General features: G+C 41.8%; 1 protein-coding gene across 1 annotated transcript; it reads left to right on the plus strand.

Annotated features, from left to right (window-relative positions):
• Positions 1 to 23,725: 23,725 nt before the first annotated feature.
• Positions 23,726 to 102,062, plus strand: LOC308349086 (uncharacterized protein; the record flags this gene model as incomplete). Its single annotated transcript, XM_080813622.1, has 3 exons — positions 23,726 to 23,786; positions 98,873 to 98,937; positions 101,771 to 102,062. Exons 1-3 carry the CDS (start codon positions 23,784 to 23,786, stop codon positions 102,060 to 102,062), a joined length of 360 nt encoding a protein of 119 aa, XP_080669748.1. The 5' UTR covers positions 23,726 to 23,783.
• Between the last annotated feature and the right edge of the window lie 42,117 nt (positions 102,063 to 144,179).

The following is a 144,179-nucleotide window of genomic DNA, read 5'->3' on the forward strand; positions in this document are numbered from 1 at the left end:
CGGCACCCTCATTTGGGAAGAGATGGTAGTAGGGAGGTGAGAGGGTTGAGTTTGTGAGGGCCCTTGAATGTCTCTTGGGGAAGGTTCATTCTGGAGGTAGCTGGGAGTGGCGAGGAGGGGGTGAACAGGGATACCATCTGTGTCCAACACCAGCGGTGGTCTCCAAGGTTGCATAGGGATTCTAGAATCAGCTGAACCTTGCTGAGCTTCACTCCCCGGGGCCAGGTGGATGTGGGGGGAAGACAGAGGGGCCTTCCCAACCCCCTCAGATCTGGGGCCTCCCACCAAGAGTGTCAATACACCGCCCCCATCATCACTCAGGTGTCTTGGGCATCTTTCCTCACTCTACATGGTCTGCCTGCGGAAGCCCCGGGAGGGGCTGAAGGAGGTCGCTTGTGCTTCTTCTATGTTTTCAGCTCAGACATCCACTTGGGGTCCTGTCAGAGAGCTGAGGCAGGCTGGGTGGCCTCTGCATCCCCCAGAATATGGACCTGAGTCCATGTGCCGTCTGAATGATGCTGCGGATAACCCCTCCTACATGCACACCCCCACCTGCTCTTCCCAGATCCCACTCCATCCCCCCTCTCTCCAGGGGCTGCATCACCCCAAGTCCTCCCATGGGCCCAAGGATGTGGCGCTCGATCCATTGGCATCTCCATTTTACAGGTGAACAAACTAAGGCTTGGGGGGGGAGGTGGTGAGTCTTGTGTGCAGGGCCTTCTTCCCCCTGCAACCCCACCACAAGGGACAGGAGGTGAATCCACCATTCCGTACAGCGGCCCGGAACAGGGCTCTGGACCTGGAGGGCCTGGGTTCAAATCATGCCTCTGTGCTTAGCTGCTGTGGGACCTTTTGCTGGAAGGTCCCTCTGTCGGAGCCTCAGTCTCCTCTCTGCAATAGGTGCCAGGATGAAGGACTTGAACAGATCCATGGTGCACACCTCAGTGTGGGTCCCGGGCTGCCTGCTAGGGACCCAAGGACTGTACGGAAAGCCTACAAGGCAAAAGGGTATCTGGGAGGGTGGTCCAGGATCATAATTGGGAGCATAAATGGGGTGGGGATGGTGTGGGTCTAGCAGCCCCTGGAGTAATGTTGGGAGCGACTGGCTGGAGGGACCAGGGATTTGAGCAAGAAGGGAGTCTGGGAGTTCCAGAGGGCAGGGCAGGGGCCAAGGCTCATTTGTGAGGAAAACCTCAGGTAGTTCTATGAACCTGCAGAGACCTCAGGCCCAGTGACAACGCCTCACATGTGGCCAGGAGGGGTGCCCCGCAGAGGATCATCATGTGTGGGAAGGAGCTGCCCCCCCTACTCCCCTCCACCCTCTGCACCCTCCTTGTGCATCTCCCATGTGGGACCTGACTCAGCTTCTAAGGAAGGCTTGCTTTCTGAGGGTGACAGCAGGAGCCAACAGGATGATGCCTTTAAAAACAAGGCTATTTGGAAATTTCCACTGGGGTGTACAGTGGAGCCCCACCCCCAAGCACTCTGTTTCCTTCATACCTAGAGCCTTCCAGGCCTCTGGCCCCTCTGAAGATTTAGGAAGCCAGAGGCCACAGAGGATCCCTCTGGTTTTCCCTCTGCCCCAGCAAGGCCATGCATTCCCTAATTCCGAGGGTCTGTTGGTTTCACTGGAACTCATTTTTTTCCCCAGCCAGTTACTTGGGATGCTCTGGGAATGAGTGCTTTGATTCTGGGCCAGATCCACCTGGGTTCAAGTGTTCCCTGTGAAATGGGGCAATGATAGAGCATCACAGGGTCACTAGGGTTGCTAGAGATGCTGTGGCAGAGGGTGGGCCACACAGACCACAGTCCCAGGGCTCTGTTGTGCTGCCTGGCTGTGCAGGGATCCCTAATCTCTCGGAGCACGAGCATGGAATGGGGCTTGCTTTGCTTAAAGGCTTTGGTAAGGAGGGCTCCGGGTATGGAGCCCTCATCCAATGCTTTAGTGTGCTTCTTCTGATTACCCACCAGCAAGCATCCTAGCTCATGTTTAAAAACAGAGCATATACTTGTCCTGGGGAACTCTAAGTTTCAAAACAGATAGGGGCAGAAGACCACTGAGTGTGCTCCAAGACTCATTTCAGTGTTTCTTCCTCTTCATGCCTGTGAATGATGCATATTCCGTTTCCTTTGCTTATACTTTATTTAAAATTCAGTATTACTCTTACGATTTAAGCATTTCTTCTGTGCTCCAATAAACGCTTTTTAATGGCTGTGTATGAATCTCTCTGTTTAATCTCCCCTGTGATCAGATATCTACATGATGTCCATTTCACGATTGCAAATAACACTGGTGAACATCTTTTTTACACTAGTCTTTGCCTGAATGTGGGGCTGTCTAAGGATAGCTCCTTTCTATGAACAGACCAAAGAGATCCTGCATGTCACACTTTTTTCTTTCCCTTCCTTCTCTGCTGGAGCCACGCCTTCTCTTTTGGATGAAATTGTTGCTACTAGCACATCTGCCTCCCTGCATTCATCGAATTTAACCTAGTGCAGGTAGGAAACCAGTAAGTGCACCTGCTAAACCTGGGAGAAAAATGTCAGTGGATGGCTCTGGTGTGAGGCTCTGAGGGCCACTTCTTGCAGCCAAGTGCAGAGGCTTGTGGTGGCTTTTCTGCTGGTTCTGATACTCTTCCATCTGTGTCTCTGGCTGTCTTCTCTGGGCTGAAGTTGTGGGAAGCCTGACCTCCAGCTCTCCCAGGCTACCCCTGCTTCTGTTTTTATTTTTTTATTTGTTACTTTTAGATTATTGCTCAGTTTCCAGAAGCAACAAGAGAACCCCAAATTCCAGGCATTGTTTCCAAAAAGTAAGCACTCCCGTGTCCATGGTGAAGGAGGTAACCCTCCAAGGACTAAAGGCAGAAAGAATGAGGTTTCTGGTGGATTTCAGAGAACATTTGGGCTGAGGGGAAGCTCTTTGGAAATAAATGGAGGCTGTGCAATCTGCCTCTGCCCCAGGGAGATGGTCTGGCTCTGGTGGCTCAAACAGAGGCTGGAGACAAGGAGGATGGGAGGGAGGGTGGCAATTGGGCATGGGCTTCCAGACAGCGGAAAACATGCTGTGAGCCCTGGACCACGGAACCTCCCCACCCAGCACCTGTCTCCTTACCTGAAAAATTCAAGTCAGTGCTTGGCAGATTGTGGGGCTCAGCTGTGGTAATGGGGTGAAACAGCCGGGATGGCACAGGACACCCGGTATGGCTCCAGTACAGGAGCAGCTATGAACAACATTCATTCATCCATTGAAAATATTTATGGAGCTCCCATTCGGAGGCTGGGTGGGGAAGCCAGGGACAAAATGTGTATTTGGGAGACTAGATTCCCATATCTCATAAGAAGAGATGCAAAAAAAAAAGAGATGTTTTTCAGAGCAAAGAGGCCTCTGGCCTCATCCTGTGCTCACTTCCTATCCCCCTGCTGTTTGGACCTCAGTCCCTCCCCCCACCCAGGGATGGGCTGGAGGATTTGTAAGAATCCTGATGCTGTGCTTATGACCCTCCTGAGGTCTGCATCTGGTCATTGAATCATTTTCCTTGCAAGGAGACGGGGCTGGATTGGTGAGGTGACATGTCTATCTGCCCCTCAAGACTGGGGATCTGCAAGGGCAGGGATTGTGGGCTGTCAGTCCCTCTGGTGGGTCCAGGGCCCAGCATGGGGCTGGCACAGGAGTGGTTTCCACAGGTATCAGGCACCTGCTACTGCTTAGTAGGGCCTGGGAGGCTCCGAGGTCAGGCGTGAAGTCCTTCTGTGGGCTCTCAGAGGAGGCCACATCTCCCCTCACGTTGGCAGGCTGGCCAACACACTTTCTCTACACCGTATTACTGGGGAGTTACCAAGAACTCCCCAAACAGGCCCAAAACGGACAAAACCAGACAATTCTTTACAACTAGCCATCACTGCCACTTACTCGGTCTCCAATCCTCACACAACCTGGGAGGTGGAGGTACTATGTGCCTGGTAGACAAGGAAAGGCTTCTGGACACCATCAAGGATGGGTCCAGCCAGTCCTGGGCCTGGAACTGAGCCGAGGGAGCTGACAGCACATGCTTGTCTTCCTCCAGCAACAGCTTTGCAGCCCTCAAAGGAAAAACTGGGGTGAGAATCATTCTGGGGGTCTCGGGGTTCAGTCTGCATGGGGGAGGCTGGACAGCTTTGCCAAGGCAGTCAGCAGTGAGCAGCAGAGTTGGGACTTGGCACAGGCCACCCTAACATAGTTGTCTCATTATTACGGAGGGGTGCTGGGAGGCACTGACGTTCTCACAGATGAGGGGAGTGCAAGCGCCCACATAGCTTATCTCACTCCTTGTATTTTTAATTCTTAGGCTTACTGAAGGTGTAAGTAACTGATGGGCCCTGGGGAAGGGCTCTGGGCTGGGGCAGGGAGCTGCAGGTGGGTGGCAGGACAGGGGAGAGGGTGAGGAAAAGGCAGACAGAGGGTGTCACATGTAAATCTGTAGGCCATAATGTTTCTATCTTTTGTTTTGTTTTGCTTCTGGATTCAGAACAATGGTCGCTAGTCATTGTGGTGTTTTAAAATCCTAAGACTCAGAATGAGGGCTGGAGAGGACTTGGGAGAGTTGCCAGGAACACCATAAAGATGGATTTATTAATTCTATTTATTACATAGCTAATTAAGTCAGGCCTGAGGCAGTGTATACTCTTCTGTAGGTGTTGTCTTAAAATAAGCAGGGGAAGGCATATTGGGGTTTGAAGGAAACTCAGCATTTTTCCTTAAAACCACCCAGAAACGTAAGCATTTGTAAAATGCTTATGTATTATGTATTATGCACCAAGCACTGTAAGAGGTGTTAATATATTCTCTTAACAGATTGCTTTTTTTAGAATTTCTCACCCCTCCTGCCATCATAACTAATAGGTGCTAAGAGTTTTCTTTTCGTTTTTTTTTTTCTTAACATTTTATTTATTTATTTTTTTAATTTTATTTGACAGAGAGCACAAGTAGAGGGAGAGGGTGAAGAAGCAGGCTCCCCACTGAGCAGGGAGCCAGATGCAGGGCTGGATCCCAGGACCCTGGACAGATGCTGTACTGAGGGAGCCACCCAGGCACCCTGTGAGAGTTTTTAGACCTAGGATGCAGGTAGGAGAAGCAAGCCAGGGGTTCCTTGGCCCAACACTAATGACCATGGCTCAGACAAATCCATCTTCCACTGCAGGCTTCCAGATACTCTGCGAAGAAGACATTCCCCTTCCTGTCCCTGACTGCTCTGCCAGTTCACAGCAGATCCATGTTTCTGACGGTTCCTCTTTGGTCATTCTGCCAGGGACAGCCAAGAGGGCTCCAAGCCTTGTGTGGACCCCAGGCCTGGGGGTCCCAGCCCTGAACTCTTTCCTCTGCCCTTGATGACCCCAGAATAGAAAATTCAGCGACTGTCAATCCATGCCAGGCCAGGGAACAAACTCAGCAGTACACAAGATAAACTCGCTTTGGCCCCAGGAGCCTGGATTCCCCAAGGAGGGCTTCGCCTGGTCTCTGAAGGGGGTTCCGGGGGTTCCAAGATGGCCACGGGTGGAGCGCACCAGGTACAGAGGCCCCTGGCGGGTGTCGACGGGGGCTGGGCGGACTGGAAGATCCCCTCAGGCCTTCCCTCGCGGCTCCACTGTGCCCTGGGGAGAGAAAAGGGCCGGCCACACCGCACCGGGGCCGCGGCCGGCGGGCGAGCCGCCCAGGAGCGGCGGCGGGGCGAGCGTGGCGCTCAAGCAGCGGCGGCGAGGCGGGGGACTGGGCGGGGGACGGGGGTCCGGCAGTCAGCCTGGCACAAGAGCGGCGGTAGCCGGCAGGGGGCGCAGCCAGCCCCCTCGCGGGACAGGACGGAACTGGAGGCCGGGCGAGGGCGCGCGGGCCTGCGGAGGCGCGCGCGGCTGTTTGCCCCCCGCCCGGCAGCGCGCGCGCACCTGCCTGCCCCGCCCACCGCCTTCCGCTGGCCCAGCGAACTCGCCGCGCAAGTAGTGCCTCCCGGGGAGGCGGGGGTTCTGGGCTGCCAACGGAGGGCCCCGGGGATGGCATCCGAGCCCCGCTGACTCCGGTACTGAGGGGCTCAGGCCGGGGTAGGGGCGCTAGGGAGGGAGGGAGGCTGGGACGCTCCTGCCCGCTGCCACCTGCTGCTGCGTCCGCGGGAGCGGGAGGCGGGCCGGGCGGACAGGTTCCTGGCGGCCTGGGTGCTCCCACGCCGCGCAGCCCGTGCCCCACAACCCTCGCTCCACTTCTCGGTACCCTGGGAACGCGTGGGGCCCTACTGACATCGAGGGGCGCAGCACCACTGGGCTCGTCTGCCCCCCGGAGAGACGCCTGTGGTGACAGGCTTCTTTTCCAGAACTTGATGGAAAATTTTGTCCCTCAGACTCGCCGGGCTCCCCAGCCCGAGGGGAGCTGGCTCTGCCCGCGCAGCCTGGGCCCCACTGGGCCCCCTCCACCTCCAGTGCCTTTTACCCAGGAGCCCCAGGATACCATTCCTTTCTGGCCCATGGACCCCTTCCCCCCACCCCCACCCCTCCACTTTGGGGCTGCGACCACCCTGGGGTCACTTGCATCTCCAGCCCCCTACCCCACAGGTCCTTGTCCACCTCCAGGCCTGACCCCTGGCCCCTCTCACCTCTGGAGTCACTGAAACCCTTCCACTTGGGGGCCACCGGCATTTGCGGTCCCGGACTCCAGGGACTCCCCTCCACCTTGGAGCTCCATACCCTGTTTCTTCTAGGAACTGCTGTGCCTAGAGCGCAGAAACCCCACATTCTCAAGCCAGCTGTCTTCGGGCCAGGGACTCAGCTATCCTCAGGGACCCTCTTTTCCTGGGCCACATACCCCTCTCTGTGCAGGAGAGACCAGAGAGAGCAGGCTTGGGGATCCTTCCCTCCAGCTGGATGGAGGGGCAGAAGCTGGGGTGTGTGTGTGGGGGGGGTGCTCACAGGTGGCCTCCCTGGGTAAGGAGCTGCCAGGAGGAAGCTTCAGGGTGAGGCCACGATGTGGAAGCCTCAGGAAGCAGTAGGACTGGCTGCACAGACTCCAGGCTCCTGGCTTGGGCAGTGGGCATTTAGTGGCCAGAGCCCTACAGGGCCAACCCCGTCCAAACCACCCCCCCTCCCACCCCATCCTGGCCTGCTTTTTTGTTTTGAATTTGAACAGCACCCTTTTCTCCAGTACGAAATTGAAAGCTTTTCTTTGGAAAGTTCTGTGTCCAGGAGGCTCCTGGGCATCCACTTACTTTATTTCCTGAGGCTAGTTGAGGAGGGTGGCATCTTTGGGACCTTAACAGCAGGTCTCCTGGTCCTTCCTGACTTCCTTTTTTTTTTTTCCTTAATTTTTATTTTTTAGATTTATTTATTTGAGAGAGAGAGAGATAAAGAGCACACCACAGAACACGTGCAGGCACAGGTGAATGGGCCAGGCAGAGGGACGGAGAATCTCAAGCAGACTCCCCACTGAGTGTGGAGTCAGGTGGGGCTTGATCCCAGAACCCTGAGATCATGACCTGTGCCAAAACAAAGAGTCAGATGCTCAACCAGCTGAAACCACCACCCTCTGCCCCCCCTTTACAGATGGGTTACATCTATGCACTGTTAGGTGCTTTGCCTGGACCCGGCTAGTCTTACAGCAGTCTTAAGACACCGTCTCTTGCCCAGTGTATCTGATCAGTACCAACCCATGCCTCAAGTGTGGGAATGACTTCTTCCCGACTCCTTCTTAACCCCCTGTCCAGCCTGCATTGCCCACCCCTCTCCAGGCTGTCCTAGTTGTATATATTGGGTCCCTGTAGATTGTGGGCACCATCGGATCCTTACCCAAATGAGAACATGGCTCAGGGTTATGGAGTGAATATACCCTTTAGGAAACATTAAAGGATGTAGCATAACTGGTCCAGGGTCACCCAGCCTGTGAGAGGCATGGGTGAGATTCAGACTGCACTGGGTCCTGCAGCCATTTTCAGCTCACCTTAGTGTCCAACCTGGTCCCAGCAGGTTCCTGCTCAGCAGTTTGCTTTGTGCTGAGCTGGGCTTGCTTCCTGCTTGTGAAGCCATTTTCACAGTGTGTCCCCAGCCCACCCTCTCACATTCAGCATCAGTGCTGCCTTGGCTGGCCTCTGTTGATCGTGCCGTTCCTCTCCATCCCTCTGTCACCCCTCTGGCCCACTGTCCTACTGCCCTCTGTCCAGTGGGCCAAGTTCTGAGTTTCATGCCTGCACTTCCTCTCAACTGTGCTCTGTTGAAATCCTCTTTAACAGGGAGGACCTGGGGTGCCTGGGTGGCTCAGTGGGTTAAAGCCTCTGCCTTCGGCTCAGGTCATGATCCCAGGGTCCTGGGATCGAGCCCCGCATCGGGCTCTCTGCTCTGCGGAGAGCCTGCTTCCTCCCTTTGTCTCTGCTTGCCTCTCTGCCTACTTGTGATCTGTCAAATAAATAAATGAAATCTTTAAAAAAACAAAAAAACCCCAAAAAAACGGGGAGGACCTGCTTATCAGAGCAGCTTGATTTGGAATCTGTCTCCCCTGGGGATCAGAGCTTCTGACCATCATGTCCCCAGCCTCAACACTGGGGATGCCTGCCCAGCCTATTGTGGGTGCTCGTGGAGCTCTGGGATCTTGGAGAAGATTTGCCATGAAAATAGGCATTTATACATAATACAGAAGAGAAGATTTGAGGAAAACAACTGGGTGTCATCTGGTAATGTTTGTGTTAGGATGGTTCTGAAATTTCTGGGGCCTGAGTTGTCAAGAATCCTAGATTGCCCAGCTGGAAGGACCTCAGGTAGATCAGTTGGGACCCTCACCTCATTTGACAGATGGGAAGTTGAGGCCCAGAGCTTAGTGCCACAGAGCAGGAGTGAGGAGAGATGTTAGTGACAGGAAGAAACCATAGGGTGGATCAAAGAAGAACTTAAACAATTTATGGAAACCAATGAGAACAAAGACACTTCACTCCAAAACCTATGGGATACAGCAAAGGCGGTCCTAAGGGGGAAATTCATAGCCATCCAAGCCTCCCTCAAAAAAATTGAAAAATCCAGAATACACCAGCTGACTCTACATCTTAAAGAACTAGAGAATCAACAACAAATCAAACCAACTCCACACGTAAGAAGGGAAATAATCAAGATTAGAGTAGAGATCAACGAGGTAGAAACCAGAGATACAGTAGAACGTATCAACGAAACTAGAAGCTGGTTTTTTGAAAGAATCAATAAGATCGATAAACCATTGGCCACACTAGTCCAAAAGAAAAGAGAGAAAGCCCAAATTAATAAAATTACGAATGAAAAGGGAGAGATCACAACTAACACCAAGGAAGTAGAAACAATCATCAGAAGCTATTATCAACAGTTATATGCCAATAAGCTAAGCAACCTAGATGAAATGGATGCATTCCTGGAAAACTATAAACTCCCAAAATTGAACCAGGAAGAAATTGACAACCTGAATAGACCGATATCTAGTAACGAGATTGAAGCAGTGATCAAAAACCTCCCAAAAAACAAAACCCAGGACCTGACGGATTCCCTGGGGAATTCTATCAAACTTTCAAAGAAGAAATAATACCTATTCTCCTGAAACTGTTTCAAAAAATTGAAGCAGAAGGAAAACTTCCAGACTCTTTTTATGAAGCCAGCATTACCCTGAGCCCCAAACCAGGCAAAGACCCTACCAAAAAGGAGAATTTCAGACCGATATCACTGATGAATATGGATGCTAAGATTCTCAACAAGATCCTAGCAAACAGGATCTAACAGCACATGAAAAAGATTATCCACCATGACCAGGTGGGATTCATCCCTGGGTTACAAGGATGGTTCAACATTCGCAAATCAATCAATGTGATAGAACAAATCAATAAGAGAAGAGAGAAGAACCACATGATCCTCTCAATTGATGCAGAAAAAGCTTTTGACAAAATCCAGCATCCGTTCCTGATTAAAACGCTTCAAAGTATAGGGATAGAGGGAACATTCCTGAACTTCATCAAATCTATCTATGAAAAACCCACAGCAAATATCATCCTCAATGGGAAAAAGCTTGCAGCCTTCCCACTGAGATCAGGAACACGACAAGGATGCCCACTCTCACCACTCTTGTTCAACATAGTATTAGAAGTCCTAGCAACAGCAATCAGACAACAAAGAGAAATAAAAGGTATCCAAATTGGCCAGGAAGAAGTCAAACTCTCTCTCTTCGCAGATGACATGATTCTTTATATGGAAAGCCCGAAAGACTCCACCCCCAAACTACTAGGACTCATACAGCAATTCAGTAATGTAGCAGGATACAAAGTCAATGTCCAGAAATCAGTGGCTTTCTTATACACTAACAATGAAAATACAGAAAGGCAAATTAGAGAATCGATTCCATTTACTATAGCACCAAAAACCATAAGATACCTTGGAATAAACCTAACCAAAGAGGTTAAAGATCTGTACTCGAGGAACTACAGAACACTCCTAAAAGAAATTGAAGAAGACACAAAAAGATGGAAGACCATTCCATGCTCTTGGATCAGAAGAATAAACATCGTTAAAATGTCTATACTGCCCTGAGCAATCTATACTTTTAATGCCATTCCGATCAAAATTCCACCAGTATTTTTCAAAGAGCTGGAGCAAATAATACTAAAATTTGTATGGAATCAGAAGAGACCCCAAATTGCTAAGGAAATGTTGAAAAACAAAAATAAAACTGGTGGCATCACGTTACCTGATTTTAAGCTTTACTACAAAGCTGTGATCACCAAGACAGCATGGTACTGGCATAAAAACAGACACATGGACCAGTGGAACAGAGTAGAGAGCCCAGATATGGACCCTCAACTCTATGGTCAAATAATCTTTGACAAAACAGGAAAAAATATCCAGTGGAAAAAAGACAGTCTCTTCAATAAATGGTGCTGGGAAAACTGGACAGCTATACGTAGAAGAATGAAACTTGACCATTCTCTTACACCGTACACAAAGATAAACTCGAAATGGATAAAAGACCTCAACGTGAGACAGGAATCCATCAGAATCCTCGAGGAGAACATAGGGAGTAACCTCTTTGATATCAGCCACAGCAACTTCTTTCAAGATATGTCTCCAAAGGCAAAGGAAACAAAGGCAAAGATGAACTTTTGGGACTTCATCAAGATCAAAAGCTTCTGCATAGCAAAAGAAACAGTCATCAAAACAAAGAGGCAACCCACGGAATGGGAGAAGATATTTGCAAATGACAGTACAGATAAAAGGTTGATATCCAGGATCTATAAAGAACTCCTCAAACTCAACACACACAAAACAGATAATCATGTCAAAAAATGGGCAGAAGATATGAACAGACACTTCTCCAATGAAGACATACAAATGGCTACCAGACACATGAAAAAATGTTCATCATCCCTAGCCATCAGGGAGATTCAAATCAAAACCACATTGAGATACCACCTTACACCAGTTAGAATGGCCAAAATTAGCAAGACAGGAAACAACGTGTGTTGGAGAGGATGTGGAGAAAGGGGAACCCTCTTACACTGTTGGTGGGAATGCAAACTGGTGCAGCCACTTTGGAGAACAGTGTGGAGATTCCTCAGGAAATTAAAAATAGATCTTCCCTATGACCCTGCAATTGCACTGCTGGGTATTTACCCCAAAGATACAGATGTAGTGAAAAGAAGGGCCATCTGTACCCCAATGTTTATAGCAGCCATGGCCACGGTCGCCAAACTGTGGAAAGAACCAAGATGCCCTTCAACGGATGAATGGATAAAGAAGATGTGGTCCATATACACTATGGAGTATTATGCCTCCATCAGAAAGGACGAATACCCAACTTTTGTAGCAACATGGACAGGACTGGAAGAGATTATGCTGAGTGAAATAAGTCAAACAGAGAAAGTCAAGTATCATATGGTTTCACTTATTGGTGGAGCATAACAAATAATATAGAGGACAAGGGTAGATGGAGAGGAGAAGGGAGTTGAGGGAAATTGGAAGGGGAGGTGAACCATGAAAGACTATGGACTCTGAAAAACAACCTGAGGGTTTTGAAGGGGCGGGGTGGGAGGGTGGGGGAACCAGGTGGTGGGTATTAGGGAGGGCACAGATGGCATGGAGCACAGGGTGTGGTGAAAAAACAATGAATACTGTTACGCTGAAAATAAATAAAAAATTTAATTAAAAAAAAAAAAAAGAAATCATAGGGTGAGCACAAAGTGGCTGAGCCTGGACTTTGCTTATGCAAATGGGTTGCTAAAACAGTGGGCCTGAAGCTGCTGGCCCTATCTAGTGCCCAGCAAGAAGTAACACCAGCCCACACCTTCTGAGGTTTAACTCATGCCAGGAATGATTCTCAACGTTTTATTTGTGGGCACCTGGGTGGCTCAGTTGTTCAGCTGAGGTTATGCTCCCAGGGTGCTGGGATCTAATCCTCACCAGGCTTCCTGCTCAGTGGAAAGCCTGCTTCTCCCTTTCACACTCCCCCTGCATGTGTTCCCTCTCTCCCTGTCTCTCTCTCTCTGTGTCAAATAAATAAATAAAATCTTAAAACAGCAACAACGACACCAAAATGCTTTATTTGCCTGAGGAGATAGGGTCCGTTATGGCTACCATTTTAATGCATGGAAATATGGGCACAGGGAAGTTAAAGGAGTCCAAGGTCACACAGCTTGTAAGTGGAGGAGCCAAGATTTGAACCCTGGGCAGCCTGCCTCCAGAACCTGCATTATTTTGCCCCCTTGTGTATGTCATTTTTAAAAACCTTTCCCCTGAATTCTAACATACAGAGACATGTAAACGTTGTTAAGCATGTAGTTTATCGATCATCACAAAGCTTAGGTTCTGAAGCATTGTAGCAAGCTGGGGTGGGCTTTGATGTCAGACCTGGTTGGAATCCAGTTTCTGGTGCTGCATGACCTTAGGTGACTTACTCAACCTCAGTTTCTGCACTGAGTTTGGCAGCCTTGTGATGAGTAGAGAGTGTGACAGTGCCTAGCAGGTTTGGTGCCTGGTGAATGTTTAATAAATGGTTTTCTCTTCTTAATAATGAAGATTCTAAGTTGTGCTAGTTTTGTTAAGTGGACCGAATACCTTCCTCATTGGTTAGTTGCCTGTCAGTCACCTTGTAGGTACTTTGATGAGTCATTTTGATAAGTCACTATATGTAGCTGAAACATTTGGGGGTAGTGGGGGGACACCCCCCTGCATTGAAAGTCTGTAATTTAAAATGTCCCACCTGTGCCTATTTTTTTTTTTAAACATAACCACTTTGGGACAGTGAAAGTTATATGTCTTCTCCTTAGGGTTGTGACAGAGCCTTTGGGGACCCACTACAGCTACTTCCAGTTGCTGGAATGGGCTGAAACTTATTTTAACAACATTCCATCACATTCCAGGCACCTGGAAGGAGGAATATGTTGAACTTCTAGGGAATTATTTTTTGGAACTGTTTTTATCCTGCGGAATAACCCATTTAAAAATCGAATGACTTTTATGGTTGGCTTTTCCACTCTACATAATGCAAACTGACCCACTGTTTTCAGCTGCTTCTGCAGCAGTGGCAAAAGCAAGCCCATGGGAGTCTCCCCAGATTGGCCCCAGCACAGAGCTGCATCATTCTACACACCCCTCATGCCTTGTCTCCTTGTCTGTGAGGTGGTAATGATGGTGCAGGGAGCTCCAGGGGTTTTTGTGAAGGTTACAGAGATGGGGGGTGTGAACTCTCTCTGTATCTCTCTCTCTCTCTCCCTAAAATAAATGAATCTGTAAAAATAAATAAATACATACATACATAAATTAATTAATTATGGGTACAGAAATCAGTGATGGAGCTGGGCTGATGGGATGCTTGGCAGCAAAGACAGGTGCACCCTGCTTGAAGGCTTGGGGGTAGCTGTGGTGTCGCCAGTGGTGATGGGGGTGTGAGGAAGTTGCCTCGTGCAGCATCCAGAGAGAAGCTTAGATGGGGAAGGCTCCAGGGAGTAAATGCCCATGGGCAGGAAGCATCTTCAGGCAGATGAGTGTCAGAGGGTGTCCTCGTGGGTGGGGAGCACCCTTCCTCCCTGAAGCTGCCCACGAGTGGAGGTGTGCCTGCTGGGGACATAACTAAATCATTGGGGTTTAGCCTCCTAAGCTGTTAATTTATGAAGACGTGGTCAAGACCTTGTCCCACTGCTTTTTAAGAAGTAAATTAAACTGTTGTTTGGGATGGCGTTGTCTTCCAAAGGCTCATTCAGAGTCAGTGGCAGAGCTGCTGTGGGCTTTCCAACTTGTCTTGAAAGCCCGGTCCAGGCAGGGTGAGGAATATTCCCATCTCTTGGGGTCTCTTACCCTCTCTGCTTGTGGCAGAATGTGGTTTTGTGACTGGTAAATAAATAAACAGGCATCTTGTGCAGATCCTTCAGCTCTTTGTGTGGCTGTGGTAGAGGAAATCCCCATTCATTGGGCACAGACTGTGGTTGGACGGGCGGTGTGCCGGGGCTCTTACCCAGCATTCTCCTTTCACGTAATCCCAGACCAGACATGAGTTTTGTGGTGTTGCCACTTTCCTGCCAGCCAGGAGGGAAGTTGAGGCCCAGGAAAGTTACACTTTCTCGCTGTGGTAAGTGGCAGAGCCATGTCAGCCGGTCCAGGCCCTGGCTTTCAGGTCTGTTTGCTGTGAGCATTTCCTCTGGTGTTTCCAGCTTTTGGCCTGTTTGACCTGTCAGACTATTGATGGTGTTTTGATAATTCTAATAACTCTTGACATTGTGAGAGATTAGCTCTTCACTTTGTGCTAGAAATGTTTCTTGCTGTATTTTCCTTTTAATTAAAAAAAAAAAAGTCAAAGTCCCAAGTTTCTGCCCATTTGAATCTCCCTGAGTTTCCCTGTTGTGAAGTGGTTGGGTTTGGGGATTTCTAGGGCAGGGGCCCTGACACAGTTGGTGGTGGCTTTGCCTGGAGGAGCCCAGGGCTCAGGACTTAGAGTGGGGACTGGAGCAGTGTGAACTGTGGCCTGAAAATGTGTTCGTGTGTGCTGAGGTGGTGCCCAGATTCTTTCGGAGGATGAACTGAGGTTTTGCTCAGTAGGTTAGAGAAACACTTGATGGAATAACACTGATAATTTTGTTTTTGTATTCAATCCTAATTTTGTGTTTTTGTTTTGGTGTAGTACAGTGTGCTCTATGTTCTTTTTTTTTTTTTTTAATTTTTTATTTCTTTTCAGCATAACAGTATTCATTGTTTTTTCACCACACCCAGTGCTCCATGCAATCTGTGCCCTCCCTAATACCCACCACCTGGTTCCCCCAACCTCCCACCCCCCGCCCCTTCAAAACCCTCAGGTTGTTTTTCAGAGTCCATAGTCTCTCATGGTTCACCTCCCCTTCCAATTTCCCTCTCCCTCTCCCTCTCCATCTCCTCTATATTATTTGTTATGCTCCACAAATAAGTGAAACCATATGATACTTGACTCTCTCTGTTTGACTTATTTCACTCAGCATAATCTCTATGTTCTAAGAAAAAATTGGTAATCAATTCATACAATATCATGATTTAATAATCCTTCCTCACTCACTGGGTCATATTTCAGGTTTTTATATATCATTCCATCTGTTTCTGAATTCTGCATTTTGATTCATTCCTTCATTTTTAAATTTCTTATTTTAAAGATTTTATTTATTTGAGAGAGAGAGAGAGAATGAGCTAGGGACAGGGGCAGAGGGAGAAGAAGAGGGAGACTCCTCACTGAGCAGGGAGCCTGATGTGGGGCTCAGATCCCAGGTCCCTGAGATCAGGACCTGACCCGAAGGTAGATGCTTAACAGACTGAGCTACCCAGGTGCCCCCACATTCCTTCATATTTTTATTTTTCCTCCAGTGCCGCACTGTTTGGCTGGTTGCTTCGATTTCTGGGAGGGACCCCCCTCCCCTATTCTTCTAACAAGTTTGCTTTTGCTGTGTTGACTGGAGAAGGGCCAGGCTTCCTGAAGGTGAGTAGGATGGTTCAGTGACACCCAAAAGGCAGTGGCTATCATTGTTCCCACCGTGCTTCAAAACCTTCACCCACTGACTCTTTGATGACGGCAGCCACCAGCAAATCTCCTGCAGAGGACTGCTGCCTTGGGATGCTTTTCTCGTGGTGCTGGACTTCATTCCCCCTGGGCAGCCAGTATAACTAGGATTAGAACCTAGGAAAAGTCCCATTAGAACCCAAGAAAGTGGGGCACCTGGGTAGCTTAATCGATTGTCTGCCTTCAGCTCAGTTCGTGGTCTTAGGGTCCTGAGATCAAGCCCTGCACTAGTGTCCATGCTGGCTATGGAGCCTACTTAAAATCAAACAAACAAAAATCAGCCCAAGAAAGTACCATCCTTTGTGTTGTTCTATACTGTGGATCAGATTTTCTTTTTCTTTTTTTCTTTCTTCTTTCTTTTTAAAGATTATTTATTTGTCAGTGAAAGAACACAAGCAGGGGGAGCAACAGGCAGAGGGAGAGGCAGGCTCCTGGTTGGGCAAGGAGTCTGATGCAGAACTTGATCCCAGGACCCTGTGATCATGACCTGAGTCATGTTAGGCTGCTGCCTAACAGACTGAGCCAACCAGACATCCCCTGGGATCAGACTTCAATAACCCTACCAGATTTCTTTAGTTTTGACATTTTAAAGGACAATGGAATGTAGCTAACCCTACACCAGGGTTCTCCATCTGCTGGGGTTATGCTGTCCAGGCCTGTGTGCCTCCTACCCCATCAATTCCACCCATGTTTTAGCCAGAGAACTGTAGGCAGGTGTGTGTGTGTCACTGAAAGCTTTGACTCATCATTCCTATCTTTATTGTAAGCTTATGGTCTTTATTTTTCCTTTTTTGGGGTAAGATTTTATTTATTTGTTTGTTTGTTTGTTTATGAGAACGACTGGGGAGCAGAGGCAGAGGGAGAAGCAGACTCCCTGCTGAGCAGGGAGCCTGACATAAGGCAAGATCCCAGGACCCTGGGATTATGACCTGAGCCCAAGGCAGATGCTTAACCGACTGAGCCACCCAGGCACCTCTTTATTTTTCCTTTATTGATTATCTGCCTTTCTGAGGCAGCCTTCTACCTGGGTTTTCATAACTCCACACTAAGCTATTTATCCACTAGGTGTGGCCTATTTTGGGGTCATTCCTATACATTCTGGCTGTGCTGCTAAATGATGCTATGATCTTGGACTCTTTTTTTTTTTTTTTTTTTAACCTCTCTGAGCCTTGGTTTCCTCTGTGGTAATGGGGATAATATGCCCTCTCTTGTAGATGTGTGGAGGGCCATGGCTAACTTGGATGCGGTTGGGGTCATCTCACGGCACATGGCATACACAATTTATCTTGCTTCCTGTCTTGATAATGACATCTTGGTTTTCATGCTGTCTTAGAACAAGTAGAACTTGACTTACATGTAGGTTGTGAATTCACGTACTTTTGACAGGGGTGTTATTTTGGTTTAGTTTAGTTTAGTTTTAAGCAGGCTCCATGCCCAGTGCAGAGCCCAGTGTGGGACTTGAACTCACTACCGTGAGATCAAGACCCAAGCTGAGATCAAGAGTTGGCCGCTCAACCAGCCTAGCCACCCAGGCATCGCTTCAGTTTATCATTTTTCAAAAAATGTGAAAGACAAGTAACACTTTCTCTGCCTGGACCTGTCCTCACACCTGCTATGCTGTCCTGGGGGTCAGACGTGTAACTGGTGTGGTGCTGGTGATGATGAGCAAGACAATTGTTAAGTCTTTTTACCCTAGCTGTTGTTGTCCTATTATTTCACTTTATTTTTTTTTAATATTTTATTTTATATCGTGGTGATATATGCTAAAACTGTAGCTTCTGGTCCTGCATTAAAACTTGGATATGTAGGGCATTTTTCAAGGATTCATCCCTGGAAATACAGTATTTGTTTTTCTCTGTCTGACTTATTTTGCTTAGCAAAATACCCTCTAGGTACATCCATACTATTGTAAATATCAGGATCTCATCCTTTTTGATGGCTAATATACCATTGTGTGTATGTACCACTTCATCTTCTGTTGCTGAACACTTGGGCTGCTTCCATATCTCGGCTATGGAAAAAAATGCTGCAGTAGGCTTAGGGGTGCATCTGTGCTTTCAGAAAGTTGAGTCTGATGTGTCAACTGCCACAACAGTCATGGGAACTCAGGAAGGGAGCCAGGTCCAGGAGGTAAGAGGAGGAGTGCAGCGTTAGGCGGTCTGAGTTAAGGTGTCTGTGGGACCCGCAGGTGTATGTTCTGGTTGGACAGTCAAAATGTAGGGATGAGTGCTTGGGGGAAGAGAGATGCAATCATGCTGTTGCCAAGGGACATATTCCTTGTAGAGAGAGTGACAGTTAAGGATTTAGGGTAATTCCTTCTTTTCTTGGGCAGATAAAGAGGAAGGATAAAGGAGTAGTGGATGGAAGGGGAGGGATGTGGCTTTGATGCCAGGAATGCATTTTTGCACAGATGTCTAGAGAAGAGAGACTTCAAGGAATGAAATGTCAGCAATGTTTGATGATGCGAAAAGTTGCAGAGCAGCTTGATTAGGGGGTGGTGGTAGATCGAGGAGGTTGTCACTGCATACTAAAAGAAAAGGTGAGGTGAGTAGTGGGGTCCTAAACCAGACAGAGAGATAGAGTGACTGGGGGTGAGACCATGGAGGCTGCACACAAGAATAGCCTTTTAGAAAGTTTGATGGTAAAGACAGACGATCATAACTCCAGGCATAGCTTGGTTGAGGGCAGGTTTTACAGGCTGTGTTTACCTATTTGCAGATTGACTGAAGGGAGATGATGGATGGTGCATGGTGCTGGGGGATGTGGGTTGAGGTGGGATCAGGTATACAGAAAAGCACGCAGAGAGGAGTGTATGGATGCCCTGACTGCTTCTGTAGAACCCGAGGCCAACATTAGGCATGGAGGGAATGGAACGTGGCTCAAGGAGATGTGCAGTCTCAGACACAGACCACATGGCTCAGAGTCTTATAGGGCTCTCCTTGCCTCTGCATGGCCCTTCTCACAGGGTTTAAGTTTTGAACAGTCCTTTTGTTGCTCTGGGTTTGGGGTGTGACTGGAGAGACAGAGCAGAGAGCAAGGGCTGAGAAAAGACCAAGAGGGCAGGAACTCACAGAGGGGAGTCTACTACCCTCTCTACCTGCCTTGGTATGGGCTGTCTCCTGACCTGGATGGACAGATGACCTGCCATTACTTCTTTTAAAAATGCATTTGGCTTTACTCTGCCAGAAAGCAACACATGTTTATTGAAGAATAGTTGGAAACCCCAGAAAAACTGAAAGAAGAAAATAAGCACTCAGCTGAAGACAACCATTCAAAAGTTCTGGCACCTTTTCCTCCCAACTTTCACTGAAGTTCAACAGATAAATGTGCATATATGAAGTGATTTCTGGGAAAGACCAAAAAAAAAAAAAAAAAAGATACCAACAACAAGAAAACAAAAAAGAGAACAAAGCAGAAGAAAATGGTGTTCATTTTCTTCCTGAGGCTGCCCTTTCTCCGTACTGCTACTTGGTTTTGCTACCTGCTTTCTCCCTGGGCTTTCTTTCTTTCTTTTTTTTTTTTTAAAGATTTTATTTATTTATTTGACAGACAGAGATCACAAGTAGGCAGAGAGGCAGGCAGAGAGAGAGGAGGAAGCAGGCTCCCTGCTGAGCAGAGAGCCTGATGCGGGACTCGATCCCAGGACCCTGGAATCATGACCTGAGCCGAAGGCAGAGGCTTTAACCCACTGAGCCACCCAGGCGCCCCTCTCCCTGGGCTTTCTTGACAAAACATGGTTCCACTACTTTTCCCTTCTTCAAAGTGTTTGACAGAGTCATTTGCTTTCAACATGGAGTTTGAGGAAAATGGACTATTGTTTTAAAATATTCTATCATGTATGCTGTAATATCTCATCCTGGACATGATACAAATGCTATGATAAAAAGAGGAGATGCTTTGAAAGTGATCACCAGAGTTGTGAAATTCATTGGCATGATCCTTCTTTTGAGGGTCATAATTCATTTAGTTTTTTCTGCTCCAGATTAACCTTCACAGTCTTCAGTTGTTATGTGCATTAGACACAGTATTAACAGTAGCGGCAGTAAAAATACTCCTGTCACCCTTTACAGGTACCATTTTACTAGCGTCTCCTTACTACTGTAGCAGCTTTAAACCCTGTTTCCATCCTGTTCATTCCTTTAAATGCCTTCTCTCTCTGGCTTTCCTTAAAACCTTTTTTCTTAGTTTTTGGTGTTGTGTAGCTTTACCACAAAATGTCTAGTTGAAGATTTCTTGCCCTGCTTGGTATCTGTGCATTTCCTGTATTTCTAGATTTATCATTTCTGTAAAATGTTCCGCTGTTGTCTTCTGAAATGTTGACTCTGTCCTTCTGCTGTACTTCCCAGGATTCTTATTTAAACCTCCCATCTGTTGTCCATGTCTCTCGAGCTGGCGTTCATCCTCTTCTCCTGCCTCCTTGTGTTGCATTCTGGGGAATGTCTTCACTTCTTGTGTGCAGTGCGTGAAGTCCTTCATTTGAGGCTCATCTACTGTCCCACCATTCTGTTGTGTTTTACGTCTCAGTGATTTTTGGTCCCTGTTTAAGTTCCTTCAGTTCCATGTTCACACTTGGCCTGTTGCTTTTGATAGGCTCTTGATCCTTCTTCATTTTTAGACCTTTTTTTGTGTTCTTAAACAATTAACATGTAATATTTCCTATTGTGTATCTGATCATTCCAGTGTCTAAAGTCTTCATTTTCCCTCAGTCTGCTGTCTCTCACAGTGGCCTCATTTCTTGCATGATCTGTGATGGGATTTTGAGACCAGATTTATTGGAACATAGAGGTAATCTCTTTTAATTCTGTGTTTTTCTGGAGGGGTTGTCTTTCCTTTGCCAGGAGGCTGGGAGTGTTCTTGGTTGGGATCACTTTGGTTCCATTTGAGGGTCCTGGTTTATTAAGGAAAGCTCAGGTTCAGTTCCCCCAACTTACCATGTCATGGGAACTGGGGTCTGGAGGGCACAGACCTGTAGAGATCCTGCAGTGAAATTGGCATTTGTTCTCTGGCACCCTGATTTGTTTCTCTTGAGCTTGTTGCTTACAGATCAGGTTTTGGCTCACTTGTTTCTGCCACCTTCCTTCTTCCTGCTTCCTTTCCTACCATTTTCTAAGTCCTTTGTTAGTTTTCCGATGTCCTCTAAAGCCCAGAAGTGTTTTGTGAGTTCCATTTGCCATCACTAATTGCAAGTCTCGTCCTGCAGCAGGAAGGCCAGAGCCAGACACTGTAATCCTCTACCTCCCACAGAGGAGATTTTAATACCCTCTCCTTGTGTCCAGAAATTCTAGATTAGGGATGGAGTTATGGATACATTACCATCTACAGAGGATTAGTTGCCTATATAATAGAACAAGTATGCATTATTCTAATCTTCCTAAAACTTCCATTTTGCACAATAAATATGAATGAATAAGGAACCCACATTACTTTTGTTTATGCAGATGTTCTCTTTCCGTCTCTGGGTTTTAGAAGGTAGGTTGTAATTTGTATGGTTCATTCTGAAAATTGGGTAACTTCATTCTTATTTTCTACATGTTGGTGCCATATAAAGCGATGGTTTATGGAGATTCAGAGGTAAATATTTATCAACATACAAGTAATTGGGGAAGGCTTCCTTTACAAAAGGTAGAATTATTAAGACCTGTTTAATCACAGAAGGGATATCCTGTAAAGATAGCCCATAAATAAAAAGTGGATCAGAAGAAAGCAGAGAGAGGAGAGAGTTTGGAAGGAGCATGTGTAGGGACACCTGCTGCCTATCCCTGTAAGTCAGGGGCGATCTGGAAGGGAAACCTTGTTAAAGAAGGCAGTAGTGTTTAGATGTAATGAGCTACTGGAAACCTCACAGTGCCCTGGTGAAGCAATTGGTGTGCAATCAAGGCTGCCAGCCCAGTTGAAGTTGCAGCTTCAGGCAGCAAGTGAGCAGGCCTTTCAGTCTGCCTTTATCTCCAGTGGGAGCAACTTGTCCTCCTTGAAGTTGGCCTCCAGACACCTTTTCCTGTGGCTAGACATCTGTGCATCACTGAGAATTTCTGTGGTTGCTGCTTTATGGGGATGTTTGTCAGTTTTGGGTTTTGTTTGTTTGTTTTGTTATTTACCGAGGTTCACTTGCTAACTTTACTCTTCTCTTAAAAATATATTTCATCTAGGGGCACCTGGATGGCTAAGTGGGTTAAGCCTCTCTCCTCAGCTCAGGTCATGATCTCAGGGTCCTGGGATGGAGTCCTGCATTGGGCTCTCTGCTCAGCAGGGAGCCTGCTTCCTCCTCTCTCTCTCTCTCTCTCTGTCTGCCTCTCTGCCTGCCTCTCTGCCTACTTGTGATCTCTCTCTCTGTCAAATAAATAAATAAATAAATAAATCTTTTATTTATATATATATATGTATATTTTCATCTATCATTGCCATATATTTCAAATGGTAGTGGGGGATGATGGTGTGGGACCCCATAAAATGAATTTACACTGCCACTTTGACCACAATATAAGTGTTGTACACAGCCATCCTGTGTCCCCTTTCCTTCTGAAATGGATTCTCTCTTCCCAGCTATTATCAATGGAAGACCGGGGTCTTTGTTGTTGTAGGTGACCTGTCCAAGATCGCATAGCTTTCGAGGTTTAACCTTTGGTCTGATTGTAGGACCCATTTTCTTTAACTCAGTGCCATGCAACCTACCATGTAGGAGTCTCAATACTCTCCTGCTTTTGCAGCTGTACTCCACAGGCCATGTCTACCAGTACGTATCTGTTCTTGTCTAGTTCACTCATTTATTACACACATTTACTGGATGCCAGCTACATGTTTCAGGCACCTTTCTAGGTGCTGGCCCAGTCAGACACAACCTCCTGCCCTCATTGAGCATGTTCCATTTCCTACTACTGGAAGCATCCACCAGGAACAATGGACTTATGCCAGAAGTCCAGCAATGACATGAGTCCCAGAAAATCCTGAATGGCTCTTTGTGGAAGTGATGCTTTGGTGGCAGCCCTCGAGGTAGCTCCCTGCATAGGTGAAAGGGAGGGCTGGTGTAGAAATGCCTGATGAATGGGCTTCAAGGTCAAATAACTGAGCCAGATCTTTAAGGTCTTATTTAGCTCTGAGATTTTTCAAGAACTTTACATGATACATGTGCATATTATAGTGAGATAACAAAAACCCTATTCAAAGCACACTGTAAATTTGGAGGACAATTGTCTTTGCATTGTTTTTGTGATTAACTGACAGTCGATGATACAGGCACTGTTGTAAGTCACTTAACACTGTGCCAACACTTTGTGGTAAATTCGTTTATTATCCCCATTTTTCAGAGGGGGAGACTGATGCAAAGGGAGAAGTTCAGTGGTTCTCCACTGGCCACAGCTAAGCTAGCAAGAAGCAGAGCCTGCTTTGGAACCAGGCACTGTGGCTCCAGACCCCAGCTCTTCACCCTTGGGCTTCTTGCAGCACGCCTGCTTCCTAAGAACTTGGTGCAGGAATTTAACAGTACCTTTAACTTCTAGTTTTTCTTTCTCAGAACTGAATCTGCATTGCAGTGCATCTCTGCATAAACATGTGTTTAATTTTGTCACCTTTAATTTTTTTTTTTTTTTTTAGTTTAGATCTGAAGGAGTCAAGCTGTTTCTTCTGTGGCTTCAAGCACTTCAGACAAACTGTGCAAAAGAGCAGGTGCTGATTTTTGCTTGCCTCATGCCTCGTTTCCCAGCGATCATGTCGTCCAGAGGGACCTGTACGGTGGAGACACTCATCAGTCCTAGCCCTGGTGTGGCAGATGGTGAGGAACATTTTAGCCAGCCTTACAGGTTGAAATGACTCTGGAAGTTCTCTTGAGGGATTCCTCAGCTTGTCATGATCCTGAATAGAAATCTTTATTTCGTAGATGAGTTCGGAGGAGGAATTATCCCCTGCTCTTGTTCACAGTAATGTCTTACAGACATTAGAATAGAAAGAATCAGAGCCTATTTTATATGAAATGAGGACAGGAGACATTTACTGAAGTGATGGAAACAGGAATGGAAGGGAGGAATCAGATGTTGGGAACAGCAGGAAGTAGAGACACATCATGTATCTGGAGTGTTTTCTTGGTTGTGAATGAGATTTAAATCTGCCATCCAAAACTACTGTTTATTGTCCTCATCATGATTTTTTCATGAGTGGACATTCATCTGCTCACCCAGCTGTGTATTTTCATGCTGAATTCATGGAAAGACAGTAGCTGCTTCCTGGGAATAGTCATGGCAGCCATCTGTGTCCCATGAGTTTTTAAGGAACTTGCCAGTTAGGGCCATTGATTGATTAATGCATATCACTTTATTGCCCAATGACAGGTACTTGATCCTTAGGCTGACCAAAGCAGAATTTGGCAGAGAGAAGAATGGTTTAGAGGGAGAGGTGGCTTCATGGGACTTTGTACCATATTTCCAAGCCCTTGATGCTCACTGGCCTGGAGTGTAGTGTAAGTAGGTTCCAAAGGAGGGGCAGATGTATTTTAATGGAGGCCATTTTTTAAAAACCCTTTGAATGTTGGTGAAAGAACTCCTTTTTTCCCCACTCTGAAGCAAAGATATATCCACAAGAAATCACTCCACTCTTGCCAGCCATATCAGGGGAAAGGATCACTGAGGACCAAACATGCATTTTTCTTCAAGTACTCTTGAACTGTGTGGTTATTCAGGTAAGAGCAAAATCATGGATAATTCAGGAATGGTCTTCCTCTTGATGGGAAAGAGGAAACATTGCTTATTTTCTCCCAGCTCATCCATATTTTGCATGTTTGTTTGTTTGTTTGTTTTTTGAGGTGACTCTTTATGATATTTCACTAGAACTTGAATATGTGCCATATCACATCAGCAAAGACCTGGCATACATATTTTGTGTGAGAGTGTATGTCAAGGAAACAATTCAGTTCTCCCCTCTGCTTTCACATTACCATATTCACACAGAACACTTCACTTCTAACACTGTGGCTGAGTGTGTGGGTTTTTCCCTCACCCAGCAACTCTGCAACACCAGCTGGGTGTCCTGTAGTTTCACTCAGCTTTGACGCTGTCTGCCTTGAGATGGCATCTGATCCCACAGGTTAAGGGCTCAGTCCCATGAGACTGTTCCATCACATTCAGGTGCCAGTCATGAGTAGGAGGGGCCCAGGTTACCTAAAACTTCTCTACAACTTGGCTACAAATCAGAGGTTCCTTCAACTCCTCCTCTGGTTCAACTGAGTGGCTCACAGAACTCTGGGAAACATTTGTTTTCATTTATAATTTATGAAAGGTATGATAAAGGATACAGATGAACAGTCAGATGCAGAGACACAAAGGGCACAGTCTGGGAGGGTCCCAAGCACAGGAATGTCTATTCCTGTGGAGCTGGGGTTCATCTCCCTCCTGGTATGGATATGTTTACTCACCTGGAAGTTCCCTGAAACCCCTGCTATGAGGATTTTTATGGAGGCTTCCTTACATAGATGTGCTCTGTTTCCATTCCCCTCTCTGGAGGAATGGAGGGGTTGGGGTGGGGGTGCTGGAGATTCTAAGTTCTAATCGTGGTGTGGTCTTCCTGGTGATGAGTCCTCACTCAGGAGCCATCTGGGAGCCCACCCAGAGTTGTGTTATTAGAACAAAATATTAAACTCAAAATGGATGAAAGACCTCAATGTGAGATAGGAATTCTTGCCAGTTTTCTTAAGGGGAGTCTTTCTCTCTGCTATCCCTCAAGATTCGGTCCTTGCCTCCCTTTCTGACTGCACTGTCCGTTTGGGCAATCTTGCCTATTGGGCAGGTGGAATGGACCAGTAGGGTCAAAATGCACAGCTTCTAGAAGACAATGGGATACTCCAGTCTGCTCTCAGGACGTTGGAATCCTTGTGTTTCTGGTGCTGGCCACAGGAGATGGGAGAGAAGCGCAGACAAGAAAGAATGCTAAGTCATTATAGAGAACTGGTGGGAAAAAATACAGGCATGATGAGTAGAATGAGTTTAAAAACATGATATCATTTGGTGATTTTTTTTAATACTCAGTAAGAATATTTTTAACAAAGCTAACCATTTAGTTTTGAAGTATTCATTCTTATCATTTGAGTTTTAAGATAGGATTACATTACATGATTGTCAACATTATTTGGTACCATGACTTTTTAAAATTTAGGATAGGAATTTTAATAAGATAGCATTTTAGTTCAGTAGACATTTAAGTTAAAATTTAAATGTCCTTACGTTCTTTCCCACGTATTATCCAAAGGCTATAAGCTTAGAGTGGAAGAATAAGGAGAATCAAGATACTTGTTTTAAGCTTCTTTTTACATTGTTTTGAAAATATTGTCTTCCTCATTTATTTCCATCATTTACCATGTTAACAAAATCTACAAACCTGTACTTGGTAAGTACTGATTGGGCTGGGTATAGAGGATGTCCACAGGGAAGCTGTTCATTTTCTTTCAAAGTGACCTTTGTTTATTTTTAAGCAAAATAGTCATCTTATTCTTATATTTAATGGTAACTTTATTGTAAGAGGTTTAAAATTTCCTAATAAATGATTTTACCTATTTGTATAAACTATTTATTTGTACCTCAGGAAGACTGTGGCTCCTAAAGTAATTCAACATGTGTCATGATTCTTTTTGGTATAATTATATTTAAAATTATATTTTTAAATTTTAATTTTTTAATTGAAACTGTTTATTGAAGGCAGTGTTCATTTTCTCATGCAAAGATGTCGAAATAAACATTCTTGTTGAAGTCTTCTCTTAAAGGTGTTGAGGTATGGTGACCCCAGACCTTGCCCAGTGGTGAGGCAGACCATCCCAGGCCATGCAACTGCCCAGAGTAGCCCTTTCTTTTATCCTGGATCTTTCATCCAGTAGGTGCTACTTACGGCTTCTTATGGAGGGGCCAATATTTGAGCAACTGGGCAACCGAGGGGCAGTAAGCTCCAGAAAGGAAGGAAACATGAGGGAATTTCTAGTTTCACTGCTCAGGTCTTTCTTGTTTTTGTTTTTGTTTTTCTATGAAAAATGAAGGCTCACAGGACAGAAGTATCCCTTTGATTGGTGCTGGGGTGGGGAAGCAAATTTTCTTCTCCCTATTATTTGAAAGCAGGCAAAATTAGTTAAAGTGAATAATCAGAAACAATTTTGGAGGGGAAAAGATCACAACAGGCATTAATCCATGTGGGGAATGTGGACTACTAATTCAGTTGTCTTTGGGTGTTTACTTACATACACACAAATGTGCATGCTTGGATCAGGGGAAAACAGCAGAAACTTGATGCATTTTGAAAGATGTAGAAGTACTAACCTTTAGAGGTACAAGACTGTATTTGTTAGCTATCTGTATGTGGGTATTTTTTTTTAGAACTTGTTTCTGATTTGATAAATAGTCTATAGTCACTGTGGAAAACATAGTATACTTTAATATATTGCAATTAAAGTTCTTTGTTGAGAACTTATCTGCCTCATGCAAGTGCCTCCAGGTATATAAAAGTTAGTAAGAGAGCTGGATATACAGCAAGTAGTAGCTCAAGTCCAATACCATGTAATTTTTTGTATTGATTATGAAATTTAAAGAAGGAGAAGGGGACTTCTTTTTTTTATTTATTCTATTTCTTTTCAGTGTTCCAGAATTCATTGTTTATGCACCACACCCAGTGCTTCATGCAATGCGTGCCCTCCGTAATACCCATCACCAGGCTCACCCAACCCCCCACCTGCCTCCCTTCTAAAGGAGTCCACAGTCTCTCATGGTTTGCCTCCCCCTCCAATTTCCCTCAACTCCTTTCTCCTCTCCATCTCCCAATGTCCTCTGTGTTATTCCTTATGCTCCAGAAGTAAGAAACCATATGATAATTGACTCTGCTTGACTTATTTCACTCAGCATAATCTCTTCCAGTCCAGTCCATGTTGATACAAAAGTTGGGTATTCATCCTTTCTGATGGAAGCATAATACTCCATAGTGTATATGGACCACATCTTTATCCATTTTTCCATTGAAGGGCATCTTGGTTCTTTCCATACTTTAGCGACTTTGGCCATTGCTGCTATAAACATTGGAATACAGATGGCCCTTCTTTTCACTACATCTGTATCTTCTCGGTATAGACCCAGTAGTGCAGTTGCAGGGTCACTGGGCAGCTCTATTTTAATTTTTTTTTTTTTGAGGAATCTCCACACTGTTTCCCAATGTGGCTGCACCAAGAAAGGGACTTCTTATTAATTCTTTGGAACTGGTCGGGTCTGATACCTCAAAGATGAATTCTTTCAGACATAAAGTAGTTTATACTGATTCTATTCTTTAGATTCATCTACAAGGAAAAGACTATAAAACTAAAGTCCCGTGGATTTGATTATTGTAGTATTGGATATTAAAGTACCTAAAATGATGAAGAATGCCTGTACATTCTTTTAGATTTGTTTCAGTTCTAAAATAATATTAAATTAGTTATAATGGGGACGCCTGGGTGGCTCAGTTGGTTAAGCAGCTGCCTTCGGCTCAGGTCATGATCCCAGCGTCCTGGGATCGAGTCCCACATCGGGCTCCTTGCTCTGCGGGGAGCCTGCTTCTCCCTCTGCCTCTGTCTGCCAGTGCTCACTCTCTCTCTCGGTCTCTCTCTCTGACAAATAAATAAATTTAAAAAAAAATTAAATTAGTTATAATGTATGTGAAAATGTCCTTACTTTTAGAATTGCTTATCCTGTCTCAAATTTCTTAGTAGCTTAGTACTTAGTACTTCCACAGCTGTATGCCGTAGCTGTAACAAGCAAGCAGTAACAGGAGCCACCATCCCATCTTGGTCAGGTCACAAGGCAGAATCAGAAACAAGTCTGCCTAAAAATGCCATCTCTAATAATTTTTGGTACTTTAATTTTAAAGTTTTAGTTGCTATTCATACAACCGAATATATATCTGAGATATATATTGAAATTGAACTGTTTGGGGCGGGGGGTTACACTCACTCCCCTAATCACATATTCTGTTTCCTTCCAGACATCCCCCATTTGAGACCAACGCCAGTGTATGTACATTACTACAACTCAAGACAATGAAAACATTTATAGTATAAAAATTCCATACATGGCAGCTCACATTGTTTTATTAAATGGATTATAAATTTCTTTTTGGAAAACAAGTATCTAACTATAATCCAAAACACTCAAAATCGAGTTGATGTACTGCCCAAAATCATACAGGTATGTCATTCCTCCTTTTCTTATATTTTACATAGGTAAAAATACACTAACACACCAAAGTAATTGACTCATAGGGGTTTTGGTTCCTAAAGGATGCTGGTTCTAGGGATTATGTTTATGGGTGGGCTCTCTCTGTATTGCTGAGGTGTCAGAGGGACTTCTGAGGTAGCACTTGCCGTGCTCTGTTGACATTGCCATGACAAGGTGATCTTGGGGGCCAGGGAGATGTTCTGAGAAGATGGTGTTGTGTGCAGTCTCCTGGACCCTCTCATTTTCCTTCCTTCACTCAAGAACCAGTGACCTCAGAGTGTAAGACCAGGTGCCTGTGTTGCCTTTGCCAATCCCTAGCACCAGGCAGGCCCTCAAGAATCATGTAGGTAGGCTGTGGGAAGGACCTATTTGACTGCCAAGTGCCTTTTGGCATCTCAGGGGGAGGAGTGGAAGAGCATCTCAGGATTTCGGGGTGCCATGATGGAATGCCTGGAAGAAAAGGCCATCTCTCTCGAAGGCTTTCAGTGAAGACCTGTTTCTGTATGGGGCCCATGGTGTACCTTCCCTCTCTTATGGTCCTTGGTCATAGAGAAATGGGCTTTTCCAGCAGGTTGAATTGCTTAGAGACTGCGCTGTGTAGAAAAGGACAACTTGGGGAGGTTTGAGAGCGGCTGCTTCATGGCAGGGGCCTGCTTTTATGCACAAAGCATGGTTCCCTTAGAGCAGGTTCGCTGATGCCCTGGAATTCCCAGAAGCGTGACTAGGCCCGAGCTGGAAGAGTTCACACACTTGAGTGGCAGGTAGCATCTTGGTGCAGGAGCACCAAACTGAGGTCCAAAGCATGTGTCCTCATTGATTAAGAACTGACTACAGAGCTGGAGAAACTTATTGTCAAGGAAGTCTGAGGGGGATACATTTACAGTAAAGAGCAGCAAAATACTTACTGAAGATTTTGAAAGGGAGCTTTGGGGTGCCTAGGTGGCTCAGTCGGTTAAATATCTGCCTGAGATCAAGCCCTGTGTTGGGGGGGGTCCCTTCTAGGTGGGGAGTCTGCTTCTCCATCCCCCTTTCCCTCTGCCACTCCCCCTTCTTGTGCTCACTTTTTCTCTCTCTCTCATCAAATAAATTTTATAAATCTTTTAAAACATAAAAATACAAGAAAGCTTTAAAACTTAAATTCACTAGTTTAAACATGTAATAGGAACACTGTAAACAGTAATGATCACTGCAGAGAACAAAATTGATTTTCCAAAGGAATATCCCAGAACACTGAGGAAAAATTCGAAGAGATGGAAATCCGAAACGAATAAATAAGATCTGAGGTCAGGTCCAAATCTACCTTGCAAGTATCATGAGGACAAAAGGAGAAAATATCAGAAGTTATAACTGAACTAATGCAGAATTTACCTGAGCTGAAAAATAGTCATGCCTTCAATTCATAAGGTCTTTAAGTCCCAGGGAGAATTAGCTGAACAGACACAAACCAAAACAGACATAAACCTATTTGACTTTCAGGGACTAAGAAAAAATTATCAGAGTTCCAAACAGAAACCACCAGTTCCTTCTAGAAAATGAGACAGAGTATCATTGAATATTGACTCTAAGCTCTATCCCTCAGAGCTAAAAGAACTGTCTCTCTTTCTTAGAACCCTTGCTTCCTATCACATATGTAAGCAGATGTCAGACTGATTAACATTCTAAATGGATTTAAGTTCTAACTCTACAAACAAAATGATTAAGAATTTGGAGACAATCTAGGAGCATGTAAAAATTTGGGAAGTGGTAGACTACCTTCTGTAGAGATAAGACCCACAGACCCTAGAAAAAATGACATGCCACTTTGTTTTAAAAATTTGAAAAAGATTTGTATATCAAAAGATAGAGTAAAGCCGCATGTGGGCACCAGACTGTGAAAAGCATCTGTAACATCAGCTGTTCAAGGAGTTCATGTCTCTGATATATAGAGAGTGCCTACAAATTGAGAAGAAGACAAACAGTCCAATTGAAAAACAGACCAAATGAGAGGAAGGAGAAGTTCATGGAAAAGGAAATAAAAATGACCCTGGATTTCACTTTGAGCCAGGGAACACCATTAGTTCTGGACCATGTTGAGACACCTTTATTCACTCATCCAGTAGACAAAAACTAAAAATCATCAGGTAGACAAAAATTTGCATGAAATCACATATAAGAAAGTCAGTCCCACTCTTTGATAAATTTTAGAGTGTATCTTGTGTGATTGTTAAGTCAATTCAAAACAATCTATTTAGAGGCTCTGACTGTTCCCTACTTGGTTACAAATTTTCAGGGAACCATCACTGTGTTTATTGAGATTAAGTTCCTCATTCTTGAAAAGTACATTTGAATGATGAAAAATAGCAAGAATAGCAGAATAACCACAAATTCAAGGTTCTAGGTTTTTTTTTCCCCTTAGTTGGAAAGGAAACTTTTCACACATGTGAATCCTCTACTTTTATTATCTGGTTTTCTTAGTGTCCATAAAGTCTGACCTCCTGAATCAGTTTGGATGGTTGTCTCATCCTAACTCAAACTGTCTTAAAGATAAAAAAAGAAATACTTCAATCTCATGAAGCAGCAGCTCAAGGCAGGGCTGGCAAAGAATGTGTTTTATTCACACTGTCTCCATGATTCTCTCCATTTGCCCCTACTCTGCCCTTTCCCTCTGGCCGGTTTGTCTTCCACTCCCTGCTGACTGTGCGATGGCTGCCAGTGGTGGGGGCACTGCCTTCCTTGTTCACATACAGAGACAACCCAGATATTTCTGTAAAGCCCTTCCCATTCATGTGAGTTGGGACAACCTAGGTTACTGTCTCTCGTAGAACAGTAACAAGGCACTCACTGTCGAACAGCTGGCTGTGTGAATGGCCCAGGAGGAACATCACTGGCTTCCATAACAGAACTCTTCCCTGGTAGTGTGGATGGGGCCAGCTTCCTGTGAATCACCTGGGCTGCAGTGGAGGAGGCCCACGGAGCACTGGGGTTCAGGGAGGCAGAAGGGGAATGGGTGCCGGCCATCAACTATCCAGGCCCAGTACTACCACACCCTGCAGACAGCCCTACCTAGAAATGGTCACTGCCATTGTACAGACTCAATATGCCTCTCAGTGAGGTGTTCTAGTAGTTTTTTAGTGCCACTGTAGCAAATGACAAACTTTCAGTGGCTTGAAACAACACAAATTGATTATCTTGCAGTTCTGGAAGTCAGAAGTTCAAAAATCAGTCTCATTGTGGTAAAATCAGGGTGTTAACAGGCCTGTGTTCCTTCTGGAAGCTCTAGAGGAGAATCCATTTTCTTGCCTTGTCCTGCTTCTAAAGCTGCCTGCATTCCCTGGCTTGTGGCCCTTCGTTGCACCACCTTTTATCCTTCTGTTTCCGACTTCACATTGCCTTCTGATTCTGATCCTCCTGTCTCCTTATGGATCCTCATGATTACATTGGGACCACCCAGGTAATCCAGGATAATCTCTCCCCCCTCACACCTTAATTTAATCATGCTTGCTAAATCCCATTTGCCAGGTAAGGTAAAGTACTCAGAGCTTCTGGGGCTCAGGGTATGGGCATCATTGGGGCAGTCACTATTCAGCTGATTAGTTGCCTCCTGTACTTCCTTTTATGCCTCACACCTCATCTCACATGTGTCTTCTGTGTTCCTCTCTTCATCTGCATTGCAAATGAGAAATGCAGCAATTTAAACCATTGAATATTAGATTTTGGAGATGGTTGCAGGAATAAAAGCACATATAATTTTATTTGTGTCCTAAAAGTTTTTGTTTGGAATTTTTAATTTAATCTAATTGTCCCTAGGTAAAGTAAATATGACTCAATCAGTTGATCTGAAATCTCTTTTCAAAGAGTATACCACTGTTGTAAAGGCCCTTCAAAACAGTATTTTGAGTGCTGTTTCCAAATGAAGTTTACACTTTCGTATTAAAGGTCATGTTTGAGGGTTTTTTTGTGTGTGCTTTTTTCCAAAGTGAACTTGCTTCTCTGTCTAAAACTAATAGCTCTAACAGTATTTTTCACCAGGGAGGAGAGGAACTAGTGTATCTTCTAGACTAAGTTTTCTTTCCACTTGAAGAATCTGTTAGGACTAATATTCATGGGAGAAGGAAAAGACAGTAGCTCTCACATCCTGTATACTATGTTGACAACAACAGCATAAGCCTGACCAAAGCTGTACAACTTGGTGCATCATTTCAGCTGAAATGTGTTCAGTGAAGTATGATTTAGTCCTTAGTAATTCATTTTTGTATGAGATAAAAGTACATCAATAGAAATTAGGGAAAGCAGAGTGGTGATCTTAAAATTTCAGCAGTGACTGTTTTTTACCAGTTCTAATAAGCACATTAATTGACATTAAAACCCATAAAAGCTCATTTGGGAATGAAAAAGAAAGTTTGAGGTGATATTGATTTTTTGAATGATATTTTTATTTATGTGTATGCTTACCCTTAGTTACACTTTGATTGAGTCTGAATGTGCCCTTCAACAATGATCCATGGGCTGTGGGTTTCCTGAAGTTGTATGTCATGGGGTGAACAGTTAGAAAAAGCAAATCCCGAAGATGGTGAAGAAGTAGCAGGCTGAGACGACATCGGGTAGCAGGAGATCAGCTAGACAGCTTATCTAACCATTGTGAACACCTACAAATCCAACGGGAAATCGAAGAGAAGAAGAGCAACAATTATAGAAACAGAAAAGCGATCACCTTCTCAAAGGTAGGACCTGCGGAGAAGTGAATCCAAAGCGACGGGAAGATAGACCCCGGGGTGGGGGGAGGGGCCGGTTCCCGGCAAACGGTGGAGCAACAGAGCACAAAATCTGGACTTTTAAAAGTCGGCTCCACTGGGAGACATCGCTCCAGAGGCTAAACTGGGGGGAAACCCAGGCGGGGTCAGCATAAGCCCAAGTCCCGCGGGGTCACAGAAGGACTGGGGGTATCTGAGTGCTGCAGAGCTCGCAGGTATTAGAGCAGGGAAGCCGGCTACAGCGACAAAGCCGAGGAGTGACTTCTAAGCCCGGGGTTACCTTGTGCCGGTCGCAGGCTGGGTGGGCTCCGAGCGCGGCTGGAGGCTGCGGAGACGGAAGCGACCCGGTGCTTTTCTCCAGCTCCAGCAATTGACTGCTTTCCTCAAGGTGCGACCTCAGGACAGGGAGGCGGGGCGGTTGGGCACTTTGCTCTGAGAGCGCACTGAGGAGCGGAACCCCAAGCTCTCGGCTCCTCCAGGCTGAGAGATTGGGAGGCCGCCATCTTCATTCCCGTCCTCTGGAACTCTACGGAAAGTGCTCAGGGAACAAAAACTCCTGAAAGCAAACCTGAGTGGATTTCTTAGCCCGGCCCCTGGCAAGGGCGGTGCAATTCCGCCTGCGGCAAAGACCCTTGAGAATCACTACAACAGGCCCCTCCCCCAGAAGATCAACAAGAAACCCAGCCAAAACCAACTTCAGTCACCAAGAACAGCGGAATTCCATAGCAGGAGAAAGCAAATCCTACCTGGACAAAATGACAAGGCGGAAAAACTCACCTCAAAAAAAAGAACAAGAGGCCGTACCGAAGGCTGGAGACCTAATCAATAGGGACATTGGTAACATGACAGATCTAGAGTTCAGAATGACAATTCTCAAGGTTGTAGCTGGGCTCGAAAAAGGCATAGAAGATATTAGAGAAACCCACTCCGGAGAAATAAAAGCCCTTTCTGGAGAAATAAAAGAACTAAAATCTAACCAAGTTGAAATAAAAAAAGCTATTAATGAGTTGCAATCAAAAATGGAAGCTCTCACTGCTAGGATAAATGAGGCAGAAGAAAGAATTAGTGACATAGAAGACCAAATGACAGAGAATAAAGAAGCTGAGCAAAAGAGAGACAAACAAATACTGGACCACGAGGAGAGAATTCGAGAGATAAGCGACACCATAAGACGACACAACATTAGAATAATTGGGATTCCAGAAGAAGAAGAAAGAGAGAGGGGAGCAGAAGGTATATTGGAGACAATTATTGGAGAGATTGTCCCTAATATGGCAAAGGGAACAAACATCAAAATCCAGGAGATGCTAAGAACGCCCCTCAAAATCAATAAAAATAGGTCCACACCTCGTCACCTGATAGTAAAATTTACAAGTCTTAGCGACAAAGAGAAAATCCTGAAAGCAGCCCGGGAAAAGAAGTCTGTAACATACAAGGGTAAAAACATTAGATTGGCAGCGGACCTATCCACGGAGACCTGGCAGGCCAGAAAGAACTGGCATGATATATTCAGAGCACTAAACGAGAAAAACATGCAGCCAAGAATACTATATCCAGCTAGGCTATCATTGAAAATAGAAGGAGAGATAAAGAGCTTCCAGGACAAACAAAAGCTGAAAGAATTTGCAAACACCAAACCACCTATACAGGAAATATTGAAAGGGGTCCTCTAAGCAAAGAGAGACCCTAAGAGTAGTAGATCAGAAAGAAACAGAGACAATATACAGTAACAGTCACCTTACAGGCAATACAATGGCAATAAATTCATATCTCTCAATAGTTACCCTGAATGTTAATGGGCTAAATGGCCCAATCAAAAGACACAGGGTATCAGAATGGATAAAAAAACCAAAACCCATCAATATGCTGCCTACAAGAAACTCATTTTAGACCTGAAGACACCTCCAGATTTAAAGTGAGGGGGTGGAAAACAATGTACCATGCTAATGGACATCAGAAGAAAGCTAGGGTGGCAATCCTTATATCAGATCAATTAGATTTTAAGCCAAAGACTATAATAAGAGATGAGGAAGGACACTATATCATACTCAAAGGGTCTGTCCAACAAGAAGACCTAACAATCTTAAATATCTATGCCCCTAACATGGGAGCAGCCAACTATATAAACCAATTAATAACAAAATCAAAGAAATACAACGACAGTAATACAATAATAGTAGGGGACTTTAACACTCCCCTCACTGAAATGGACAGATCATCTAAGCAAAAGATCAGTAAGGAAATAAAGGCCTTAAATGACACACTGGACCAGATGGACATCACAGATCTATTCAGAACATTCCATCCCAAAGCAACAGAATATACATTCTTCTCTAGTGCACATGGAACATTCTCCAGAATAGACCACATCCTGGGTCATAAATCAGGTCTCAATCGGTACCAAAAGATTGAGATCATTCCCTGCATATTTTCAGACCACAATGCTCTGAAGCTAGAACTCAATCACAAGAGGAAATTTAGAAAGAACACAAATACATGGAGACTAAACAGCATCCTTCTAAAAAATGAATGGGTCAACCAGGAAATTAAAGAAGAATTGAAAAAATTCATGGAAACAAATGATAATGAAAACACAACGGTTCAAAATCTGTGGGACACAACAAAGGCCGTCCTGAGAGGAAAATATATAGCGGTGCAAGCCTTTCTCAAGAAACAAGAAAGGTCTCAAATACACAACCTAGCCCTACACCTAAAGGAGCTGGAGAGAGAACAACAAAGAAAACCTAAACCCAGCAGGAGAAGAGAAATCATAAAGATCAGAGCAGAAATCAATGAAATAGAAACTAAAAAAACAATAGAACAAATCAATGAAACTAGGAGCTGGTTCTTTCAAAGAATTAATAAGATTGATAAGCCCCTGGCCAGACTTATCAAAAAGAAAAGAGAAAGGACGCAAATAAATAAAATCATGAATGAAAGAGGAGAGATCACAACCAACACCAAAGAAATACAAACAATTATAAGAACATACTATGAGCAACTCTACACCAACAAATTTGACAATCTGAAGAAATGGATACATTTCTAGAGACGTATAAACTACCACAACTGAACCAGGAAGAAATAGATAATCTGAACAGACCCATAACCAGTAAGGAGATTGAAACAGTCATGAAAAATCTCCAAACAAACAAAAGTCCAGGACCAGATGGCTTCCCAGGGGAATTCTACCAAACATTTAAAGAAGAATTAATTCCTATTCTCCTGAAACTGTTCCAAAAAATAGAAATGGAAGGAAAACTTCCAAACTCATTCTATGAGGCCAGCATCACCTTGATCCCAAAACCAGACAAGGATCCCACCAAAAAAGAGAATTACAGACCAATATCTTTGATGAACACAGATGCGAAAATTCTCACCAAAATAGTGGCCAATAGGATCCAACAGTACATTAAAAGGATTATTCACCACGACCAAGTGGGATTTATTCCAGGGCTGCAAGGTTGGTTCAACATCCGCAAATCCATCAATGTGATACAATACATTAATAAAAGAAAGAGTAAGAACCATATGATACTCAATAGATGCTGAAAAAGCATTTGACAAAGTACAGCATCCCTTCCTGATTAAAACTCTTCAAAGTGTAGGGATAGAAGGCACATACCTCAATATTATCAAAGCCATCTATGAAAAACCCACCGCAAATATCATTCTCAATGTAGAAAAACTGAAAGCTTTTCCGCTAAGGTCAGGAACACGGCAGGGATGTCCATTATCACCACTGCTGTTCAACATAGTACTAGAAGTCCTAGCCTCAGCAATCAGACAACAAAAAGAAATTAAAGGCATCCAAATTGGCAAAGAAGAAGTCAAACTATCACTCTTTGCAGATGATATGATACTTTATGTGGAAAACCCAAAAGGCTCCACTCCAAAACTGCTAGAACTTATACAGGAATTCAGTAAAGTGTAAGGATATAAAGTCAATGCACAGAAATCAGTCGCATTTCTTTACACTAACAACAAGACAGAAGAAAGAGAAATTGAGGAGTCAGTCCCATTTACAATCGCACCCAAAACCATAAGATACCTAGGAATAAATCTAACCAAAGAGGCAAAGAATCTATACTCAGAAAACTATAAAGTACTCATGAAAGAAATTGAGGAAGACACAAAGAAATGGAAAAATATTCCATGCTCATGGATTGGAAGAACAAATATTGTGAAAATGTCTATTCTACCTAAAGCAATCTACGCATTTAATGCAATCCCTATCAAAATCCCATCCATTTTTTTTAAAGAAATAGAACAAATAATCCTAAAATTTATATGGAACCAGAAAAGACCTCGAATAGCCAAAGGAATATTGAAAAAGAAAGCCAAAGTCGGTGGCATCACAATTCCAGACTTCAAGCTCTATTACAAAGCTGTCATCATCAAGACAGTATGGTACTGGCACAAAAACAGACATATAGACCAATGGAACAGAATAGAGAGCCCAGAAATAGACCCTCAACTCTATGGTCAACTAATCTTCGACAAAGCAGGAAAGAATATCCAATGGAAAAAAGACAGCCTCTTGAACAAATGGTGCTGGGAAACTTGGACAGCCACATGCAGAAAAATGAAATTGGACTATTTCCTTACACCACACATGAAAATAGACTCAAAATGGATGAAGGACCTCAATGTGAGAAAGGAATTCATCAAAATCCTTGAGGACAATGCAGGCAGCAACCTCTTTGACCTCAACCGCAGCAACTTCTTCCTAGAAACATCGCCAAAGGCAACAGAAGCAAGGGCAAAAATGAACTATTGGGATTTCATCAAGATCAAAAGCTTTTGCACAGCAAAGGAAACAGTTAACAAAACCAAAAGACAACTGACAGAATGGGAGAAGATATTTGCAAACGACATATCAGATAAAGGGCTAGTATCTAAAATCTATAAAGAGCTTAGCAAACTCAACATCCAGAGAACAAATAACCCAATCAAGAAATGGGCAGAGGACATGAACAGACATTTCTGCAAAGAAGACATCCAGATGGCCAACAGACACATGAAAAAATGCTCCACATCACTCAGCATCAGGAAAATACAAATCAAAACCACAATGAGATATCACCTCACACCAGTCAGAATGGCTAAAATTAACAAGTCAAGAAATGACAGATGCTGGCGAGGATGCGGAGAGAGGGGAACCCTCCTACACTGCTGGTGGGAATGCAAGCTGGTGCAACCACTCTGGAAAACAATGTGGAGGTTCCTCAAAAAACTGAAAATAGAGCTACCCTATGACCCAGCAATTGCACTACTGGGTATATATCCTAAAGATACAAACGTGGTGCTCCAAAGGGGCACGTGCACCCGAATGTTTATAGCAGCAATGTCCACAATAGCCAAACTGTGGAAAGAGCCTAGATGTCCATCAACAGATGAATGGATAAAGAAGAAGTGGTATATATACACAATGGAATACTATGCAGCCATCAAAAGACATGAAATCTTGCCATTTGCGACGACGTGGATGGAACTAAAGGGTATCATGCTTAGCGAAATAAGTCAATCGGAGAAAGACAACTATCATATGATCTCTTTGATATGAGGAAGTGGAGATGCAAGGCGTGGGGGGGGTTTGGGGGGAGGTAGGAAAAGAAAAAATGAAAAGATGGGATTGGGAGGGAGACAAACCATAAAAGACTCAATCTCAAAAAACAGACTGAGGGTTGCTGGGGGAAGGGGGGACGGGAGAGGGTGGTGGGGAAATGGACATTGGGGAGGGTACGTGCTATGATGAGTGCTGTGAAATGTGTAAACCTGGCGATTCACAGACCTGTACCCCTGGGGATAAAAATACATTATATGTTTATTGAAATTTAAAAAAAAAGAATCAGTGTTAATTTGCAGGCCATAGAAAAACAGTCTGTGGGCCAAATTTAGTCCACAGGCCATTGTTTGAGGATTAGAGCCTTATAACATCAGAAAGGTATTATGTATAGCAGCACAAGATGGGAGGGAAGGATGATTCTAGAAAATGGCTCCAGAGATGACCTTTAGATCCAGGTATATTTTGTCAAAGGAAGCGTGAAAATACCAGCTGCAGTTCTGGAAATAGAAGGGATCAAGGTATCCAATCCACCAGCCAGGCCAAAGCAGGGGCACTGAAATGGAGTTCAGTACAAGGAGGTGAGGAGCTATTCCTACAGGAGAGCTGTTATGTCACAGTAGGAAATCAAGATGGGGGCAGTGAGGGCCAGGTCCTGAATGTTGGAAAGGATGTTGTTAGAGCACTTAGCCATGGGCTGCAATCCCAAGTTTGAACCCAGGTTCTGTATAGTAGCTAATCAGAACAAAGGCAAGTCACCTAGCAAGGACTTAGTCTTAGCTCTGTGTGTCAAACATGCGGAAGCAATCTCTGGAGGCAGTAGTGAGGAGTGGTTAAGATCACAGGCTCTGGTAGCCTACATACTAATCTCATCAGCACCCTTTCTAGCTTGGTGACCTAGGGCAAGTTGCTGGGAAGTAAGGAGTAGTATCCCTCTATCCAACGTTGTTGAGGAAGTTATTGGTGTGAAAATCAAAACCATCTACTTACTTAATCACTTACTACTTTAAAGATTTTTTTTTTAATTTATTTGACAGACAGAGAGTACAAGTAGGCAGAGAAGCAGGCAGAGAGAGAGGAGGAAGCAGGCTCCCTGCTGAGCAGAGAGCCCGATGCGGGGCTCGATCCCAGGACCCTGGGATCATGACCTGAGCCAAAGGCAGAGGCTTTAACCCACTGAGCCACCCAGGGGCCCCTCACTTACTACCTTAGACAGATTTTACTATTCCACTGTTTTCCTCAACAAAACTTTACTATCCCAGCTAACTCCTGATTGGAATATAAAAGTTGTAAATAACTTTATTGTTTATCTCAATAACCTTCTGAAGGACCAAATAACTCTTCAACAGAAAGCATCAGATGATAGCTTATACCCCAGGACTCTTCGACTCTTTGCTCTCTTTACTGTGCCCAGTAATTCTAAGCTATGATGTCATGATCTGTACCCAATCCCAGTCAAGTCCTTTGTTTGAAAGACCTACCTTAAGTAAAAATTCAGGAATATCCCAACATTGCCTTTCTCTCTCTGAGATACAACTCACATCCTGTCAAGGTAGTGCTCTCCCTTATAGCAGTGAGTAAGAACCTCAGCTTTGTCTTATCAGCATATTATTTTGGTGACATTTTTGAGAGTGGGCATATAGAAAGCTCTAAGCTTGATGCTGATCTCATCATAAGTACTCTATCAAGTTAAGTGCATGGATGCCTTGTAGCATTATTCGCAATAGCCAAAAGGTGGTAGCAACATAAATGTCTATTAATGGATGAATGAATTAACAAAATGTTATACACTGTAGTGTATACATACAATGGAATACTATTCAACCTTGAAAAAGAAATAAAATTTTGACGCACGCAACAACATGAATGAACCTTGAAGACGTTATGCTATGTGAAATAAGCCAGTCACAAAAAGACACACGTTATATGATTCCACTTATGTGAGGTACCTAGAGGAATCAAATTCATAGAGATGAAAGGTAAAATGGTGGTTGCCAGGTGCTAAGGGAGGGGAGAATGGGGAATTATTGCTTAGTGGGTATGACATTATAGTTTGGGATGATGAAAAATTCCTGATTGATTGATGATGGTGTTGGTTGCACAACAGTGTGAATGCATTTAATATCACAGAATCGTACACTTTAAAATGGTTAGGTTGATAAATTTTGTGTTATTTATATTTTATCACAATAAAAAATATATAGAGAAGTCCTAAAAGACTTGAGACTTTTTCACTGTGGCCTTCACATGTCCTTGTCCCTTACCCCTAACTGCTTCATTCCATTCTTCTTGATACAAGTACAGAACTCTGAAATAATGACTGCTAATCTATAATGTCTGTATCCTCAAAACTAGCTATAGTTTGACCAATATGCATCCTGCTGAAACCCATAAATTATTCCACACAGTACAATGAGCTCCTTTGTGACTCTCTTGTTCTGGGACTATTTTAACAAAAACTTATGTTAATGATGGTCTGGTTGATTTTCTTCATCTGCATGGGTTTTATGTGAGGGTATGTGTGTGTGTGTGTGTGTGTGTGTGTGTGCATGTGTGTGTGTGTGTGTGTGTGTGATGAGTGAGGGACAAAATCAGAGACTAGAGAGTTACAGAGTAAGACACAGAGAGAGAAACAGCACCAGTGAGGTTGGTGGTGTATTATCTCAGGACTACATAGAATATTAATCCTTGGTCTAATCAGGTGGGAGAGATTTAGGAGGCCTTAAAGTGGGTCAGCAATGGCATCTGGGCCTGGATCTTTCAACTTAATGTTAGGTTCCACTGGCATACATCTAGAGGCCAAATGCTATTAACTTATATTCTCTTCCAGGCAGAATGGGTCAGAGTTGGATAGCTCTGAGGCTACGGAGACCCCTACAGCTGGAAGGAACAGGAAAAGCATAAACAATCACTTCTGCTTTCTGGTCAAGCTTGAAGACAGGCTTGGCCAGGAGTCATTAAGGAATTCTGAGCACTGGTAGTGAGGAATCCCACTGATCTCTATGGGGAGCATGTGGAATCCAGTTCCTGGAGTACATGACAAAGACACCTGATAATAGACATGAGAAATGATATTGGTTAGCACAGTGTGTCCTGACACAGCAGTTTGTAGAACATGAGAGTAAATCTAAGTTCCCCTGACCCTGAGTGTTGGGGGTGCCCATAGAGGATTTCAAGAACTTCCTGTGACAGAGGACTCAATAGGCTCCTAACCTGGAGACGGGCACAAGTATGGAATTTGGTTTTTGTGGGCTGTGATGGTTAATTTTATATGTCAACTTGAGGGCTAAGGGGAATGCCAGATAGCTGATAAAACATTGTATTGGGATATGTGAAGGTATTTCTGGAAGAGATTAGCATTTCAATCTATAGACAGAGTGAAGAAAAATCCCCCTCATGAATGCAAGTGGTCATTATCCAATACACTGAAAGGCTTAAATAAAAAAGGTGGAGGAAGGGCAGATTTGTTCTCTACTTGAGCTGGTACTTCCATCCTGTCTTGTTCTTGGACATTGGTGCTCTTGGTTCTTGAACTTTGGGACTTGAATTGGAACTTAAATCATTGACTCTCTCATTCTCAAGCCTTGGGGTTTAGACTAGAACTATACCACTGGCTTCCCTGGGCCTTCAGTTTCCAGATGGAATATCACAAGTCTTCTCATTCTCCATATTTGCATGAGCCAATCTCTCATAATAAATCTCCTCTTATAACTATCTATCTATCATCCATCCATCTATCTATCTATCTATCTATTTTATCGGTTCTCTTGGTCTGGAGAATGCTGACTAATACAAGGACCGAAACACTGAACAAAGCCTTGCCTTTTGCAGCTTTTGCTTAAAACAACTAATCTAAAGAATAGTCATCCAGAAAATGTTAACTTAGATTCAACACATTCACTTAAATAAAAACAAACAGGGAAGGGTATGCCTATCATTTTGAAAGACTGATTTCAGAGATATTTAAAATACCAAAAACTTGGTGCAGAAAGTAGCAATCTTTGATTATCTAAAAAGTTATTTAAAGAGTAAATGCTCTGAGTCAATAGTGACAGGTGAGTGAGGGGTGAAAAAATTATACCAAAGGCCAACCATCCTTACATATATGAAAAGCTTCAAGAACAAATATAATACAGTCACAAATTGCAGTCCAGAGTTTTGAACTGATTAACAAGCTGGGCAAGAGGTAACATTCTCTCCGTGAGCACCACTTGGTCCCAGTGCTGTTTGCTCTTAAACCCAGTTGCAGAAGGATATCCAAACAGGTGACTGAATATTTTACTGGTACAGTGGCTGGCATTCATTATCTTATTGAGAAAGGTAAAAACCTTTTTCTGTTATTCACATACTACTTTTTATGGTCCAAAGGAGCAGTCACTTAATGGCTAGAGAGTAGGGAAATTAATAATAATGGACCAGACTTTCTTCCCATGCAATCAAATAGATGTTATTCTCTATTGAGTTATGTGGCATAAAAATCTCACCTAATAATAGTAATAAATAATGGGGGTAATTTCCATGCCAGTTGCTAACAGTTTCCTTGCTTCTAACCAGGGTTTTACATCATTGTATTTCTACCTTCAGGAAACAGTGACATTCTCAGACCTGTTTTAAAAGTCTGCATTTTTTGGTTTTTATTGCCTCAGTTTTTATGGGTTGTCTGAGTCCAGAGTTGAATTTTTAGGTCCCTAAGAGAGGGAAATGTGATAAAAACATTATTGTTAATGGGGACTGATGTGATTATTATGGAGGGGAGTTCAGTATCTCCCAGAGATTTGGGGGATGTCAGGATTTGGGGGATTTTGAATACAAGTTTTTTTTCAAGGTGATTTGTAGTATATTTGGGGAAGAATATGTACTTTGCAGATAATGATTATTTTGCCAGTAGTTTGGACCTGTCTTTTGAGATATGGACTGACTTACTGACTAATGAAATTTAGTAGAATAAGCTTACCTGGGGTTCTGAATCCAATAGTACGTAATAAGTTGATTTTATATAGTGTATATTTAAAATTTCTGGAGATAGCTCAGAAGATAAGCAAGTAGAATCTCTGTGTGGGCTGATAACTATTCCTGTTTTTCTCTTCCCTGTGTCATTTTGGATGATCATTTCACTATATTATCATAGAATGGTTTATTACCATCACTCTGGTGCTCTAGATGTGAATGTGCCTTACCCTACACCTTCTTGGGTTTTGTAGGCGCTTGTGTTGGGGCATCTATTCTAACATATCATTGTTTGGATGTTACTTGGATCAGCTGTAGACTTCTCTGTTGTCTCTGCTAGAATGTAAGTCCCTTTAGGTGCTCTGTTTTTTTCTTGGTTTTAATTTTTGTTTTTGATTTTTGTTTTGTTTGCCTTTTTAAATAAGTTATTCCTCCCAATGAAACAAATGGAAACTGAAACACAGAGATGTCTATGTGTTCAAGGTTGCTGAGCTGGCAGGCACAGATCCAAGATGGTAGCCTAGGCTGTTTTGCTCCAGAGCCCATAACCTTAACCATACTCTGCTGCCTCTCTTGTGAACAGCTAGCATGACACTGTAGACATGGTTTGTTGAATGAATGACTTCACTAAGAGAGAGATGGTATAGACACCTAAGATGGTATTCCCAGGAAAAAAAACTGTTTCTTGGCAAATGGGGCAGATGTGTTCCAGGAATCTTCCAGTTCTTACATGTCTGAAGGTGTGTCACATCTTTTTGGTCCTTCCATCACCAGTAATGCTGCTCTGGGTCTCTGGATCTTTCTAATAGAAAGAGGGAATATCCAGTACAGAACCTGCTTCTGCGAGCTTGGAAAAGCTCCTGACATAGCCTCTCCATGCTCTAACCCCAAAACACTCCCCTTGTAGGTAATCTCTGTGGGTCTCTCCTGGCAAGGAGATTGTTCTTATTTACCACATGGAGTAAGAACTCTGGACATATCATTAATATTCCTGAGAGTAGGGGAAATAACACGAATAAGAATAGGTAGTAAATGATCCATTTTGATGAAAAGAACATTTACTTCATTTCCACATCCTTAAAGTCCCATTTTAAGACTTAACAGTTTCTAAATTATGAAAGAAGACTTCGAAAAATACTCTGCCACATTCCTCCAGACTGTTTTGCTGGTGGCAATACACATGGAGAAAAGAGACTAATTTTGGATTCAGACAGTCTTTTGGTTCTCTGAATGGATTTTCCTAAGCAAACTGCTGAATGCCTCAAGAATGAAACCTGTGGTGTCTAACACAGGGTGTACAGAGTACACATAAAAAAGATTCTAATACTCATTGTCAGATGGGTTCTGATATGCCCTGGTTGATGGAAAAATGTGTATTTGTGAGATCAACTAAAGGAGATTTGGACAATAGTGAAGCTTTTTTAATTTTTTAATTCTTAATCATGGTAAATAAATAAATATTTATAAATAAATGTCATACATCTGAGAGGGATTCTGATGGCAGAATTTTTTTTTATCAGAAGAACAGTTTCTTTTTTTTTTAATTTTTTTTTATTTTAATAAACATATAATGTATTTTTATCCCCAGGGGTACAGGTCTGTGAAACGCCAGGTTTACACATTTCACAGCACTCATCATAGCACATACCCTCCCCAAAGTCCATTTCCCCACCACCCTCTCCCATCCAGAAGAACAGTTTCTATAGGGGTTTTCCTAAATATTTCTTGTGAATAGTTTGTTGTTGTTGTTGTTACTGTTTTAGGGTAACTAAGTTCTATGGCCCAGGGACGTTCTTAAATGAAAGCTAAACCTTCAAGTGCAGACTGTCTTATATATAGCTCTGTGACTGAACCCATCTTACTGTGACTCCTATTTCCTCCCTATGAGTCAGATACACACAGTTTCATCATGAGAGTGGAATCTGCTTATTTGTGTTGAGGAGTGTGGGTATATGTATGTTGGAGCCAAAGGAAAATCACCATGAAATCAAGAAATAGAACCAAGCCTTATATTGGAGAACAAAACAGGGCACAACAGCAGAAGATGAAAATCTGAACCAGATATGAGAGAGAAGAGAGTGAGACTCCATACATTTGTAAAAGTCTTGAATGAGGCATTGAACTTTCTAAAGAATGTGAGATGGGATTTTGAGTCAATCTTAGATCAGAGTGACCCTAGATGCTATGTGGATTAAAATTAATTCAACAATATTTACTAAGCATCTTCTATGTATCAATTGGCCTATAGGTCCTCAAGGGTGGGTCAATGAACAAAACTATGGTACATGACCCACATACCATACTCTTACTATGGTGTGCTAGAAATTGTATCAACTGCCTATAGGCATCACTGAATTTAACCTTCACCTCTCAGTGAAGATAGGTTCAGAGATTAAGTGACTTGCCCAAGGCTATAACTGACACTACAGTTGACAACTGACACTACAATTGACAGCCAATAATTGACGCTACAAAGATCATACACTTAAGCTCATCATTGGATCATATAAGTGCAGCTACTTGGTTTGAGGTGGGTAAAATATTAACCCCATTTTATACATAAACCAGTTTGGACCCAGAGAGACAACATGACTTGTCTAAAACATGTGAGTGGTAGAAGAAACAAAATTTCATATGCTGGGCTGCTCAGATGGTGCTTTTCACTGTTCCGTACTTCTTGTGAAACTAGATATGAAACACAGTTTGTATATTTATCCAGTAATACAAAATACTGAAATAGAAAAAAAAACTGTCTTCATGAGATGAAATTGAAGTAGCATAGTAATGAATGCAGGATAGTCATGATTTTTAAAAAGTTGGTATTAATAGCTATAATTGAGCCTTTATTTTTAAGAGAGATCTAAGAGTTTCCAGAATTTACGGTTATATTTGAATAGGGTATTATATTATTACTGTTAATATCTTAAAAGCTATTTCTTCTTTTCAAATTTGAAATGCTATTCTAAATATTCATGGTATTTCGCTCATAAGGGGAAAAAAAAAACCCAGACAAATCAAATGAATAAGTTATTAAGGTGTCAGTAACATACTAAATTATTAGGATAGATGAGAACATTTAAGAATAACCACAATATGGGTGCCTGGGTGACTCAGTTGGTTGAGCGACTGCCTTCAGCTCAGGTCATGATCCCGGACTTCCAGGATCCAGTCCTGCATCGGGCTCCCAGCTCCTTGGGAAGTCTGCTTCTCCCTCTGACCTTCTCCTCTCTCATGCTCTCTCTCACTCATTCTCTCTCAAATAAATAAATAAAATCTTTAAAAAAATTTCTTGAAACTTGTATATTAAAAAAAAAAAGAAGAACCACAGTATGAAAAATTCAAGTAACTCTCTTTAAGTGGTTCATAATTTCCTTGTCCTTATTACTTTTCCTGTCCCCCATTCCCACAAACTGCAAGTTAATAGAAAACAGGAACACAGGTATGTGTGTGTGTGTGTGTGTGTTTTCAGGCTCTGGATATTACATTTGTGTATCCAAGCATTGATTATTTTATTCAGTTTATTTGGAATTTGGAAAAGCAGGAAACACATTTAACTCTTAAGCATCATGGGAATGGGTCACATAACACAGTCAGCAACCTCTCATAGCAAATTAAATATAGCCAGGTGTGATGGAAAATAAATTCCATATGTTTAAAAATTATTGGAGTAGATAGAATTTCACTATAAAATATAAGTGGAATTTGGAGGTCTTTTCATTAAAAAGCTTATTAAACTGTAACATGTCTGATGGGCATTGCTTCTCTGAGAATAGTATGAAATTACCATTGTGGGTATTATTTCAAAGTACCTTGTTCAAAATAGTCCTATGACTTTATTTGCTCAAAGTAGGCTTCTCTTCCTTCATGGGTTAGAATATTCATTGAGTCCTTATAAAATGTCTGGAATCAAAATGAATGTTTAGAAACTTCTTTCTTCTTGAGAGATGGCGATGTATCTAGGATCTGGGAAGACAGCTGAGGAAAAGCTGTTAAAATGAACCTGGCCCTATGTTAAGTACTTTATATAGATCAGCATGTTCCATGGTCACTACAAGCCTATGAGGTTTTATTATTATCCTCCTTGGTCAGATGTGGAGTTGGAGAGATTTAGCAACTCACTCGACTTTTCCCCTGCTTGTAAGGACTAGTATTTGAATCCAGATCTGTCTGGTTGAAAAGCATTTCTACTGGGTCATGCTACCCCTTATTGGAGAGAATTATAAAGTGACGAAGATAAGAAAATGAATAATAGCAAAAAGAATGTCTGCATACAAAGAGAGGGTAGAACAATGGTATAAAGGTGGTGGTAGATGGCAGACATGTAGAAATAAAGCTGGCTGGCTAGGTGCTTCCTTCTTGCTGGACCTTAGCCAGCCTCCATCCAGTGCCCAACCTGAGCACCAGTCCTGAAGCTGTGTTCCCGGATGGGCACCTTCTGTCATTTCTCCGTCATAAGGGATCTGATACTTCACTTTGTTCTTTTCATTATGGTGCTGCCTTTAAAGATCTATGCTCAGTGCTGGCTGAACTTGACCTATTATTACAGCACCCGCCTTTTTCTTGTAGGTTACAAAATAATCACTTGTTGGTTTTTTAAAGATTTTATTTATTTATTTATTTATATTTATTTGAGAGAGAATAGTGAGAAAGAGCAGCAGCCCACGGCAGGGGTGGGGAGGAGCAGAGGGAGAAGCAGACTCCCCGCTGAGGCTCTATCCCAGAACCCCAGGATCATGACCTGAGCTGAAGGCAGATCCTTAACTGACTGAGCCACTCAGGCACCCCCATAATCACTTATTTTTTAAGATATTGCTGGATTTGTAGTGACTCTCTAAGGCACTATGTTTAGGATATTTTGTTTTGTTTTGTTTTCTCCTTGGGAGGATTGATTGATCATGTCTGTGATTAGAGGAAAAATGGGATTTAGGCAGGTATGATATGTATTTGCCATTTTTATACAGGATAGGCAGGGCTTGGTTCTGCTTTCTGATGTATCCTCCAGCTAATCTGATTAAAAAACAAAATTATTCCTATATCTTAAATGCAAAACAAACAACCACATTCAGACACTATAACTATTAGGATAGAGAGATGACATTATCCTTGATATACTGATTACCATTTTTAAGTGCTTGACAGTTTTCAAAACATACTTACAGACTCTCTTTTGGTCTTCTTAATAGGTGTGATAGTCAGAATATGGCAAATATTATTATGCAAAGGTACTTCAAAGAAATTAATCTAATGGAAATTTCTGGCCAAGTAAGATCACTATGTCAGCTTTCAGAGGAACACCCAAATCACAAAGACTTAAACAAGTTAGGGCAGTCTTCAAGGATGCAGTGGCTCAAGGACAAGGGGGCTGCAGTCCCCGCCCTTCTCCTGATTTCCCTCCTGGTGACAAGATGGCCACTGTGGCTTCAGCTGTCAAGGCAGCAGAAGGAGAAAACTGCAAGGGAAATGTGACAGCACCTCTGTCAGGAGAGTAAAACTTTCTGAGTAATCCCTAGAAAATTTCTGTTCGCTCTGGCTAGAACTGTGTCACGTGGTCAGCTCTTGCTGTGAGTGTATCTAGCTGTTCCCAGTAAAGCCAAGATGATATGAACATGGAAAAAGAAGAGCATCTACATTAGGTAGTCAGCTAGCAGCATCTGCCACAGATACCTACACAGGTACAGGTCATTTGGGGAACTGCCATAGGGGTAGGGATGTAGTACCATCCTACCATCCATAGAAAAATAGTTAAAACCTTACTTTGTAGTTGTTTTTATCTACTTTGGGTAATCCCGTTTGGTTTCTGGTTTCTAAAAGCACCACTGTCCATAGCAACTCTTTCAAACAATAGGCTATGGATCATCTACTCTATGTGTGCACGTGTGCTTGTACATAGGGCTGTATTTCTATGCATTTTTCTAAAATGTGATTTAATAGTGCAAAGATAATGAGCACCTTACACTGTGAATCACTTCCTTTTCACAGGATGTCTCTGACACTAGCCATGCAGTGGGGTTAATGAATACTGTTTTTAGAACAGAAGGTGCTCCAGTATGGAATGTCTTCATGTCGCTGAAGGGAAAGGATGTATTAAGGTACAGCCCTTCAGGATACCAAAAAGTTTTCTGTTGATTTGCTTCCTGCTAAAGAATGTGCATGATCAGCAGGGTGAGAAGTGAAAATCATCGGACATAGACTTTCAGCACCAGGAACACATGGTGAGGGCTAGCAGAGCTTAAATTCAGGAGCTCAGGGTTGGGGAAGACAGCATACTTCACATCTTACCCTTTCTTTATTCTGAATAAGATTGTAATGACTTTCTGGGGAGGAGAAATTACATCTGGTGGGTAATCCCAGGAAGCATAGAGGGCAAAGACTAAAGGAAGAGAATGGGGAAGGGTAATAAAATTTATTAAGTGTCAGCTGTATGCTGGGATCTGTGTTGGGATCTTGAATTATTAACTCACTAAATCCAGAGAACAGTCCTACAAGCAGGTTTTTATATTCCAATTTTATAGGTAAGAAAGCTGAACTTTAGAGAGGTTGAGTGCATTTCCCAAGGTCACATAGTGAGTTGAAAGGTCAGATCTTGCTAATCTCAGTGTCTGTGCTTGTTGCCCATACTGCCCTCTATAATTGATAAACTATCCCCCAAAACACTACAACTAGATCTTAGTGAGAAAAATGTGCTAGAAACACAACCTACTCTACTGGCTCCAAATATTTCCTTCCCAACTCTGACCAGTTTTTATTTCATTTCCTTTCACTCTGATTCACTCTGTAAGAGGATGATTAATGCTTCTGAATGCTGTCTCTAGGGATTAAACTCTCAGGAACAGGAATAAGGACTAGCTTTCTTCCAGGAAGACCTCTCAAACACTCCTCACTCATAGGTAGTCAGGTACTCCTCTTCTGTGCTTCTAGAGAAAACTGGAATGATGCACCAGTCTGTCATAGCACTTACAGTTGAGTCAGACACATATTTCCTTATTTGTCTTCTGCCACTAGGCTTGACCACCTTGAGAAAAATGAATGAATTAGCAAATGAATCAGTTAATGGAATGGACCAAAAGATATGTTACTATTTATGAGAATTTCTAAAATAAGAATTTGTAAAATTAGAACTTCCATGTCCCTCTGATGGGCTCTTATTTGGCAAGCTAACCATATTTGGCATTTCCTTGAAAGGACTCAACTGAGAATCCTTCTGAACCAAGGCAACAATATAACATTGCAAATCAGGATTGTTACAGAATGATGAAATTTAGGCATGGAAAAGAAAATAGATTGTTATATTTAAAGAAATTCTATAAAGTATAATTTCTAAATCTAAAAAATGGCAAACTTCAGCTTTGAGAGGGTATTTCCTATTGGCTGGGTGAACCAGGGCAAGAGTGCAGCTTCTTTGGAGTGGGGAGGTACACTGGTGTGAAAGTCAGGGCAAAAGTCAATTTCCCCTTCTCTGTCTTCTCTAAAACTGAGTGCCTTTGGGTGGGGCTCCTTTGAGAGGAGGAAAGAGAACATGGACACAGTAGGGTAAGTAAGGATAAGGAACTCCATGTTCAACTTCAAATAAAACCAGTTACATATCCCCAAGAAGTGAAAACATCTGAGGCCTATTAAAGATGAGTGGAATGTTAAGGAGGTATCTCTCTATGCTTATTTCTATCCACTGAAAATTATTTTGAGTTCCATTATTGAAAGCAAGAATGATAACCACAGGGCCCTGCACAGAACAGATCTCAGTCCTCCATCACAATATGTTTTCCTTCAGAGTATGGATTAGGCCTCGGAATTATTCTCAATAATGTGTTAGAGTTGTCAAGTAGGGTAAAATCAATCTGACAATCAATTCTTGTTCTAATGGGTATGTTTACCTACCTGTCCATTGGTTGGCTTACCTTAATTTTGGCACCTCTCCTTAATTTCATGACCACAGTTGTGGGGACAAGGAGAGCACATGAAATCCTACTCCCAGTATCAAAATTTGTATTTGTCAGGGTTCTCCAGAGAAACAGAACTAAGATGTGTGTGTACACACATGCACATGCAAGTATACACACATACATGTCTGTATATATATGTGTATATACATATATCTATGTGTATATATAATAAATATATCCATGTAACATATATTTTTGTATATATATGTGTGTGTGCATATAATTATGCATATATATATATATATATATACACACACACACACACACACATATAAGAGAAAGATATATTTCAAGGAATTGGCTCATGTGATTATAAGGGCTTCCACGTCTGAAATCTACGGGGCAGACTGGCAGCTGGAGACCTAGGGGAGAGTTGATATTGCAGGAGGTAGAATTCCTGCTTCCTCAGGAGTCCTCAATTTTTCTCTTAATGTCTGCAATTGATTGGATGATGTCAACCCTCATTTTGTAGGGTGATCTGATTTATTCAAAGTCTACTAACTTTGATGTTTATCACTTGTTAAAAATACCTTTATAGAAATATCTAGGCTGATATTTGATCAAATTTCAGGGTACCATAACCTAGCCAATTTCACACATAAAATTAACCATCCCAAGCTCTATGGGCTGAAAAGAATTATACACATGTGATGAAAGGAATTCTTCCCTCACCTCCTTCCTTCCCTTCTTCCTTCTATGTATCTATACACTATTAGACATGGCATCTCATGTACCCTGTGCTATCCTAGGAACTGAGGCTGTCTTTTTTCCATTGGATATTCTTTCCTGCTTTGTCAAAGATTAATTGACCATAGAGTTGAGGGTCTATTTCTGGGCTCTCTATTCTGTTCCATTGGTCTATATGTCTGTTTTTGTGCCAGTACCATACTGTCTTGATGATGACAGCTTTGTAATAGAGCTTGAAGTCTGGAATTGTGATGCCACTGACTTTGGCTTTCTTTTTCAATATTCCTTTGGCTATATCCTAGGAACTGAGGATACAATGGAATATTCCACAACTATAGGGAGGAGTTTTTATAGAGACTAAAACTTGAATCAAGCAATCTGAAAATCTTTCTGACCCAAGCTTTGGGCAACAAATGCAAAGCAGAACACTCAGGAAAAGTGAATATTATGCTTTTCTTTGGTTATAAATGATCTCAGCAAATAACTTCTGCAGAACAATTCCTTCTTCACTAGTAGCAGGGTTTTAGTTTTATGACAAGAACCTGAATATCTTCTGGTTTGAAGACTTTCCAGAAAACTCTCCTTTGATAAAGATACTTCTCCTCTGTGCTTTTTTTCCTTCTCTTAGAATGAAATACACATTTGTTTCCTTAACATGCCACCTCACAAACTGTTTTCTGTTCAATTTTTTGTGCTGATATAAACAGGTGTCACAAATACATTACAAATTTCTATTATGGTAGAATATATATAACGTAAGGTTTACCATCTTAACCACTTTTTAGGGTATAGGTCAGGGGCATTAAGTACATTTATATGGTGCAACCATCCAGATCATCTGTCTCCAGAACTATTTCCATCTTGTAAAACAAACACCATCACCATTAAACAATAATCCCCAATCCGTCCTTCTCCTTAGTCTCTGGTAACAACCATTCCACTTTATGAACCTGTGAATTTGACTACTTTAGATTCCTCATAAAAGTGGAATCATACAGTATTTGTCCTTTTATGACTGCCTTATTTCACTTAGCCTAATGTCCTTAGAGTCTATCCATGTTGTTGCATGTGTCAGAATTTCTTCCCATTTTAAGGCTGAATAATATTCCATTGTATATATACAGTATATGTCCACCATATTTTGTGTAGCCTTTGATCTGTTGATGGACACTGGGTTGCTTTCACCGCTTGGCTACTGTGAATAACACTGCTATGAACATGGGCATACAAACAGCACTTTGAGTCCTTGCTTTCAGTTCTTTGGAATATATATCTAGAGGTGGCATTGCTGGATCAATGGTAATTTTATTTTTAATTTATTAAGTACATTTCAAAAGGTCTTATTCATTTTGTCTCCTCAGCTTCTTATTCCCAGATCTTTGTCCATCATTTTTGACTCTGTGAGGGGAGGGAGATAACCCTGGTGAGTGATGAGGAGAAAGAGAGCATAGAGGCTTGGGAGGCAGACAGTGAGGCAAGTATGCTTTCCTTATCCAGCCCCTATTCCAGGCCATGATGTGAGGGTGAAGGGGGTATTGGATGGATTGAAGGGAAAATTGAAATTGAGAAGAGTTTGCTTCATTTCCCATTTGGGATTCGTCTTGAAGGGTGGTCTTGACACCGCTATAGGCAGCCGTATCTGAGTAAAATTGGTAGATGCAGAAAATAGCTAATTACACTCATGGGTGAATTTGAGCAAGAGGGGATGAAATTTATAATATGGACATCAGGTTTGCCTTTCATTTAATGGAAAACATTCTAGGACAAGACAGAGAGTCACCACTTGTCTGCAAGGTGGGTAAGAATGGCACAGAACTGAGGGTAGAACTTGATGGCAGAGACACCCAAATCTAGGGAAACAGACCTCAAGTCCACCAGCTGCAGATGTCAACATGCAAGCAAACACATGATGCAACAGAAGAATACAACCACTGAAGGTGGCAAAAAGGAGAAGGAATAGGGAGCACGAATGTGGAGGACCCACCAGTTATCTGAAAGAGACAGTTGTAAACTGAGTTATCATTAATAAACCAGGTTAGGTCTTCCTGATGCCCTGGAGGATAGGGCATGAGGAAGATCACAGCAGTGGTAGGAGTACAGATTATTGTATGACTATGATGCTGACCTACAACATGCAGATTTTCTCATTTACAGATTATATATAATAATATGTAATTATATAACTATAACTCATATAATTATATAACTATAGAACTGGTGAATCAAAGGAAAAATACATAATAAACACATATTATAAAAATATAGCCATTTTAGAAAAACCTCACAATTAACTCAATATTATACTTTATTTGAGTGAGAAAACCTCATCTAAGGTACCCCTCCTTTTGTGTACAAAGTAGTGTTTGGTGGCTGCTCTGTGAAAATCTTATTACTCCTTAGAAGAAATAAGGCTCAGTGGAAAGTAGCAGGGGTAGACACATAAATTACTGGGTTTTTCCTGCTGCCACCAACTCTCACTGAGGAAAATAGCTTCATAAACTGAAGAACAGAGTTAGTCACCTCCATGAATCATGATACGATTAATTACACTGACTTGTTGGGAGAATTTTAAGAGTTACAGAGAGTGAGGAGGAGGAAGTAGGAAAGAGACCCCACCTGTTGTGACATATGAACCATCACAGACTTTCTCTTCTCTCCCTTTAAGGTAACTAACACATGTTGCAGCCTTTATGACCAGTGTTTCAATATGTCAAGGAAACGAAGAATTGATAGAAACAATACTCACATTCTTCCATTTTAATCAGTGTTTCCCAGGAAAGGAAAGATTTTTTTAATAATCTATCTTTGGTGCATCTGAGCCATAATATGGAACTCTACGCAGAGTAGAGATTCTGTAAGGCTTCAGGTCCTCATTCAGTTATTAAGAAGTAGGAGGAATTTCTTTCACAAAGAAAGAAAGGAAGAAACAAACAAACCAAGCCAGCCAGCCAAACTCTGCCATTTTCTTGCCATTATGTATTCAGCTCTGAATTAGTCTCTTTGGATATATGGGGCTCTCAGCAAGGTCCATGTTCATCGTTTGAACCTCTAGCATGGGACAGAATAACTACTCACCAGCAAATATTTCTTGAGCACCTATAATGTTTTAGGTACTCCTAAAAATACTGAAGTGTGTTGATGTACTGAAAGTTAACTCCATTCTCTTCAGATGTTTTCCCACCAAACCAGTCTCTTCTACCTCACTTATGAATAATTGAAGTGAAAAAGGAAAAATAACTAAGAAAGAAAATAATAACAGGTCTAGGGCCCAAGGCTCACATCTAGAGGAAAGATCACTACAAGAAGATCCCTCCTGAGTGAGACTCAGTCTTCAGCAAGAACTCTGGTTTTGCCATTAACCGAAAGTAAGAAAATCTTCTTTGACATTTTTCCTTAGGTTTTGTATTTATAGTTCAATCATGGTCTTTGGAAATTTGTATTCTTAGTTAAAATATTGGGGCAATATATCTGCATATATGTGTCAGCAGTGGGGAAAGGTTGGTATGTGTGCATTTGCCAGGCTAAGAGCTGTGATCTTAATTTAGCAATGGAGGGGATTATAAAATGAGATGGAATGAGTAGGAGGAGGCGTGTCTTGAAAATGTGGTTCGAACTCATCTATTTCTTGTGTACAGTTAGGCAGTCTGTATTTACCTCTCACACACTACTTTCAGAAAAAAATGTAAGTCCATTTGGCAATGTAGTGTTTTCCCAGTTTGCTTTAAATTGCACTCAAAAGGGATTCTGACCATCATATCTTCTGTATCTGGTCAAAAGGATAACAACTTTCTACTACTATACTTTTTACTATACTTTAACTACTTTAAATAATATTGTACCAGACATCCTCATTCATATATATATATATATATATATATATATCTCCACATATATATATATATATATCTGTGAACTTTTCTGGTGATCTTTCTTACAGTAGGTTTTTATAGGTAAGATTCCTCAATGAAAGTTATATATACTAAATAGCATTAATTTGAAAAATTTGGATCAGATCTTACTTCCACTTAAGATGTGTAAGAAAACCCATTTCTCAACACCCTCATCAGCCTCTGAGGTACTTTTTTTTTAGAACTTTAGCAGTTTTCATTTGCATTTCTTTAATTTCTAAGTATGTTAATATTTATCTATGTTTATTGGCTGTTAGTATTTTTTATGAATGGCTTTTTTTTTAATGTCTATTTTCCCCTTAGGTTTATAGTATCATCAAATAATAGCATACTGAATGCATTTTGAAAAATCTATCAAATCCTTTTTAACCTTGACTGTCTGGAATGGTTAGGAAAAGTTTATTGCTTTTATTGGAAATGTAGAGAAGCTGCATTCTTCTAACTAGCTAATGGTAGAGGTAATCACAGAATCCTGGTCTTATCCGCTTCCTTTGCTTCCCCCTTCGCTCAACAACCCTGGGTGACCAGCACACCCATTAGCAATAGCAGTAATTGAACCTGAAGAGTATCCCGTAAAACAAAATAAGACGATATGGGTGACTGCACATGAAATGTGGCTCAGTTCCAAGGCATGCGGTTTGCTTATACCAAACAGCTGTGAAGCATCAGAAGGGACAAGAGACGTGAAAAGAGAATGGAAGAAATCAGCCCCTCAAACTGCATCTGATAAACCAGGCATTTCCTTGGTCTGTGTTAACATCCACACTTTGTAGTGTTGTATGGAAGCTACTCAGGTAAAATTCCAAAGCCAAAGAAACAGAAATGGAAGAGGTCTAGGTCATAATTTACAACTGTGTTAATTTGCAATAGAAAAAAAATGTAAATGCAATGGATTGCTTAAAAAGCTTTGAAGTTCTAATTTCTAAGTAATGTAGAATACCCGAGGTATCCAAAGTTTATATATCTTGTTGAAGAATTTGACAGTTGCATGGCAGAAGATGGTTCTACACTGAACTATATCCAATCCTATCAAATAAATATATTTATTGTTGAAACTAAAAAGATAAAGAGAAACAGAGACTCATATCTTTGTTTTCATCAAAGAATCTTATAGTTAATGCTAAGTACTTCTGAAAAATTCCCTATATCCTAATAGTTCTTTACAAATTTTTTTATATTAGAATATAATAAGTGATCAGAGGAAGTCCTTGCTGTTTTAAAATTAGTTTAAATTAACTCAAAACCCAAATGACACTGCAGCATTTTTCAAAGACTATTTTTTATATGGGCTGGCAAAAAACTTAAGGAAATTTCCTTTGGGAAAGGGGAAAATGCCATAAATAACTGTTAAATATAAAGTGGTTTCAGGAAAAGATTATTAACTCACAATTGCCCTATAGACATATGTTAATACTGAGGAAGTCTGAATTCCATTAGGATTTTCATCACTTAGCCCATAATTTTAGCAAAGAAATCTGAAGTCTTCCCATTAGCTTTCAGAGTGGGGCTCAGAGGAAACGTAAACTAGATGAAATCTGTTTTCCAAGGCCCAGAGCCCAAGCTTTTGGTGAGTCCCTGGAAGATAGGAAGGGAGAACCCACAGCCACACTCAGAGAAGTCTAAACTTACCAAGTCTTGACAGGAAGAGAAATGACTGTTACTCTGGTGACCACTTGCCTGATAGCAGATATAAGGTCAACCAGCTGGTTTTGAAACCTTATTTACTATCTTCTAGATTCACATTGCATTTATTTGAGAAAGAAGAGTAGCCAAAGTCTCTTATTTATTTCACTGTGACGAACACTAAAGGAAGCTAAAGTGAATTTTTGAAGCAACTATCACCTGCTAATTGTGCATTACCCATTACATTGTGGGGTTGTGTTCCAGCCCCAAGTCATTTTGCTGGCAAGTCAGATTAGAGTGAAATTTATCACAGGTGAAATAGGGTGTCAGTTTCCAGTGTGGTTGCTCTTCTGAAGTGCATACAGCCAGGAAGGGAAAAGAGAACATCATATGAACGCAAGAGATGATATTTATGGTGTTGTGCTTAAGAATGTGTCCTTCCAAAACGATTTTAAAAAGTCACTCATTGAGCATTTACTTACACTGTGGCAGGCACTGCTTACTATGTGCTGGGGAAGAAAAGCTAAATAATATTCACCAGTGAGCAGTACATCAATCTAGGTGTGGAGTCCTTAAACTGAAAAGCTACATTCCCTATTTGAACAGAGTGAGTTTTTGAGAATTTGATGTAATGGCATATGAAATCATGACTAACAGTGGTTTTGAAGAAGCAGGCATGGGGGATGGGACATGAGTTGCTGGATTTCTAAGGGTTCAGTTTTATCTCCTGGAAAGGTAAAAGAGTCCTTTTGTGTTCAAACAAGTTGAACTCTATAGCACTTGGCAATAAAATCTTAGTTCTCAAGGTAATAGAAAATTGACAGGATGGATGATGATTATAGTGGTGGGCGAAGAAGGGGCTTCGGGGTATCCCAACCTGAACTGCAGAAATTGGAATTCTCCTTACTATGACCATCCCAGAAGATATAAGAGAACAACATAGTAATGAACCCAGAAGGACCCACGGGTGGTGTCTATCTCTAGCTTCAATAGACACGTACCAGAAATGCAGATTTGTGCTTCCATTCCAATGTAATGAATATTATTTTAACAGGACTCTTTATTCAGATTTTAATGTGGCTAGATATGAAAACTCAATCACAATGGGGGTTGAGAGTTATAGACTCTCCATACCATTTTGTTGGTCTCTGGTAACATTGACTTCTATGACATTGAGTAAAGGAATTTTTCCAGTAGTTGGGAGCTTGCTGTGACTAATTTCTTAGAGACAAGCTCCTCTGGTATCCATTAGGGGCTTGTAGCAGGAATTTCTTGCAGAGTATGTCAGCTCCTATGCTACATATCTGCTGAACTGGCAGAAGGGAAAACTGGGTCATCTGCCTCTAAGAAGACTTCTGAGGTCTTCCAGTTTTTTGCTTAGGGAAGTCACCTCCCGGTTAAATGGGAAGTATGCATACCGGGCAGTGTGGGCAATGCCAAATTGGCCCAGGTGTGAGGATTTCCATTTTTATCAGCCTAATTCAGCTTTGTTTTTAATATAGTTACAGCCTATTCCCCTGATTCTCTTTTATGGATGTACGTTAATCCAAGGGAGAAACTGAGGTTTACTGGCCATACTGTCACTTGAAACATCAGCGCCTAGCTCCTGAGGGTATACAAATAACGAGGTCTGTGTTACTGCCATATTTGGGGCATATCTGCTAGCGTGAGAATGGTACAGTTCATATGCGTTGTAGGGAAAGAGGTGGACTGCAGAGCTTGAGAATATTTCATCTATAGTTAAATTCAGATGAAGTGTAAAATCCCCTGGAATTATATGCAAGGCTAAAAGTCTATGAAAGTGTGTGTGTATGTGTGTGTGTGCTCGTGTCTGTGTGTGTGTGTGTCTGTGTGTGAAAGTGTGAGCTTGTGTCTGGGAAGAGTACATGGCTTTGATAACATTGAGATGGTGGGCAAGAAGAGGTATTTGGCAGATCCTATTCATTTTAAAAAGTAGTAAGATTTAAGAACTGTTATTCTCTTGACTGTAGCAAAGTCTTTGGTAGTGGAAGATTGTTCTGTTTTGTTCCACATTGAGCAACCCTCAGCCCTTTTGCTGTATTAACATCTCTACATCATCACTTTTATTTGCAAGGTAATCTCTGCTGCACAACTTGTAATACTGGGAAACATTTAATGAGTTATCAGCAAACACCAAAGATAAATAACTTTGAATTTCATAAGCTGTTTAAGATTCCTGTATTCTACAGATTACAATGTGTGTTTACATTTCTGTTAATAAAATTCTATCAAGCAGATGACAGGCACTGATTAAAAGTATTCACAAAGCAGATTATTTCCATAATCCCTGAAGTAGACTCTTTAAACATTGGCTTGCAGAAGCATTACCTGGCATGGAACATCTTTGATCCTCAGCAACTTCTATAACCTATGGGATTTCAGCCGTTCCCATGCAGGGGAGTCAGAGGAAACAGAAACGGCCTTTGGTGTTTGCTGAAAATATCAAGTATGGTTCAAGCCACTGAAAATGTTGCTATCTACCTTAGTTAGGAAGTCTGAGCTGTGGCAACAAGTAGATCCCCACTTTAAAAATGGCTCAGATAGAGTAGAATTTTAGTTCTTCCTCACCAAACTGTTATGTGGAAGACCCTGCATATATAACAACAGCTTTGAGAAGACAATTAATCAAAAAAAAAAAAAAAATCAGGGTCTTATTTTTCTAAACCCAGGAGAAATGAGTGGTATCATTTCTTCTTTGGTACAAAGTTATTGCCTGGAGTGAACCCAGCCTGACCTCCATATTCCTCCTAGTACACGCTACCACATTTTACAGTCATCAGGGAAATAGCAAAACCATTGACATTGATTTCTGGGCAAAACTGGGTGTTATGGTTTCCCAAATGAACTTGCTGAGGGAGAGGGGATGGAGGAGGAACTGAGCTCTGAGAGTGGGACTGGAGTCTGTTAGGGATTCTAGAGCTGGGGGCCCAGGAAGGGCTGCTTCTGGCTGGGGCATGTGTGCAGAGAATCTGAGCTCCTCTTATAAAACACAGATATTCTACTGGAAGGAAATAACTCAGAGTAAATGCTGGGAAGCATCCAGGGTCATGGACTTAGAGTTTAAAATATCTGTCTATGACCCCACCGGCCCATTAAGATTTCCCACTGACCCTAGAAATCCAAAGGATTCTAAGTTGGCACAAAAGTTAGCCTCCTCTTCACAATCCAGATGTCTAAGACTTTCCAGGCTTGGAAACAAGTAGCAAATGTTCTGTGATTTTGTTGTTGTTAATTAAAGGCTGAGGTCAACACCTTGAATAATAGAAATAACCAAGCTACACCCCAAAATAATATAAGTTGAAAGGAACAAATATGAATTCAATGAGTTACATAAATTATGAGAAAGAAGAATTTAAGAAGTAAGAGCAGCTGTGTTATTCTTAAAAGAGGCAGCTGGAATCTATAGGATCCCAGTCTGGTCAGTGGCCCAGTAGACTAAATTTTAAAACTGATTGTTAACTGTTAGGAAATACAAAAGCCACAAGCCAGCTCTACTAGAAGAAGATACTCCCTTGTTTGCAGTGTAAACAGTATCAACAAAATGTGAACTTCTAAACTTGGGGATTATTTTTAAGAAAAAGTAACTGTTACAAGATAATTTTTAAAGGGTATAATTATGACTCATGCAAATATAAAATAAACACATGGTGAAGATTTCAGTTAATGCATTAACTGAGGAAGTCAGTAAAACGTAACAAGCAATTCAAAGGAAAATTTGAAGAACCATATAATACACACACACACACACACACACACACACACGGATTACTGAAGATAAATATACAAATAAATGCAAAAGTGGCTTTTTGCAGAGGGTGAGTGTAGAGGGTGGGGGGGATCAATTGTATTTGCACCTGGACATAACTAATTTGCATGTCTGTGGACAAGAATAATTTGCATTATTATTATTTATCTCCAAATTACAGAATTCTATAATAGCTCAAAGACAACAAAAAGAGGCCAACCTCAAGGATTCAGAAGATCTGGAATTAGATAAGGCCTAGTTTTCCATTGAAGATATCCAGTAATCTTGTTGGTCTATTTTAAAGGCTTTCACAATGTATCCTGACATATGTGACACTTGAAAATATGGCAGAAATATTACCGTAAGCCTTTTCAATGTCCAGCTATGGCTGGGGTTCTCAAAGTGTGGTCCCTGGACCAGCAACAGAAATACCAGATGGAACTTATTAGACACACCAATTCTTAGGACCCATCCCAAACTGGAAACTCTGGGAGCAGGGTCTAGGAATCTGGTTTAATGAGACCTTAGTGTCATTCTAATGCACACCCAAGTTTGTGAAGCACCACTGATAGATTATCCAACACTTATTACTGGTTAAGATCCAAACTCAGTAAAGTTAGACATTACCTTGTAGGGGATTGAAAAGTTGCAAATGATTCTTATTTGGTGGAGATGAAAATAATCTCTGCTTTGTAGTCAAGACAGCAGCAAAGGCTATCATTCTTGCTTCTTTCCCTTGAAATTATATTTCAGCATTCTGTTTTTCATTGACTATGTGGCAATTTCTCCTGTCTTTGAACCAGCTTTGTCATCCTGCTGATTTCCTTATAATGAGGTAAATACATTTGTGACAAGGGCTCACTAAATATTTGGGAACCATCGTTAACTTCATGAAAATTATATTTTGACATAATGTAACTGAAGTAAGAGGAACTTTGACTCATTAAAGGGAATGAAGTGCAACTGAAGCAATTACAGATTATTATCATCATTAAAGGTCAGCTTGTGGGACTGGATCTGTTTGGACCTTTTTTGGATGATAGAGACGTAGGAAAGATGTTAAGGTTCAAAGCCAATGGCCAAGAAAGAATTCTTGAGATGTCTTTGGTATAAAAGGTGGTTTTTATTAAAGCATGGGGACAGGACCCATGATGAAAGTATGGGGACAGGACCCTAGTGGAAAGAGCTGCACTGGGGTCGTGAGGAGTGCCCATGATATACTTTCAAGCTTGGAGAGGGTTAGGGATAACATAAGTCTCAAAGGAATTTTATTTTATTTTTTTTTAAAGATTTTATTTATTTATTTGACAGGCAGAGATCACAAGTAGGCAGAGAGGCAGACAGAGAGAGAGAGGGGGAAGCAGGCTCCCCGCTGAGCAGAGAGCCCGATGCAGGGCTCGATCCCAGGACCCTGGGATCATGACCTGAGCCGAAGGCAGAGGCTTTAACCCACTGAGCCACCCAGGCGCCCCTCAAAGGAATTTTAAAAGGAAGGTTTCCAGGACCCTGAGGGGGCTAGCTATTGTTAGGAAAAGGTCATTTATTACTTTCTAATAAAAGCTTAGTCATGGGACCCTTCAGATGTATATTGGTGGGTGATATGCTTGGGGGATGATTACCCAACATGTATCTTGGGGGGTAGAGATAAAGGAAGTTTCCAAAGAAATTTTCATATTTTAGAATACACTGATAGGACTTAAAGGGGATGCTTAACCCACTGAGCCACCCAGAGGCGTCCACTCATTGTATTTAAGGCTAAGATTGTCTTTTGCCCTTTGCAAAGTATTAATATTGAGACAGCTGAGATCCTAGAGGAATGTCATTTTGACTGTTTCAAGGACTTGCCAGTGGGCTGCAAGTAGTAAGGAAATTTATTAATTTTACTTTGGCCTTTGTTTCCCCCATCACCAGGCTATCATAAATCAGGCTTTATCCTAAGCTTTTCATATAAGTATGAGTTACCTGAATATTATCCAGTTTTCCCCATGGTTGTCTCTGGATGGATTCTCATTCTATTCATTTATTTCTTCCTGTCCCCACTTCTTGCCCCTCTCTGCTACTGTCCTGCCACCATAGACATCCTGTTTTGTTGTGTCTCTCTAGAGGTCTAAGCCAATCCTCACATCTACCCATTGAGAATATCAGTGATGAAAACACATTAATGACTAAAAGAAAAACTGAGTTGAATTTTTATGATAAAATAAAAATAAACCTCAAAGGATTTTTAATTGTGCTCTTCTTGAAGCTTCTTATAAATACCCTAAGGATGTTTATTAGTTTTTACCTGTCTTTGTGGGTAGCTTGGTGGAAGAAAATGTTTAAGATAGAGAGAGGGTCCTAAGAAGACTTTCTGTCTTTGTCAACTTCTGCCAAACCCTCAAGGAGAACACACACAGTATTTTTTAATTTATTTTTATTTTTATTATTTTTAAAAGACTTTATTTATTTATTTGACAGAGAGAGAGCACAAGCAAGAGGAGCAGCAGGCAGAGGGGGAGGGAGCAGCCAACTCCATGCTACGCAGGGAGCCCAAAGTGGGAGTTTCACCCCAGGACCCTGGGATCATGACCTGAACCTAAGGCAGATGCTTAATCCACTGAGCCACCCAGATGCCCCACACACTGAATTTAAGGCAGCTTTCTGGGCTGGGAAAATGTACCTGGGAGTTCTGAGGAACAATTCTGCTCTGCTTTCAAGTGGAGGAGACTTTCTACTAAATTACAGAATTTTCTATTTGCTCAGGTAAAACTGGTCACTGAAGGGACTCAGTAGGGAGCCATAGACAGACTTAAAGGGCAGAGCATAAAAACTAGAGTGAAAGGTCTTAAAGATGATATTAGACTGAAGAAACCTAAGAGTCCATCATTATTACAGATGCCCTTCAAAATGTGTTGGTTCCAAGCCCCACTGTAAACAGAAAAGAGATGGCAGATCTAAGTACAGGCAGGAGCATGCACAAAATCCCTTCACATTGACCTACATTTATTTCCCAACCTTTTCTCCATGTGCTCTCTGCTGTGGTTCTGAGTTTTCTACACCTACAAACACATTAAACACAATGTCACCCATACAGTTTTCCTTGACCTGGATGCCATCTAAAACAAGTCATTTTGAGTCATTTTTGATGCCATCTAAAACAAGTCTTTTAATTTGCTATTTGCCACCTTATCTGATTCATAAGTTGGTCATTCTCTCCTAGACTCCTTTGCCTTTGAGATTCTCCCAATTGCAGGTTCAGGTTTTATACTACATGTAAGAAAATGGTTCATTAAAGAAACATAGGCATTATTACAGTCTTACAAGGAGAGGAAGAGAGAGCAAAATGTGGAAAAACCTTATAAAACCTTATAAAAGCCATAGATTTTAAATAGGCCATAGATTTGGAATAGGGGGTCATCAAGTCCTTAGCAAATTTAACCTTCCCAAGAAAATGAAGTTATCTTCATATACATAACCCAAGGTTCTGACAGATTAAGTTGATTTTCTGTTTGCCATCTCTGCCCTGGTAGTGATAACAGAGGCAGTATGACTCACAACACACAATCTTTTCATCTCTGTGAACCATCTTATAATGTAAACCAGAGTGGGTACTCCACTTCCCTTAGTCTCTGTGAGACCTTAACATGCTTTGTAAACAAGGAAAAGGCCCCTCAGTGCCTAACTCTCAATGGTAATGAACTTCAAAGACATGTGTAGTATTCCATTCACAAGTATTTCTAATTTGGGGCAGAAGCACATATGCAAAACAACGTGTTCAGCTGTAAGTGGTATCTACAATGTGAGTCTTTTTGTCTAAGTACTGCTCTTTCCCTTCCTGCTGAAGTTTATTTAGAGGAAGCTTCTAGGAGGTAGGGAGAGAATGGTTGGTGGCAGTTCAGTCTGGCAGCCTGGATGTGTGTGGCCTTGGGGAAAGTCTTCTTTGAATAAGACCACTGGCTGAATTTTCCTCACTAGAAAGAATGTTCAAGGGAAACCATCTGCATGTAAATTCCTTTGCTGGAAATCAGGAGGGGAAGAATTTTCAGAGATGCCCTGTAGGATGCCTTAAAATGCATTAAAAGTAAGTGCATCTCTGTGGAGACAGAGCTCAAAGTTTCCCCCAGCTAACCCCGAATTGCAAAGTATAATATTATCTTTGTTTGTCTAAATCTGTTCCTTTTTTATCAACAGTCTGTGAGATGGGAAGGTGATGGGAGAGGCAACACACCTGGGAATGAGAACCTTTTTTCTTGCCCTTGACATTAATTTTAATGAATATTTTTCTTATTCCCTTTTATTTAACTAAATTCTATCAAACTATTTCTTAGCATTAACTCTCCTGTATCTTTCTGCCCATGGCATACTGCTGCCATTTCACTTCAGATATAAATTATTATGCCTGGAAAAGTGGGTAACTACCCCCTGATCTTCTTTCTTTCTTCACCAAAGGACTGCTTTAAGTCTTTCTAAAACTGCAACTGATCCAGTAACTTTACTGCTCAAATTTGGCACTCAGTCCTTCATGTAGATTCTCTTTGAGTGTCAGCAGTGTGCAAGTGATAGTTCTAGACCCTGAAGCATTGCTCCCATTTTTGCTTTCAGTTCTGTCTTCTACATTTTCCAAGCAATTTGTATGCTCACTCTGTCCTGAACACAGCTGTTGAGTTTTTGACCTCCAATTTTTGCTCACTTTTTATCCCCACCTGGTGTGCCTGCACCTCTTGTTACCTGCTAAACTTCTATTCCTTGTGGAAGGTCTGATCCAGTTCCACTCATCTGTGAAGGCTTCCATGAAGCTACTCTGGACCTCATATCTTTCCTTTCCCCAAACTCACCTAATTACCAACAGTTGGCTTTACTCAGTCAATTAGCTTCATTTATTATTGAGCATTGCCTTTTATTTGTTCACGTTTCACACTATGTCTCCATTGTGATTATATGTTTTAGAAAAGAAGAGCATATATATATATATATACATATATATATATATATTTTTAAGATTGTATTTATTTATTTGACAGAGATCACAAGTAGGCAGAGATGCAGGCAGAGAGAGAGAGGAGGGGAAGCAGGCTCCCCGCTGAGCAGAGAGCCCGACGCGGGGCTCGATCCCAGGACCCCAGGACCAGGACCCAAGCCGAAGGCAGAGGCTTCACCCACTGAGCCACCCAGGCGCCCCGAGCATATATATATTTATTCCTTTTTTTTTACTTCTTTCTTTTCAGCGTGGCAGAATTCATTGTTTATGAACCACACCCAGTGCTCCATGCAATACGTGCTCTCCATAATACCCACCACCTGGTTCCCCCAACCTCGCAACCCCCACCCCTGCAAAACCCTCAGGTTGTATTTCAGAGTCCATAGTCTCTCATGGTTCATCTTCCCTTCCAATTTCCCCCAACACCCTTCTCCTCTCCATCTCCCCATGTCCTCCGTGTTATTTGTTATGCTCCACAAATAAGTGAAACCATATGATAATTGACTCTCTCTGCTTGACTTATTTCACTCAGCATAATCTCTTCCAGTCCCATCCATGTTGATACAAAAGTTGCATATTCATCCTTTCTGCTGGAGGCATAATACTCCATAGTGTATATGGACCACATCTTCCTTATCCATTCGTCCATTGAAGGGCATCTTGGTTCTTTCCACAGTTTGGCGACCGTGGCCATTGCTGCTATGAACATTGGGGTGCACCCAATGCACCCAATGCAAGTTGGTGCACCCACTCTGGAGAACAGTGTGGAGATTCCTCAAGAAATTAAAAATAGAGCTTCCCTATGACCCTGCAATTGCACTACTGGGTATTTACCCCAAAGATACAGATGGCCTTCGTTTCACGACATCTGTATCTTTGGGGTAAATACCCAGTAGTGCAGTTGCAGGGTCATAGGGAAGCTCTATTTTTAATTTCTTGAGGAATCTCCACACTGTTCTCCAGAGTGGGTGCACCAACTTGCATTCCCACCAAAAGTGTAAGAAGGTTCCCATTTCTCCACATCCTCTCCAACACACGTTGTTTCCTGTCTTGCTAATTTTGGCCATTCTAACTGGTGTAAGGTGGTATCTCAATGTGGTTTTAATTTGAATCTCCCTGATGGCTAGAGATGATGAACATTTTTTCATGTGTCTGATAGCCATTTGTATGTCTTCATTGGAGAAGTGTCTTTTCATGTCTTCTGTCCATTTTTTGACATGATTATCTGTTTTGTGTGTGTTGAGTTTGAGAAGTTCTTTATAGATCCTGATATCAGCCTTTTGTCTGTACTGTCATTTGCAAATATCTTCTCCCATTCCGTGGGTTGCCTCATTGGTTTTTTGACTGTTTCCTTTGCTGTGCAGAAGCTTTTGATCTTGATGAAGTCCCAAAAGTTCATTTTTGCTTTTGTTTCCTTTACCTTTGGAGACATATCTTGAAAGAAGTTGCTGTGGCTGATATCAAAGAGGTTACTGCCTACGTTCTCTAGGATTCTGATGGATTCCTGTCTCATGTTGAGGTCTTTTATCCATTTGGAGTTTATCTTTGTGTACGGTGTAAGCGAATAGTCAAGCTTCATTCTTCTACATGTACCTGTCCAATTTTTCCAGCACCATTTATCGAAGAGACTGTCTTTTTTCCACTGCATATTTTTTCCTGCTTTGTCGAAGATTATTCGACCATAGAGTTGAGAGTCCATATCTGGGCTCTCTACTCTGTTCCACTGGTCTATGTGTCTGTTTTTATGCCAGTACCATGCTGTCTTGGTGATCACAGCTTTGTAGTAAAGCTTGAAATCAGGCAACATGATGCCGCCAGTTTTATTTTTCTTTTTCAACATTTCCTTAGCAATTCGGGGTCTCTTCTGATTCCATACAAATTTTAGGATTATTTTTTCCAGCTCTTTGAAAAATACCGGTGGAATTTTGATCAGAATGGTATTAAAGGTATAGATTGCTCAAAGCAGTATAGAAATTTTAACAATGTTTATTCTCCCAATCTAAGAGCATGGAATTGTCTTCCATCTTTTTGCATCTTCTTCAATTTCTTTCATGAGTGTTCTGTAGTTCCTCGAGTACAGATCCTTTACCTCTTTGGTTAGCTTTATTCCCAGGTATCTTATGGTTCTTGGTGCTATAGTAAATGGAACTGATTCTCTAATTTCCATTTCTGTCTTTTCATTGTTAGTGTATAAGAAAGCCACTGATTTCTGTACATTGACTTTGTATCCTGCCACATTACTGAATTGCTGTATGAGTTCAAGTAGTTTGGGGTGGAGTCTTTTGGATTTTCCATATAAAGTATCATGTCATCTGCAAAGAGAGAGAGTTTGACTTCATTGCCAATTTGGATACCTTTTATTTTTCTTTGTTGTCTGATTGTTGTTGCTAGGACTTCTAATACTATGTTGAACAAGAGTGGTGAGAGTGGGCATCCTTGTCGTGTTCCTGATCTCAACGGGAAGGCTGTGAGCTTTCTCGCATGGAGGATGATATTTGCTGTGGGTTATTCATAGATAGATTTTATGAAATGTTCCCTCTATCCCTATACTTTGAAGTGTTTTAATCAAGAACGGATGCTGGATTTGTCAAATGCTTTTTCTGCATCAATTGAGAGGACCATGTGGTTCTTCTCTCTTCTTATTGATTTGTTCTATCACATTGATTTGTGAATGTTGAACTATCCTTGTAACTCAGGGATAAATCCCACTTGGTCATGGTGGAAAATCTTTTTAATGTGCTGTTGGATCCTATTTGCTCAGATCTTGTTGAGAATCTTAGCATCCATATTCATCAGGGATATTGGTCTGAAATTCTCCTTTTTGATGGGGTCTTTGCCTGGTTTGGGGCTCAGGGTAATGTTGGCTTCATAAAAAGAGTCTGGAAGTTTTCCTTCTGCTTCAATTTTTTGAAACAGCTTCAGGAAAATAGGTGTTATTTCTTCTTTCAAAGTTTCGTAGAATTCCCTTGGGAATCTGTCAGGTCCTGGGCTCTTGTTTTTTGGGAGGTTTTTGATCACTGCTTCAATCTTGTTACTAGATATCAGTCTATTCAGGTTGTCAATTTCTTCATGGTTCAATTTGGGGAGTTTATAGTTTTCCAGGAATGCATCCATTTCACCTAGGTTGCTCAACTTATTGGCATATAACTGTTGATAGATACTCCTGATGATTGTTTCTATTTCCTTGGTGTTAGTTGTGAGCTCTCCCTTTTCATTCATAATTTTATTAATTTGAGCTTTCTCTCTTTTCTTTTGGATTAGTGTGGCCAATGGTTTATCGATCTTATTGATTCTTTCAAAAAAACCAGCTTCTAGTTTCATTGATACGTTCTACTGTATCTCTAGTTTCTATCTCATTGATCTCTGCTCTAATCTTGATTATTTCCCTTCTTGTGTGTGGAGTTGGCTTAATTTGTTGTTGCTTCTCCAGTTCTTTAAGGTATAGAGACAGCTGGTGTATTCTGGATTTTTCAATTTTTTTGAAGGAGGCTTGGATGGCTATGTATTTCCCGCTTAGGACCGCCTTTGCTGTATCCCATAGGTTTTGGCCCGAAGTGTCTTCATTCTCATTGGTTTCCATGAATTGTTTAAGTTCTTCTTTGATCTCCTGATTGATCCAAGCATTCTAAAGCGAAGTAGTCTTTAGCTTCCAGGTGTTTGAGTTCCTTCCAAACTTTTCCTTGTGACTGAGCTCCAGTTTTAAAGCATTATGATCTGAGAATATGCAGGGAATAATCTCAGTCTTTTGGTATCGGTTGAGCCCTGATTTGTGACCCAGTATGTGGTCTATTCTGGAGAAGGCTCCATGTGCACTTGAGAAGAATGAGTATTCTGTTGTGTTAGGGTGGAATGTTCTGTATGTATCTATGAGGTCCATCTTGTCCAATATGTCATTCAATGCTCTTGTTTCTTTGCTGATTTTCTGCTTGGATGATCTGTCTATTATTGAGAGAGAAATGTTAAGATCTCCTACTATTAATGTATTCATATCAATATGACTCTTTATCTTGATTAACAGTTTTCTTATGTAATTGGCTGCTCCCATATTGGGGGCATAGATATTTACAATTGCTAGACCATCTTGGTTGATAGTCCCTTTAAGAATGATGTAGTGTCCTTCTGTATCTCTGACTACCATCTTTTGTTTAAAATCTAATTTATCTGATATGAGAATCACACCCCGGCTTTCTTTTGAGGCCCATTGGCCTGAAAGATGCTTCTCCATCCCTTCACTTTCAGTCTGAGTGTACCCTTAGGTTCGAAATGGGTCCCTTGTAGACAACATATGGATGAGTTCTGTCATTTTATCCAATCTGCAACCCTGTGTCATTTTATGGGTGCATTTAGGCCATTCACATTGAGAGTGATTATTGATAGATACGTTTTTATTGGCATCGTGTTACCTGTGAAGTCCTTCTTTCTGTAGATTGTCTCTATATTTCTGTTCAATGACATTCTTAGGATTTTTCCTCTTTTATAGAACCCCCTTAATATTTTCTGCAGTGTCATCTTGGTGGTCACATACTCTTTTAATTCTTGCTGGTCTTGGAAACTCTTTATCTCTCCATCCATTTTGAATGTCAGTCTTGCTGGATAAAGTATTCTTGGCTGCATGTTCTTCTCATTTAGTGCCCTGAATACATCTTGCCAGCCCTTTCTGGCTTGCCAGGTTTCTGTGGACAGGTCTGACGTTATTCTAATGGGCTTTTCTCTGTACATAAGGAGCCTCTTTTTCCCAGCTGCTTTCAAGAGATCCTGTCTACAATTATGATTTCTCAAATTTACTATCAGGTGCCTTGATTTTTTTTTTAAATTCTATAATCTTGGGTGGCGACTTTTCTGCCTCTAGTACATGAACACTGTTTCCATTCATGAAATTGGGAAAATTTTCATGGAGAATTTGTTCCACTATATCTTCTAGACTTCTTTCTTTCTCCTCCCCTTCAGGGAGGAGATTCTGACGTTGGAACGTTTCCTGGCATCATTTATTTCCCTAATTCTGTTTTTGTGGCTTCTAAGCTGTTTGTTCCAGGCTTCCTCCTGATCCTTTCTCTCTATCTGTTTGTCCTCCAGATCACTAAATCTATCTTCTGTCTCAGTTACCTAGCTTTTAGAGAATTTAGATTAGATTGGAACTCATTGAGAACATTGTGAACATCATCCCTGGTGGCTTTCAGTTCTGCCCTAATCAATTCCATTTTGTCATCCATGGCTTTCTCCAACCTAGCTATTGCCTGGATAATTGTTAGCCTGAATTCCCTTTCTGACATATTGTCTATATTGGTAGCCATTAGCTCTGTTGTAGAAAGCCCAGCCTCTGAATTTTTATTCTGTTGGGCATTCCTCCTCCTAGTCATTTTGGTGAGAGATGGCTGAACGGATGCAGCTGGATGTATCGACCGTGGTGCAGTCAAGGTGCACCCTGGAATGCTTCTGAGCAATCAAGAGTCCCCACCCAAACGAAAGAAAAAAGAAAGAGAGAAAAAAGAAAAAAAAAAAAAAAGAAGGAGAGAGAGTAAGACAGGAAAGAAAAGAAAGATAAAATAAAAGAGAAGGCCCAGCCCAAATGGGCCCCAAGTTAAGATTTATGAAGTATACAAACAAAAACAAACAAAAAACCTGATAAAAGTAGAAGACAAGAGAAAAAAAAATATATGTATATACATATATATGAAAGCAAGACAAAAAAAGAACATCGTCAAAAAGAACCCCGAGTATAAGATTTATATACTACCAGGACAAACACAAATACACAAAAACACTGACGGAAGAAAAAGATGGGAGAGTGGTTATATATTCTCAGTGTGGGCGAGGAAGGTTATTTTGATTCTTCCTGGATGTATCTTGATATCTTTGTTAAAGGACTCAACTTTCCTAAGATAAAGGGGGATTAAAAATTGGCTTAACTATAAGAATAGCATTCATTGGGGAAAGGGGATTACTTTGAAGTTTAACTCTATATGAATATTAAAAAAATAAAAAAAAAGAATAAACTAAACTAAAATAAAATTTTAAAAAATAGAAAAGCAAAAGAAAAATAGGTATATGTATCAAAGAGTTCAGGTTAAAAGGTTATTATGGAATTTCATGTATTGGACGTCTCACTGTGATGGTAAACAGGTTAAAAAATTATCTATAAAAAAATGAACCAGAATAGTGGGAATGAATTAAAAATAAAAGTTGTATCAATGAAGTAGTGGTGGTTGTTCTCTTGTCTTTCTTTCTTTTTTTTCCTTCTGGTTGGCTTTCTGGGGGAGGGGCCTGCCTTGTGGGTTTTCAGGCAGTGTTTACTGAGTTAAGCCTTCCCATCCCCTCAAGGGGGTGGGTTCTGAGGAAACCGGTTTTTCAGGCTTTTATTCTCTTGAGGTTTTTTTGTTTATTTGTTCCTTTTTTTTCTTTCCCCTTGGTGGCTTTGATAGTTTTTAGAGGTTTAGAGGAAAGCAAACTGCGCCCAGACCTCCCTCTCAGAGAGAAGCCTCAGTCTGCTCTCCTGTGGGTGCTCAGAGCACATAAGCTCCCCCTCGGCTGCTGGCAGAGGAGGTTCCAAGTCGCGGTCCCTGGGGACACAGGATCTCCTGCTTGTATGCAAAACCACGGCAGTGGCGGCTGTCTGGGCAGCTCCAGACTTCCAGAGAGGTCCCACACAGCAATAGCACACTGAGATTTTCCCGCTGGCCTGGGCTGGGAGAGCTCAGACTTCCCTTGTCTGAGAGCGCCCGGCTGGAGCCCGTGTGCACCTCTCTCAGGGGAGGGTATGGGGCGCGACTCAGTCTCTGCTAGTGCAGCAGGGCGCGCGCTTGGGGAGTGCAAAAAGGCTGTGATTCTGCTGGCTGGCGAGGCTCCCAGCCCCTCACAGGAGTCCTCACTGTGGGGCTCTCAGGCCCGCTAGCAGCTCAGGGACCAAGACCTGGTTTCTTTGCCGCACTCCCTCTGGCTCGGTGCCAGGGGTGGCTGTCCTGGGGCCGAGGACTTAAGTCCCTGTCCCTAACCACCCCAATTCCCACAATTTCCCCCCATGATCCTTTGCTCTTTTTGAGTGCTTTCAACCAGACTCCAAGTTAGTGCTGGTCCCCAGTCGCAGGGCACTCTTGTATTGGGGTATTACTTTCTAATGGGTCGCTTCTGGTGGCTCCCTCCCCCTTTTGTTTATCTTCCAATACCAGTCCGATGTTCCCACTCTGTTTTACCTGCCCACTGGCGTCTTCTGCCCCCATAGAGATCCAGATGTGTATAATTCTAATCTCAGGCTGATTTCATGGATGATCAGAGTTCTTTGGTAGGTAATCAGCTCACTTTAGGGTAGAGGTTGAAACGATGCCTCCTTCTAGATCTCCGCCATCTTGTCCCCCCCCCATTTTTATTCCTTTTAATGTTGCAAAGATAGAACATAGTTGATAGTTAAAACTACATGATGAGTAGCTGAAACATCATATATTTACTATCAAAGGAATAGTCTGATATCTGAATAAAGAAAAATTTTTTACTAAGCCTAGCAGTCACAACAAAGCATGAAGACAGAAGACTGTGTCTTCAGTGTCTAGGAGTAGTCCTAGAAGAGCTAATTATCTGGGTCTAGATCAAGAGGATACATTCAATTGCACTTTTTGAAATGATGCCTGTGGTTAGTTTTGTTGATTGTTTCTACTGAGAGACAAACCACAAAATAATCCAATCACAGTTGAGTAAAGCAAGCTCATCTGGGTTGTTGGCAGAATTTATTTTCTTGCAGCTGTGTGACTGAGGACCCCAGCTTTTTAGTGGTTGGTGGCTGGAGGGTGCCCTCGGGTCCTAGAAATGGCCTGTGGTTTCCTGTCACAGGAAGTTCTCCAACCTGCTTGCTTCTTCCAGGCCAACAATAGAGGATCTTTCTCCAGTCTTGAGACTGAGTCTTGTATCATTTTACATAGTCAGGAAAGTGACAAGCCATCACCTTTGCCATATTCTATTGACTAATAGCAAGTCACAGGTTCTGTCCACACTCAAAGGAGGGAATTACATAGTGTTAGCACCAGGGGGTAAAAATACAGAGGCTATCTTAGAATTCACCTTCTATAACGTGTATATGATTTTAAAGCAATCTATTTCCATAATGTGACTTGAATATTATGTAATGTTTATTATGAATTATTATTCCACAATGTTTACTATAAATAGTTTCCCTCCCCTACCACTTATGATTACAAGAAACAATTATTTCAATATATTTATTTGATTATTCTGCTATTTACCTCCATATACCCAAATAAGACAGGGGTATATTGCATACATCCAAATAGTGTGTGTCTGAATTGTGGCTTTGGTCTGGTTCTCTCAGAATATTTTCCTTTGGAGCCATGAGTCACCATGAGTAAAGCTGGAGGCCACTATACTGTGGCCCTGTGTGACATGGCCACCAGAGAGAAGCCCTGTGTGGGTGTTCAGGGCTGTAATTTCAGCTGAGATCCCAGCTTATTCCTAGTATTGATAGTTAGATATATAAATAAAGGTTCCTCCAGGTGATTTCTCCTCCCAGTGCTTGAGTCATCCCTTGTTGTTGAACCTTTCCTGCTAAGACCCCCAGACATGGTGGGGCAGAGTTATCCCTGCTCTACCTTTCCTAATTCCTGACTCACAGAATCCATAAACATAAGCATTATTTGAAGCTAGTAAGCTTCTTATTATCTCCACTGTTAGTATCTTTAGGTTTCTTTCCTTGGGGAGTTTAGACCCTCAGAAAATCAAATTCAGAGAATATTAGCCTGAATACTAGCATTTTGGGAACCAAGCAAGTGCAAATCAACATTCTGTTGGTAAACTTCTATTTAATCCCTAGCAAGTAGATTTCATGTTGTTTTTCTAGGCCTACCCCATCCTCAACTGTGTGTGTGTGTGTGTGTGTGTCTATCTGTTTCTGTTGTTGAAACACCCCATCTGTACTATTTTATTATGGCAGCCCTAGCAAACTGATACAAGTTGAATAACTAAGTAGGCAGTCTACTGTTGAGGAGACACAAATGAAGCTGGAGTGATTGTATGCAGAAGGTGTTTAAAATTACCAAAGCCAAATAGATCAGCTAAGAAGGTATGTGGCCAGAGATGAGAAAGGGCTAAAAGCTGAGGCCTGATACATCCCCACATCAAGACATCAGGGAGATGAAGAAGAACTAGCAAAGGAGATGGAAGAGGAGCTGTGCTATATGATAAGTGGAAAGCAGGGGAGTGGTATTCAGGAAGGCAACTATAGGAAGTATTTCAAGACAGAGGGAGAGGTCAGCTTGGTCAGATCTACCCAAGAGGTTGAACATGATGAGGACTGCGAAGGGCTCAATTGGATTTGGCAACTTGGTGAAAGTTAGTGACGCTGAGTATAGTGGTTTTATGGATTGTGGGAATAAAAGTCTAAATTGTGTCATTTCAAGAAAGAAGAGGAGGTGAAGATGCAGATGCAGTAAGAAAGACAACTTATTGGAGGATTAAATAAGATAACACATTTACCTGCTGGGAACAATCCCTGGCACACAGTATGCTTTCAATCAGTGTTAGCTGCTGCTTTTACTATTCTCGTCACTCTTATTTACTACTTGGCTGTAAGCCCCACAAGGGTATGGACTGTGACTGTTTATGTCAAGGTGTTTATTTTCAGTACCTAGTATAGCATATAGACTTTTCCTTCACTCATATAGAAAAGGAGACTTAAACAAATCTTTTGGTAAATTGATAAAGATTTTTCTCTGCCACAAAGAAGAAATTGCTATGAGCTCCATAGTTAGAAATTACTGTAGAACTTCTTTCAAAAAAGCCAGTTCACTTCTTTGGAGCTTTGGTGAAAGCTCACAGAAGAGTACAGATCACTGACTGTAGATACACTAACTCAGAAATAGTCAAAGTTGAGTTGCAAACAATAGTGTCAGTGGCTGAGTTCTGAGACAAAATATTGTTGAGAAGCAGAGCAATGTGCTCACACACACACACACACACACACACACGCATGTATGGTAAGGGTTTAGAGAGAAGCAAGAAGCTGAAGGAAGGGGAAAGAATGGTGTGGTTTTCTCTAATCAGTTTGCTGGGCAGGATAAGAACACCAGTTGCATTACTTTCTGTCCTCCTGACAGTATGGTACTTCATTTGTAGGAACCCTTCATTTCACAGAGTACTTTCACCTATGTGACCTTATTATCTGTTTCAACAGCTCTCTGAAGAAGACATTGTAAACTGTATCTTACAAGATGAGAAAATTAAGGTTCTGGAAGGTTCAGCAACTTGTTTATTTCCAGTTAGGGAATTAGTTAGGCTTCTTACTTATTTAGTACTTGTTTGTGACCTAAATATATCTGTTCTGAATTTGAAGAGTTATCCTCTAGGATGATTATCTTCCAAGGCCTGCCTGCTTTTCTCCTCCACCACACACTTTCTTATTTCTCTTCAGAAAAGCCTTGAATGGTGTTAAAGATCCTCATTGTTTTCTTTTATATTAAGCATTTATTACAGATTTAACATAATATTGAAATCAATGCCCCATAACCTTGACTCTTCAGCTTATTAAGAATTTGGCTCAAAAAAAAAAAAGATGTAGAAATCTCATTATGATCAAATTCTTAGTGTATTAATTCAGTTAAATAAGACCAAAAAAATCTCGAATTTTCACTGTTTCACAAAGCTCATGAAATTTCAGGGCATGTACGCTGAAGTACAACATGGGTTGAGAAGGGTCTGGGTTACCTCCTACATGGATGATGTATGTAGGTTTTAGATGGTGGCAGTTGGCTCGAATGCCTGCACTTGAAAGTCCAAGGTGTCAGGTCAGAGCTCTCTTATGTCCTGGTTAGAGGTGGGTACAAACTTACAATCACAGAAATATTTCAGATTGATCCATGTTTACTTTCTATCTCCATGCTTTCATCCTCATCCATGCTGGCATCCTCAGATAAGTGGCTAAATGAGCAAGAGCTGGGTTTAGGGTGAGAGAACCATAGGATGTAACTTGCCCTGGGCAGTCACCAATGGACTTGTCCAAAAGGAAAAGTTACATTCATGGACTTTTCAATACACGGAAGGTCTGCTAAAGAAACTGTCTCCATCCAACCCTACCAGCATGGAAAGGCTAATCCACAATGCCCTAAGGAAGGGTGCTTTACTCAGAAATGTGGCATTCAGTTTCTGTAACCCTGCATGGAAATTCCTTTTAATTTTCACAAAGTGCAGTAATTGCCTTGGGGTATAATGAATTACAAAGGATGGGAGTAATCACAAAGAAAGAGCATAAAGGTGAGGGAAATGCATAGAAACCTCATTGTTTCCAATGATCATCATAAATAGGTCAGACAACAATTTCAGCTTTGATGTTTGATGTTTTTATTTTTAAAGAAGTCAGTAGTAATGCAGTGTAACCTCAGCAAATGGAAACTAGGCTCAATAAAGAGCCAGAGAACCCATTACAGGAAGAGTGTGGGATGAGTTACTTTCATGAAGTACTTGAATAGATTCTCAATTTTAATGTTTCCATAAAACTTTATTCTTTGCTTTACTTTTCTTTTAGTTTGAGTAATTCACTAAACTGGATGTAGACAGGTGGGAAGGAGTTTACGTGGAAACTCTGCTCATATCTTCTTTGGCAAAATTATGGACATCCTTATCATGCATTGTAGGCAACATGAAGAGGGCAGTGGTTGGAAGCATGTGCCATATAGACCTGGTTTTATCATTAGTTCTACCATTTGCTAGCTATGTGATTTTGGCCTTAAGTCTCAGGGTTTCTATCTGTAAAGTGGGAGTGATAATAACGTCTTATGCTATTGACATGATAATATAAGAAAGTAATGTATATCACACTCCTGATACATCTGATATATCCTCCCTGCAGAAGGGGGTGCTTTCTCATCTCTTGAGATAGTCATCAAATGCCCAGAGGAAACTGTGTGTGTGTGTAGTGTATGAGATTGTTTCTGTCCCCTGGAGAGACGAATTTCTGCCCTGGATGAAGTTAGACATCTAGCCAGACTTACTAGGTGTTGGCACTTAAGAGAAGCTGAATCTCCCCTCTTACCCAATCCCAATCTCCCCTCTTACCTCCAACGTTCCTCCCAGCAAGAGGTCTAGTTTTCATGACTTTTTTTGTAGTTTTAAGGTTTTGATTAAAAAAAAAAAAAGCTGGGATTCAGTGGGATGTACATAGTTCACTCCCCTCTTCCTCTCTCATGCTGCCTGTCATAAATGCTTGGTAACTGAGAAGATGTCTCAGACACAGCAGCAGATAAGCATGGGGCTGTTTGTGGTAGAGCTGCACCACATGTCCAAGGGTGTATATCATAAACTCTTAAGTTCGATTCTGTAGGAGAGAAAGAAATAATTTTCCTCTACCCATCTTAGGTTCAGTAACTGAGGCCATGCAAATTAGACGGTGAAAGACAGATTAACAAGAGAAAACAACCAGAAGTTTATTAACGTGTATAATGCACAGATGGGAATACTAAGTGATGAGTAACTCAAGGGGGTGGTTAGAACTTGGGCTTATACAGCATCCTAGCAACGAACAATAATTTTGTAAAGAAATGACAAAAAAAAAAAGGATTTTGAGCTTCTAGGGGTGACTAATTATGGGAAAGTAAATATATGGTGAACCTAATGAAAGATAATGGCTAGTTAATAAGGTTTATTCATGCAGAGTCTTGGTGCCATCTCGTCTCTGATGATAAGGTTGTTACGGTCTTTCTGGTATGGGAAGAAGAGATACCTTCACAAGGGGGAATTCATGTTCTGTGTACAGGTAGATAAGGGGAGGGCAGAGAGCTGAGCCTTCAGCTCAAAATAGTCCTGTGCTGGAGTAACATCCGGTGCGGTGGCATGCTCTGAAGACTTTCAGTTCACCTAATGTGAACTTACCTGCAGTTCAGATGTTGTAAAGGCAGTTAAACAATTCTAGGTTGAAAAGTCTTTCTGCAATTTTGGTGAGACTTATTTGGACACTGACACTCACCCATTGGCTCCATCTTGTCAGGAGTATATACACATGAATATTCACTTCTTTAAGTAGAGGTGAACACTCATGAAGACAGTGATGATATAACCATGTTTGCAAGGCATAAGTAATGCTATTGGGCAACTATCTCTCTTAAGATCAAATCAGAACAGGTATAGGGATGTATTCACAACACACATACACACACACACACACACACATACACACATCCATATATTCATGCATATAATCTTTAAATTTTTTTTCATGCTTCACCTATAGTGAAAGCAATATTCTTTCTTAATATAGACCCCAGAAAGAAAATTTACCAAATTCTTCTAGGTTACACATCTGTAAAAAAGAGATAAGCTCATATAAGCCCTGATGCAGTAGTCTACCCAATTTTTTAAATGAGCTCTAAACTCATAGTGTGCTGTTTCTGCCCATATCATCTCTTCAGCTGCTATAAATGCATGTCACTTTCCTTGAGCTGCATTGAAGCAGTTTAAGGCTTATTTTCAATATTTAGGTGGATGGCTCCACACAGTTTTTCTTTCTTTTTTTTTTTTAGTTTATAAAATTTTGGATATTCACCAACATGCTGTTGGGCACACCTCTAAACCAGCCTTCAAAATATTTTCTGTTGAAAAACTGATAGGACTCAGTTGCCTGAAGCAAATACATGCATCCTCCGAACTCCAATGAATATACAGAGAGGGAGAGAAGGAGGGAGGAAGGAAGAAAGGGAAGGAGGAAGGAGAGGATGGAATAGAAAGACAGAGTGGTGGAAGAAAATGACATATTTATAATTAGACCAACTGAGTTATTTTCATTAAGTCTGCCTGCACCAAATTGGGATTCTGGCCTGAAGTCTGGTGATATGCAAACCTGGGACACTCAGTGAGACTCTGATCATAATTTTTCCCCTCTTCAGGGGGTGTGATCTTTCCTACAAATGAGGACTCTTTCCATGATTCTGGCAAAACTCACTAATCAGACTAGCTTTCCCTCGTTCCACTCCCATTCTGAATTTCTTACACCCTCTGACCCAAACACAATTTCTTTTAACTCTCTAGCCTTCATTTTGACTGAAGACTTCACCAACTTGAAGATAGGTACTAAAAAGTGAGGTAAGTTTCTTTTCAAAGTTTCCCATTTGCATTTTTATCCTAGGGGACAGGCTTTATTTATAGAAATAATGTGAATGTTCCAAATGTTATATACTTGAATGTAGGCTACTTTTGTGGTGTGACTTCCTGATAATAAGCTCTCTCTTAGATGATGATTACTGTCTACCATGAACATTATGATATAGCTGCTATTGATGTCCCAATTTTATAGATGACACAACAGCACTGAGAGTTAACAGACTTACCCAATGTAAGTTGGATACCTTTATTAACTCTTACCTAGCATTTATCCTAATTTTTTCACTAGGAAGCAAAGTCTTAGTACTTAAACACAGTTATCCTTTTGTTCTGCATATCATAATTCTCCTTGTAACATAACTGCTCATTACTTGTTTTTGTTTTTGTTTTTTTAAAGATCTAGCCAATTATTTCATGGGGGAGGGGCAGAGGGAGGGAGTCTCAAGCAGATCCCATGTCAGGTACTGAGCCCGATGTGGGGCTCAATTCCACAACACTGAGATCTCAACCTGAGCTGAAATCAAGAGTTTTCTGCCCAACTGACTGCACCATCCAGGCACCTCTACAACTGCTAGTTTTTTTAATGGGGATCCTGGGTATAAGAACTGGACTTACATTTTGGTCCCGGCCCCAGTCATGAACATATCTCTTTGCCTGGTCAGTCATCAGAACTTGTTAATGCACAGGACTAATGGCTGACTTGTTTCACTGTAAATAACCTGCCCTGCATTGTGGATGAATCTCAAGTGCACCAACAGGTTCTTTCCATGCATGGGAATATTATTCTATATATCCAGCAGGGCCAGGAAACAGATTTATAGTTTTGTGGTTTGCTTAGTTTTGTAGATTTTTTAAAGCTCCTTTGGAGAAGCATAGAAGGAATTTTTTTTTCTGTTCATGGGTCTAAAAATTACACTGAAAATGAACTACTATAAACATGTCCAAAGAAGACATTTATCTCAAGGACCCTAAAGTCTCTGATCAACAGCTTTTAAAAACTAAATGTGAACACTGATGGCTATATTTTGTCATCACTTAGCTAATCTCTAAACCTTCTGGGTCCCAAGTGTTTGGATAGTTGACTGTGACTCTTTCCTTGCAGAACATGTGCCTGCTGAATGATGGTTGTTCCAATGCATTCACCCGTTAGATTTGTTTCAATTTTGTTAAGTGATAGGAACTCAAGAGGTGGGAAATTTGTTTTTGGTGATGGTAGAGCTTCACAATGGAGGTGTTCCATTATGTTCTCCACATAAACATGTGGCTAGGGTTTGTGGGAAAGAATGAACCATCAAAGAACTGGCCCCCTCCTTTCTCTTCATAACGAAGTGCTTAAAAACAGCTTCTACACCAAATATCCTGGTCCTTTGGGGCAGTGCCAAATCCTGTTGTACAGTCATGATTTAAAGCTACGTGTCCTGAAGTCAACATGTTCTTATGGATATTGCTACAATTGGAAGTAAGATAAATTTATACAAAAAACATGTTTAAACACAAACATATCAATAGCTTCAAAGAGCTGGAACTTAAAGTAACACACTCAAAATCATTTCCCCTTATCTCCAAAAGTTCATGGCATTTATGACAGGAATATACAATCAATCATACATTAAGAACAATGCAGGCAGGGAATTTATTCACATGTTGTATGTGGGGGCCTTTGTTACAGGGTGCCTGCTCTATAATGGGCACTCAATAAACGTTTGTTGGTCATGAAATTGAAACCTATAGACATTAAGCATGAGATTGATAAAAATATAAAAGCCACACTTTTGTGTCCTTTTCCCCTATTTATGTAATCATTCCAAACTTGCAACCCTTCTCCCACCCCACAACATCCCCACTCCCCACCCTTGTCCAACACTGGATGAATTGAAGACATTATTTCCTTAAAGTGGAATAATTACAGAGAAGATGTTTCAAACAATCCTTCCTTGCATATATTAGCACACCAGATGTGTAAATAAAGCATCATTTTCACTCCATGCTCCCATTTGCCCAAAGGATTGATGTGTGTTTCTTTTAGCAGTCCCTTTATTGGTTTTTACTGTATACTTTGGCTTTTTTAGAGACACATATACACTCCTTCTAAACAGTCAAATGTCTGCCTAGACTGTGAAGCTCAAGCATGATTTAAGTGCTCCTGAGATGCTATTACCAAAAATAAATAGATCAGTCATTAAAATGTGCATGGAGCTCTGGTTGTGATGCATAACAATGAATCTTGGAACACTGAAAAATAAAATAAAATAAATAAAATTAATGCATTTGATAGAGCAGAATATTCAAAGAAGGGTAGGGCAATGAAGCAAGCAAGTCTTTTGTAGAATGTTTTTCGATTTTCATTTTCCTTTTATTAACAGCTGCGTATCTTCATATAAGGACAGGTGAGGCTAAGAAGCTCTCTTTAAAATGTATTACTTAAGAACCAAGATGCCCTTCAACGGATGAATGGATAAGGAAGATGTGGTCCATATACACTATGGAGTATTATGCCTCCATCAGAAAGGACGAATACCCAACTTTTGTAGCAACATGGACAGGACTGGAAGAGATTATGCTGAGTGAAATAAGTCAAGCAGAGAGAGTCAAGTATCATATGGTTTCACTTATTTGTGGAGCATAACAAATAATATAGAGGACAAGGGGAGATGGAGAGGAGAAGGGAGTTGAGGGAAATTGGAGGGGGAGGTGAACCATGAGAGACTACAGACTCTGAAAAACAACCTGGGGGTTTTGAAGGGGCGGGGGGTGGGAGGTTGGGGGAACCAGGTGGTGGGTATTAGGGAGGGCACAGATTGCATGGAGCACTGGGTGTGGTGAAAAAACAATGAATACTGTTATGCTGAAAATTTTTTTAAAAATGTATTACTTATATGATGTTGATCAGAAAATTATCACAGATGATGTAGATCTAGTATGTTCAGTAAAGCTGACTAGACCATTTAAGTATTGCTATATTCTTGCAGTGGAATAATATAAAATGATGTACTAATAAGAAGTAATTTACTAATGACTTGGGACAAGTAGTTTTGATGTCATTTTTAATTTAAATATGGTCTCATTACCTCCAAATAGTATAATAAAGTAGTATTAACTGAGCATCCATTTGAACGTCATATAAGCTGGGAGCTGACTACTAAGGTCAACAAAAGTTACCTTCTGTTTTCTGTGTAGGGGAGAAAAAATAATCTACCCCTGTCCTCCTGAGTTTGTGGCTAAGATCCTATAATAGAAGATGACTAAGAGAAAAGCAAACAGAAGTTTATTAACATGTTTACCTTACATATACATGGGAGATACCCAGGGAAAAATGAGTAACTTGAGGTGGCTTAGACCTTTGACTTCTTATGACATCATCAACAAAGAACAGCACATTTCTGGAAAAAAATGGAAGGACAGAGGACTGCAGTTTTTGATTTCCAAGGGCAAAGATAAAGGCCAGTTAGAAACGCTTGTCATGTAGATTCCTCTGGTATGGTTTCCAGGATGATAGGGTCTTAAGTTTTCTTTCCATGATTAACATTTGTCCTTCTTGGTGGTGAGGTAGGGAGAGACACCTCAGAAAAGTTGTGCCCTGCTCTTATATAAATAGGGGTTGGGCAAGGGAGATTTTCCCATGCCTGCTTCATCTCAAGACAGTTCTTATGCCAAAGTGGCACATTTTGGTGGCACATTCCATTACCCTTCATCAGGAAACAGACTGAGTAAATAAATGCCCATGAGACACTATACAGTATCCCATGCAAAGATATTCTGAGCATAGGTATCACTGGGAAAATCCAAAATATACCCAGCCAAAAGTGTTTCTCATAATAATGCCCAGGAAATCCTAGCACACAATTTCTTTTTCACTTTGGTCTCATGGAAACTTTGCATCCAGCCATTTGCCTGCTCTACTGCTCAGCAAGCTCTTACAGTCCTCTAAGACCTGGCAAACCACCTAAAATAGTGGAACAAATGGGCTGGAAGAATCATGCTCTGTGATCACTTGCTCAACAGTTTTCAGGAGCTAGAATGTCAGTGATTATTTGAAGTCTTATTTTCTTTACTTGACATATAATTTCCCTTCTGTCAACCCTGGGAAACATTTATTAAATAAGTTGGCAGACTGCATTTTCTTCTAACTTGATAATTATCTTTTCCTACCAGTAACTTAAAACCATCACAGTAAACTAAAAGCCATAACTTGTGCACACTTCTTGCATTAAAAACACAAGTGTAAAGATGGTAGCAGAATTTGAAATAATTTATGCCCTTTGATGATTTGAGCAGGTGGTTTTAAGTGCTATTTTGGATCTTACCCATGAGATGTATGGATTTTTGAATATAGCAAACTAATAGGATTGAAAACTCCCCAAAGGGAGATATAGTACAGGTCCTCAGTGGTTTATCCATAATTCTGAAAGTAAGAAAGTTCTGAAAACTAAAAAATGTTTCTTTCTTTTTTGGTTGTGAATCTTGAACTGATCTGAGCTGATTTTGTGGCAAAACATGAACCAGATGCGAGATTCCTTTAACTAATGTGAATACTTATATATTATGTTGCAGAAATAGCGTTAGGTTTGTTTACAGGTGCTGCCCCCAGCCTGTCAGGGTGTTAATGTAAAGTAAATGAGCAACATCACCTCTATAAAATTAGGAAGAAAATGCATTTAAAACACATTCTCTGTTTCCACGCACAAATTGTCAGATTGTGGCCCTATATTACCATTAGTTTTATTTTAAGGTGTTTTATCAGATAAAGAATTATGCACCGCAGTTTCCAAATGTATAGGACATGGGCTGAGTCTGAATATGCACTCAGGCCAGAGCTAACTGCCCCATTCTAGATCATTTTCTTGCAGTTTTCTGTGTCCTGAGGGAATGGTGCATCCATAGCTGAGCCTTGAAATCTGTTCTATAAACATTTTTGAAGTTTCCAAACAAAAAGATAAAGGCTGGGTTCAAAGTCATGTCCAAAGATCAGTGGCTTCTGAGTTGAATTAACTGAATTAGTGTTTGTAATTGACTCATGGGACTCTGCCTCCATTGTGAGCAGAGTTTGCTTGTCCCCATGAGATGACCCATCCACTGCAATGCTTTTTCTTATGCCAGGCTTATCACTGGGAAGAGAAGAAAAAAATTTAAGGATGTTCCAGACCAACCTAGAAGTTCTTATGACAGTTCAGTTAAAGGGTGGCTAATAAGAGAACATAACAGAACAGCTCCAATGTGACATATGCTTCATTTTATCTACTCCTAACAGTAAGCATGTTTAAAAAAGGGGAGATTATTATCCCTATTTTATATCTAAAGGAAATGAAGGTTCAGGAATATTAAATACCTTGACAAAGGCCTAGAGCCAGAAGCTACAGTGCCCTTACTTGAAACCATGTCTCTATAATGCCAAAGTGCATGCAGCCTCTCTAGGTAAAAAGGAAAACCTAAAGCCAGAAATAATAGATAATATCAAAATTCAAAGTGCTTTTCACTGAAACTTAATTGCCATTTCTTGCTTTGCCAATAATGTAGGTTTCTAAGCACTGGCCAAAAAATGTAGACATTTGAGAACACCTAAAGTATTAACCAAACCTGTGGACACAGTCGACCTCCATGCATCTATCTCACGAAAATCAGACATTCCTTCCCTGACTTTTAAAATGAAATCCTAGGGAGACAAAATTCAATGTGCCAAGTCAAATGCATTTTGAAAAAGTAAGAATGTGGAAAACACATGCCTGGAGTTTCATGAAGAATTTATGTTTTAATGATCCACCATTTCCTGGCTCTTATAAATAAAAATAAAGCTATGGGCACCTTAAGGAGATAGGATGGCCAGTAGAAAGGCAAATACCAGCAAAAGGCATGTTAAAAGCATCATTTGTCATCTGTTTTATTTTTCTTGGTTTGAAATTCATGGATAAATGTGCCTCATTCCAAGAAAGAAAAATTATAAAAGTGTTCTACCTTGAGTAGCAACCTCCGGGAGACATGTGTAGTACATCACCTTCCCTTCTTCCCCCTGCCACCCACTGCACACACCCAGTCCAACAATTTCTCTCTACTGAGTGGTTTTCAAACTAAAATATATCAGTGTCACCTGGAGGGTTGTTCCAGCACAACCCGTGCTCACCTGTGGACTCTCTGATCCAGGAAGTCTAGGTGGGGCCTAGGAATTGGCATTTTGAAGTACCCAGGTCATGCTGATACTGCTGGTCCAGGGACTGCTCTTGGAAGACAATTGCTTTGATGAAGACTGTTGTTGAACTTGTGCTCAACAAGCTTCAGGGCAGCAATTCTAGAAAGGTAATGAACATAATCATCACCTGGGAACTTGTTAAAATTCAGCAGCCCCCTGTTGATTCTTAACCCTGATTGAACATTAGAATCATTTGGGGAGATACTGTCCCCAGGTCCCACCTCCGACCTAGTGAGGCAAAATCTTTGAGGCTGGGACTGAGGAAACTTAGTTTATAAAAACTCCTCCAATGATCTTATACCATGGAAGGTTCATAACCACTGCACATCTGATTTTAAAAGCATGTGTTTGTGGTCATGGGGTAGGCATTGAGAAACACGTCCCAGGCAAGTCCCATGCACTTTGAGAGTGTGTTGGGGATGAGACCAAACCTTTGCTCATTTACCACCCACCCCATACATCCAAGTGCAAGCTCTCCATATACAGTTCCAGCCTTTGCACTTGCTCCTCCCCTGTCTGGAAAGCTTATCTTCTCTGTTCAACAGGTTAACTCTTTCATATCCTTAGACATTAAGCTCAGGGAGCTCCTCCCCCAGAAACCGCTGGATGCCCCTCTTCTGTGCTCTAGGGGACCCTCTGTTGTCTTTTACCATAGGTAGAATTTCCTTCCACTTTTCTACCGGTCTCCTAGTTAGGTGCTAAACCCTAAAGTCAGGGGTGATGATTTTACTTTGTATTTTGTCTGCCCTTACTGAATGTAATCTTCACAATACTAGGTGCTCAATGAAATTAAATGGATTGATGTTAATTAAAATCTATGAAGAGAGAGAAAAACCTGATTTTTATCCCTTTGGCATGTTCTCTCTCCTTCTCTCTTTTCCTTTCTTTTTAAAAACTATGAATTGGGGCACCTGGGTGGCTCAGTGGGTTAAAGCCTCTGCCTTCGGCTCAGGTCATGATCCCAGGGTCCTGGGATCGAGCCCCGCATCAGGATCTCTGCTCAGCAGGGAGCCTGCTTCCTTCTCTCTCTGCCTGCCTCTCTGTCTACTTGGGATCTCTGTCTGTCAAATAAATAAATAAAATCTTTTAAAAATAAATAAATAAATAAATAAAAAATATGAATCAACATACATCTGGCTTTGTAAATAGGATAGGGCAGCTTCCTGGGAGGAGAGAAATGCCCTATGTTAAATAAAATCAGCAATAATACCTTCAGGAATATAAGAAAAGTCTCATTTTTTTCTTTACTCAAATGAGATCTGCTCTGATACTATGAGATCATTGTAAAAATACATTAAAAAAAAAAACAACCCTACACTTGAATGTCTGCTGCTTTAAATCTTCTCACTTAAGTTCATCCTGAATTTTTAGGCTGAAGTTTTGGAGAGTGTAACCATATGTTCCAACAATTATTTTGACTATGAAATTCCTTAGCGCACTCCAGGAAGTGATCCCGGAATCCTGAAATGGCAGGCAGGAACCTGTACCGATGCTGCGGGCTCCTCTGAAAATACGTGGAGTATCAACTTGCTCAGGACAGACTTCGGCATCGCTGGCCTTCAGGACAATCACAGATCACAGATTTCTACCTTGTCCCCTCTCTCGTGTCACTCTCTCTTGTCCCGTCATATAATGCCACAACGCTGTGCAACAGTGGTTTGCTACAGCAAAGCACAAGTCTTTGAGTTTGAGATGGGAGAGGGGGTGGGGCATGTTTTGTTTTGTTTTCAGCCCAGGATGGGCTCAGTGTATATCTCAGCATCCACATAGTTTATGACTATTTCTCCTTCTGTTATAAAAGCTGAAACTTTATAACCAATAATATCCCATGTCTGGCTAAGGGGAAAAAATGGAACATCAAGGAAAGAAGGAAAACAAATGTCTTGCTTGGTTCTAGGGAATTTTTGTTTTTCCTAGCATATACTCTATAACGGTATGCATGTTTCCTGCATTAATGAACTTAAGCATTTCTGTATTATTCAATATAGTTTTATTGTTGTGACAACACATACGAATTGCTAGACCACTATCTGTTGTCCATCTGCACTCCTATGGAAAACTATCACGGACCATTATATTTTTGCATGTGAACAGATGCTCCTCTGTTTTGAGATTATACTAAATATTTTGGACTAGGTATATAGTATTCCAGTTTGAGCACAAAATTATCTCTAGTCTTTAGGGATAGAGAGGTATCAACTGGAGAAGAGTGATAGATTTTCCCATAAACATGGAATCAGTGAACACAGGCAAAGCCTGAAAATCGCCCTGAGGGCTTCAGAATCAGTAAAGGCAGGAGGGGCTTTGACCTTCTACCCCTACTTGTGCTTGGCCTTTGGATTTTCCTTAACAAACCACTATCTAGTCCTGCAGTGTCTCTACCTCTGTCTGCAATTATTTGTGTTTCATTTTAATGCAATATTTTAACTAAATGGAACATGGAAATGGATGTTCATACTAATCATCCAATTAATTTGTTTTCCCTTTAGATTTTAAGACATTGGCTTCTCTTGGCTCTTATTCTGTGTCTTGGACTATACTTTATCTTTTGAATTAGACTAAGAATGTGATTTTAATGCAGTAGATGAGGAATGAGGGGGCACTGAAGGTTTTTGAACAGTTGGACGGTATGACTGGGGATGGCTTTTGGAAAATGAATCTGGTCCCATTTGATAGAATGGATTCATGGGAGAAGTGGGAAATAGGAAGTGTGATTGGGAGACTGTCACAATCTCAGTGAGAGACAATGGAAGATCGCATCAGGGCCTTGTCAATGGAAAGAGGAAGATGTAATTGTGTAGAGATAATAGTTGATGTTGTGTAAGCAATGATGTGTATGCAGCAAGAGAGAAGGAGATGTCAAAAGTGACTCTGAAGTTTTGGGTCTTGTTGAATTCGAGAATCATGGTACTAATATAAACATGGGGAAATATAGGAGGAGGAGAAGTTACTTTTCAATGGTATAGGCTCAGTTGTGTTTTAAAATGTACCTTGGCTTTGTTTAAATCAGGTGTGTTAATATACATAGACATGAGAATGAGTGTTTTTATATTCATAGATCTCTAGCAATAGGAAGTGTGGCATGCCTATATGGGAAAGCACCAGGATTGGTCAGAAGGCAGAAGGAACAAAGGAAAAGCATGGGCAAAAGCCTTTATTATTGTTTTCAGGGGATGGAATGGACAAGGAAGATTAGGTGGCTAAGTAGGTTTAGGATTGGATAGTTTGAATATAGTAGGTGTTTCTAGGTTTCTAGTACCTGGCCCTAGGATAATATAAGGCAAGGCAATAGTGTCCCGGGCTTCAGGATCCTGACAGGAGGCACATTGGAGTAGAAACTTGGAATTGGTTGTTCTGTCAAAGGAGTGTTGGAAGGCAAGTTGTTTTCAACCTCTAGGAATTAGTTAACCCTGGGAGGGCAGTCTCTCCTGGTCAGCAAGGCCCCAGATGTCAGAGCATCATAAAATACAGAAAACAAAAAAGCATGATTAATAGAAGTTGCCTAGGTAATATGTCATAAGCAAAAGCTGGTTCTTGGCAGATCTGAAGAAAATTTAGGATTCTAAAAACAGAATTTGCAGTCACCTATATAGAATGGGGCTCATACAAGCAGAGGACACTGTCAGGAGAGAGAGGACATGTGTAAGAGAAAGGAAATGACCAAATACAGAACGCAAGGAATGCCTGCATTGAGAGGTGGAACAAAGAAGTGGAGTGAGACGAGACCCAAGAGGTCTCTGCGGTGACAGGGAAGCATGCCGAGAAAGTGTTCTGGAAGAGAAGTAGAGGTTAAAAAAGGGGTCCTCCAGGGAGTGAGCAAAGACCTAGGAGTCCTTGAGGACTTCTGATTATACAGGATAATAAGAGGTACAGGCCCAAAAGCCTGATTGCAAAGAGTTACAGCATGAATGGTCTTGGGGCAACAAATGCAGACCTCTTTTTAGAGAAACTTGATGAAGAAGGAAGGAGAGGAATGGGGTGTAATTATTATTATACATTATTATTATTATTATTAACATTATTATAATATTATTAATAATAATAAGCATCATTATTAGCTGATGCTTAGTAGGCACTCCAAAGCCAATTTTCCTAATTTAATTTCTCTGTTTCCTACCAATATCTTACAGTTCTGGGAAAAGAATGGAATTTTTTTTTTAACCCTCCTGTGTCCTGGTATATTTTTACCTGCCTATCTCCTCCATGAAACCATAAGATTGAAGACAGGAATGCTGTATTACATGACTAGCACTGTTCTTGGTATAAGCTGTGCTCATTGCATGTCCATTGAATAAAAGAATGGATGGGCACTTCTCAGAAGAGTAGTTTCTCCACCCAATATGCCATACATTGCATGTCTTGGATTGTTTCTCTGTATGTGTATTTTCTTCTTTGCTTATATCTATTAATTACTTCAAAATGCAACTGGCAATTCATTTCCTCCAGAAATCTTTTCCCAAGTAACCTAATCTAAACAGTTATTTTGCATATTTTAAGTGTATTCAATTTGTATGAATTTAAACTTTACTTAATAAATTCTCTTCTGTAAGTATTCCTAGGTCACAGTATGTTCATAAGTTTTCTATCCTCAAATATAACAAAACATTGTGCATGTTGAGCAAATGTTAACTGGCATACATAAACTATAAAATACATCTCAATATGCAGGTATCATAAATCAGTATCATAGGTCTGCTATCTCTGTGATCTGCTGGGTGAAAATATTCATCAGTGTCACAGTTCTGTGTTATATAAAACAGAAAGTCATGAATTAGTGACCTTCAAAATGTCAAAATAACACTCCAAAATAATGCATCCTGCAATACATTATTAACATTCTAATTTTGTCTGCTGTGGCAAAAGTGAGGTGGCTAACAGAAGTGTTCTAGCCATTTAGTTACAAAAGATACTGTTTCTTCATTATGATCATTGAATTTCACACATTTGGGGCACTTATTCATATTTTTATAAACATCTAACAAGTGAATTATTTGAGAATTATTAAAAATTAAAAGCTAAGTATGGGGGCACTTGGGTGGCTCAATGGGTTAAGCCTCTGCCTTCAGCTCAGGTCATATCAGGGTGCTGGGATGGAGCCACACATCTGGCTCTCTGCTCAGCAGGGAGGCTGCTCCTCCCCCACCCCACCTGCCTCTCTGCCTGCTTGTGGTCTCTGCCTGTCAAATAAATAAATAAAATCTTAAAAAAAAAAAGTGAAGTCTGAAGCATTCAATGAGGACACAGGACTCTCAGTATGCAAAATCTGCATAGAAACTGTACTAATGGGAAATACATAAGTAGAAAGAAACATCAATCCGTGTACTATACAAATAAAGTTGCAGATTATCCAGCAGGCCATATTCTGTACACCTGTTATATTCAGGGGTTACACTGTTCTGATTCTATTTCCCTGCTTCCCCTACTAAATTGGGACCTACACTAGGGCAGCATCTGTATTCTATTCATCTCTTTTCTTAATTCCTAGCATGATGTTTGGCATAAAATAGGCCCTTATTAATTATGGAACTGAATTAAAAACATACATGTACATCTACCTGGCCAGGTGTCTTTTACCCTTTTTTCATCTTTATATATATTTATTTATGCCAATGTACATCTAAATTTATTAGTATGGAAAAAATGTTCACAATGCCTTGCTGAGAGGTAAAACAGGTTTCAAAATATTTAGAGAACCATCTTACCTGTATAAAGGTGTATCCATATATCCATAAGCTAAGAATGCAGAGATAGGCCTTTAAGGATAGTAAATAAGGTGTCATTCCTAGATGATTTTCACTGAGATCTCCAAATTTTTTCACATTGTCTGACTCTTTTCATGGTGAGCCCAGGTTAACTTTATAACAGTGAAACAGTTTTCAAAATGTAAGTAGAATATAAATTGAACCAGGAATACTCAGGTCCCAGGCCTGCTCCCTACTTCTGTGGCAAACTACTTGTCTAAGTTGAAATTTAATCATATAAGAGAAAACAAATGAAACAGATCTGTCCTTTTAACATTCTGGTATTGCTTTGAAGACCACCATGGGTATGACCTGGGCACAAAACTCAGGCATTACTTTTGTTTGTTTTAATTTTTACTTTCAGCCCTCATTGTGTTCCATCAATAGGGAAGTTAATCCTGGCTTTTCCTGGAGTTTCACATCCTTGTCCCCACAAAGTTTTATGTGAGTTCTGGCATCTTACACAGTATTAAGGTTTGGGGTTTGCTGGGAACAGGTGAGGCTGTCACTGCTTGGGGGTCCAGAGACATAGCCAATGGGATGTCCATTCCACTGGCCCAGAGTGGCTCTCTCCTACTTCCAGATAACATTTGGGGTGCCAGGTATTTTGCAAATTTTCTAATAGCCCCGCCTTTGCAAGCCATCTTTTCTCTCAGTTCTTGCTCACACACAGATGCAAGGTCCAGAACCTGGGCTGGGAAACTCCTCTGCTTTCAGAATCAGTATTTGTCCTCCTTTCTGCTCAGAACCCAACAGAGGCACTTCCTTTTCTGAGGAAGGGGTAGCAAAAGCTTTATTGCCCTGGTCCTCATCCCTCACCTGCCTTGCCAAGACATGTTATCTATACTGTGGAATCCTCTCCAGCTCTGGGACTCATAAATGTCTTCTCTTTTACATCTTGTTACAAGACTGTGCCAAGGCTATGAGTACAGAGTACCTAACTGAGTGAAGGAAAAAGGTACAGGAATAAAAGGAGGAAACAAAACCCAGAGGTATTTTGAAATATTTTCTTGACCTTTGTGAAAATGCTGTGATCATAGGAGAGTATGCAGAGTGGACACAGACCAAATAGAAGACAGTCTACCAGCCTTGTCAATAGGGTTCTGAGGGGCATTAGATCCTAATGTCCTAAGACATCCATCGAATGTAATAAATTATCTCCTCTCTCTTGCACCTAAAGCGATATTAGCCATACCTGCTCCTTTTGGGAATTGAGAAAAATAGTTACTCAAAACAGCCCCTCAGGGGACTCATTCTGCCCCTGAACTTGTTGGGAAAGACTCACAAGACTGCTAGCTGTGCTGAAATTCAGGTAAGGAGATCCTTAACTAAGAAGATAGTAAAAAAAAAAAATTGTAGCAAAAATGTGTAGATGTCTACCCCAGAAATGAAGGATCAAGGAAAACGTTCTCAGGAGTGAGTGCCGGGTATGAGAATGATTGGCAGGAATCTTGAACTCAAGAGAATGTGATAATGCTAGTCCTGAATTAATGAGGGGGTGAGGCTTTGGGACTGTAAAGAAAAGAAGCTTGGAATACTCTGAAAACAGGAACAGGAAATAGGAATTCTTTTGGTTTTTGTTGTTTGAATGTCTTAAGAGGATAAGAAAATATCCTGGACCCAAAATTGTGGCATGCTACAAAGCTAGCCCTAGTGTTCCGTATTTTAAAGGGAAGTGCAGAGATTACAGTCAAGATTACAAAGTGAAGAGGAAGTATGGTCTTTGAGGTCAGACAGGTGGCCCCAGTTAACAGTCCACCTTCAACATTTCCTTAACTTCAGATACTCAGTTTGATTTTCCATAAAAATAGAAGCTGCCATTTATCTTGTAAGGTTGTGGAGAGAGTCAAATGAAACAGATGTAAAGAGTCTACGATAGTGTCTGGCATATAATAGATCCTCAGTCACTGCCTGGCATCATTATTTCTCTTGGTTTTACTTTAGTTGCTCCACAATGAGACAAGTATACCTACTGTCTTAAGAAATAAAAATATAGGGGTGCCTGGGTGGTTCAGTGGGTTAAAGCCTCTGCCTTTGGCTCAGATCATGGTCTCAGGGTCCTGGGATTGAGCCCCGCATCAGGCTCTCTGCTCAGCAGGGAACCTGCTTCCTCCTCTCTCTCTGCCTGCCTCTCTGCCTACCTGTGATCTCTATTCCCTGGGGAATTCTATCAAACTTTCAAAGAAGAAATAATACCTATTCTCCTGAAGCTGTTTCAAAAAATTGAAGCAGAAGGAAAACTTCCAGACTCTTTTTATGAAGACAGCATTACCCTGAGCCCCAAACCAGGCAAAGATCCTACCAAAAAGGAGAATTTCAGACCAATATCACTGATGAATATGGATGCTAAGATTCTCAACAAGATCCTAGCAAACAGGATCCAACAGCACATTAAAAAGATTATCCACCATGACCAGTTGGGATTCATCCCTGGGTTACAAGGATGGTTCAACATTCGCAAATCAATCAATGTGATAGAACAAATCAATAAGAGAAGAGAGAAGAACCACATGGTCCTCTCAATTGATGCAGAAAAAGCTTTTGACAAAATCCAGCATCCGTTCCTGATTAAAACGCTTCAAAGTATAGGGATAGAGGGAACATTCCTGAACTTCATCAAATCTATCTATGAAAAACCCACAGCAAATATCATCCTCAATGGGAAAAAGCTTGTAGCCTTCCCGTTGAGATCAGGAACACGACAAGGATGCCCACTCTCACCACTCTTGTTCAACATAGTATTAGAAGTCCTAGCAACAGCAATCAGACAACAAAGAGAAATAAAAGGTATCCAAATTGGCCAGGAAGAAGTCAAACTCTCTCTCTTCGCAGATGACATGATTCTTTATATGGAAAACCCGAAAGACTCTGTCAAATAAATAAATACAATCTTTAAAAAAGAAAGAAAGAAAGAAAGAAAAACATAAACTATAAAAATACCTCATCTTTTCCACTTTTCTAGCCTTTGGAGAACTACTCAAATGATAAGAACTTGTGGTTAAAAAGAGGGAAAGAGAGTGTTGCCTGGGTGGCTCAGTCTGTTAAGCATCTGCCTTTGGCTCAGGTCATGATCCCAGGATCCTGGGATCCAGGCCAGCATTGGGGGGGGTCCCTGCTCAGCGGGAGACTTGCTTCTCCCTCTCCCTCTGCCCGCCCCGCCCCCCGCCCACTCATGCTCTCTCTCATGCTCACTCTCAAATAAATAAAATCTTTTAAAAAACCCATCTCCTTAAAAAGAGAGAGAGAGAGGGAGAGAGAGAAAGGGAGAGAGAGAGAATAACAAGGTTACAGAATCTATGGCTTTCCTGAGAAGCATAAGGAGCTATTTTGTCTCTTCCCATTTGCTTAGTGATAAATAGATTCATTGTTTATCTATATTATTAGGGGAGAAAATGGGATGTGTGGGTAATTGTTTTTCTTGTGTGGTGCGTGTAATTCTATTTTTGTAAAGTGCTGATCCTGGTCAATTCTAAATACCTTTAATTTTGAAAGATTCTATTTTCTTCTGGAATCCTCTTGTGCCCACAAAGTTAGTAATGGAGTATCATTTAAATAATATACTGTGGTGAGACCATAACAAAATGGTTAAGAGAAGCATTTTGAAGGTTGACTTAAAATACATTGACTTTGAAATAAATATACATCTGGTGTAAAGAATGGATTCAACTAAAGGCACACATTGGTTTTCCTAACAGATAAGATTTTGGGGAAGATACATATTTTAGTTTAAAATATTCTAGTTTGAGTTTGGTTGTACCATAGCTTACATAATACTAATTAGATGCTGGCTTAGAAATATGTGTTAGCCATAAAATTTTGGCTAGATTCACATCAGAAATCTGATAGGGCAAAGATCAACATGATTATACACATATTATGTACCATGTAGTAAAATTTTTCCATGATGTTAAGGAGAAGCAATAAAATTGTTCCATGAAGAATCTGAGCGCTGTTAGGTTCAGAGTGACTAGATTGAGGCTTTATTTCTTAAACATTTAACTGAGCTGGATGGTGGTCTACAACACCCAGCTCTCTTGAGCCAGAATTTCTAATAAAACCAAATGTAGAAAGCGTCCATCTTACAAATATTTTTTAATTTCTTTTGATAAAAATAATGGAGATTATTTAATGCAATAGACTTATAATGCTTGCTTTGAAAGCTTAGAAAACCTCCTACTTTATAAACTATTTTATATTGGTTATTTACTGTTAATAGATATCTAGATATATGATTTTACCTGCTGTATTTAAACTAAGGAAGTAATAAACTTATTGAATACCTGTTATGTATTCAAATAATTCAAGATAATATCCAAAACCATGAAATTATCAAAACTGTTTTTCTTAATCTGTCCAGAATTTCAATGCTAAATTCACCTTAAAGTAATAAATATAGGGGCACCTGGGTGACTCAGTCAGTTAAACATCTGCCTTCGGCTCAGGTCATGATCCTGGGGCTCCGGGATCAAGCCCTGCATCAGGCTCCCTGCTCAGTGGAGATTCAGCTTCTCTCTCTCCTTCTGACCCCCATTCGTGCTTGGTGTCTCTCTCTAGCGCTCTCTCTTTCTCTCTCAAATAAATAAAATCTCAAAAAATAAATATAAGGTAACTTGCTGATTATTCAAAATAGCGTAGACTCATAAGAAGTATGCTCTATTCCCCTATCTTCACTCTATATGTGTGGTATGTTCCGAAGTGTTAAGAGGAATGAGGTCATGTGGCTGATGTCAGAAGGTGAGGTATGTGTCTGTGGTAAAAGAAAAATGCTCTACGGTGTGTCTCATTACCAACTTCCTATTCCCCTGAAAGTGGTCTTCATCCTGCTTTCCTTCCTGGCCTGCCTGACTTCTGGCCTTTCCAACTGCCTGCCTTCTCATCGGCTCTGGGGTGGGGTCTGAGGCTGTACCTTGGCTTGAGTCCAGGTGTTTAGAGAAGGTGTGATTTTGTCCTTTTGTGGTGCTAGAGCTCAGCCTACCTTCCCTCTCTCAGAGAGGAGGGAAGAGTCATCTGACTTCTATTTACTTTTGATAAATTTTGTGCACACAAGAAACACAGAGAGGGTCAGATCTAGCTGGGCATCCCAGCAAGACACAGACCAATAGATTATAGCAAGGGAGTGAAGGGGCACCTGAGTGGCATAGTCAGTTGAGATTCTGACTCTTGGTTTTGGCTAGGTTCATGATATTGGGGTTGTGGGATGAGCCCTGAGTGGGGCTCTGTGCTCAGTGCAGGGTCTGCTTGAGACTCTCTCCCTCTCCCTCTGCCCCTTCCACCACCTCTAAAATAAATGAATGAATCTTGAAAATAAATAAATAAATAAAGATGATGACACCATCAAGATGGCATCATCTGTTGTTCCTAACTTTAGTCCCCCTTACAAGAAGACCCTAGACAATTCATAGAACCCCATTGAGAAAATCCTCAAATCCAAGGGTAAGGCTGACAACAGAGACCAAAAAGAGAGCACTAGGTTGGGGAAGGGAGCTGCTACACTCCGATGGTGTTTTTCCTCCCCCAGGCCAGCACAGAGCCACATCAAGATCCCCCTGGGCCTACAGTTTCTCCAGTGGGAGAGAATCTAAGGTGAGCAACAACTCCCCTGGCATTGTGGGATGTTTCCCAAGAGGCCCCCTCAGATCTTGCCTCCTGGAGACACTCGGATGGGAGATAGGGAGGAGGAGGTGGGGCTCACCACAGCCAACACTCAGGTCTGGGTGGATTGCCTTCTTCCTTGCAGCGTGCCTGAGTGGAGATCCCAGCGAGTGGCTCTGCAGATACGGCCCTATATGGCCAGGAAGTTCAGCGGGCAGTCCAGCTTGGATCCCCAGCCAGCTAATCTAACCGGCCCCACCAGGGCAGGAAATCAAATCTGTAGCCCTGCTTAACTGCTGAATACAGCCTCTAGTCCCTCCTAACCAGTAAGCCCAACCAGATAATCAGGCCTGATACAATCAGTAAAGTCATTAACTAATTAGTGAATTATATTAAAATATATATGGGATGGAATATTCAGCCACCAAAAAGAAAAAAATTCTACCACTTACAACAACATGGATAAACCTTGAGGGCATTATACGAAGTGACCTAAGTCAGAGAGAAAAACAAATCCTGTATAATTTCATTTATATGTGGAATGTGAAACAACAGATTTTATAGAAAAGAGAACAGTTTGCTGATTGCTGATTGCCAGGGGTGGGGGTGGGGTGGGATGGGGGAAATGGGTGAAGGTGGTCAAAGGCTATACATTTCAATTTATAAGATTTCGAAAAGGTCTGAGGATGTAATGTATTACATGGTAACTCTAGTTAACAATATTGTATCATATATTTGAAAGTTGCCCCGAGAGCACATCTTCAAAGTTCTTAACACGCATGCACACACATACGCACACACACAATCACAAGTTCAGGGAGTGATGGATGTGTTAACTAATCTTATTGTAATCATTTCACAATATATATGAAATCATCACACTGTACACACATAACATTGCTCTTCTCCCTCTCCTTTTTTCAAACTCACTTTGGGTTCTGAGTTTATTTACTGAAATACAACACCAGGAGGTAGCAGTCATTGAGGCTCTCTTAAAGGTTGCCTATCATGAAGTTCTTGTTATTTAAATAGTTGAGGAAGCCTCCTGGTTTTTGCACACTCGTTCTCTCTTCTGGAATGTAGGTTGAACAGAGTGAGGCTCTTCAAATGAGGAGAATATGGCAGACGTGATAGGACTTTTTTCCCAACGTTGGGTTACAGAAAGACTGTAGCTTCCTTCTTGGGGGTGCATTCTTATGTTATATGTCAATTACATCTAAATAAAGCTGGAAAAAGTGTCTGTAATGTGTATTTCAGTAATAAACTCAGTACCCAAAGTGAGTGTGAAAAAAGGAGAGGGAGGAGAGCTAGGTTATGTGTGTACTCAATGGCTGGAGAATTACTGAAGATAAATATTTCACTAGATCATAAAAAAACTGAGATGAGAATATATCCAGCATGAGGATTATTCCAGTATTATCATTTTATTTAGATTAATGGTAAAATCTTTCACAAAGAAATTATCTCCCTTTTACCCAGTCCTTTATAAAAATTTGTTTCTAATGGAACTGTGTCCTAGAATCCTGTTGATTTTTATGTACCCACGCTTAAATTACAATGAATATTCTCCTTGTCATCTTCAAAAAAAGCACCATTAGGGGCACCTGGGTGGCTCAGTGTGTTAAACCTCTGCCTTGGGCTCAGGTCATGATCTCAGAGTCCTGGGATTGAGCCCAGCATCCAGCTCTCTGCTGGGCGGGGAGCCTACTTCCCCTTCCCCTTCTGCCTGCCTCTCTGCCTACTTGTGATCTCTCTCTCTGTCAAATAAATAAATACAATCTTTAATGGAAAAAAGAAAAGCACCATTAATTCACAGTTATCGCTGGGTAGATACTAGGGAGTTTTATCTAGTTTTCATTAGTGTTGATACATGATCAAATAAAATCACTTGTTGAGTGTATTTATAATGAGTGAATAAAGCACTATCTGAAAGTACGCACAGGTTACAGAGGCAATCTGAAATAATGTTTCATTCACTAGTGGGAAGTGATTTTGGAACCATTTCTTACAAATACATTTATATGTATTTGTGCATGTAACTGATACATATGATATGTATATATGTATATCCCATGGAGATGTATGTAAATGTACATAGGTACATAAATAAGAACTCAAAGCAAATTTAAATAAACACAAGAATTTACACAAGGCCAAAAAAATTCAAAGCAGAGGTGACTCAAAAATTCTAATGAAAACACATACATGATGAAAAGTCTCAAAATGCAAGGAAAAGACAGTCTCTATTCCATTCTCGGAATTTCATTTAAGATCAGAGTTGAAGGGGTGGCCTTTTCTTTAGAATTGCAATGTGCTTTCCAAACACCTTTCATTTCAACGTGACTCTGGGTGATAGTCCCTAAGATTCTAACATTTGGGCACTGTAAACATTATTTTACTCCTGTGGCCCACTGAACAACCTCCAAAAAAAAAGAAACTTTGGCAACTATCTGTAAGGGAAATGAAGTAATCATCATTTTCCATTTCTCTCTGGATTTCTGACACAAGCCTGACAATACTGAGTGAAAATGCTCTGGAAAGTAGAACTGGGATGTGAATACAAAGCAATATTATGGCTTTGTCCCTCAATGTTTCCCCAGATCCAATGTTCCTGAGAGAAAATCTTCCATTCTCCTCTTTTGACTATATGAGTGGCTGTGCCCTAGGGTGTCATAATTTCTCTTATTCTGAGGCAGAACCTTCATCTTCATCAATTAATGCATGTAAATGGATGTGAAGATGTATTCTCAGATTCATCTGAAAGATATTTTCTGACCTCAATTTTTTTTACATTTATTCTGACTGATTCAATTTCTTAATGAAGTTTGCCTAGGAACAACCTGAAAAGCTGTCTAATGGTAAGAGGGGAAGAAGAAGAAGAAGAAGAAGAAGAAGAAGAAGAAGAAGAAGAAGAAGAAGAAGAAGAAGAAGAAGAAGACAAAGACGAAGATGACGAAGAAGAAGAAGAAGAAGAAGAAGAAGAAGAAGAAGAAGAAGAAGAAGAAGAGGAAGAGACGACAGCATTATTTTGCAATCTTTACTCAGATTTTCTAACAAAACGTTTGCCAAGCTGTATGGATCTAACTAAATCCCCTTGGTGTTACGAGTTTCAGTAAGCACATGCCCAGGCTATTTGCATGCTAGGAAACAAATGTAGAGCACATGTCTTGAAACAACTTAATGTGAGAGTGAATAGTCTGGACTCCAGAACCAAGAACGTGAATCTTGGCTGTAAAGGACAGAGGATAAAAAAAGAAACAAACAAACAAAAAGTCTACATATAGAAATAAAACATTTGTCTTTAATGTCTAAGCTCTTTCCTTAAAACAGTGGGAAATCATTTTAATGAATGAGAGGAACCTGCCACGTTTCAGTGCTAAGTCATAGCAGTTTGGCTGCACGTGTTCAACCATGTGACAGCTTTTGTGAAATTGAAAATATTGTTGCATTTTTCAACTGTAACTAAAGCTAAAGGCAAGGTTTCTGGCTTCATTCACAGCTTACTGATCAGGCAGCTGGACCAAATGCTGACAAAGAGCAAAACTAAGGAAAACAAAAACACTTACACTTATGGAAATGTTACCCAATCTAATGCCCTCCCCCCACCAAAACAAGAAAACATTAAAATTTTCTGAATGGTTTTAAGTAAGGCATATATTTCAAAAATTTGGTGGAGAGGGTGAAGTTAGGATTTATTCATAATAGAGATACCATTTTGTTTAGATGTTTTGTTGAGAAAACGCAATGATGCAATTTAAAAAAAAATACCTTATTGTGGGGGCACATAGGTGGCTCGTTGGGTTAAGTGTCTGACTTCAGCTCAGGTCACGATCCCAGAATCCCGAGATCGAGTCCCCCATTGGGCTCTCTGCTCAGTAGGGAGTCTGCTTCTCTGTCTCCCAGCTTGTGCTTTCTCTCTCTCTCTCTCTCCAAGTAAATAAAAAAATAATCTTTTTAAAAATACATTATTGTATATATTCAAACCACAGAAAATCTCATTGTAGAGATTCATGGGTAAACTTAAAATATGATAGAGAGAAACCTTTTTTTTCCCTGCTTTACTTCACTCTTAAAGAACACATAGGCAGCCCTGTAGATGGGGTGTCATCTTGTTAACAGTGTAATTCAGCTGAATACTACTCACCATTTTGCAACGTATGAATAGGTATGTTAGAATGTAAGATTTGGGTAAAATAGTTTGTTAATGAAATTAACATTAAATCAGAGCTTTGTTTCCCTTTTAATTACATTCACTGTGACCCATGGATGACATCCCTAGTCCCCAGTGACCATCTCAAAAAGTATGTGAGCAAATTTAGAGTACAGGTACAGAGTGAGCTCCAGCCAAGTCACTACTTCCAGGAAATTGGACCAGTTACTTGACTCTAAACCTCACTTTTCTGCTCTATAGTAATGAGGATAATACCATCATCCACCCCCTGAGATTGTAGTGGTAAAAATTAAACCATGAGCCAAGCGCTCAGTTAGCACTGAATAAGTGTTATTCTTCTTCATGGTGAACAGAAGGCTGGATGATTACAAGCCAAGTAACTCAAGGAGGAGAATCACTGACACTTTATTGAGGGCAAACCAGTAAGTAGGAGCAGGGTCATGGTTAGGAGTGAGCAAAACAGACTTCTGGCTTCTGTCACCACACAAAACCCCTTTCTTTCTTTTCTGCCAGTTCAAAGCTCAGTGGTCCCAATTTGCTCTTCTCCAAAAAGTTCAAAACAGACAATACAAGAATAGAACAAAATGGATTGAAAAGAGAAAACTTTGGCATCAAGCCCTGGTAATGTCAGGTCTACTTAACTGTGTTGTACAAATTCAATAAGATGATATTTTTACAATATAAAATTAAATGATTATATGAAGATATGTCATTTGGCTATTTATGTTAAAATGTTTATAGCTAACAAAACTATTTAAGTTTTCATGTTTATTTTTATATGGTAAAGATTTGCTATGCAGTTCATAGATATGGTCATTTTTAAGCAATACACTGTATGTCATATATGCTGAACTCTGTGGAACCACTTTGTGTACAATGGGTCTCTCCAGACACGTCTTCCATCATGAAGACAGACCTCATCTCAAAACTAAGCAGCGAAGCTAGAGAGTGTACCTTGTGCTTAAGGCCAAGAGGCAATGGTGTCGTGAATGCCTGTACCCCAAAGAGGGGATTCATCAGAAAGACAGAATCATGTCCAATAGAGTATGTGAGAGATTGAGGAATTCGTCATGCACTTCAATGTGAGCAAGAAACAGGTCTGATGAAAAAGCACCTTTCAACTCAAACAACACTGTAGAGCAACCGTCCATCCACAATCATGGTCAGGCCAGAGGACAAAAGTGGACCCAAAAGTGTGTGTGAACAATAGGGAAAACTGAGAAAATCGCCCCAAGGAAGCTGAAGTGTGTGCAAATGGTTAAGTTCAAAGAATCCCTGGTTTCAGGAAGAGGGCCAGCAAATTGCAGGTATAGAACCCTAAGAAACAACACTGGAGAGAAACTACCTTTCAGCGAACACCATCTCTCTGGAAGGTGGAAGCCTGTTCAAACGTTGGAGTGAAGGGACACAGGGAGTGCCATGTACTTAGCTGGGAGATACAAGTTTGGGCAGCATGCGTCTTTCCCCTGAAACCTTATTTCACGAAGATAGAAGTTATTTCAAATGTACTTGAGGAAGGCAAAGGAAAGTGCCCTGTATTAAGTCTAAGAGTCCTTACTTTCAGGAAGCAGTTTCAGGAAGTATCATTTGTTAAGATGGAAGCACTTTGCAATGTCTGAGTGACAGCATCTACAAAGTTCCCTCTCCATACCTATGAGAAGGAATCCTGTGAAGAACCATGCTTCCACTACCACCTCCCAGGCAGACGGGAGTGTTAGCCAACCTCTGTGGTGCAATACACGGTAGGTAATATGTCCTGGACTCTGTGGAACCAGTTCCTGTACATGGGTCTCTCTAGGCATGTCTTCCATCATGAAGACAAACCTCATTTCAAAACAAAACAGGGAAGCTAGAGAGTGTGCCTTCTGCTTAAAGCCAAGAGGTAACATTGTAGTGAAGGCCAGTTCCCCAAAGAGGGCATTCATCCAGAAGACAGAAGCATGTCCAATACAGTGTGTGAGAGATAGAGGAAGGTGTCATGCACTTCACTGTGAGCGAGAAATAAGTCTGTTGAGAAAGCACCTTTCAACTCAAACAACACTGTAGAGCAACCGTCCATCCACAATCATGGTCAGGCCAGAGGACAGAAGTGGACTCAAAAGAGTGTGCAATCAATGGGGAAAACTGAAATAATCTTCCCTAGGAGCCTGACCTGTTTGCAGAAGGTTAAGTTCAATGAATCCCTGGTTTCAGCAAGAGGGTCTGCCATATGCCAGGACTGTAACTCTAAGACGTAAAATGGGAGGGAAACCACCTTTCAGTGAACACCAACTCTCTGGAAGGTGGAAGCTTATTCAAACATTGGAGTGAAGGGTCACAGGGAGTGCCATGTACTTATCTGGGAGATACAAGTGTGTGCAGCATGCGTCTTTCTACTAAAGCCTTCCTTCATGAGACAGAAGGGATGTCAAATGTACTTGAAGAAGCCAAAGCAAAGTCCCACATATTAACACTAAGAGGCCTTAGTGTCAGTAAGGCAGTTTCAAAGAATATGATTCATGAAGATGGAAGCACTTTGCACTGTCTGACTGACAGCATCAGCAAAGATCCCTGTCTGTACCTCTGAGACAGAATCCTGTGAAGAACCATCTTTCCACTTCCACCTCCCAGGCAGTCCCAACTGTTAGCCAACATCTATGGTGCAATACATGGTAAGTAATATATCCTGGACTCTGCGGAACCAGTTCGTGTACAATGGCTCTCTCGGGCACATCTTCCATCAAGAAGACAGACCTCATTTCATAACTAAGCACGGAAGCCAGAGAGTGTACCTTGTGTTTAAGGCCAAGAGGCAACATTGTCATGAAAGCCACTTAAACCGAAAAGGGCATTCATTCGAAAGACAGATTCATGTCCAGTACAGTGTGTGAGAGCTTGAGGAAGGTGTCATGCTCCTCAGTGTAAGCGAGAAACAAGTCTGTTGAAAAAGCACCTTCCAACTCAAACACCACTGGAGAGCAACCGTCCATCCACAAACATGGTCTGGTCAGAGGACAGAAGTGGACTCAGAGGTGTGTATGAAGATCAGGGAAACCTGAAATATTCTCCCCAAGGAAGCCAAAGTGTGTGCAAAATGTTAAGTTCAAGGAATCCCTGGTTTCAGGAAGAGGGTCAACAAATTGCAGGACTGGAACTCTAAGAAACAACACTGGAGAGAAACCGCCTTTCAGCAAGCACCATCTCTCTGGAAAGTGGAGGCCTATTCAAACGTTGGAGTGAAGGGACACAGGGAGTGCCATGTACTTAGCTGGGAGATACAAGTGTGGACAGCATGAGTCTTTCCCCTAAAACCTTGTTTCATGAAGACAGAAGTTATTTCAAATGTACTTGAGGAAGGCAAAGGGAATTGCCATATATTAAGTCTAAGATTCCTTACTTTCAGGAAGCAGTTTCAGGAAGTATCCTTCGTGAAAATGGAAGCACGTTACAATGTCTGAGTGACAGCATCTACAAAGTTCCCTCTCCATACCTATGAGAAGGAATCCTGTGAAGAACCATGCTTCCACTACCACCTCCCAGGCAGACGGGAGTGTTAGCCAACCTCTGTGGTGCAATTCACAGTAAGTAATATATGCTGAACTCTGTGGAACCACTTCATATACAATGGGTCTCTCCACGCATGTCTTCCATGATGAACACAGGTATTATTTCAAAACTAGGGAGGGAAGCTAGAGAGTGTGCGTTTTGCTTAAGGCCAAGAGGCAACATCATAGTGAAGGCCAGTACCCCAGTAAGGGTATTCGTCTGGAAGTCAGAATCATGTCCAATACAGTGTGTGAGAGATAGAGGAATGTGTCATGCACTTCACTGTGAGTGAGAAATAAGTCTGTTGAGAAAGCGTCTTACAACTCAAACAACACTGTAGAGCAACCATCCATCCACAATCATGGTCAGGCCAGAGGACAGAAGTGGACTCAAAAGAGTGTGCGATCAATGGGGAAAACTGAAATAATCTCCCCTAGGAACCTGACCTGTTTGCAGAAGGTTAAGTTCAACGAATCCCTGGTTTCAGGAAGAGGTTCAGTAAACTGCAGGAATGGAACTCTAAGAAATAACACTGGAGGGAAACCATCTTTCAGCGAACACTATCTCTCTGGAAGGTGGAAGCCCGTTCAAACGTTGGAGTGAAGGGACACAAGGAGTGCTATACACTTAGCTGGGAGATACGAGTGTGTGCAGCATGTGTTTCCCCTAAAACCTTGTTTCATGAAGACAAAAATTATTCCCAATGTACTTGAGGAAGGCAAAGGAAAGTGCCTTATATTAAGTCTAAGAGTTCTTACTTTCAGGAAGCAGTTTCAGGAAGTATCGTTCATGAAGATGGAAGGACATTGCAATGTCTGAGTGACAGCATCTACAAAGTCCCCTCTCCATACCTATGAGAAGGAATCCTGTGAAGAACCATCCTTCCACTACCACATCACAGGCAGACGGGAGTATCAGCCAACCTCTGTCATGCAATACACAGTAAGTAATATATGCTGAACTCTGTGGAACCACTTCATGTACAATGGGTCTCTCCAGGCACATCTTCCATCTTGAAGAAAGACCTCATTTCATAACTAAGCAGGGAAGCTAGAGAGTGTACCTTGTGCTTAAGGCCAAGAGGCAATGTTGTAGTGAACGCCACTTAACCCAAAAAGGGCATTCATTCAAAAGACAGATGCACGTCCAGTACAGTGTTTGAGATTTTGAGGAATGTGTCATGCACTTCACTCTGAGTGAGACACAAGTCTGTTGAGAAAACACCTTCCAACTCAAACACCACTGTAGAGCAACCATCCATTCACAAATATGGTCTGGCCATAGGACAGAAGTGGACTCAAAAGTGTGTGTGAAAAATAGTGAAAATTGAGAAAATCTCCCCTAGGAAGCCAAAGTGTGTGCAGAAGGTTAAGTTCAATGAATCCCTTGTTTCAGGAAGAAGGCCAGCAAATTGCAGTTATGGAACTCTAAGAAACAACACTGGAGAGAAACCACCTTTCAGTGAACACCATCTCTCTGGAAGATGGAAGTCTGTTCAAACGTGGGAGTGAAGGGACACAGAGAGTGCCATGTGCTTAGCTGGGAGATACAAGTGTGTGCAGCTTGCGTCTTTCCACTAAAACCTTGTTTCATGAAGACAGAAGTTATTTCAAATGTACCTGAAGAAGCCCAAGCAAAGTGCCATATATTAACTCCAAGAGGCCTTACTTTCAGTAAGGCAGTTTCATGAAGTATCGTTCAAAAAGATGGAAGAACTTTGCAATGTCTGAGTGACATCATCAGCAAAGTTCCCTCTCTGTACCTATGAGAAGGAATCCTGTGAAGAACCATCCTTCCACTACCACATCCCAGGTAGACGGGAGTGTTAGCCATCCTCTGTGGTGCAATACACAGTAAGTAATATATGCTGAACTCTGTGGAACCTCTTCGTGTACAACGGGTCTCTCCAGGCATGTCTTCTGTCATGAAGACAGACCTCATTTCAAAACTAAGCAGTGGTGCCGACAATATGGCAGAGAAGTAGGAGGAGGCACCGTTTCAACCTGTCTCCTAAAGTGAGCTGGTTACCTACCAAAGGACTCTGATCACCCATGAAATCAGCCTGGGGTTAGAATTATACACTTTTGTGTCTCTACAGGGCAGAAGACGCCAGTGGGCAGATAAAGAGGAGTGGAAACATCAGACTGATATTGGAAGATAAACAAAAGGGGGAGGGAGCCACTAGAAGTGTCCCATGGGGAAGTAATACCCCAATAGGAGAGTGCCCTATAATTGGGGAACAGCAGTAACTTGGATTCTGGTTGAAAGCACTAAAAGAGCAAAGGATGGGGAAATTGGGGGAATCAGGTGGTTAGGGACAGGGCCTTAAGCCCACAGACCCAGGACAGCCACCGCTGGCGCTGAGGCAGAGAGAGTGCAGCGAAAACCAGGTCTTGGTCCTGAGCCATGGGCTTGCACCTGAGAGTGTCTGGGTGGTGGAGCCCCTGAGGGTGAGGGCGCCTTGCCAGCCAGCAGAACCACAGCCTTTTGCACTCTCCACTCTCGTGCTGCATGACCAGAGTGAGTCGCAACCTACACCCTCCCCTGAGAGAGGTGTGTGCAGGAGCCAGCCAGAGTTCTCTTAGACCCAGAGAGTCTGAGCACTCCCAGCCCTGGCCAGCATGAAAATCTAGTGTGCTATCTCTGCTTGGGACCTCTCTGGCAGTCTGGACCTGCCAGACAGCCGGGGCTAGTATTTCTCATGGTTTTGGGTACAAGCGGGAGTTCCTGTGACCCCCAGAGACCGTGACTGGGAATGTGTTCTGCCAGCAGCAGAGGGGGAATTTATGTGCTCTGGAGCACCCAGAGGGGAAGAAACTGAGGCTTCTCTCTGAGAGGGAGGACTGGGTGCACTTTGCTTTCCTCTAAACCTCCAAAAATCATCAAAAGCCTCCAAGGGGAGAGAAAACAAAGGAACAAACAAACAAAAAACCTCCAGAGAACAAAAACCTGAAAAACCAGTTTCCTCAGAGCCCACCCCCTTGATGGGGGCAGGAGGACTTAACTCTAGGAATATTGCCTGAAAACCCAGGCAGCAGGCCCCTCCCCCAGAAAGCCAACCAAAAAAAAGGGGGGGGGGGACAAGAGGACAATCACCACTACTTCATAGATACAGCTTTTATTTTTAATTTTAATTCGTTCCCACTATATATATGTATACATATACATATATATAATACATATAACTTTTTAACCTATTTACCATCACAATGAGATGTTCAGTACATCAAATTCCATAATAACCCTTTAACCTGAACTTTTTGACACATATACCTGTTTTTTCTTTTGCTTTTCTATTTCTTAATTTTTTAAATTTTATTTTTATTTAATATTCATATAAAGATAAGCTTCAAGGGAATCCCTTTCCCCAAACAATGCTACCCTTATAGGTAAACCAGTTTTAATCCCCCTTTATCTTAGGAAAGTTGAGTCCTTTAACAAAGATATCAAGATACATCCAGGAAGAATCAAAATAACCTTCCACGCCCACACTGAGAATTTATAACCACTCTCCCATCTTTTTCTTCTGTCAGTGTTTCTGTGTATTTGTTTTTGTCCTGGTAGTATATAAATCTTATACTTGGGGTTCTTTTTGATGAGGTTCTATTTTTGTTTTTATTTATTTTTTTTTCCTCTTGTCATCTACTTTTGTTGGTCTTTTTTTTTGTCTGTTTTTGTTTGTATACTTCATAAATCTTACCTCGGGGCCCATTTGGGCTGGGCCTTCTCTTTTATTTTATCTTTCTTTTTTTTTTTTTTTTCCTGTCTCTCTCTCTCTCTTTTTTTTTCTTTTTTCTTTCTTTTTGGTGGGGACTCTCAATTGCTCAGAATCATTCCAGGGTGCACCTTGCCTGCACCACAGTCAATACATTCAGCTAAACATCCGTTCAGCCATCTCTCACCAAAATGACTAGGAGAAGGAAAGCCCAACAGAAGAAAAAATTCAGAGACTGGGCCTTCTGCAACAGAGCTATTGGATATGGACATTGACAGTATGTCAGAAAGGGAATTCAGGCTAACAATTATCCAGGCAATAGCTAGGTTGGAGAAAGCCCTTGATGACAAATGGAACTGATTGTGGTTTTAATTGGTAGCTTCTGGATGCCAAGTGATGCCTAGCATTTTCTCATGTTTGCGAGCCATTTGGTTGTCCTCCTTGGAGAAATGTCTGTTTATGCCTTTCACTCCTTTCTTCACTGGAGTGTTTGGTTTCTGGGTGTTGAGTTTGATAAAGTCTTTACCAGTTTTGGATACTAGCCCTTTGTCTGGTAAGTCACTTCCAAATACCTTTCCCATTCCATGTGTTGCCCTCTACTTTGGCTGACTGTTTCCTTTGTTGTGCCAGAGCTTTGTATCCTGACAAAGTTCCAATAGGTTGTTTCTGCTTTAGCTTCCCTTGCCTTTGAGCTGTGTCTAGCAAGAAATTGCTGCGGCCTAGGTCAAAGAAGTTGCAGCCTGTCTTCTCCTCTAGGTATTTCTTGGTTCCCTGTCTCATATTTAGGTCATTCATCCGCTTGCAGTTTATTTTTTGTGTATGCTGTAAGAAAGAGCCCCATTTAATTCTTTTGCATGTTATTTAACATAGTCCTGGGAGTCCTAGCCTTTGTGCCTAATTGAAAATGCACTGTGCTTAAAAACGTCTGTCAAGTAACATACTCCCTTCATGAAGACATAAGCGTTGTAATGGCATATAATGGATAGAAGGTGTAGAACAACTAGGAAAAAATCCATGCGTTTACCTCCTTGGAACTACACTCTGCTGAACGTGTCCTTGAGTTGACAATTTCTTTTCATTTGCATGTTATGTGAGGACACATTAGCTGAAACAAAAATAGGTGCTTAACTTTATGAAACTACTCTGTGCTTTTAAAGCATCGCTTAAGTAACAACTTTCTTTTTCACATATGTGTTCAAGTACTTATGTGAAGAGTCCAGAGAACGTGTCCTTGTCCTTCATTCCTTGGAACAGTAACGTCTTGAAAAATTTTCAAGAAACATCCCCTGTCATTTCAATGCAATGAAATGGAATTGTGGCCACAATCTTAACCGACAGTGTTTTTTTATCCATGCTCCAAGCAACATCTTCTTTCCCTTAGAACACATGTGTTTTCATATGGTTTCACTTATTTGTGGAGCATAAGAAATAACACTGAGGACATGGGGAGATGGAGAAGAGAAGGGAGTTGAAGGAAATTGGAGGGGGAGATGAACCATGAGAGACTATGGACTCTGAAAAACAATCTTTATTTTGAAGGTTTTTGAAGGGGCGGGCTGTGGGAGGTTGGGGGAGCCTGGTGGTGGGTGTTATGGAGGGCACACATTGCATGGAGCACCGGGTGTGGTGCATAAACAATGAATTCTGTTACACTGAAAAGAAATTAAATTAAAAAAAAAACACACACAAGTATTTTCTCTTTGTGCATAAGACTACTAAAAGCCAATTGTTGAACTCCTCAGAACAACACTGTGTTTAAGGAACTTGTCAAGGCATGAAAAAATGTTCATCATCACTAGCCATTAGGGAGATTCAAATTAAAACCACATTGAGACACCACCTTACACCAGTTAGAATGGCCAAAATTAGCAAGACAGGAAACAACGTGTGTTGGAGAGGATGTGGAGAAAGGGGAACCCTCTTACACTGTTGGTGGGAATGCAAGTTGGTGCACCCACTCTGGAGAACAGTGTGGAGATTCCTCAAGAAATTAAAAATAGAGCTTCTCTATGACCCTGCAATTGCACTACTGGGTATTTACCCCAAAGATACAGATGTCGTGAAAAGAAGGGCCATCTGTACCCCAATGTTTATAGCAGCAATGGCCACGGTCGCCAAACTGTGGAAAGAACCAAGATGCCCTTCAACAGATGAATGGATAAGGAAGATGTGGTCCATATACACTATGGAGTATTATGCCTCCAGCAGAAAGGATGAATACCCAACTTTTGTAGCAACATGGACGGGACTGGAAGAGATTATGCTGAGTGAAATAAGTCAAACAGAGAGAGCCAATTATCATATGGTTTCACTTATTTGTGGAGCATAGGAAATAACTCAGAGGACATGGGGAGATGGAGAGGAGAAGGGAGTTGGGGGAAATTGGAAGGGGAGGTGAACCATGAGAGACTATGGACTCTGAAAAACAAGGGGCGGGGGGGTTGGGAGGTTGGGGGAGCCAGGTGGTGGGTATTAAGGAGAGCACGTATTGCATGGAGCACTGGGTATGGTGCAAAAACAATGAATACTGTTACGCTGAAAAGAAATTTAAAAAAAAAAAAGGAACTTGTCAAGGAACATCTTCCTGTCATGAATATATAGTGTTTTGTTTTGTTTTGTTTTTAAAGGCATGCGCTGATCTACTTGAAACTACACTACTTACATCACCCATCAAGTAACATGGGCTTCACTCAGGTGTGTGTAGGTGTATACATAGTATACATATATACATAGCAGGGAAACTCCTTGAAACTACATTATGTTTAAGTGTCCCTAAAGGAACATCTTACTTTCCTTAGGACACAGTTTTTATATGAGTTATGTTTCCAAGATGGCTGATTACTCGGGGGATCCAGAACTTGCAGTGTCCTTTGGATAGGACTAGATCAACATTCAACTCTTTTGAACAACTAGGAAGAGGATTGGAGGAGGAAGGAAATAATATATACATGGAGGGAGGGAAGGAAAGAGTCTGCACAGCTGAAGGCAGAGGCGAGGTTCAGAGCCGTGAGTTGGGGGACTGAGAAGCCAAGTAGCCCAGACAGGGAGGAAGCCCAGTTCAGAATAAAGTCAGGGAAAGGGAGCAAGTTGGAAAGAGTGCAGAGGGTTGTGACCACACAACAAGCTGAAGTGAGATCATTTGGATCATTCAGGGGGAGACTGCCGCCTTTCCTGGAGGGCATTTGGTGAGATTTGAATGAGATCATACAATATTGGACTGAGATCTCATGAGATTTGGACTGTTAGGTCCCCAATAATAGGTCTGTGATTAAAGGAGCGAGACTGATACAAAGCGAAGGTCAAGCAAAGCTTTATTTCATGCCAAGCATCAAGAATCAAACTGACCGGCCATGGCCGCACCTCTTACAGAGAACTCGACCCCTCTCTGTTTCACAGACTAGCTTTTAAGGGCAAAGGCCATGTGGTTGGTTGGGCCTGGCCACGCACAGGTGGCCAATGAAATTGTAACATACAGAGAAAGCTGCACAGTGATGTTAGGTCAAACATAAGTGACCAATTGAATTATAATTTACCCTAGTAGATATTTAAGCAGCCTATCACCTTGGTCAGAATTGGTGCCCAAAAGGTGCCCCAAGGGGCAGGGCCCATACTCCTTGGTAACTAGGGAGACAGTATGCACCCCCCTACCGATCGGATGTCTCCACCTGGCCTGACCCACCCTTGTATTTGGGCTTTGTTACCTGGGACTGGTTTCCAGGACTTGCTTTTTAGTAAGTCTCCTGGGGGAAGGGGGACAGGGACAGTTTAAGGGTTAAAAAACAAGGTTATTGTTTAACCTGGATGGGAGTGTTCTAGCTAAAATAGGTCCTTACAGGACCAAGACTTCAGGAGATTTGGTTCGAAACCTCCCAAGATGTGTGTGACATTTCAAGATATTTAGAATGAGATCTGTTGAGATTTGTATAAGATCCCATGAGGCTTGGATGAGTTCTCTTGAAATTTGGGCAGGGACTGCAAGATTGGGATGAGAGCTCACGAGATTTGGTGAGACATCTCACAAGGTGTTGGTGAGATCTCACGAGATTTGGACAGAGATATGGGGACATTTGGATGAGATCTCATGAAAGTTGGAATACGATCTCATCCCATGAGATGTGTGTGAGATCTCAAGATATTTTGACTGACGCTCAAGTGTTTGGAACTGGGGTTTGGAGCGGTATTCTTTGAAAGGGCTCTCTCTGCACTGAGTGGTTCCCAGGGCATACTTCACATGTGTGAACCACCTGCTTTTCAGGATGCAGGCATCCAGGTTGGTTAAGGGTGGTCAGGAATCTGGCTGCCAATCACCACCTTTGCTGCAGCTGGCTGAGCAGCAAGCATTCAGGGACCACACAGCCAGTTTTGTTTGGTTGAGTTTTGTTTTGTTTTGTTTTCCACAGTGGGGGCGATACCAGACACTGATTCACTTGCACAGCACAGAACTGGAGTACAGACTCACCAGCAATCCCTGCAGGCTGGCTGTGTGAGTCAGAGTCCCATTGCCATGGAATATAAACCGAACACTTGTTAGAAACATAGCAAGGTGGTGGAAATGGCAACGGGAAGACCAAATGTCTTTATTTGGAACAGGAATGGGATCCATCTGGGAGTGAGATGTCTCCTTTTGTCAGTGTTGCCCCAGAAATGAGGCCACCACCTGCCCAAACCTCCTGCCCAGCCTACACATAAATGTGCTTTGGCCCTAGGCCTCCCCCATCCAGGTAGTTCTAGAAGCAACCTTTGAGGGGGCCCAGTGGCCATACCTAGCCCACATTCCAAAGGACTCTGCCAGCCTCCCTAGTTTAAAAACAAGTGGAACAGCTCTGAAGCACTGGCTCAGAATGGCTCAAAAGATGAGGGCAGTTGTGTAAAAGAGCAGCAGATTGGAAAGGGTTACACAGCATACTACAGGTCTTCATGACAGGTAAAAATGGGACAATGTTCAGAATAGAGCTGCTAGCACAGTCTCCTAATGACCTGGATTTCTCCAGGTTAAGAAACACCTTTGGACTCTGGCCAAGAGAAACCTTCACTGGCTGCGCCAGAGAGTTAGCAAGAGGCTTCCATTCTCCTTTCAGAAGGAGAGGGAAAGCCTATGGCCTCGGATATTTCTCCTGCCCTTCAGGTCAGGGAACAGGGACAGCCGTAGTTTAGGGGAAGCAGTTGAGGCCTCTCTGCTGATGCTCATGTGTTTGGAACCGGGCCCTCAGTCAACATCCACTGAATATGCTCTTCCTGCACTCACCACGACCTGCATGGAGAGTACTCTACCTGCCCTTGCCATCTGGTCCTCAGAACAGAGGCATCTCAGTGAGCCAAAGAATAGAGCAAGCTGACCACCCATTACAATACTTGGTCCATCCAGCAAAGCAGCAAGCAATTAGAAGAGCACCAATTTCTTTGGTGCTGACACATACAGATTGCTCTCATTTAGGACAGGATCAGAATTGAAGCTTGCCACAAACCACGGAGTGGTGGCTGTGTGACTGATGGCTCCATGTCCCATGAATGTGAACCCAGGTCTAGTGGGACATACAGCAAGCTTCTGAGAGTGGCTACCAGGAGAACCAACGTTCTCCATTACCATGGGAATAAGTAAATCTGGCAGGAGGTTTAACTTTGTTTCCCTGTGCTACAGCAATGTGACCAGTTGCCCCTCAAAACCTCTGGCCCAGCCTACACACAAACATCCGATGCTAGCATATTAAAATCGATTCCCTATGCCTCCCAATGTCCATATACCGCTGAGACCAACTGCAAGTGATCCTGTGGCCCAACGTGAAGCACAGGCCCAGGGACTTGGCCAGACTCCCAGCTTAATAGAGATACTATTGCTCAGAAACACAGGATCTGAATGACCTCAAGGCTGAACCTCATAAGGATGCATGAATCAATACATGGAAATGGACACAGAGGGCCAGAGTTCTTCAGTAGAGATGATAATGTGGTAAGGTTGAAAATGAAGTGACTAGCACAATTTGCTAGTGAGCTAACCAGATCAGGAATAAGAAACACCTGTGAGTTTGAGCCAAGGGAACTTCCATTGGCTACACCTCAATCCTTGCTGCCGAGAGAGAGAGAGAGAGAGAGAGAGAGAGAGAGAGAGAAGGCTTCTGGCCTTGGCTCTTTTGACTCTTTTTCCTGTCCTTCCCACCAGTGAATACAGGTAGGAGTGGCTAGGGGATAGCAGGGTTGTTTTGGGGGGCGACTCTCAAGTGTGTTTAACTGGGACTTGGTATAGTATTAAACGCAAGGCCTCTTTCTGGGCAGGCCATGCTGTGACGTGTTCGGTGCATGGGGAAACAATCTTCTCTTCATAATGAAGGCATATTAATCAGCTGGGAGAGGTAGACAAGCTGGGTACAGTGGAGCAGGCTGACAACAGCCATCCAAGAACTAAGTAGACGTGTGTGTGAGTTTGTGTATGTTTGTGTGTGCATGTGGGTGTATGTGTGTCTGTCTGCCTGTCTATGCTCATTATGTGAGCAGTGTGGTGTGGTGTATGGGTGCGTGTGTAGACAGCATTGCTTGAGTGTGATGTGAGTCTGGTAGGCATTCTGGCTTGGGTGGTGTATGGGTGGTATATGTAGGTTGTTACATATGTGGGTGCAGCTGTGTGGGTAGAGGTGTCGAGTGTGTGTGTGCAGTTCTTGAGTGGTATGTAGGTGTTGTGTGTTTTGTGTGTTATATGTGCATTTTGTACGTGTTTGAGATGTGTTTTGTATGGTATGGTGTATATTTGGTGTTTGTGTAGTGTGCATGGGTGGGGTATGTGTGATATACATGCAGTGTGCTTGTGGTGTATGTGTTGTGCGTGGATTATATATGTGCTCTGTGCATGGTGTATGTGCAGTGTGGTTTTGGGTGGTATGTGTGGGCTAAGTGTGGTATATGGATGGTGTGTGCATGGTGAGTGTGTGTGTGTGTGTGTGTGTGTGTGTGTGCTGTCTTTCTATGTGGTCCATGTGTGGTATGTTGGTGAGAGATGTAAGGTGTGCATGGTGTATTGTGGTTTGTGTGTGTTGTGTATGTTTGACCTACTTTTGTGGTTGAATTGTTGTGAGTTTCTAGTATATATATGACATGTGTTGTCATGTGACATGTGTGTATGTCATATATGCCTATAATTTATGTCCCATGTGCGGTGTGCATTATACTGTGCAAAATATTTATGTGTTGTGGTTTTTGTGTGGTTTCTGTGTGTGCCTTTGGCGTGTGTCTGGTGTGTGTGTGTGACGCCAATATGTTGAGTTTCTGTGGTAAGTGTGTGGAGACCTGAGGCATGGGTTGGGGTAGAGTTGTGGCATGTAGATGGTGTATGTGGGGTGGATAGGTGCTGTTTGTGTGGTGACTCTCGTTGCAGGTGTAGTGTGCATGAGGGGAATATGTGGCATGTTTGTATATAGGTGTGTGCAGTGGATTTGTGGTGTTGTGGTGGATTTGATTTTTCCATGTGTGTCGTGTGTGTTTGAATTACATGTGATGTGTAGAATATGGGTAGTGTGTGTGTTGAATTGAGTAGTGTGTGTGGTGTATATGATGTGGGAAGATGTGTGTGTGTGTATGTGTGTGTGTGTGTGGCCAATGTGTTGTATGTGTCATGTCTTATTGGTTGTGATGTACATGTGAGAAATGGGTCAACTATGGGTGGGTATGAATTTGTTGGATGGGTGTTCTCCTAGTGGTTTCAGTGTGGGTTGTGTGTAGTGTCCTTTGTTGTGTACTGTTTGTATGGTGTGTGGTGTGTGCTTGCATTCTATGGGAGGCATTTGTTGTAGGTGTGAGGTATCTGTGATGGAGGTGTTGTGTCCTTTTGGTGTCCTTTTGGTGTGTGTGTGTACTATGAGTGTTTTGATGTCCGTGTTGTTAAATACATTGGGTGATTTGATGTGACTGTGTTGTATATGAGGTAAATGAAACGTGTGTGGTGTAGGTGTGCTCTGTATTGTTGGTTGGTGTGTGTATGGTAGGTGTGTGGCATGCATTGTATGTGTGTTTCATGGGGTGTGTCTCTGTAATGAATTTGGTTTGTGTTCTATGATAAGTGTGTGTGGTACATGTGTTGAGTGAGAGGTTTGTGTGTGCCACATGCATGGTGTATGTTGCGTATGTGCACTGTGTGTGTTGTGTTGGTATGGTTATGTGTTTATGTGTCTGTGGGTGTAGGTATGGTGTATGCGTTGTATGTGTATTTTGTGTGTTTTAGGTATGAAGTGTGGGTGCAGTGTATGTGTATGTGTATGTGTTCTGTGTAGGAGTGGTGTGTGTGTGGTGTATGTGCTGTGTGGGTGTGCGATATAAGTAGTGTATAGGTGTTTGGTGTATGTGTGCTGTGTGTGAGTTACTGGTGCTGGGTCAAATTGCCATGAACATAACCCTAAGAAACAACATGGAAAAGAATAAGAATTCCAGCTAACATTGTCTCTCCCGAAAGTGGAAGCCTATTCAAACCTGGGAGTGAAGGGACACAGAGAGTGCCATGTATTTACCTAGGAGATACAAGTCTATTTGCAATGCGTCCTTCCACTAGAATCTTGCTTCATGAAGACAGAAGTGATTTCAAATGTATGTGCAGAGGCCTAAGCAAAGTGCCACAGACTTAAGTCCAAGAAGCCGCACTGCTGGAAAAGTTGTTTCAATAAATATCTTCCCCGAAGATTGAAGCACTTTTCAGAATCTGTGTGAGAGCATCAAGAAGGTGCCATGTTCATAACAATGAGTAACAAAACAACAAAGGTTGGATGAATACCCAGCCTTTGTATCAACATGGACAGGATAGTAGAGAAACCATCCTTCTACTACCACCTCTCAGGCAGACGGGAGTGCTTTGTAAACTGTGTGCCACCATACTCTAGTCACTAACCTACCCTTAATGCTGAGGAACCAATTGGTGTAGAATGGACCTTTCAAGCCACGTCTTGCATCATGACAAAAGACAAGGTTTCCAGACTAGGCTTGGAAGCCAGAGAATGTGACTTCTGCTTAAGAGGCGACCCTGCAGAGGAAGCCACATACAAAGAACCGCATCCATCCTGAAGACAGAAGCATTCTCAAAAGAGTGTGTGAGTTTCATTCTGCTATACAGAGCTGTCCAATTTTCCCAGCACCATTTACTGAAGAGACTTTCCCCCACCATATGTTTTTTCCTGCTTTGTTGAAGATTATTTGACCATAAAGTTGAGTTGAGGGTCCATATCTGAGCTCTCTACTCTGTTCCATTGGTCTACGGGTCTGTTTTTCTGCCAGTCCCATGCTGGCTTGGTGATCCCAGCTTTGCAGTAAAGCTATGTGTAGAAGAATGAAACTCGACCATTCTCTTATACCGTAAACAAAGATAAACTCGAGATGGATTAAAAGACCTCCACGTGAGGCAGGAATCCATCAGAATCCTAGAGGAGAACATAGGCAGTAGCTTCTTCAACATCGGCCACAGCAACTTCTTCCAAGATATGTCTCCAAAGACAAAGGAAACCAAAGCGACAATGAACTTCTGGGAGTTCATCTTCTGTGCTTCTGCACAGCAAAGGAAACAGTCAACAAAACAAAGAGGCAACCCATAGAATGGGAGAAGGTATTCGCAAATGACAGTACAGACAAAGGGCTGATATCCAAGGTCTATAAAGAACTCCTCAAACTCAAACACACAAAACAGAAAATAGCGTCGAAAAACGGGTAGAAGACATGAACAGACACTTCTCCAAAGAATACATACAAATAGCTAACAGACACATGAAAAAATGTTCACTGTCATTAGCCATCAGGGAGATTCAAATCAAAACCACATTGAGATACCACCTCACACCAGTTAGAAAGAACAAAATTAAACAGACAGTATACAACATGTGTTGGAGAGGATGTGGAGAAAGGGGGACCCTCTTCCACTGTTGGTGGAACTGCAAGTTGGTGCAGTCACTCTGGAAAACAGTGTGGAGATTCCTGGAGAAAGTAAAAATGAGCTTCCCTATGACCCTGCAATTGCCCTACTGGATATTTACTCCAAAGACACAGAAGTAGTGAAAAGAAGGGCCATCTGTACCCCGATGATCAGAGCAGCAATGGCCACAGTCGCCAAACTGGAAAGAACCAAGATGCCCTTCAACAGAAGAATAGATAAAGAAGATATGGTCCATATACACTATGGAGTATTATGCCTCCATCAGAAAGGATGAATACCCAACCTTTGTATCAACATGGACGGGATGGGAAGAGACTATGCTAAGTGAAGTAAGTCAAGCAGAGAGAGTCAATTATTACATGGTTTTGCTTACTTGTGGAGCATAAGGAATAACATGGAGGACATGGGGAGATGGGGAGGAGAAGTGAGTTGGGGAAAATTGGAGGGGGAGATGAACCATGAGAGACTGTGCACTCTGAGAAACAAACTGAGGGTTTTCAAGGGGAGCAGGGTGTGGTGTTACGTGAGACTGGTATAGGGTATTGCGGAGGGTATGGGTGGCATGGAGCACTGGGCATGGTGCATAAACAATGAATCCTGAAACACTGAAAAGATATTTTAAAAAAGAACTTTGTGAAAGCATGAGGAAAGGGTCATGGACTTTAATGTGAAGGAGATACAACTAGGTTGAGAAAGCACCTTTGAACTCAAACAACACTGTAGAGAAACCATCCTTCCACAAACATGGTATTGAAAGGAGACAGAAGTATATTAAAAAGTGTATATGAAGCAAAAGGAAAGCTGAAATATTCTAACCTAGGAAGATGAAGTGTGTACAGAAGATTAAGATCCACAAATATCTGGTTTCACGATGAGGGTAAGGAAATTGCCCTGAATGTAACCCTAAGAAACAACATGGGAGAGAAAGGGAATTTCAGCTAACCTTGTCTTTCTGAAGGTAGCAGGCTATTCAAACCTGGGAGTGAAAAGACACAGAAAGTACCATGTACTTAGCTGGGAGATGCAAGTGTGTGCAGCGTGAGTCTTTCCACTAAAACCTTATTTCATCAAGACATAAGTAATTACAAATGTACTTGCTAAGCAAAGTACTTGCTATGATGGCTTTTTGTCGGTAAAGCAGTTCCAGTGACTATCGTTCGTGAATATGGAAGCTCTTTGCAATGTCTGTGTGATAACATCAGCAAAGTGCCACGTACGTACCTATCAGAAAGAATCCTGTCAAGAAACCTTCTTTCCACTACCGTCTCACAGGCAGATGGGAGTGTTATCCAACATGTGTGGTGCAGTTACACAGTAAGTAACATATGCTGGACTCTGAGGAACCAGTTCATGTAGAATGCATCTTTCAAGGCACGCCTTGCATCATGAAGACAAATATGATTTCCAAACTAAGCTTGGAAACTTGCCTTGTGCTTAAGGCTAAGAGGCAACACCATAGAGAAAGCCGGTCACCAAAAAACAGCATCCATCCAGAAGACAGAAGCCTTTTCAAAAAGTGTGAGTGAAAACTTGAAGAATGCGACATGCACTTCACTGTGAGTGAGAAACAAGTCTCTTGAGAAAGCACCTTTCAACTCAAACAACACTCTAGTGAGACCCAACTTCCACAAACATGATCTTGCCAGAGGACAGATGTACATTTGAAAGTGTGTATGGAGCATAAGGTAAACTGAAATATCTTACCTAGGAAGACGAAGTGTGTGTAGAAGGTTAAGTTCAACGAATATCTGATTTCAAGAATAGGGTAAGCACCTTGCCATGAATGTAACTGTAAGAAACAACAAGGGAGAGTAACCGATTTTCAGCTAACATTGTTTCTCCCAAAGGTGGAAGCCATTTCAAACCTGGGAGGGAAGGGACACAGAGTGACATGTACTTACCTGGGAGATTCCAGCCTGTTGGCAAAGTGTCCTTCCACTAGAACCTTGCTTCATGCTGGCAGAAGCGATTTCTAATGGACGTGCAGATGCCTAGGCAAAGTACATACTTAACTCTAAGAAGCGACACTGTCAGATCAGGAGTTTCAATAAACATCGTATTGAAGATGGAAACTCTGAGCAAAGTCTGTGTGATACTTTCAGGAAATTGCCATGTACATTGCTCTGAGAAGGAACCCTGTCAAAAAACCAACCCTACCACTACCACCATACAGCCATTTGGGAGTGTTCTCCAAATTGTGCATCACAGTAATGGAAAGTAACATACTGGACCATAAAGAACCTGTTGCTGTAGAATACAACACCCAAGTCACATCTTGCATCATAAGGACTGACATGAATTCCCAACTATGCTTGGGTGTCAGAGAGTATGTCTTCTGCTTTTGGCAATGAAACAACACTGGAGAGAAACCCAATTACAAGAATGGCATCTATCCTGAGGACAGAAGCCTTTTCAAAAGTGTGTGTGAACAAAACAGATAATCATGTTAAAAAATGGGCCGAAGACATGAACAGACACTTCTCCAATGAAGACATACAAATGGCTAACATGAAAAAATGTTCATCATCACTAGCCATCAGGGAGAGTCAAATCAAAACCACATTGAGAAACCACCTTACACCAATTATAATGGCCAAATTAACATGACAGTAAACAATGTGTGTTGGAGAAGATGGGGAGAAAGGGTACCCTCTTACACTGTGGGTGGGAATGTAAGTTGGTGCAGCCACTTTGGAAAACAGTGTGGAGATTCCATAAGAAATTAAAATAGAGGAGACAAGATGGCAGGGAAGTAGGAGGAGGCACTGTTTCAACCTGTACCCTAAAGTGAGCTGATTACCTACCAAAGAACTCTGATCACTCATGAAATCAGCCTGAGATTAGAATTATACACTTCTGGATCTCTACAGCTGCAGAAGACGCCAGTGGGCATGGAAAGCGGAGTGGGAACATCAGACTGATATCAGAAGATAAACAAAAGGGGGAGGGAGCCACCAGAAGCATCCCATTGGAAAGTAATACCCCAATACAAGAGTGCCCTGCGACTGGGGACCAGCACTAACTTCGAGTCTGGTTGAAAGCACTCAAAAAGAGCAAAGGATCATGGGGAGAAATTGTGGGAATCGGGCGGTTAGGGACAGGGGCTTAAGTCCCCTGAACCAGGACAGCCACTGCTGTCGCTGAGGCAGAGAGAGTGCAGCGAAGAAGCCAGGTCTTGGTCCCTGAGTTGCTGCATGCCTAAGAGCATCTGGGTGGCAGCAGCTGTGAGAGTGAGGGAGCCTGGTCAGCCTGTGGCAGAACCACAGCCTTTTGCACTCTCCACTTGCATGCCACTCGACCAGAGTCTGAGTTGTGCCCCACACCCTCCCCTGAGAGAGGTGTGTGCAGGCACCAGCCGGCACTCTCTCGGACCCTGAGAGTCTGAGCACTCCCAGCCCAGGCCTGCGGGAAAATCTCAGTGCACTCTCTCTGCTTGGGACCTCTCTGGTGGTCTGGCCCAGAGACTGTGACTGGGAACGTGATCTGCCAGCGGCAGAGGAGGAATTTATGTGCTCTGAGGAAACCAGAGGGGAACAGACTGAGGCTTCTCTCTCTGAGAGGGTCTGGGTGCAGTGTGCTTTCCCCTAAATATCCAAAAACCAACAAAAGCTGCCAAGGGGAGAGAAAACAAACAAACAAACAAACCACCAGAGAACAAAAGCATGAAAAACCGGTTTCCTCAGAGCCCACGCCCTTGATGGGGGCAGGAGGACTTAACTCTAGCAAGACTCCCTGAAAACCCACGTGGCATGCCCCTCCCCCAGAAAGCCAACAAAAACAAACAAACAAACAAACAAACAAAAACAAAAACAAGAGGACAACCACCACTACTTCATAGACACATTTATTTTTAATTCATTCCCAATATTCTAATTCTTTTCATTTTTTTAATTTTATATATGATGTTTTAACCTATTTCCCATCATAGTGAGATGTTCAGAACATCAAATCCCATAATAACCTTTTAACCTGAACTTTTTGATACATATACCTGTGTTTTTCCTTTGCTTTTCTATTTCTTAATTTTTTTAACTTTATTTTTTTTAATATTCATATAGAGATAAGCTTCAAAGGAATCCCCTTTCCCCAAACAATGCTACCCCTATAGGTAAACCAGTTTTAATCCCCCTTTTCCTTAGGAAAGTTGAGTCCTTTAACAAAGATATCAATATACATCCAGGAAGAATCAAAATAACCTTCCACGCCCACACTGAGAATTTATAACCACTCCCCCATCTTTTTCTTCTGCCAGTGTTTCTGTGTATTTGTTTTTGTCCTGGTAGTATATAAATCTTATACTTGGGGTTCTTTTTGATGAGGTTCTATTTTTGTTTTTATTTATTTATTTTTTTTCCTCTTGTCATCTACTTTTGTTGGTCTTTTTTTTTGTCTGTTTTTGTTTGTATACTTCATAAATCTTACCCTGGGGCCTATTTGGGCTGCACCTTCTCTTTTATTTTATATTTCTTTTTTTTTTTTCCTGTCCCTCTCTCTCTCTCTCTCTCTTTTTTTTTTTTTTTTTCATTCTTTTGGGTTGGGACTCTTGATTGCTCAGAAGTGTTGCAGGGTGCACCTTGCCTGCACCACAGTTGATACATTCAGCTACACAACCATTCAGCCATCTCTCACAAAAATGACTAGGACGAAGAATGCCCAATAGAAGAAAAGTTCAGAGACTGGGCCTTCTGCAACAGAGCTATTGGATATGGACATAGACAGTATGTCAGAAAGGGAATTCCAGCTAACAGTTATCCAGGCAATAGCTAGGTTGGAGAAAGCCATGGATGACGAAACGGAATTGATTAGGGCAGAACTGAAAGCCAGCAGGGATGATGTTCACAATGTTCTCAATGAGTTCCAATCGAATCTAAATTCTCTAAAATCTAGGGTAACTGAGGCAGAAGATAGAATTAGTGATCTGGAGGACAAACAGATAGAGAAAAAGGATCAGTAGGAAGCATGGAACAAACATCTTAGAAGCCACAAAAACAGAATTAGGGAAATAAATGATACCATGAAACGTTCCAATGCAAGATTTATTGGAATCCCTGAGGGGGAGGAGAAGGAAAGAAGACTAGAAGATATAACTGGACAAATTCTCCATGAAAAATTTCCCAATCTCATGAATGGAACCAGCATTCGTGTACTAGAGGCAGAAAGGTCTCCCCCCAAAATCATAGACTCTAGAAAGACCTCAAGATACCTGATAGTGAAACTGATGAATCATAATTGTAGACAGGAGCGCTTGAAAGCAGCTAGGGCAAAGAAGCTCCTTACATACAGAGGAAAGCCCATCAGAAGAACGCCAGACCTGTCAACAGAAACCTGGCAAGCCAGAAAGGGCTGGCAAGATGTATTAAGGGCACTAAATGAGAAGAACATGCAGCCAATAATACTTTATCCAGCAAGACTGACATTCAACATGGATGGAAAGATAAAGAGCTTCCAAGACTGGCAAGGTTTAAAAGAGTATGCGACCACCAAGCCGACAGTGCAGGTGTCTATTAAGGGGGTGTTCTATAAAAGAGGAAAAATCCTAATAGCATTGAACAGAAATATATGGAGACAATCTATAGAAACAAAGACTTCACAGGTAACACGATATCAATAAAAATGTATCTCTCAATAATCACTCTCAATGTGAATGGCCTAAATGCGCCCATAAAATGACACAGGGTTGCAGATGGGATAAAACAACAGGACCCATCCATATGTTGTCTACAAGAGACCCATTTTGAACCTAAGAATACACCCAGACTGAAAGTGAAGGGATGGAGAAGCATCTTTCATGCCAATGGACCTCAAAAGAAGGTTGTGGTAGCAATTCTCATATCAGATAAATTAGATTTTAAACTAAAGACTGTAGTCAGAGATACAGAAGGACACTACATCATTCTTAAAGGGACTATCCACCAAGAAGATCTAACAATTGTAAATATTTATGCCCCCAATATGGGAGCAGGCAATTACATAAGAAAACTGTTAACAAAGATAAAGAGTCATACTGATATGAATACATTAAAATAGGAGGAGATCTTAACACACCACTCTCAGTAATAGATCATCAAGCAGAAAATCAATAAAGAAACAAGAGCGTTGAATGACACATTGGACCAGATGGACCTCATAGATATGTACAGAACATTCCACCCTAAAACAACAGAATACTCATTCTTCTCGAGTGCACATGGAACCTTCTCTGGAACAGACCACCTACTGGAACCTTCTCTGGAACAGACCACCTACTGGGTCACAAATCAGGACTCAACGGATACCAAAAGACTGAGATTATTCCCTGCATATTCTCAGATCACAATGCTTTGAAACTGGAGCAGAACTACAAGGAAAAGTTTGGAAGGAACTCAAACACCTGGAAGCTAAAGACCACCTTGCTTAAGAATGCTGGGATCAACCAGGAGATCAAAGGAGAACTTAAACAATTCATGGAAACCAATGAGAATGAAGACACTTCGGTCCAAAACCTATGGGATACAGCAAAGGCGGTCCTAAGTGGGAAATACATAGCCATCCAAGCCTCCCTCAAAAAAATTGAAAAATCCAGAATACACCAGCTATCTCTACACCTTAAAGAACTGGAGAATCAACAACAAATCAAACCAACTCCACTCCAAATAATCAAGATTAGAGCAGAGATCAATGAGGTAGAAACTAGAGATACAGTAGAACACAACAATAAAACTAGAAGCTGGTTTTATGAAAGAATCAATAAGATCCCATAAACCATTGGCCACACTAATCCAAAAGAAAAGAGAGAAAGCCCAAATTAATAAAATTATGAATGAAAGGGGAGAGATCACAACTAACACCAAGGAAGTAGAAACAATCATCAGAAGTTATTATCAACAGTTATATGCCAAAAAGCTAAGCAACCTAGATGAAATGGATGCATTCCTGGAAAACTATAAACTCCCAAAATGGAACCAGGAAGAAATTGACAACCTGAATAGACCAATATATAGTAACGAGATTGAAGCAGTGATAAAAAACCTCCCAAAAAACAAGAGCCCAAGACCTGACGGATTCCCTGGGGATTTCTAACAAACTTTCAAAGAAGAGATAACATCTATTCTCCTGAAGCTGTTTCAAAAAATTCAAGCAGACGGAAAACTTCCAGACTCTTTTTATGAAGCCAGCACTACCCTGATCCCCAAACCAGGCAAAGACCACACCAAAAACGAGAATTTCAGACCAATATCCCTGATGAATAGGGATGCTAAGATTCTCAACAAGATCCTAGCAAATAGGATCCAACAGCACATTAAAAAGATTATCCACCATGACCAGGTGGGATTCATCCCTGGGTTGCAAGGATGGTTCAACATTTGCAAATCAATCGATGTGATAGAACAAATCAATAAGAGAAGAGAGAAGAACTACATGGTCCTCTCAATTGATGCACAAAAAGCATTTGACAAAATCCAGCATCCGTTCCTGATTAAAACGCTTCAAAGTATAGGGATAGAGGGAACATCCCTGAACTTCATAAAACCTATCTATGAAAAACTCACAGCAAATATCATCCTCAATGGGAAAAAGCTCACAGCCTTCCCGTTGAGATCAGGAACACGACAAGGATGCCCACTCTCACCACTCTTGTTCAACATTAGAAGTATTAGAAATCCTAGCAACAGTAATCAGACAACAAAGATAAATAAAAGGTATCCAATTGGCAATGAAGAAGTCAAACTCTCTCTCTTCACTGATGACATGGTATTTTATATGGAAAAGCCAAAAGACTCCACCCCGAAACTACTAGAACTCATACAGCAATTCAGTAATGTGGCAGGATACAAAGTCAATGTACAGAAATCAGTTGCTTTCTTATACACTAACAATGAAAACACAGAAAGGGCAATTAGAGAATCGATTCCATTTACTATAGCACCAAGAACCATGAGATACCTGGGAATAAACCTAACCAAAGAGATAAAGGATCTGTACTCGAGGAACTACAGAACACTCATGAAAGAAATCGAAGGAGACACAAAAACATGGAAGGCTGTTCCATGCTCATGGATCAGAATAATAAACATTGTTAAAATGTCTATACTGCCTAGGGCAATCTATACTTTCAATGCCATTCCGATCAAAATTCCACTGGTATTTTTCAAAGAGCTGGAGCAAATAATTCTAAAATTTGTATGGAATCAGAAGAGACCCCGAATTGCTAAGGAAATGTTGAAAAAGAGAAATAAAACTGGCGGCATCACGTTGCCTGATTTCAAGCTTTACTTCAAAGCTGTGATCACCAAGATACCATGGTACTGGCATAAAAACAGACACATAGACCAGTGGAACAGAGTAGAGAGTCCAGATATGGACCCTCAACTCTATGGTCAAATAATCTTCGACAAAACAGGAAAAAATATACAGTGGAAAAAGACAGTCTCTTCAATAAATGGTGCTGGGAAAATTGGACAGCTATATGTAGAAGAATGAAACTTGACCATTGTCTTACACCACACAAAAAGATAAACTTGAAATGGATAAAAGACCTCAATGTGAGACAGGAATCCATCAGAATCCTAGAGGAGAACATCGGCAGCAACCTCTTCGATATCAGCCACAGCAACTTCTTTCAAGATATGTCTCCAAAGGCAAAGGAAACAAAAGCGAAAATGAATGTTTGGGACTTCATCAAGATCAAAAGCTTCTGCACAGCAAAGGAAACAGCCAACAAAACAAAGAGGCAATCCACAGAATTGGACAAGATATTTGCAAATGACAGTACAGACAAAAGGCTGATATCCAGGATCTATAAAGAACTTTTCAAACTCAACACACACAAAACAGATAATCATGCCAAACAATGGGCAGAAATCATGAACAGACACTTCTCCAATGAAGACACACAAATGGCTAACAGACACATGAAAAAATGTTCATCATCACTAGCCATTAGGGAGATTCAAATTAAAACCACATTGAGACACCACCTTACACCAGTTAGAATGGCCAAAATTAGCAAGACAGGAAACAACGTGTGTTGGAGAGGATGTGGAGAAAGGGGAACCCTCTTACACTGTTGGTGGGAATGCAAGTTGGTGCAGCCACTTTGGAGAACAGTGTGGAGATTCCTCAGGAAATTAAAAATAGAGCTTCCCTATGACCCTGCAATTGCACTACTGGGTATTTACCCCAAAGTTACAGATGTAGTGGAAAGAAGAGCCATCTGCACCCCAATGTTTATAGCAGCAATGGCCACGGTCGCCAAACTGTGGAAAGAACCAAGATGCCCTTCAATGGACGAATGGATAAGGAAGATGTGGTCCATATACACTATGGAGTATTATGCCTCCAGCAGAAAGGATGAATACCCAACTTTTGTAGCAACATGGACGGGACTGGAAGAGATTATGCTGAGTGAAATAGTCAAGCAGAGAGAGCCAATTATCATATGGTTTCACTTCTTTGTGGAGCATAACAAATAACATGGAGGACATGCGGAGATGGAGAGGAGAAGGGAGTTGAGGGAAATTGGAAGGGGAGGAGAACTATGAGAGACAATGGACACTGAAAAACAACCTGAAGATTTTGCAGGGGTGGGGGGTGGCAGGTTGGGGAACCAAGCGGTGGGTATTGGGGAGGGCACGTATTGCATGGAGTACTGGGTGTGGTGCAAAAACAGTGAATACTGTTACACTGAAAAGAAATAAAAAAATATTTTAAAAAATGCTTCTGTCTTCTGGATGGATACTGTTTTTGGTAACCTACATTCTCTATAGTGTTGCCTCTTAGCCCTAAGCACAAGGCATGCTCTCTGGCTTCTAAACTTAGTTTGGAAATAATGTCTGTCTTCATGATGGAAGATGTACCTTGAAAGATCTGTTCTAGATATTGCTGGAGGGGAGGAGACAAGATGGCAGAGAAGTAGAAGGTGCTGTTTCAACCTGTCCCCTAAAGTGAACCGATTACCTACCAAAGAACTCTGATCACCCATGAAATCAGCCTGAGATTAAAATTATACATTTCTGGATCTCTAAGGGGGCAGAAGATGCCAGTCAGCAGGTAAAGTGGAGTGGAAACATTGGACTGATATTGGAAGATAAACAAAAGGAGGGGGGGACACCAGAAGCGACCCATTGGAAAGTAATATCCCAATATGAGAGTGCCCTGTGACTGGGGACCAGCATTAACTTGGAGTCTGGTTGAAAGCACTCAAGAAGAGCAAAAGATCTTAAGGGGAAATTGGTGGAACTGGGCAGTTAGGGACAGAGACTTATGCCCAGGGACCCAGGATGGCCACCGATGGCAGGGAACCAGAGAGCGCAGTGAAGAAGCCAGGTCTAGGTCCCTGAGCCACAGGCATGCCTGAGAGCATCTGGTGGCAGTGCCTATGAGGGAGTCTGGTGTGGACACCAGCCAGTGCTCTCTACAACCACAGCCTTTTGTGCTCTGCACATGCCCTGCACAACCAGGGTCTGAGTCACGCCCCACACCCTCCCCAGAGAGAGATCCGTGCAGGTGCCAGCCAGCGCTCTCTAAGACTGGGAATTCTGAACACTCTCAGCCCAGGCCAGCATGAAAATCTCAGTGTGCTATCTCTGGTTGGGACATCTCTGGTGGTCTGGACCTGTCCAGACAGCCGCAGCTAGTATTTCTCATGGTTGGTTTTGGGTACAAGCGGGAGTTCCTGTGACCCCAGAGACCATGACTGGGGATGTGCTCTGCCAGTGGCAGAGGGGGAATTTATGTGCTCTTCAGCACCCAGAGGGGAACAGACTGAGGCTTCCCTCTGAGATGGAGAGATTATGCTGGGTGAAATAAGTCAAGCAAAGAAAGCCAATTATCAGATGGTTTCACTTATTTGTGGAGCATAAGGAATAACACGGAGGACATGGGGAGATGGAGAGGAGAAGGGAGTTGGGAGAAATTGGAGGGGGATCGAACCATGAGAGACTGTGGACTCTGAAAAACAATCTGAGGGTTTTGGAGGGACAGGGGTGGGAGGTCGGGTGAGCCTGGTGGTGGGTATTATGGAGGGCACGTATTGCATGGAGCACTGGGTGTGGTACATAAGCAATGAATTCTGGAACACTGAAAAGAAATTTTAAAAATAAATAAAAATTTTAAAAAATATATGAATATATATATGAATATAAATACATGGATACCATTTTATTCTACAGACCTGAATCTGTGTTCACAAATTTTTTTTAATTAAATTTTTTATTTATTTTCAGCGTAACAGTATTCATTGTTTTTTCACCTCACCCAGTGCTCCATGCAATCTGTGCCCTCCCCAATACCCACCACCTGGTTCCCCCACCCTCCCACCCCCCGCCCCTTCAAAGCCCTCAGGTTGTTTTTCAGAGTCCATAGTCTCTCATGGTTCACCTCCCCTTCCAATTTCCCTCAACTCCCTTCTCCTCTCCATCTCCCCTTGTCCTCTATATTATTTGTTATGCTCCACAAAAGTGAAACCATATGATACTTGACTCTCTCTGCTTGACTTATTTCACTCAGCATAATCTCTTCCAGTCCTGTCCATGTTGCTACAAAAGTTGGGTATTCGTCCTTTCTGATGAAGGCATAATACTCCGTAGTGTATATGGACCACATCTTCCTTATCCATTCATCCGTCGAAGGGCATCTTGGTTCTTTCCACAGTTTGGCGACCGTGGCCATTGCTGCTATAAACATTGGGGTACAGATGGCCCTTCTTTTCACGACATCTGTATCTTTGGGGTAAATACCCAGCAGTGCAATTGCAGGGTCATAGGGAAGCTCTATTTTTAATTTCCTGAGGAATCTCCACACTGTTCTCCAAAGTGGCTGCACCAGTTTGCATTCCCACCAACAGTGTAAGAGGGTTCCCCTTTCTCCACATCCTCTCCAACACACGTTGTTTCCTGTCTTGCTAATTTTGGCCATTCTAACTGGTGTAAGGTGGTATCTCAATGTGGTTTTGATTTGAATCTCCCTGATGGCTAGTGATGATGAACATTTTTTCATGTGTCTGGTAGCCATTTGTATGTCTTCATTGGAGAAGTGTCTGTTCATATCTTCTGCCCATTTTTTAATATGATCATCTGTTTTGTGTGTATTGAGTTTGAGGAGTTCTTTATAGATCCTGGATATCAACCTTTTGTCTGTAATGTCATTTGCAAATATCTTCCCCCATTCCGTGGGTTGCCTCTTTGTTTTGTTGACTGTTTCTTTTGCTGTGCAGAAGATTTTGATCTTGATGAAGTCCCAAAAGTTCATCTTTGCCTTTGTTTCCTTCGCCTTTGGAGGCATATCTTGAAAGAAGTTGCTGTGGCTGATATCAAAGAGGTTACTGCCTATGTTCTCCTCGAGGATTCTGATGGATTCCTGTCTCACGTTGAGGTCTTTTATCCATTTCTGTGTTCACAAATTTTTAAACGCATTTTCAATAAGGAAAATTCATAAGCTTGAGCTGAAAGACCCAGTGGACTGACACAGGTGGGGTGGGTTAGATGTGAGGCCCAGTTATTGTGGAGCCAGGGCACATTGGTATTGTGTATGTGTGTGCATGGAGGTAAAGGTGCATAGGAGAACAGAATTTGCCCTGAAGTGGTAGAGTCCTCAATTTTTGGAGGAAAAGAATGTGTTGTGGTCCTGTCCATTCATCCACCAAGAGGCTAGTGACCAAGACTGGGGGTAGAGCATCACAAGGGTGGCAATGGGGGAGGGAGACAGTGAGTGGAATGTGGTAAAACCACAATCACTGGGTAATCCAAGTAAAGGAATCAGCAGGAATTCATTATACTGCTATTGAAATTTTTCTATAAGTTCTATAATTATTTCAACACACACACACACACACACACACAAATAATCATGACTGTGATTTACCGGATGGTGATCAAGGTGCTTGGGGGGCCATCAGGTGCTGGGATTTCCCCTGATAGGTCAGGGAGACAGATCCTTTCTGGGGAGCTTGTCTGGAGTATCTTTTAGGACTGGCCCTCAATAAAAGTTTGGAAGGAGATCATGAGATGAACTTGTGCTCTCTCCTGGTCCAGGAGGAGGCTGCCAGGGCAACCACCAAGGGCTCTTCCTTATAACAGTGAGGAGGAGCGGCCCTGAATGGGTGCCCTGAGGCAAGGTACAGCCTGAAGAGCCACCTCAAAGATGCAATCGATGATTCTTGGACACTGCAAGGAAGAATGTGGCCATCTTTATATAGGCCAAGGCTTTGGGCAATTCAAATGAGAGGTAAGCAAGTCTGAGATTTATGTGGGTAACATCACAGGCCCTAGGGAGTTTGGTTTGGGGAAAGGAAGCTGGAGGGAGCTGCTCTGCGTTTTGAAGGATGGTGTGATAGTAGTCAGGGCTCAGGGCTCACAGGCATGGCATCCCAGGGAGGTTACCAAGGGTGAAGGGGCCATCCTAAGTGAAGGGAGACTATGGGGAGGGTGAATGTTCCTATGGGAACAAAGAACTGAGGCCAATTTGAGGGAAGGGAAACAGGTCAAGAAGATGACTCCAGTGAGCTAAACTGGAGACAGGGACATCTCTGACTCAGTGGAAGGGGGTTGGAGACCCAAGGCAAGGCCTGAGGAAGGTGGGGCAGAGGGCCACCGGAAGGTGAGCTGAAGCTGAAGGCAGAGCGGCATGAATGCTGACAAAGGCCTGGGAGGACCAGGCAGTGAATGCAGGCAAGAGATCTTATCTCACAGGAGGGGTGTGGCAGAGGGGTTGGGGTGAATCTCATCAGGGAGAAGGGACTTAGGAAAGAGGTGGGGAGGAGACCAACCCAGGCACCCAGGGGAGACCTAAGTCAATGTTAAGGGAGGATAAGGGGAATGTGGAGGGACAGGATCATCTATGCACTGGTGGGTGTGGGGGCCATAGAAGGCCATGCTGTCTGTACAGAGCAAACTCAGCCCAGAGGAACAGAGACCATGAACATGGAGGTAAAGAGACTGAGACAAAAGGAGAGCTGAGGTGGGGCCAGAAAAGGGACACCCCCTGAAAACCTAAGGCAAAATGGGGCTCCAGGAGGTGAGAAAGTGATGGCAGGTAAGGAATCAAGGGTGGGAGGGGGGCGGGGGCAGATTCACCACCTTAATCACATTGTGGTCATGGCTGGTGCAGGGAAAGGAGCCGAGGTGGTGGGATGAAGTGTCAGAGAGGAGTGAAGCCCTCAATGCTTAGGTGGGGAAGTGGGCACAGATTTGTGTTTGAACAGGTTGGTAACATCCTGAAGAGTCCTTGAAATTAAAATAAAAATTAAATCAACAACACACACATTATCTCACATTTTTGTGTTGGACTTGTTCCCTCCAAGTGGCTTTCATCTTCCCCAGATGCAGAATGAAATGACCCAGGAATGGCTGCCCTGGAGCCAGCCCCTTTCTACTTTATCATTTCTTCTCGGCACTAATCTACCTGACACGCGTAGGTAAATCCTACTGGGATGTGAGCTCAAGCTCTTCCCAGCAGGCAACCTCTGCTTTATTCCTGGGGAGGCCCCTACAACTGGCACCCAGGCCCTGCTCCCCACCACTCCAAACTCTGGAGGGAAGAAACAGGCAGTTCTTACTTTAGCCACCAGAGGGCACTTGGATTTGGTTTGGTCCAGCGGCTACAGCTAAAATTAATTCAGAAAGCACCTGGGAAAATTATTTACTGTTTTAGCATATAAGACTACTAATAAATAATGTCACCTGAAAATATTTTATAAATTGGCTATGAAACATTTCACCATAAAAATGAGATGATGACAAGTGTTGTACCCAATCGTCAAGTTAGTTCATGGAATACCATAGATTATTTTTATTTCCAAACTTTCGTGAAATACTGAGTGCCTACAAAAAAATTAAATTTACAGTATATATTCATTAATTCTCATTAACAACTCTAAAATAGTGGTACTAGTCTTATCTCTATTTTGGAGGTAAGGGCACTCAAAGAAAGATACAGAAAGAAGTGTCCAGTAACAAGTCCACACAAACAGTGGGATTAGAACCCATGGGGGCTGTCCCCAGAGTCTAGCCCCTAACCACTAGCTTCTTCCCTTGTTAACAATTGTTGACACCCCATGAACCTGCCGAATCATAGCCCTGTCTCTTCCTGAGATGCCAAGACCCTGAACTGGATGTTCATCTCTCTTATACAAACTTAATCTTTGCCCACTTGTATGGTAGAATCCCTTGCAGAGATTTAAAAATTGGCAATGGCTCAGCCTCATTCTGGGATGTGTTAATTTAATTGGTCTGGGGGTGAGCCCATGGCTTTGGTATTTCTCCCTATTTGGGGAGAGCACAAGGTAGCCTAGTTGATCCCCTGGGAGCATTTCCCTCCTCCCTCCTTTTTTTATTGATATAAACTGACAGGGAAGCTGGTCCAAGTCCCACAGTGGCAGGATGTGGACAGTCTAAACCTACAGAGCAGTGAAATGGCATATGTGGTTATGTGATAGAAGGGCTGCCTTGAAGGATTCAGACAGTAAATTCAGTAGGTCAGGGAGCAGGGGAGAGGGAATGTGGGTGAAAGAACCAGGGCAGATGGAGCCTGAGAGGGTCCACGTAACGCAGGGGACCTCACATAACGTTTTGGAGGTTTTCATGGGGAATAGGAACCTTAAAATCAGGGTGTTCCGTTTCACAGAGAAATCCTTATAAAATAAACTGCCTTAATGGGACTTATTTAAAATGCACTTCCCATTGTGTTAAAGAGCATGTCACACTTGGCCTTCTCAGAGTTTGCCTGTTTTTCCCTGATTTGTTCAGTGTGTGTCTCAGGGAGGAGTGATAGTCTGGCAAAGGTCGATATATTGTTCACTGCTTGTAGACAAAACAGAAGACCCTTATGTGAGAACTTTCATACTGCTACAGGAGCACTGCATTAAGTATTGATAAGAAAAGTTACTGATAAGTTATTGTAAGGTGACTGGCAGGTTAGGCGACTTTATCTGGGTGAAGATTTATCTTGTGATCTGCTGTGGTATGAATCCGACCTGTGGCCCTGACTGAGGAGACAGATAGGTAGGTAACTCAGGACGGGCCTGGTGTGGTTGTATGCTGCTTCCAGTTGGCAAACGGGAGAAGAATTAGGCACAAACAAGTCAGCTGCAAGAGAATGGGAGCAGGGGACAACAGTCAAAAAGACTGCTACACCAAGCAACTCCACAGTCTTAACTTTATTAGAAAGAAACAATAACCAACAGAAGAACCGATGAAGGTCAAACATTAGTCACATGTCTTGTGGACAAACAAGGAGGGTAAAGTTTATAGTTAACCAAGCACATTCAAAGGACTCATCTAACTAACAAGGGGCGCTTTTGGGAAGAGAAAGGAGAGACAATGGAAAAGGGAAGCAGGCGGCGTTCCACCCTGAGCGGCCGGGCATTCCCAGCTGCTAGGCTTCTGTGAAGCCGGCAGGTCGCGTTCTGCCCTGAGCTAGCCAGGCAGCCCCAGCTGCTCAGCTTCAAGGTCTTATATCGTCCTTTTCCCCAAAGACCTGTTGCCACTGTGTGTTTTTCTTAAGGCCGTATCTAAATGTGCTTGGTAACTAGTAAAATCATCCAGGGGTTATAGTTTAAGTAATACATTGTTTTGAGGGGCAGTGGCAGTTGTAGTCATGGTACGAACTTCTGCCCTCTCCAGGTCCATCTCAGAATCTTCAGGAACAACAACCTCCAGGAGCTTTCTATGAGCTGGAAGGGCAGAACTGCCTGTTGCTCTGGCTCTAGATGCTGCCCAGGGGCCAAGGCAAGGGCTGAAACCTCTCCTGCCAAATCTTCAGACTGGTGTTGTGACCCATGATCCAACTAGACCAGGGGTCTAGGTCTCTAAGAAACCTGGCAAGTGGAGTTGAAGGTCCTTGTAGTGTCAGCCCAGAGGACAGAGAGGACCAACTGGTGCTAGTGAAGGGATGGATGTTTGGAGTTGAGGTGAGTCCTGTTGGAGGAAGGGAAGATTAAGGGATGAGAGTACATCTCTGCCCACATGCCCAATGGTGGGAAGTCTGGGGAGAGATGCAATGACAGGGCTGGGGGCTATGCGGCAGGCCACTTGGGGCCTGTGAGGAGATACCGAGGGAAACGTCAGGAGAGAGGAATGAGCTAACCTGTGGTGACCTGAATGGGGGAGGTGAAATGAGAGCAGGTGGACTTACTCAGGAGAAAGGGGCCAGAAATGGGGGAAAGAAGGGAGCTCAGGATGGGGAGGGGATAAGATGGTGAAGGAGAGAAGAGGGATAATATACTAGGGAGGTGGAAGACAGAGAAGGACAGGAACTGAGGAGAGAAGTGGCCCAAGGGAAGGAAAGGACCCAGGAGGAAAACTGAGGGAAGAAGGAAGAGCTGAGGGGATACCAAAGAGGAAAATTGAATGGAGGGCAAGTGGGAGCAGGTGTGAGGAAGAAGACTGAAAAGAAGGGAGAGAAAGTGAGCTGTGGAAAGAGTGGAGAGAGTTAAGAGGAGTAAATTGGGAGCAGGGGTTGGAGATATTGGGAGGAGATATGTTTAGAGGGATGGCCATCTCAGCAGAGGAAGGAGATAACTGGTGACAGGGTAGGGAGGTAAACTGAGGCAAAAGGAAAAAGGAGAATCACACAGAAGGGAGGTAAACATTTTGGAAGAGAGTGAACTAAAGACAAAGAAAGACAAGTGTGAAGTAAGAGGAGGAGAAGAAGCAATGAGGAGGATATGGGGAGGTAAACTCAGGGCAAGTTAAATGAGGGGAGAGTGGAGTTGAGGGTAAAGGAAGTGAGCCATGTGGCATGGTAAGCAGAAGGGGCTCTGAGTGGGAGAAGTGGAGAACAGAACTGAGGGACAGAAAGAGAAGGAAAGTGAACTCAGGTGAGCTGGGTAGAAGAATTGAGGGCAGGAAGAGTAAGATCAGAGGTAAAACTAACTCTGGAAAAAGTGGAAGTCCTGGGATGAAAAGGAAGAATTATTTTGGAAGTGACTCAGTGGGAAGGGCATGAGACAAGGAGAGATCTTTTCAGGAGGGAAAGGGAGGGATGGGAGGAAATACCTATCCAGACACTGTGCAAGTCTTTCAAGGAGAGTCAGAAAGCACACTTCAGAACAGAGCCAGGCTGGACCTGCCCCCCCCCACACACACTTTTTCTTTGGCTCTCCTCATTCCTACTCTTATTCCTTAAATTTAGGAAGAAAAACTTGTCTTCGCCATCAGCACAATCACCCCAAAAATCCCACAGCCTCACTGAGGTCATGGTGACCAGGTGGGGGACATGACTTGGGAGTTGTTCCTAATGTAGTAGTTCGCATTTCTTTAATCTCACATTAAACCTGATTGAGATCATTTTGATGATATGTTGTTCCATGTCATATGTTATCCATGTGTAAACCATCCCCCCCAACCATTTTGTGGATTACAATGGCCCACGTCTGAAACCTTTAAAGAGGGAGGTTACTAATTCTGACACAACAGGGAAAAACCTGTTTACCAGATCTCTCTTTTACATACCACTTTTACCTCCCTAAGCAGGAGTTTGGCTATTTTTCTTTAAATGCTTTTTTTATTTATTTGACAGACAGAGATCACAAGTAGGCAGAGAGGCAGGCAGAGAGCGGGGGAAGCAGGCTCCCTGCTGAGCAGAGAGCCCGATGTGGGGCTCGATCCCAGGACCCTGAGATCATGACCTGAGCCGAAGGCAGAGGCTTAACCCACTGAGCCACCCAGGCGCCCCTTGGCTATGTTTTTATTTATGATCAAAACCACAGAGAAACAACAAATGTGTTTTTGCACAAAGTTTGAGAATTATGCATAGAAAAACTAAGATGAAATCAATATTTCTAACCCTATGGAAAAAATTATCTTAACTATGACAAATCATTTAAAATTTCATTTTTGCCTCAACTATCATAGACAGTTATTCATGCCCAAAATGTGTCAAACAGAACCTCTTCTATCTGCTACATTCAAGGCAAGACTTGCCTGGATGCCCAGCAGCCACCTAGAGTTGCCATGTGAGCGTTGTTAACAGCTGCAAAATGGAACATAAAAAAAAAAAAAAACAAGGGAAATAGCTCTGAATCAGAAGTGGGCAGACTTACAGAACTTAGAACACGAGGCCAAAATCACAGGACATATTATAAACAAATAATCGAAATCAATGTCAGGTAGAAAACACTGAATTTTCAGGACCACTAAAACATACTTGACTCATTTGCTCTATATTTTCATGGCAACATATATAAATGCAGATAGATACCAAAGTTAAATGTAAACCCAAACATTCACATCTGGACACAGAGAAAGAGTTTCTTTTATCCATTGAAGTTTGCTCTTAAATCTGTTTTCCACCAAATCTGGATGTTACTGCAATTGTTTCATTCAGCTGGTGAGGTACATTGACTTTAAAAACATCATAGATTCTCTTAGTCTCCCTTCTCCACATTGATTATAAGATTTTTCAGAATCACTTGAGTCCCCAAAAAAGTCTGTGTCTGGAGTATTTCCTGCCCATGGTCCAGTCTTCCTGAGAGACTTCAGAGCTTCCTCACTACAATCATTGTCCCCATGGATGAATTCCATGTGAGGAAACTTGCTTCCACACTCCAAATTCTTAAACTGCTTTAATATTAATGCTTAATTTTTTTCTCCCCATACTCTATCTTGTGTCTTTGGTATCTGTACTCTAGCTGAAAAAAGAGTATCATTAGTTATAAGCTTATTAAGATTTATGCTGATTTGTTGTAAACTGAAAGAATCATGAGAAGTGGCTTTTGAGTCAAAGTTTCTCTCATGTAGAACTAATTGCTCTTCAATTTTTAAATTATATTCAGGTAAATCAAGAACTTTTTATCACGAACTTTAAGCTTTTTCTTGTTTTGAATAGTTGGAAATATTGCTTGTTTGCAGAAGGCTAGCAAGTATTTATTTTCTTGCCTAAGATAAAGATAATTCTATGAACAATGAAAGATTCACCATTTTAACAATAGATATCAATAATAATTAAGTAGATATTGTGTAACTATCAAAGTTTAAAGATTTGTGGTATCATAGATGAAAACATTTGTTATTAAGCAGAAAATTTATAATTTACCTTAATATTTAAGTATATAGGTTTATATTACACCAGAAGTAAGATATATAAAAATTAAAATTCATAGTTATCTCAACCTTAATTTTTACACTATCTGCAGCCACAATATAGATGAAAAAGGCTAAATACCCATCTTTTGTTTCCTCTCCTCCCACCATATATTTTCATGACAGTTTTGAAAATTAATGGCACATTTAAAAGAAGGACAAAGCTTTCTTATTCATATGGCCACTATTTTCATATCAGAAGACATAGCTGATTTTCCTAATGCATAGAAACAAACACAGAGAAAGAAAGTGAGGACACAGAAAAATATGTTCCAAATGAAGGAAAGATGAGGACAGATTCACAGCAAAAGAGATCAATGAAAGGGAGATAAGCAATATGCCTGATAAAGAATTCAAATAATGGTCATAAAGATACTTACTAGACTTGAGAAAAGAGCAGAGAATCTCAGTGAGACCTTCAACAAAGAAAGAAATTTTAAAAATCAAAGATAAAGAAATCAATAATTGAGATTAAAAACACACAAGAGAGAATCAATGGCAGATTAGAGGAGGTGGAAGAATGAAGCAATGATCTGGAAGAGAGTACTGGAGACCACTCAAGCTGAACAAGAAGAAAAAAGAATAGTAAAAAATGACTCTAGGTTAAGGGAACTTAGTGACATCATCAAACATAGTATCATTTGAATTATAGGGATCCCAGGGGCGCCTGGGTGGTTCAGCATTAAGCATCTTCCTTCCACTCAGTTCATGATCCCAGGGTCCTGGAATCGAGCCCCACATCAGGCTCTGCTGGAAGCATCCTTTTCTCTCTCCCACTCCCCTTGCCTGTGTTCCCTCCCTCGCTTATCTCTCTCTTTCAAATAAATAAATAAAACTTAAAAAGAAAATAATTTTATGAATCCTAGAAGGAGAATAGAGAGAAAATGAGGCAAAAATCTATTTGAAGAAATAATAGTTGAAAGATCCCCTAATCTAGGGAAGAAAACAGACATCTAGATCCAAGAGGCACAGAAAGTCCCTAACAAAATCAACTCAAGGAGATCCACACCAAGACACCTAATAATAAAAATGCCAAAAAAGTAGTGACAAAGAGAGAATTTTAAAAGCAGCAAGAAAAATAAGTGATTACATACAAGGGACATACCATAAGGCTACCAGCTGATTTTTCGCCAGAAACCCCACAGGCCAGAAGAAAGTGGCATGATATATTTAAGTTGCTGAAAGAAAAAGAACCTGCAATCAAGACTACAGTATCCAGCAAGGATGTCATTCAGAACAGAAGGAGAGAGAAAGAATTGTCACATAAAGAAAAGTTAAAGGAGTTCAATATCACTAAACCAGCCTTACAAAAAATGTTAAAGGGAATTACTTGGGTGGAAATAAAAGGCCATAATCAAGAGTAAGAAAATTAGGAAAGGAAAAACTTTTGCAGGTACATAAAAATATTGTAAAAGTAGTAGCTTAATCACTTAAAGAAACAGCACAGAGGTGAAAGCACAAAAGCAGTAAAATAAATTATATCCACAAAAATCCATCAAGGGGCTTACAAAATAAAAGGATGTTAAGTATGACAACATATACATAAAATGTGGGGTGTGGAGAGTAAAAATTTTGTGATTTTTAGAGTGGGTTCAAACTTAAGTGACCCTCGACTTAATATAGACTGCTATGCGTATAAGGTGTTATATACAAACCTAATGGTAACCCAAATAAAAAACCTGTAGTAAATATACAAAAAAAAAAAAAGAGTAAGGAATCCAAGTGTATCAACTAAAGAAAGCCAACAAATCATGAGAGAAGAGAGCAAGAGAAAAAAGGAACAGAGAACTATAAAAACAAACATAAAACAAGTAATGAAGTAGCAATAAGTATATTACCACTTGTACCCATCAATAACTACTTTGAATGTAAATGGATGAAATGCTCCCATCAAAAGACATAGGGTGGGAGAGAGGCAAGATGGTGGAGGAGTAGGGGACCTCATTTCATCTGGTTCCTTGAATTTAGCTGGATATCTAGCAAACCATTCTGAACATCCATGAAATCAGCCTGAGGTCTAAGAAAATATATCCGGAATTCTACAAGTAGGAAAGTGACTGGTTTTTGCAAGGTAGGAGGTGTGGAGTGATGAAACTGCAGGGAGAGGTCAGAAGATAAACAGAGGAGGGGAAGGAGGCTCCATAAGCTGGCTATTGGAAAATTATATAACAGTGGAGCAGAAAATCAGGACCCTTAGAAAACTATTCCACAAAAAGACATTCCTTTCTGAAAGGGGCTCAGAGCTGAACAGAGCAGAATACTAGGTGGCTTATTGTGGTCTCAGGATCCCAGGAAACACAGAAAAAACTGATTCCCAAACTGATAAGAGTGCACAAACAATGGAAATGGGAACTCTCGGTTGGGGTGGCCATAAACCATGCGCCAGGCCACTCAGGTGACTGCTTCTTGCCTGAGCACCCTGAAAAGGACTGGAACATGTGGGCCATTTACCATCACCTGGGAGGGGTGAAAGGGCTGTGCCCATGAACAGTCAACAACTCTCACGGTGGTGGTGGCCCTGGAAAGGACAGCAGGGTGGTACCCAGCCATGACCTGGGAGCAATAGAACAGGGTGCGTGCTCAAGCCTGCAACCATTTGCAGTTGCAAGGATGCAAAGGGCGGTGACTTGACTTTCACCTATCCCTGAGACTCCCCTCCCCCACCACCGGGAGGATTTCAGTGGGCATGACTGCAAGAGTCCGTGGAGTTGGTACACATTATGATACACATAAAGTGAAAATGGTTTGTCCCAAAGAGTTTATTGAAGAGGGGGGACCTTGATATCTCAGTGCTGGGTAGAGATGTGGGCTTGGCCATTTTTGCTCTGATCCTCTGAAGAGGCATGGAAAGCCTCCAGGGGGGAAAAAGCCACACAAAGCACCAGTTTATGTCAATCCCACATCTGACTAGGCAAAGATGCCTGAGAAGCAGCATAGCAGGGCCCTCACCCAAATGCCAGACTGGAAGAACAGGTGGACTACAACTTTGTGGATCCCACAAGATTGTAAAACCCTACAGCCAGGGGAAAATAGTATATTGAGCTACAGGTGTTTTCTCACAAATCATTTATCCTTCAGTCTAAAATTTTCCATTTCTTCAAAAAAAATTAAATTAAAAAAAATTGAGCAACCTGTTCCAGAAATTCCACATCTAGAGAATTCAAGAAATGGTCATGAATGTGGAAAGAAATTAGCTCTAAAGATGTTCATTTAACCAGTCGTATAAAATAGGAAAAATCAATAAAAAATTCAAGAGTCCTACAATAAAAAAAAATTTTCCATTTCTTTTTTACCTTTCTCCCATTTCAACTACATTCTTATTTTACCAACTTATGTTTTTAAGTCTTTAATTTTTATTTTTTACATCTACATTTTACATGTAGATGTAAAAATATTTTATGCATATTTTAAGCATATTTATATGCTTCATTTAAGTCCTTTTTTCGCTCTACTCAATTATATATATTTTTATATATAATACATACAAAATATAATATATATTGATTTCTTTGCAATTGTGAGATGTAATGTCTTCTAACACATAGACCAAAATTCCATCAGGAAACAGTGGGTCACCCTGTTTTGTCCACCCAGTAAGATTATAGTATCTCTTCCTCCAAATCCTTTTTTAATTGTTTTGTTTCATTTCAGTTTTGTTTCCCTTTCTGTGATAGTTTCTGACCACTTTGGATTTTTCTAGGGTGTATTTTGCTTCAGTCATGGTTGATATTTTGGACTTTGCTCATTTGCTCACCAGTCCTTCTCTGGGCAAAAGGACTAGAAGGAGGAATTCACAACAAAAGAAAGACCCAAAGGCAATGTTCTCTACGACAGAGATAATGAATATAGATATAAGTAAGGTGTCGGAGT

The sequence above is a fragment of the Martes martes genome, assembly GCF_963455335.1.
Source record: "Martes martes genome assembly, chromosome: 9".
Lineage (NCBI taxonomy): Eukaryota > Metazoa > Chordata > Mammalia > Carnivora > Mustelidae > Martes > Martes martes.